This window comes from Coloeus monedula (genome assembly GCF_965178545.1).
Source record: "Coloeus monedula genome assembly, chromosome: 2".
Classification (NCBI taxonomy): Eukaryota; Metazoa; Chordata; class Aves; order Passeriformes; family Corvidae; genus Coloeus; species Coloeus monedula.
Window position 1 is genome coordinate 114,424,323 of NC_138782.1, and position 111,511 is coordinate 114,535,833.

Sequence of the window (111,511 nt, forward strand, 5' to 3'; positions counted from 1 at the left end):
CCCTGCCCAAGACTCACAGCCTTTGTAATCAGAACCTTAATAGCCCTCATTTCTGCATCAGCTGGGTATCTGCCACCATTTAGGATGGGAGCAATAGGGTATTTTGATTGCAGCCTCACGTGTACTTCTCCCAAAAGTACAGACTTGGCATTTGAAATCCTCCATGGCAGAGGAATATGACCCCACTGCAGACAGGACAACAGGATTGCTTTGCTCTCCTCCCCAAAGCAGGGAACACCTCTTTGTTAAGATTTGCTCTTCCAACTGTGTCAGACTGTACCCCAGTGAAATTTCATTTATAGGCACAACTGATGGTAAAATTGAGCTTAATGAATTAACTGTTGCTGTTCTATTTTTGTTTTTTAATATATTTAGCTCTAATCCAGTGAGCGTATTTATTAGCGGCAATTCCAAATTTGTATTTCTACAATAAAATTCATTATTTGTAATTCTGTGATTGAGAAAGTTCTTATTGAAGACTTACAGTGTTGAATTTGCTATAATCAGAAACTAGGCTGAGCCACACCAAGGTCCTTTGATCTCTGAGGAACAGCAAGGGGTTTATTTTCTGCCAAATTTCTATACTCTTAATATAACGGACACAGACTGGCTGCAAAACAGCAATAACAATACTGCAAACCTGCCACAAATGTTTTGGTAGTCACTGATTGAAATGGCTGCAATAAACAGGTTTATTTCTTTTCTGTTTTACCTTTCTTTCTGCTGTGGCCCTATGCTGTGTGATATATTATGGGCTGTACCACTGTGAAAAGCCTTGTAAGGACAAGCACCACCACACCTCCCCTCTTCCCCTGCTGCTACTCATGCACTTCACCCTTTAACATGACAGTCACAACTGATTTCACAAGAAAGCCCTGGACGATCCATCTTATTCCCTACATCCAGTGCAACATCATCCCTCACAACCTCACATACACAAGACTCAGCAGGCAAAACCAGCACCTTGCAGATGTGACCACACAAAACTCCACAGCCCCAGCAAACCACGCTGCAGATCCCTCCTTCCATCCCTGTGAAACCCCTGAGAGTGACACCCAGCTCAGCATCCCTGCCCTGTGCACCAGCCCCACTCAGCTGGCACTGCAGGGGACAGGGTGTCCATCAGCACAGCCACCCTGCACAGCCCATGGGGACAGGTGCAGGATGTGCCCAGCACAGGGAAGCTGACCCATGAGAGATGTCAGAAGTCAATGGGAATGGCTGCCCAGTGCTGGCATGCAATGGAAAACTGCTCTGGGTCACATTCCAAATTTTATGTCCATCAAAAACATGCAATTAGGAGGGTGTGATATGAATAGTTACATAACATACTGCTGGTATTTATATCCCACAGAAAACATGGGTATCATCATTCTGAAGAGAGAAAATGCTGGTGGTTTATTTCCTGTAGCCATAGAACTCTTTGTTGGGGTTTCATTTTTCCTGGTTCCACCACAGCATCAGATGAGATCCCCTTGGTTACTCTGGGCCTGATGTGCAAGACCTAATGTGCCAGGTCCTGTACTAACCCAAAGTTCATGGGCAGTCCATACCCTAGAGCTTAACACAACTTGCCTGTTGTGTTAAGCTGTCAGGATTTACATTAATTTGGAAGCTTTATGGCACTGAAGTGTGGGGGAAACACAGCATGGACCCATCCTTGAAAGCCTTCACTTTCCCAGCAGATGAGATTTGAACCCTGGCAGAGGCACTCATCCCAGTTTTCACCCTTTTTGCTCCATAGGCTTCAACTCATTCTTGTAAAAAAAAAATGCCACCTTTACTTTCCATATTCCCCCTCACTTGCCCAACTATGTGGCTCTCCACTTAAAGCAATGCCATTCATAAAATGAACATAGATTTAAATGCCTGTGAAGGATCAAAATAAACTCCAGTTTTCCAGCATCTTGGTGGAACTTTGCAGCTCATGGAGTCCAGATTAAACAGTACAGTGACTCCCCTGACTGTTCTCAGCTGAGCACAGCCAGGGCTCTCCACAATCATCATAGATGACCAAAGGACAGAAGAACCCAGGTCCTGAAGCCTCACACTGATCAAACACGGGTCAGGCACAAAAGCACAACACTCTCCACTGCACAAAAACATCTCCGCTGTTTGTGTCACCCAACACAGCCCCCCTGAACCAACATTCAAATTGTCAAGGGTGACACCGGCCCCAGGTAAGGCGATACCCAGCACATTTACATCCCTGCACCTGCCCTGCTCCCCAGAGCAGCAGCACCAAAATCCCCCCCAGCAGCAGCAGCTCTATAAAGCTGCTCTTGCCATCCCTGACACTCCACCAACAGCAGCCACTGCCCTGCCTCAGGCACTGCTGCCACAGCCCCCTTGGCCAGCACAGCTCTGCTCCCCAGCTCGCAGCATGGAAGCTTGTCACTCTCCACAGCAATCCAATGTCACTTCATACGGGGCCGCAGCTGTGGCCATCATCAGCCTGGAGGCCTTTGCTGGCATGTGGATAAACGCTTTCCTTGTTGGTGTGCTTTGCATTGCCTGGGTCAAAAAGAAAACCCTGAACTCTAATGAGAAGATCTTGCTCCTTCTGGGATGCTCCAGGTTTTGGAATTTGTGCATCTCTTGGACATATTCATTTCTTTCAATAATTTATCCCAATTACCTTTATGTTCAGCCCACACAGCAACTACTTGTATCTTTTCGAAGTTTTTTTAATTATTCCGACTTGTGGGTTTCTGCCTGTCTTTGTGGTTTTTACTGCATAAAAATTGTGAATTTCAGGAACAGGTTCTTCATCTACCTGAAAGTAAAAATTGACAGGATTGTGCCCTGGCTCTTGTTGGGGTCAGAGATTTTCTCCTTGGTTATCGGAATCTTTGTCTATGATATTTCTGATAAAGCCCAATGTAACAATTCCACTGGTCCACAAAATTTATGGAAAGTGAATATGAAGATAGATGAACATTTTTTCCCTCTTTATTTTGTCACTGTCCTGGGATTTGTCATTTCATTCACAACAGTCATTTCTTCTGCCCTTCTCCTTCTCTTTTCTCTCTGGAGACACAAATGCAAGATGCAGACAAACTCCATGAACAGCCTCAGCGTGGATGCCCACATCAAAGCCATGAAATCTATTCTCTCCTTCTTCATAATGTACAGCATCAACTTCATATTTTTTATTGCTGCAATGATTAATTCAAGAAAGGAGGGCAATCCCAAGTTCTTTATTATTTATGTATTTCTGTTTGCTTTTCCGGGTCTTCATTCCATTATTCTTATTCTCAGCAATCCCAAGCTGGAAAAGACACTGTTAAGGATTTGCCATGTGTGAAGTGCAAGGTTTGCATGAAGTAGGAACTGGAATAAAAGCTGGAGCCCATGCAGAATGTTGAACTTTCACTACAGAAAACAAGAAATGTAATCTCTAATACAACTCTTCATCCAGAGTACATGATAAAGGTGTTCACTCTTCACTATCTAAGAAACTTCCCTCAAATTCTAAGTTAAGAAACTTCACTCAAATTCTTGGAAATAAATTATTGTGATTTGAATAAATTATTCTTATTGTTGTTCTAGTTTTGATGATTCTTTGAGGTGATTTATTGTCAGTGACAGATTTATTGAGATCTGGTACACGGGCTGATTGCAAAAGATCAATAACCATACTCCACAGGTTATACTGTAACCATCAATAGGCAAACCTGTCTCAAACGTTTTGATTTTCACTGATTGAAATGACTGAATGAAACTACAGGTTTATCTCTCTTTTGGTTTACCTTTCTTTCTGCTGTGGCCCTGTGCTTGTGTGATATATTATGGGCTGTACCACTGTCCAGCAGTGGCTGACAGCTCTGTGTGAACATGCTGATCCCTGTCACTCACCAGAGGTGCTCACTGATGCACAAACAGTGAAGCAGGAATGGCCCCAGGTGCTCAGGGGGTGCAGAGCCCCCTTCCCACGCCAGCCCTGTGTGTCCTCTCTGCCACACTGCCTGCAAGGACAGGATTCCCTGCTCTGTGTGACTGCCCTGCTGGCCTGCTTTGACTTGGTGATGAGATTGGCTTTTCCCAGTGGACTCTGGCTCAGTAAAACCCCCAGGAGCGTGGGTTTTGTGCAAGGTGCAGCATGGAATAAAGTCACAATTTCATCTCACAATGACCCAAAAGCAGATGTACGGGGTGCCTGGGCCAGGTCCTGCAGCTGGAAGTCTGTGGGGTCTCAGTGGGGTAAGGTCAAGGCCGTCCCATGCTGGGAAAAGCCAGTTCCAGGTACTCCAAGGGACCTAACACAGGACACTGCTCATCTCATCAGCGACTGTTGTGGCTCCTCTGGGAAGAGAGAAGCCCTGAAGGACTGCAGGCCATGGAAGGGAGCCATGCTGGAGTGGAGGAGACAACTTGTTATGAACTGACTGCAACCCCCATTCCCTGTTCTCCTGCACTGCTGAGGGAGAGTCGGTGGTAGAGAATCTCAGAATGAGTTAAATTGAGCCTGGGATTATTGGGGGTGAAGATAAGATATTCTAGTTTTGTGCATGTTCTACATCATCCTACTCTGTTTTCAATAGGCAATACATTAAACTGATTTTCCCCGTGTCGAATCTGTTTTTTCTGTGAGCATAATTGGTGAGTGATTTCCCTGTCCTTATCTCGACTCATGAGCAATTCCATCTTATTTTCCACCTCTGCCCTGCTTCAGAGTGAGAGTGAAGGAGTGACTGAGTGAGGCTCTGAGAGCTGCCCAAGGTCAACTCACCATGACAGGGCCTGAAAATGTGAGATAGTTCCAGTGTGGAGGAATACATTCAGTGCAGACAGCTCAGTGAGCAGCTGCAATGTGAGCTGCAGGTTGTGGGGAAGTGCTGGGAGTCCCAAGCATGGTGCCAACCCTTGCATAACAAAGGGAACGGGGACCTGTGGCACCATCCACAGGTGACTGGACACTTAGACAATCCAACCATCATGGGCATAGACTGGAAGGACACAAAATCCCAGGGATTCAAGTGTTTGGGTTACCTCCTCAGAGGCACCCAGCTTGAGCTGCTTCTGTTCCATGTTCCATGGTTACTGTGCCATGATTAAACTGCTTAAAGATCCAGAGGCCTGAGATTCTACTGTGGGAAACCCAGTGCTGAGCTGGTGAGGAAACCTGGTCTGGCTCTGTGAGTGTGGTGTCTGTAGGGAGTGGAGTGGGGCAGCCGCCCACTGTGAAGGGGTTTTGGTCCCAGCAGTGACAGTCTCTGGCGGTGGGGCTTGACTGTCAGAGGGCCTTCTGGGTGGTGAGACAGGAAAGTCTTCACACCAACATGAACAGAGCAGAAACTGAACTGGTCATTTATTTTACCAGCTCAGGGGGTCGTTTTACCTCATGCCCAGTGCCAGGTGTGCATTTCTTGTAAACCTACAAAATCTTCCTTCCTGCTTCTGAATTGGGAGATACAACCATTTAGGCCAGAGCAACCTCTCAACCACAGCAATATCTCTTTTTCCAAAGACCACACATTCTATCAGGCTGCCTCACCACCCTATCCAACTCTCCTTAAACAGCAACTGCCCAGAAGCAAGCAAGCAAATAATTAATGCCACTTTATAACATGCCAATCCGCCTTCTGTAGCTAAGAAGGGTTTGGAGTTGAATTAATATCTCCATAACAAGTTCATAATACCTGCCCTGAGGAGATTTCATTTTGTTTTCCAGGACTGCATCCTGAAACAACTGTGGCCTTCTGGGCACTGAAGTTCAGTTATGGATGGAATGGATTTGCTCAGAAGAAATTGGGCAACTAATAGCCTAAATAATTAGCTCACTAAGGCTAATCATCTGGGATTTCCTATAATAAAGAAGGAAGACAAGGATTCTGGAGAGGGAAGATGTTCAGCCTAAACCAAGCTCAGATGGAAGGTTTGCAGTCTGTGTGTGATGTCTCTCAGATCCCAATACTGCTGTGTGTCCCTCCATATGCATAAAATCAGAGGTCTGACACATTTTGAGTTACACAAGGGCATCCAAAAAATCCACATAAGCTGGTAGATACAAAGTCCTGGAGAATCCTTCCCCTTCCTGAGTGGTGCCAGAGGGGATGGAATTGAACAAAAACCAGACTCCTGTCTTTCAAGCACCTGATCCATCAAACCTTCTTGATTTGAAAACCCAGCATTGGAGACTCTGATTTATATACACTTCTATGTTTTTTTAAGGTACCAGATTCTCCACACAGAGCTGAGTCCAAGCCACACACACACAGTGTGGTCCTGCTATTGTAATACTTTGTGCTGGTTCCAGACAGGACAGGGTTAATTTTTGCAGTAGCCAGGAGAGGGCATTGCCCCTACTCAGGGATTATTCCATACCATCTCACACCACTGATGGAGGCAAGGGAAAGGGACTCTCTTCTCGGGAGAAGGGGTTCCTTCTGATATTGTCTGTTATTGGGGAGTTACTACCATGTGAATAATTTCTTTTCTTATACCCTCTGACATCAGTATTGTTGCTGTTACTGTTCATTTTCTTAGCTCATTGCTGTTTCCAGCAAATTGTTCTTCTCTCAACCCATGATCTTTGCCTTTTGTTCCTCGAATTCTGGCACAGGGGAGAAGGAACACGGGAAAAAGGGGAGTGAAAGAGAGCAGCAGTGTGGTTTGGAGAATTGCAGTGGGGGGTCAGGACTGGGGAGGACCATTCCTAAACGACAACAATTATTCATTTAATGCCTCGGTACAAGAACAGACCCAGCACAGACAGTTCATCTTCAAACTTTTGTAATAGAAATAACTTCCATCTTCTCACAAACATATGGAGAGAAGAAGAAACAAAGGAGAAAAAAAAATTAAAAAGAAAAGAAACCACCCAAATCTACAGAGTTTTTTCTGTTCAGTCAGCAAAACCAGAGAGGAAACTCACATCAAAGCATAAAGCAGGCAACGGGCAATATCAGGAAATCAAAAATTCCCTCAAGGCAATGCTCTGCCCTTCGTCAATTTAAAAAAATAACAAAAGAAATGACATTGTTAAATGAATGCAATCAAAAACTAAATTGGACATAGTAGGTGAGCAAGGGACACAAGAACCCAGATCATGAAGCCTGACACTGATCAAACACGGGTCAGGCACAAAATCACAACACTCTCCACTGCACAAAAACATCTCCGCTGTTTGTGTCACCCAACACAGCCCCCCTGAACCAACATTCAAATTGTCAAGGGTGACACCGGCCCCAGGTAAGGCGATACCCAGCACATTTACATCCCTGCACCTGCCCTGCTCCCCAGAGCAGCAGCACCAAAATCCCCCCCAGCAGCAGCAGCTCTATAAAGCTGCTCTTGCCATCCCTGACACTCCACCAACAGCAGCCACTGCCCTGCCTCAGGCACTGCTGCCACAGCCCCCTTGGCCAGCACAGCTCTGCTCCCCAGCTCGCAGCATGGAAGCTTGTCACTCTCCACAGCAATCCAATGTCACTTCATACGGGGCCGCAACTCTGGCCATCATCAGCCTGGAGGCCTTTGCTGGCATGTGGATAAACGCTTTCCTTGTTGGTGTGCTTTGCATTGCCTGGGTCAAAAAGAAAACCCTGAACTCTAATGAGAAGATCTTGCTGCTTCTGGGATGCTGCAGATTTTTCTATTTAGGCATCTCATGGGTATATTCCTTTCTCTTAATAATACATCCATATCGCTTCTGTGTTCCTCTCCTACTTGAATCACTTGCAGGTATTCAAAGCTTTTTTGATTGTTCAAACATATGGGTTTGTGCCTGTCTTTGTGTTTTTTATTGCATAAAAATTGTCAATTTCAGGAACAGGTTCTTCAACTACATGAAAGTAAATATTGACAAGATTGTACCACGGCTCATGTTGGGATCTGTGCTTTTAGCCTTTATTTTCAGCATTCTTGTGTACCACATCTCTAATGAAACACAGTGTAACAGCCACAATTACAGCAGTCAAGGATATTATTTGAAACACATTATCAGAGTGGATGAACATTTATGGCCTATTTTTTTTGTCATAGGATTTGTATTTTCCACTTCGTTCACAGCAGTCATCTTTACTGCTCTTTTCCTTCTCTTTTCCCTCTGGAGACACAAACGTAAGATGCAGACAAACTCCAGGAACAACCTCAGTGTGGATGCCCACATCAAAGCCATGAAATCAATTCTCTCCTTCTTAGTGATGTACAGCATTAACTTTATGTTCTTTATTTTGACACTGCTTTATGCAAGGAAGAAAGAAAATCATGTGGCTTTTCTTATTTTTCCATTTCTGCAGGCTTTTCCAGGTTTTCATTCCCTTATTCTGATTTTCAGCAATCCTAAGCTGAAAAATACACTGATAAGGATTCTATCCTGTGTCAAGTGCAAGGTTTGCATGAGGTAGGAACTGAAATAATGGAGCCCACACAAAATTTTGATATTTCATTATAAGGCACAATTCAATTTATCTCTAATGCAGATCACCAGGTAGTGTAGATGATACAGATGTTCTCTCTTTACCACTGAAGTCAAGAATAAATCATTCAAATTCTTTAAACCAAATTAGTATGACTTAGATTATTGTTAGCATTTCATTTAGGTAATTCTTTGACTTCAATTGTTGTCAATAACAAATTCATTTAGACCTGGTCCCTGGGCTGGACACAAAGGGACAATAACAGGACTGGAAATCTTCCTCAAACGCTTTGGCATTTGCTGATTGAAAAATGACTGAACTCAGCACCAGGTTTATTTGTATTTGGGTTTCCATTTCTTTCTGCTGTGTCTCTGTTCTTTGCAATATTATCACTTGTAACACTGGGTGGGGTGGGTACGCCTTGAAGGACTGCAGCCTATGGAGACTCCACGCTGGAGACAGATGTTCCTGAAGGACTGCAGCCCACGGATGGGATCCACACTCTAGCAGGGAAGAGAGTGAGAAAGAAGGAGTGGAAGAGAAAACTTATTATGGACTGACTGCAACCCCCATTCCCTGTCCCCCTGTCCCACTGTGGGGGAGGAGGTGGAGAAGCTGGGAATGGAAGAGTGAATTTTGGGCTGTGATGAAGAAGGGTAGAAGGCAAAGAGTTCTACTTTTGTGCTTGTTTCTCACCATCCTACTCTATATTCAAAGAGCAATAAATTAAATTAATTTTCCAAAATTTGAGTCTGTTTTCTCCATGACAGTAACAGGCAATTGATCTCCCTGTCGTGATCTCAACCCATGAGCTTTTCCATCTTCTATTTTCCTTCTTGTCCTGCTGCACAAAAGGAGTGAAGAAAAGGCTGGATGATGGGGTCTGACAGGTGTCCAAGTTTAACAATCCACAGCAGGCCCTGTAAACATTAAATAATTCCAATATCAACAGAACAGAATCCAATTGTTCATTTCTTTCACCAGCTCTGGCTCAGAGGGACAATTTACTGCAATGTCAGTGCCAGGTGTGCATTTTTCATATTATCACCCTCAAAAAGATTCATTCCTGTTCATGAAATGAGAGAAACAACCCTTTAAACCAGAGTAACATCTTAATCACTACAATATTTCTTTTTCCCAAGACCACACAACCTCCACAGGGGGTGGTAGGTACAAAGTCTCAGTGAATCTTTCCCCTTCTCCAATGATGCTGGAGGGGATGGCTTTGAACTAAAAGCAGACCCTGTAAAGACCCGATCCACATATTTCATGCATGGAAAACCCAGCATCTGAGACTCTGATACTATACTATTTTGTTTTCAAGGGGCCAGATTCCCCATGCAGAGCTGAGCCCAAAATCCAGCCATGGTGTGGTCCTGCACAGTCCCAGCACAGACAGTTCAAATTCACACCTGTTGTAGTAGAAATAACTTCTATTCTACTCACAAAGAAATGGAGAGAAAAGGAAAGAAGCAAGCAAGCAAGAAAACAAGGAAACAAAGAAAGAACAACCCCACAATGTGTTTTCCATTCAGTTAGCAAAACCAGAGAGAAAACAGAGATCAAAGCATAAAGCAGGCAACGGGCAATATCAGGAAATCAAAAATTCCCTCAAGGCAATGGTCTGCCCTTCGTCAATGTAAAAAAATAACAAAAGAAATGACATTGTTAAATGAATGCAATCAAAAACTAAATTGGACATAGTAGGTGAGCAAGGGACACAAGAACCCAGGTCCTGAAGCCTGACACTGATCAAACAGGGGTCAGGCACAAAATCACAACACTCTCCACTGCACAAAAACATCTCTGCTGTTTGTGTCACCCAACACAGCCCCCCTGAACCAACATTCAAATTGTCAAGGGTGACACCGGCCCCAGGTAAGGCGATACCCAGCACATTTACATCCCTGCACCTGCCCTGCTCCCCAGAGCAGCAGCACCAAAATCCCCCCCAGCAGCAGCAGCTCTATAAAGCTGCTCTTGCCATCCCTGACACTCCACCAACAGCAGCCACTGCCCTGCCTCAGGCACTGCTGCCACAGCCCCCTTGGCCAGCACAGCTCTGCTCCCCAGCTCGCAGCATGGAAGCTTGTCACTCTCCACAGCAATCCAATGTCACTTCATACGGGGCCGCAACTCTGGCCATCATCAGCCTGGAGGCCTTTGCTGGCATGTGGATAAATGCTTTCCTTGTTGGTGTGCTTTGCATTGCCTGGGTCAAAAAGAAAACCCTGAACTCTAATGAGAAGATCTTGCTGCTTCTGGGATGTTCCAGGTTTTGCTCCTTGAGCTTCTCATGGGTATATTACTTCCTTTCAATAATTTATCCCAATTACCTTTATGTTCAGCCCACACAGCAACTACTTGTATCTTTTCGAAGTTTTTTTAATTATTCCGACTTGTGGGTTTCTGCCTGTCTTTGTGGTTTTTACTGCATAAAAATTGCGAATTTCAGGAACAGGTTCTTCATCTACCTGAAAGTAAAAATTGACAGGATTGTGCCCTGGCTCTTGTTGGGGTCAGAGATTTTCTCCTTGGTTATCGGAATCTTTGTCTATGATATTTCTGATAAAGCCCAATGTAACAATTCCACTGGTCCACAAAATTTATGGAAAGTGAATATGAAGATAGATGAACATTTTTTCCCTCTTTATTTTGTCACTGTCCTGGGATTTGTCATTTCATTCACAACAGTCATTTCTTCTGCCCTTCTCCTTCTCTTTTCTCTCTGGAGACACAAATGCAAGATGCAGACAAACTCCATGAACAGCCTCAGCGTGGATGCCCACATCAAAGCCATGAAATCTATTCTCTCCTTCTTCATAATGTACAGCATCAACTTCATATTTTTTATTGCTGCAATGATTAATTCAAGAAAGAAGGGAAATCCCAAGTTCTTTATTATTTATGTATTTCTGTTTGCTTTTCCGGGTCTTCATTCCATTATTCTTATTCTCAGCAATCCCAAGCTGGAAAAGACACTGTTAAGGATTTGCCATGTGTGAAGTGCAAGGTTTGCATGAAGTAGGAACTGGAATAAAAGCTGGAGCCCATGCAGAATGTTGAACTTTCACTACAGAAAACAAGAAATGTAATCTCTAATACAACTCTTCATCCAGAGTACATGATAAAGGTGTTCACTCTTCACTATCTAAGAAACTTCCCTCAAATTCTAAGTTAAGAAACTTCACTCAAATTCTTGGAAATAAGTTATTGTGATTTGAATAAATTATTCTTATTGTTGTTCTAGTTTTGATGATTCTTTGAGGTGATTTATTGTCAGTGACAGATTTATTGAGATCTGGTACACGGGCTGACTGCAAAAGATCAATAACCATACTCCACAGGTTATACTGTAACCATCAATAGGCAAACCTGTCTCAAACGTTTTGATTTTCACTGATTGAAATGACTGAATGAAACTACAGGTTTATCTCTCTTTTGGTTTACCTTTCTTTCTGCTGTGGCCCTGTGCTTGTATGATATATTATGGGCTGTACCACTGTCCAGCAGTGGCTGACAGCTCTGTGTGAACATGCTGATCCCTGTCACTCACCAGAGGTGCTCACTGATGCACAAACAGTGAAGCAGGAATGGCCCCAGGTGCTCAGGGGGTGCAGAGCCCCCTTCCCACGCCAGCCCTGTGTGTCCTCTCTGCCACACTGCCTGCAAGGACAGGATTCCCTGCTCTGTGTGACTGCCCTGCTGGCCTGCTTTGACTTGGTGATGAGATTGGCTTTTCCCAGTGGACTCTGGCTCAGTAAAACCCCCAGGAGCGTGGGTTTTGTGCAAGGTGCAGCATGGAATAAAGTCACAATTTCATCTCACAATGACCCAAAAGCAGATGTACGGGGTGCCTGGGCCAGGTCCTGCAGCTGGAAGTCTGTGGGGTCTCAGTGGGGTAAGGTCAAGGCCGTCCCATGCTGGGAAAAGCCAGTTCCAGGTACTCCAAGGGACCTAACACAGGACACTGCTCATCTCATCAGCGACTGTTGTGGCTCCTCTGGGAAGAGAGAAGCCCTGAAGGACTGCAGGCCATGGAAGGGAGCCATGCTGGAGTGGAGGAGACAACTTGTTATGAACTGACTGCAACCCCCATTCCCTGTTCTCCTGCACTGCTGAGGGAGAGTCGGTGGTAGAGAATCTCAGAATGAGTTAAATTGAGCCTGGGATTATTGGGGGTGAAGATAAGATATTCTAGTTTTGTGCATGTTCTACATCATCCTACTCTGTTTTCAATAGGCAATACATTAAACTGATTTTCCCCGTGTCGAATCTGTTTTTTCTGTGAGCATAATTGGTGAGTGATTTCCCTGTCCTTATCTCGACTCATGAGCAATTCCATCTTATTTTCCACCCCTGCCCTGCTTCAGAGTGAGAGTGAAGGAGTGACTGAGTGAGGCTCTGAGAGCTGCCCAAGGTCAACTCACCATGACAGGGCCTGAAAATGTGAGATAGTTCCAGTGTGGAGGAATACATTCAGTGCAGACAGCTCAGTGAGCAGCTGCAATGTGAGCTGCAGGTTGTGGGGAAGTGCTGGGAGTCCCAAGCATGGTGCCAACCCTTGCATAACAAAGGGAACGGGGACCTGTGGCACCATCCACAGGTGACTGGACACTTAGACAATCCAACCATCATGGGCATAGACTGGAAGGACACAAAATCCCAGGGATTCAAGTGTTTGGGTTACCTCCTCAGAGGCACCCAGCTTGAGCTGCTTCTGTTCCATGTTCCATGGTTACTGTGCCATGATTAAACTGCTTAAAGATCCAGAGGCCTGAGATTCTACTGTGGGAAACCCAGTGCTGAGCTGGTGAGGAAACCTGGTCTGGCTCTGTGAGTGTGGTGTCTGTAGGGAGTGGAGTGGGGCAGCCGCCCACTGTGAAGGGGTTTTGGTCCCAGCAGTGACAGTCTCTGGCGGTGGGGCTTGACTGTCAGAGGGCCTTCTGGGTGGTGAGACAGGAAAGTCTTCACACCAACATGAACAGAGCAGAAACTGAACTGGTCATTTATTTTACCAGCTCAGGGGGTCGTTTTACCTCATGCCCAGTGCCAGGTGTGCATTTCTTGTAAACCTACAAAATCTTCCTTCCTGCTTCTGAATTGGGAGATACAACCATTTAGGCCAGAGCAACCTCTCAACCACAGCAATATCTCTTTTTCCAAAGACCACACATTCTATCAGGCTGCCTCACCACCCTATCCAACTCTCCTTAAACAGCAACTGCCCAGAAGCAAGCAAGCAAATAATTAATGCCACTTTATAACACGCCAATCCGCCTTCTGTAGCTAAGAAGGGTTTGGAGTTGAATTAATATCTCCATAACAAGTTCATAATACCTGCCCTGAGGAGATTTCATTTTGTTTTCCAGGACTGTATCCTGAAACAACTGTGGCCTTCTGGGCACTGAAGTTCAGTTATGGATGGAATGGATTTGCTCAGAAGAAATTGGGCAACTAATAGCCTAAATAGTTAGCTCACTAAGGCTAATCATCTGGGATTTCCTATGATAAAGAAGGAAGACAAGGATTCTGGAGAGGGAAGATGTTCAGCCTAAACCAAGCTCAGATGGAAGGTTTGCAGTCTGTGTGTGATGTCTCTCAGATCCCAATACTGCTGTGTGTCCCTCCATATGCATAAAATCAGAGGTCTGACACATTTTGAGTTACACAAGGGCATCCAAAAAATCCACATAAGCTGGTAGATACAAAGTCCTGGAGAATCCTTCCCCTTCCTGAGTGGTGCCAGAGGGGATGGAATTGAACAAAAACCAGACTCCTGTCTTTCAAGCACCTGATCCATCAAACCTTCTTGATTTGAAAACCCAGCATTGGAGACTCTGATTTATATACACTTCTATGTTTTTTTAAGGTACCAGATTCTCCACACAGAGCTGAGTCCAAGCCACACACACAGTGTGGTCCTGCTATTGTAATACTTTGTGCTGGTTCCAGACAGGACAGGGTTAATTTTTGCAGTAGCCAGGAGAGGGCATTGCCCCTACTCAGGGATTATTCCATACCATCTCACACCACTGATGGAGGCAAGGGAAAGGGACTCTCTTCTCGGGAGAAGGGGTTCCTTCTGATATTGTCTGTTATTGGGGAGTTACTACCATGTGAATAATTTCTTTTCTTATACCCTCTGACATCAGTATTGTTGCTGTTACTGTTCATTTTCTTAGCTCATTGCTGTTTCCAGCAAATTGTTCTTCTCTCAACCCATGATCTTTGCCTTTTGTTCCTCGAATTCTGGCACAGGGGAGAAGGAACACGGGAAAAAGGGGAGTGAAAGAGAGCAGCAGTGTGGTTTGGAGAATTGCAGTGGGGGGTCAGGACTGGGGAGGACCATTCCTAAACGACAACAATTATTCATTTAATGCCTCGGTACAAGAACAGACCCAGCACAGACAGTTCATCTTCAAACTTTTGTAATAGAAATAACTTCCATCTTCTCGCAAACATATGGAGAGAAGAAGAAACAAAGGAGAAAAAAAAATTAAAAAGAAAAGAAACCACCCAAATCTACAGAGTTTTTTCTGTTCAGTCAGCAAAACCAGAGAGGAAACTCACATCAAAGCATAAAGCAGGCAACGGGCAATATCAGGAAATCAAAAATTCCCTCAAGGCAATGGTCTGCCCTTCGTCAATTTAAAAAAATAACAAAAGAAATGACATTGTTAAATGAATGCAATCAAAAACTAAATTGGACATAGTAGGTGAGCAAGGGACACAAGAACCCAGATCATGAAGCCTGACACTGATCAAACACGGGTCAGGCACAAAATCACAACACTCTCCACTGCACAAAAACATCTCCGCTGTTTGTGTCACCCAACACAGCCCCCCTGAACCAACATTCAAATTGTCAAGGGTGACACCGGCCCCAGGTAAGGCGATACCCAGCACATTTACATCCCTGCACCTGCCCTGCTCCCCAGAGCAGCAGCACCAAAATCCCCCCCAGCAGCAGCAGCTCTATAAAGCTGCTCTTGCCATCCCTGACACTCCACCAACAGCAGCCACTGCCCTGCCTCAGGCACTGCTGCCACAGCCCCCTTGGCCAGCACAGCTCTGCTCCCCAGCTCGCAGCATGGAAGCTTGTCACTCTCCACAGCAATCCAATGTCACTTCATACGGGGCCGCAACTCTGGCCATCATCAGCCTGGAGGCCTTTGCTGGCATGTGGATAAACGCTTTCCTTGTTGGTGTGCTTTGCATTGCCTGGGTCAAAAAGAAAACCCTGAACTCTAATGAGAAGATCTTGCTGCTTCTGGGATGCTGCAGATTTTTCTATTTAGGCATCTCATGGGTATATTCCTTTCTCTTAATAATACATCCATATCGCTTCTGTGTTCCTCTCCTACTTGAATCACTTGCAGGTATTCAAAGCTTTTTTGATTGTTCAAACATATGGGTTTGTGCCTGTCTTTGTGTTTTTTATTGCATAAAAATTGTCAATTTCAGGAACAGGTTCTTCAACTACATGAAAGTAAATATTGACAAGATTGTACCACGGCTCATGTTGGGATCTGTGCTTTTAGCCTTTATTTTCAGCATTCTTGTGTACCACATCTCTAATGAAACACAGTGTAACAGCCACAATTACAGCAGTCAAGGATATTATTTGAAACACATTATCAGAGTGGATGAACATTTACGGCCTATTTTTTTTGTCATAGGATTTGTATTTTCCACTTCGTTCACAGCAGTCATCTTTACTGCTCTTTTCCTTCTCTTTTCTCTCTGGAGACACAAACGTAAGATGCAGACAAACTCCAGGAACAACCTCAGTGTGGATGCCCACATCAAAGCCATGAAATCAATTCTCTCCTTCTTAGTGATGTACAGCATTAACTTTATGTTCTTTATTTTGACACTGCTTTATGCAAGGAAGAAAGAAAATCATGTGGCTTTTCTTATTTTTCCATTTCTGCAGGCTTTTCCAGGTTTTCATTCCCTTATTCTGATTTTCAGCAATCCTAAGCTGAAAAATACACTGATAAGGATTCTATCCTGTGTCAAGTGCAAGGTTTGCATGAGGTAGGAACTGAAATAATGGAGCCCACACAAAATTTTGATATTTCATTATAAGGCACAATTCAATTTATCTCTAATGCAGATTACCAGGTAGTGTAGATGATACAGATGTTCTCTCTTTACCACTGAAGTCAAGAATAAATCATTCAAATTCTTTAAACCAAATTAGTATGACTTAGATTATTGTTAGCATTTCATTTAGGTAATTCTTTGACTTCAATTGTTGTCAATAACAAATTCATTTAGACCTGGTCCCTGGGCTGGACACAAAGGGACAATAACAGGACTGGAAATCTTCCTCAAACGCTTTGGCATTTGCTGATTGAAAAATGACTGAACTCAGCACCAGGTTTATTTGTATTTGGGTTTCCATTTCTTTCTGCTGTGTCTCTGTTCTTTGCAATATTATCACTTGTAACACTGGGTGGGGTGGGTACGCCTTGAAGGACTGCAGCCTATGGAGACTCCACGCTGGAGACAGATGTTCCTGAAGGACTGCAGCCCGCGGATGCGATCCACACTCTAGCAGGGAAGAGAGTGAGAAAGAAGGAGTGGAAAACTTACTATGGACTGACTGCAACCCTCATTCCCTGTCCCCCTGTCCCACTGTGGGGGAGGAGGTGTAGAAGCCACCTCCTTCTCCTGAAGAAGAAGAGTGCATTTTGGCTTGTGAAGATGAAGAGGGGAATGCAAAGAGTTCTACTTTTGTGTTTGTTCCTAATTACCCTACTCTAGTATCAATAGCCAATAAATTAAATTAATTTTCCTCAACTCCAGTCTGTTTTCTCCATGACAGTAACACCTTTTATTGCACCCCTGGCCTATTGTGGAGCAAGAATAAAGGAGCAGCTAGGCGGGGGCATGGCAGGTGCCCATGCTCAACCAACCACAGCACATTCTCTAAACATGAAATAGTTCCAGCATGAACTGAGCAGAATCTGATTTGTTCATTTCTCTCACCAGCTTGGGCACAGAGGGATGTCTGACCCCATGCCAGGTGCCAAGGGTGCATTTTCGATCCATTCTTGGCAGGGTTTGTTTGGCCTCCTGTTCTCCCAGGAAGAAAATACCTGCCAGGGGTGGAGACCAAACATCTGAGGCCTCCCTCAGATGTGGGAGGAGCTAAAGCACAAGATCTACTGGAGACAGCATGCCTCTGAGCAGAGACATAAAAAGGGCTGGGGGCACTGCTAAAAACAAGGCAGTCCTCCAACACTCTTGGCAGCCACAGAGACATGAAAGAAGTGAGGAGCACACGTTCCCTTTTGCTGGGCCAGGAATGGGAGTTGCAGCCTGTTAAACCCATATGTCCAGAGAAAGCCCATCATCGACATCTCCCCTTCAACCAGAAGAAGCAACTACAGACCTGTTACAAATGAGTGTTTGAGATCTCTTAAGAAATCACTGGCAAGGATATCAGTAAAAACCAGATTTAATAATAAGCAAGAGCATGAAGAAGTTTGTTGGCAAGATTCACTCTACTAATTCCTAGATGGTTAAGGCACACCAAGGGAAAAAACCAGGAAACAAAGTCCCATCAATCAAAACAGAAATGAACCGAGGACTATCTGTGTGTGTGTGTTTGTGTGTGTGTGTGTTTATGTGTGTGCAACAAAATGATAGAAAGGGCAAGGATAAAAAGGAATATGGCCTGAAACCTTAACAGCACTCAAAAGTACTTAACTTACATCTTAAACTTAACAATTTAGCAAAGGAATAGCACTTAACAGCATTTAACTTAGCTTTTAGCTTATATTAAACTTGCTTACAGGCCTAACATACTTAGATATCTAAGGTACTTAAACATCTAAGAGAGCAGCATTTCTCCCATATTTGCCAAAGCATATGCACACATGTATGCACACAGACAGAAAGAGTCAGTGCAAGGTACCTGTGAAAAATTCCCCTCAAAGGCAGTGAAGTACTCACTTTGGATGCCTTTACATCTCGTCACCAGGCCAAAGGTTGAGCCTCGAGGAGTGGGGGGATCGGCCCAGGATCAGTTGTTGTTTGGGGATTCTCCAAGTACAGCAAACGTGAGAGTTCCCAGCTATGAGAGGCCCCACTGGTCACAGCCCGCTGAGGTCCAGGAGAGCTCAGAGGGTCTCATTTTGGACCCTTATTTTTGTTTATAGGGCTGCAAGAAAGTGGGCTTTAGTCATAACAATGCTTCATCCTGGCTGCACTTCAGTTGGACACTCTTTCTTTGAAAGTGTGAGAACCAGGATGTTACACCATTCAGGCAAAAAATGTCATTTCTGAGGCTGTTTATTAAAAAATGCAGGATCTCATTAGGCAGCAGCAGCTCCTGGGAGCACACAGTGTTTGTGATAAGCTCAAGAGGAGCTGGGCCCAGGTGCTGCTCATGAAGGCTGAGGCCTAACAAGCATTTCTCAGATCATGGCCTGAAATGGGAAGGGGGAAGCACCACCACAACCCCACTACCAACAAAAGAGAGAGGCACCACAAGAGGCTATCAAAGAGACACAACACACTACTGTTTCCACCTTTTTGTTCCATTTTTCTTTTGAGCAGAGGTTGTGCAGCTCTCCAGAAAACATGGCAGGTTTCCAGGTTTTTCTTTCTGGAGTTCCCAGTCTTCATCTCTCTGGTCTAAGGGGCATTCCTCTCAGTGGGACTGTCCTGTGGCAGTTCCTGCTCTCCACCCATACAGCACAGTCCAGCACAGACACAGCTCCATTCACAGGGACCCATCTACAGGGTCAGGGGCTGGGTCTTGGTCTGGTCAAAACCCTGCTGTCACCAACACTTGAGAAAACACCGTGGTGTGCCCGGCATGGTGCAGCCCCAACCTCCCCTCACAGGGACCCCCCTGAGCCCCAGCACTGCCTGGATCCAGACATGGACATTCCGAGGGTAAATCTTGTTCAAGAGAAGGCCAACCCTTTCCTCCTCCTGCAGAGCTCTGATGTGGTAGGCACTCAAGATTCAGGAAGCTCTGTAAGAAACACCATCCAATATCAGGAAAAATCCTTTTTGTCTGTAATAGAGCATCTCTGTCACATGACTGCAATGCTGTCATGGCTGAGAGCACGGAGCAAAGCCAGCAGTTCCACACAGATGAGCTGCTGCACCATATCAGCTTTATGTATCATTTAGGATTCTCTATGTCATAAAAGGAGAAAGAAACAGATGGTGGAAAAAGAAGAGGCTTGGCGTTAATCAAGCTCTGATGGAAAAAATTCAGTCTGTGTGCAGTGTGACTCAGATCCCAGTACATCTGTGTGTCCATCCAGAAGCACAAACACCAGGGTCTGGTGCCACCTGAGTTACATGAGGGAATCTGAAATATGTATGTGGGGTGTTAGATACAATCTTGTCCTTCTTGAGATGCTGGAGGGGATTGATAGGAAGCATGAGCAAACACGTTTCAAGCACCTGATGCATATCCTCCTGATTTGAAAGCCCAGCATTGGAGATCCTGATTTTATACCATTATTTTTTTAAGGTGCCAGATTCCTCACACAGGGCTGACCCCAAACCCCAGTTACAGCATGGTCCTGCTGGAATAACATTTTCATTTCAGGCCCCTGTACAAGCACAGTCCCAGCACAGACACTTCATATTCAGACCTGTTGTAATAGAAACAACTTCCATTCTCCTCACAAAAACTTGGAGAGAAGAAGAAAGAAAGAAGTAAACAAAAACCAACAATCCTAAACCATGTTTTCTGTTCAGTCAGCAAAACCAGAGAGGAAACTCAGATCAAAGCATAAAGCAGAGAACAGGTAGTATCAGGAAAATAAAATTTTCTTAAGGAAATTCTCTGCCATTCATCAATATTACAAATTAGCAAAAGAAATATTTTTGAGTGAGCATATCCAAAACTAAATTGGTCATTGGAGGTGACCGAAGGACACAAGAACCCAGATCATGAAGCCTCACACTGATCAAACACGGGTCAGGCACAAAAGCACAACACTCTCCACTGCACAAAAACATCTCCGCTGTTTGTGTCACCCAACACAGCCCCCCTGAACCAACATTCAAATTGTCAAGGGTGACACCGGCCCCAGGTAAGGCGATACCCAGCACATTTACATCCCTGCACCTGCCCTGCTCCCCAGAGCAGCAGCACCAAAATCCCCCCCAGCAGCAGCAGCTCTATAAAGCTGCTCTTGCCATCCCTGACACTCCACCAACAGCAGCCACTGCCCTGCCTCAGGCACTGCTGCCACAGCCCCCTTGGCCAGCACAGCTCTGCTCCCCAGCTCGCAGCATGGAAGCTTGTCACTCTCCACAGCAATCCAATGTCACTTCATACGGGGCCGCAGCTCTGGCCATCATCAGCCTGGAGGCCTTTGCTGGCATGTGGATAAACGCTTTCCTTGTTGGTGTGCTTTGCATTGCCTGGGTCAAAAAGAAAACCCTGAACTCTAATGAGAAGATCTTGCTGCTTCTGGGATGCTCCAGTTTTTGGCATTTGTGCTTCTCATGGGTATATTCCTTTCTTTCAATAATTTATCCCAATTACCTTTATGTTCAACCCACATGTAAATTTCTTTTATCTTTTCAGAACTTTTGTTATTGTTCCAGCTTGTGGTTTTCTGCCTGTCTTTGTGTTTTTTATTGTATAAAAATTGCGAATTTCAGGAACAGCTGCTTTGTTTACCTGAAAGTAAAAATTGACAGGATTGTGCCCTGGCTCTTGTTGGGGTCAGTGCTTTTATCATTGGCTATTGGCAGCTCTCTGTACAACATCATTGATAAAGCACAGTGTAACAACCGCAATTCCACCCAGCAAGGACATTTTTCAAAAGTGTGTGGCAAAATGGATGATGTTTTTTTCCATATTTATTTTATCTATGGCTTTGGATTTGTCACTTCTTTCACAGTAGTCATCTTTTCTGCCCTTCTACTTCTCTTTTCTCTCTGGAGACACAAACGCAACATGCAGACAAACTCCAGGACCAACCTCAGCATGGATGCCCACATCAAAGCCATGAAATCTATTCTCTCCTTCTTTATAATATACAGCATTAACTTTGTATTTTTGACCTCGACCCTGATTCCTTCATCACAGGAGGAAAATTCTATGGTGTTTCTTCTTTACGTATTTCTGTATGGTTTTCCAGGTGTTCATTCTCTTATTCTGATTTTCAGCAATCCTAAGCTGAAAAAAACACTGATAAGGATTCTGTCCCATGTCAAGTGCAAGGTTTGCATGAGGTAGGAGCTCCAGTAAAATCTGGAGCCCATGAAAAATGTTGATCTTTCACTATAAAAAATAGATAATTCAACTCTCTAGGCAGTGTAGATTATATAGTTGTTCTCTCCTCAACATCAAAGTAAGGAAAACTTCATTCAAATTCTTTAAAATTAATTGAAATGAGTTAAATAAATTGCTACTATGGTTTCACTTAGACAATTCTTGGAGCTAAATTATTGTCAATAACAAATTCATTTAGACCTGGTCCCTGGGCTGGACACAAAGGGACAATAACAGGACTGGAAATCTTCCTCAAACGCTTTGGCATTTGCTGATTGAAAAATGACTGAACTCAGCACCAGGTTTATTTGTATTTGGGTTTCCATTTCTTTCTGCTGTGTCTCTGTTCTTTGCAATATTATCACTTGTAACACTGGGTGGGGTGGGTACGCCTTGAAGGACTGCAGCCTATGGAGACTCCACACTGGAGACAGATGTTCCTGAAGGACTGCAGCCCGCGGATGGGATCCACACTCTAGCAGGGAAGAGAGTGAGACAGAAGGAGTGGAAGAGAAAACTTATTATGGACTGACTGCAACCCCCATTCCCTGTCCCCCTGTCCCACTGTGGGGGAGGAGGTGGAGAAGCTGGGAATGGAAGAGTGAATTTTGGGCTGTGATGAAGAAGGGTAGAAGGCAAAGAGTTCTACTTTTGTGTTTGTTTCTCACCATCCTACTCTATATTCAAAGAGCAATAAATTAAATTAATTTTCCAAAATTTGAGTCTGTTTTCTCCATGACAGTAACAGGCAATTGATCTCCCTGTCGTGATCTCAACCCATGAGCTTTTCCATCTTCTATTTTCCTTCTTGTCCTGCTGCACAAAAGGAGTGAAGAAAAGGCTGGATGATGGGGTCTGACAGGTGTCCAAGTTTAACAATCCACAGCAGGCCCTGTAAACATTAAATAATTCCAATATCAACAGAACAGAATCCAATTGTTCATTTCTTTCACCAGCTCTGGCTCAGAGGGACAATTTACTGCAATGTCAGTGCCAGGTGTGCATTTTTCATATTATCACCCTCAAAAAGATTCATTCCTGTTCATGAAATGAGAGAAACAACCCTTTAAACCAGAGTAACATCTTAATCACTACAATATTTCTTTTTCCCAAGACCACACAACCTCCACAGGGGGTGGTAGGTACAAAGTCTCAGTGAATCTTTCCCCTTCTCCAATGATGCTGGAGGGGATGGCTTTGAACTAAAAGCAGACCCTGTAAAGACCCGATCCACATATTTCATGCATGGAAAACCCAGCATCTGAGACTCTGATACTATACTATTTTGTTTTCAAGGGGCCAGATTCCCCATGCAGAGCTGAGCCCAAAATCCAGCCATGGTGTGGTCCTGCACAGTCCCAGCACAGACAGTTCAAATTCACACCTGTTGTAGTAGAAATAACTTCTATTCTACTCACAAAGAAATGGAGAGAAAAGGAAAGAAGCAAGAAAGCAAGAAAACAAGGAAACAAAGAAAGAACAACCCCACAATGTGTTTTCCGTTCAGTCAGCAAAACCAGAGAGAAAACTGAGATCAAAGCATAAAGCAGGCAACGGGCAATATCAGGAAATCAAAAATTCCCTCAAGGCAATGCTCTGCCCTTCGTCAATGTAAAAAAATAACAAAAGAAATGACATTGTTAAATGAATGCAATCAAAAACTAAATTGGACATAGTAGGTGAGCAAGGGACACAAGAACCCAGATCATGAAGCCTCACACTGATCAAACACGGGTCAGGCACAAAAGCACAACACTCTCCACTGCACAAAAACATCTCTGCTGTTTGTGTCACCCAACACAGCCCCCCTGAACCAACATTCAAATTGTCAAGGGTGACACCGGCCCCAGGTAAGGCGATACCCAGCACATTTACATCCCTGCACCTGCCCTGCTCCCCAGAGCAGCAGCACCAAAATCCCCCCCAGCAGCAGCAGCAGCTCTATAAAGCTGCTCTTGCCATCCCTGACACTCCACCAACAGCAGCCACTGCCCTGCCTCAGGCACTGCTGCCACAGCCCCCTTGGCCAGCACAGCTCTGCTCCCCAGCTCGCAGCATGGAAGCTTGTCACTCTCCACAGCAATCCAATGTCACTTCATACGGGGCCGCAGCTGTGGCCATCATCAGCCTGGAGGCCTTTGCTGGCATGTGGATAAACGCTTTCCTTGTTGGTGTGCTTTGCATTGCCTGGGTCAAAAAGAAAGCCTTGAACTCTAATGAGAAGATCTTGCTGCTTCTGGGATGTTCCAGGTTTTGCTCTTTGTGCATCTCTTGGACATATTCATTTCTTTCAATAATATATCCCAATTACCTTTATGTTCATACCGTACTTCAACTAGCTGTATTTTTTCAAACCTTTTTTAATCATTGCAACTTGTGGTTTTCTGCCTGTCTTTGTGTTTTTTATTGTATAAAAATTGCGAATTTCAGGAACAGGTTCTTCATCTACCTGAAAATAAAAATTGACAGGATTGTGCCGTGGCTGTTTTTGTGGTCAGGGATTTTAGCTTTGGCTATTGGCATCCTTGCCTACGACATTGCTGCTAAACCTCACTGCAACAACCGCAATTCCACTGCACAAGGAAACTTTTGGAGAACAAATATCAAAATGGATAAACATTTTTTCCCTTCTTTTTTTCTTGTTGGCTTTGGATATGCTGCTTCATTTATGGCAGTCATCTTTTCTGCTGTTTTCCTTCTCTTTTCTCTCTGGAGACACAAATGCAAGATGCAGACGAACTCCATGAAGACCCTCAACATGGAAGCCCACATCAGAGCCATGAAATCTATTCTCTCCTTCTTAGTGATGTACAGCATCAATTTTGTATGTTTGGTCTTAGAAATGGTTTATGTCACAAAGACTGGAAGTCATATGGCATTTCTCATTGTAGTATTTCAGTACACTTTTCTGGGCATTCACTCCCTTATTCTGATTTTCAGCAATCCCAAATTAGAAAAGACACTGCTAAGGATTCTTCCCTTAGAAAGAAGTGTGAAGTTCAAGGTTTGCATGAGTTAGGAACTGTAATAAAAACTGGAGCCCATGCAAAATGTTGATATTTCATTATAGAAAACAAGTAGTTTAATCTCTAATGCAACTCTCCAAGCAGTGTAGATGATACAAATGTTCTTATCACTGAGATTAAGAATATATCATTCAAATACTATGAACTAAAATAATGTGACTTAAATAAGATATGTTCAATTATAATTTCATTTAGGTAATTCTTTGAGTTAAATTATTGTCAGTAACAAATTTATTTAGACCTGGTACAGGGGCTGGCTGTAAAAGAGCAATAACAATACTGCAAACCTGCCATGAATACTCTGGCATGTTCTGTTTGAAACAACAGAATTAACTACAGGTTTATCTCCATTTTGGTTTACCTTTCTTTCTGCTGTGGCCCTGTGCTTGTGTGATATATTATGGGCTGTACCACTGTCCAGCAGTGGCTGACAGCTCTGTGTGAACATGCTGATCCCTGTCACTCACCAGAGGTGCTCACTGATGCACAAACAGTGAAGCAGGAATGGCCCCAGGTGCTCAGGGGGTGCAGAGCCCCCTTCCCACGCCAGCCCTGTGTGTCCTCTCTGCCACACTGCCTGCAAGGACAGGATTCCCTGCTCTGTGTGACTGCCCTGCTGGCCTGCTTTGACTTGGTGATGAGATTGGCTTTTCCCAGTGGACTCTGGCTCAGTAAACCCCAGATTTTGTTCTGGATCAGGGGAACAGCATGAAAACGGAGTGGAGGAGACAACTCATTATGAACTGACTGCACCCCCCTGTGCTGCTGTGGGGGAGGAGGTGGAGGAGCTGGGGATGAAGGAGTGAAGTTGAGCCTGGGATGGAATGGTGGTAGAGGCAGCAGGTTCTAGTTTGTGTTTGTTTCTCATCATCCTTCTGTACTTTCAATAGGCAATAAAATAAATTCATTTTCCACACGTCAAGTCTGTTTTGTCTGTGAAAGTACCTGGTGAGTGATCTCACTGTCTTTATCTCGTTCCATCAGCTTTTCCATACTATTTTCCACCTCCTCCTTGTGGGTGAGAGAGAAGGAGCAGCTGGGTGGGGGCCTGGCTGCTGCCCAAGGTCAACCCACCACAGCAGGTGAAACATAAAATAGTTCCAACATGAACAGAGCAGAACCTGAATTGATCATTTCTGTCACCAGCTCAGGTCCAGAGGCTGATCTTAAGCATCTCATCTGGATACATGTCCCCAGGGAAAGGCCTTGAAAGGACAGGAACTGTTGCACATAGGTAAAACCTTACAAAATGAAGGCCTTGTTGCCTTTGTAAAATCATAGCTCAGGCCTGTTTGGCTAAATAGAAAAGGACTGCAGGAAAGAGACACAGCTGAATTAGGGGCAGAAAAACCTGCAGTGTGATCATCACATGTCCATATCATGGTGTATGGTGGTTGGTTGAATTATATTTGTTATGTTTTAAATCTATGTAAACTGGTAACTGGCTAACTGCTTAAGAAGTCCGGGTTTTTGCAATAAAGTGGCTCTCCTTTGCACCTGCCTGGGGAATCTGCATTGCTCCTTATCGCAACAAGGAATCACCACACCTCCCTTCTTCCCCTGCTGCTACTCATGCACTTCATCCTTTAATGTGACAGTCCCAACCACTTTCACAAGAAAGCCCTGGACGATCCATCTTATTCCCTACATCCAGTGCAACATCATCCCTCACAACCTCACATACACAAGACTCAGCAGGCAAAACCAGCACCTTGCAGATGTGATCACACAAAACTCCACAGCCCCAGCAAACCACGCTGCAGATCCCTCCTTCCATCCCTGTGAAACCCCTGAGAGTGACACCCAGCTCAGCATCCCTGCCCTGTGCACCAGCCCCACTCAGCTGGCACTGCAGGGGACAGGGTGTCCATCAGCACAGCCACCCTGCACAGCCCATGGGGACAGGTGCAGGATGTGCCCAGCACAGGGAAGCTGACCCATGAGAGATGTCAGAAGTCAATGGGAATGGCTGCCCAGTGCTGGCATGCAATGGAAAACTGCTCTGGGTCACATTCCAAATTTTATGACTGAGAAGTGAAAGTGTTAAAAATACTTTTGCCATGGAAAGTGTTGATGAGCAGATGCACAGCTCAGGACCAGTTGCACAGCATTCCTATTTGCAGAGACATAAAAATAGCTGGGGGCAATGCTAAAAAAAAGGCAGTGCTCCAATACCCTTGGCAGTCACAGCTGTCTGAAAGCAGCAAGGAGGGAGCACATTTTCCCTTTTGCTGGGCCAGGAATGGAAGATTCAGGCTGTTGGACCCATGTGTCCAGTGAAAGCTCAAAATTAACAATTCAACTTCATCCAGAAGAAGCAACTACATCCCACTTCCAAGAAAAGAGAGAGGCATCACCAGAGGCTGCAGGTCCATGTAGAGCCTCTGGTTGACTCAGTGCCAGAAGCAAAGGCCACAGACATCAGCAGAGCAAGCAGAACCACAGTCCAAGATGCTTTTGTGAATCAGGAAGGATCAAGACCATTTCTCTCCCTGACAATACAGGTAACTGCTGCCATCTCAGTAACTTTAACCATTGCAGTGATTTAGAGTATTGGTATATTTAAACATATTTTGCAGTTGTTTTATTAATATGACATCTGATACATAGAAACACAGAGAAAGACAAAAGCATTTCTAGCTGTTAAGGACATTGTTTACAGTATATCTCTAAGGATGCATCCTTGTAGCCATGTGCATCTCCCATCCATATGAGGTCTGCCAGCGCCTTTGCTCTGCATTGCAAGTGCTCAGAGGCACCAAACAGGCAGGGCACACTACTGCTTCCCCTTTTTTTTCCCATTTTTCTTTTGAATAGAGGCCGTACACTTCTCCCAAAAACATGGTGGGTTTCTCTGAAGCTCTTCTTTCTTGAGTTCCCAGTCTTCATCTCTCTGGTCTAAGGGGATTTTTCTCAGTGCAGCCTTCCTGCGGTAGTTCCTGCTCTCCACCTCTGCTCTGGGAGAGAAACCAAGAGTGAGCACACCACAGACACAGCTCCATTCACAGGGACCCATCTACAGGGTCAGGGGCTGGGTCTTGGTCTGGTCAAAACCCTGCTGTCACCCACACTTGAGAAAACACCGCGGTGCAGCCCCAACCTCCCCTCACAGGGACCCCCCTGAGCCCCAGCACTGCCTGGATCCAGACATGGACATTCCGAGGGTAAATCCTGCCCAAGAGAAGGCCAACCCTTTCCTCCTCCTGCAGAGCTCTGATGTTGTAGGCACTCAAGATTCAGGAAGCTCTGTCAGAAAAAACCCTTTTTTTCTGTAATAGAGCAGCTCTGTCCCATCAGTGCAATGCTGTCCTAGCCGAGAGCACAGAGCAAAGCCAGCAGCTCCATATTGATGGACCTCATCACCTGGGCTTTCTATATCATAGAATCACAGAGCGGTTTGGGTTGGAAGGGATCTTAGAGATTATCTCATTCCATACCTCCCTGCTGTGGACAGGGATACCTTCCCCTAGACCAGGTTGCTCAAGTCCCACCCAGCTTGGCCTTGGACACTTCCAGGGATGGGGCAGCCAGAGCTTCTCTGGGCAACCTGTGCCAGGGCCTCACTACCCTCACAGTCAAGAATTTACTCCTAATATATCTAATCCTACCTACCTAGGCCATTCCCCCTTGTCCATGCCCTTGTCCAAAGTCCCTCTCCAGCTCTCTTGTAGGCTCTCTTCAGGTACTGAAAGGTGCTCTAAGATCTCCACAGAGCCTATGTTTGAGAGTGGTGGTTGATGCCCCATGGCTGCTGGTGTTTAAGAGGCATTTGGAAAATGCCCTTCCTAAGATGCTTTAACTTCTGGTCAGCCCTGATTGGTCAGGCCATCTACAGAAAGGTTTAAACTGAACTACCCTATTGTCTGCTGTTAAGTATCTGCTATCAAGGGCAAGAAACCCTTTTTTATAGACTTTAAATATAAACATATTTTTTTATTTACACATGAATATACATATGCCCTTGTCTTAGATAGCAGGACCCTTTCGTACAGTTTCAACATTTTTCAGAGAGGGTGGCAGCAGACATGGGCTGAGGATCTCTGCACCATCCTTGGCAGCTCTCATAGCATTCAGAGTAAAGCCCTTCTCATGCAAAACAAATCTGATGCAAAATATGCATTTGCTATTCAGAAGCAGCTGTTTTGAAACCAGCTGTTTCCTAACTTTTGCATGTTCATGCAAACCTCAGTGAGTGGTACGGATACTCAGCAGTGGACTATTCAAAATATTTGCATTTTAATAATATTTCCGTGTTGATACATTTAATATTTCCATGTGGATGCAGTCCTCAGCACGGGTCAGTGGCCCAGCCCAGGTAGGCAGGCAGTTCATGCAGCTGGCAACACCTGGGGACTGACAAACAGCATGCAAGGGTCATGGTGGTGCTAGAGGGGACTGAATTTGGTTTCAGGAAGAATTTGGATGCTCATAGCTCTGTGTAGATATGCACATCAGCCCTGCATTTGGTGGAGACCCTCAGACTGTTATTTTAAAAATTGCCTTTTCTCTCTTTTTGCATGACAGGCAAATATCCAAAACTGACAGGGATGCTGTGTAACAAAATGTTCCTCATATTTATATCCCACAGATACTATGAGTGGAGGGCAGAGCTGCTCTGTGCTGTGCAGCATTTTGTGCAAGCACACTCCTAACTGCAGCACACACGGTACTGCCCTGCTCCCTTTGGCACTGCCTGACCTTGGACATCACCTCTAGGACCTTCTATACATCTGAAGGAGCAGAATGGAATCGAAATTACACTACAAATGACAGCCATTCCTTCTAGTTAACTCCAAGTTTGCTGATGTGAGGCAGTGAGGCCAGTGTGTGAGGGTGAAGGCATCCACTGTGGTCATAAATTATAGTGGCTGGGCTTAAAAAGTGTTCTTGAGTCTCAGTGGTAAACTCTTGGCTGCCCACAGGCTGGGTAATGGCTGTGAGGTGATCATACAGGCTTTGTGTGTCTTATAAAATGTTCTAGACTGGGCATTTGAAGCATCTTCCTAGCCATTAGATCTCCCAGCCATGGTGAGCCATGCAGCTGTGGGGTGTGCCAGGCCAGCATGTGGTTCTGAAAGACAAGTCTTCCACCTTAAATCAGTCATTCACCTCCAAAAGCCCTTCATCAGCTGACCTGAGTCATCCCAGGCTGTTGCTAAGGTGTCTCAGACCAGGATGTTAATCATCCTGTCAATCAACCTGTCAATCATTCTCCCAGGCACCTCCACCTGCCCTGCTGCATCATCCAGGCAATTCCCCTACCCCTGCTGTCAGTTCACTGCCATGGCTCTGGAGCACATCCAAGGCACAGCAAATGCCACAGACTTGGCAGAAATTACTGGTGAGATTAGTGCAAAAAGGACAGCACTGAACAGGCAAGTAATTGCTATAAATTATTCATACAGGGGCAGAAGCCTGTAGACTTTCACCCTCTAGGTTAGACAATATTTACCTGTTCTGATTTAGAAACTAAGCATGCCAAGAGCTGAGAACAGTATAAAGAGAATCTCCACTGGAAGACAGTGCCCCATTCTCAAAGGTCTGGCAAACCTGAGCTTTACTACTTATCCAGTGTCTAGGTAGTAAAAAAATCTAATTTTCAAAGCTTTATTATCAGGTGCTGGTAGCCTAAATGCCTTTAAACTGAAGGTCTGAGGGTAAGAAGAGCTGATACTCTGTGTGGAAGGAAAGTGGTGAATAGTGAGGAATTACAGCATGTCAGCTCCAAAAACAGTGAGACTTTAAAGTGGTCTGGATGCCCCATTCCAGCAGTGGTGAGATCCATCAGGTTGGATGGGGCTTTGAGCAATCTAGTCTAGTGGAATGGGTTCCCGTCCATGGCAGGGGGTTGGAATGAGATGAGCCTTAATGTCCCTACCAACCATTCTATGATTCTGTTATTCTGTGTTGGGTGGGCAGGTAAAATGCAAAGCTATCAGCATCCTCCATAATAGCCAGAGCTTGGAAATGAGAACTTGTGGCTCCCCTAAAAATTTTTTTGGGCTCTCTACAGGGGGATTTTGCACAGTTTGTGTGTCTTTTCCTATGGAAGGACACTGATGCTGTGTGAAGATAAAAAGTGGGCATGGGGCATTTCAGCAGGAAGCAACAAGCTGAAGAACTACAGCAAAAGGACAGCAGTATCTACAGAAAGGTTTATGTGGATTAATGAAAAGTGGCATTTGTAAGGCACTGGCCTCCTCAGACATTTGCCCATCACCGTGCCAGATTTTGAACTTGGCAGCTCGTGTGCTGCACTGGCAAGCTGGAGACTTTGAGTTGGATAAATGCCTATTAAAAAAAATATGGGATGTACATGGTACCAAAGCAGTCTCGAGAATGGTGGCAGTGGTAAAAGAGATGCCAGTGAAGGATGATGGTGGGACTGTAAATTCATAGAAAAACTCGGGAAGAAAATACTTTTGGGAGCTCTCAGCATCCCAGGGTCTGGCATGGGCAGGTTTCATGGGTAGTGTATTTAGATAAAGTGGTGTTGGGACTATGGCTTGCACTGGTTGACCTCTGGTGATCTGTCCCACTGCTTTAGAGAGATGCAGGATGGGACACAGCTCAAACCTCTGCAGTAAAGCATCCTGATGCAGGGAAACACCTTTGCAAGATGAAAATACCTGTGAGCCAAGCCAATGGCAGAAAACCAGGAATGGTAATTGGGAATCCTTAAAAAGCGCATTTCTTATGGCATGTGCTGCCACAGTGGTAACTGTAAGCAATTAAAACAACAAGGATTTCCCCAAAATCTGGACGTAGTATGAGGCCATCCTATTAACTTAAGTGGTCTAACTTTCTATAATTATGTAAAAAATAGGGTGGCTTTTTTCTTTACTATAAGAAAAGCCAAATTATATATATATATATATATATATATATACACATATATATACACACATACAACTGCTGAGGGCTATTCCTAAACAACTCAACCTGTGTATTTGCCGTTCACCACTGTAAGGGGTTAACACTTGTCAGCTGTTGCTTTCATTTCTGTTGCTTAATAACGGCTCTGCAACATCCTTACAAAAACAATGATGTCATGAAGCGGTAACGATTTTGAAAACATAACAAGGCAAACCGCAGGAGGCAGGGGAATAAAATAATGTCTTCTCATGGCTTCCCTGTCACAGGCCCGTATTTGCTTATCCACGACAGCTTGTGTGTCAGGGCTTTTAGCAGGCTTTGGGTGGGAAGATAAGCAACACACTGTGTTTGTTCTGCTGCTCTGTGGAGCAGTGAGGTTAATTTTCACTGCAGCCGCAGCGGGACTTGCCACCAATACTCACTTTTCCAAGAACTTGGAGCACTCCCGGTGTCCATAGATCTCCGCGAGCCTCCGGGGAGTGTCTCCGAAGAGGTCGGCGGCGTCCATGGCAGCGTGCAGGGAGTGGAGGGCGCGGAGCACCCGCAGCTTGCCCGCCTCGGCAGCGAAGTGAGCCGCGGTCCAGCCCACGTCGCTGCGCAGGCAGTGCCGGGCGCCGTGATCCACCAGGAGCCTGACCAGGTCTGACCGCCCTTGGAATGCGCAGCAAAACCAGGAGAGAAGATGCTTTAGAATTTATACCTTCAGGATGCAGAAGGCGGTCACACACGGCTGGTCATAATCCCCTTAGTCACGGATTTCACCGACCTGACTATTTGTTTTACCATATAAATGATACTGAATAGGAAATGCTGGTTATTTTCTCCCGAATTAGACTATTTCCAGGAGAAATTTACAATAAAAACAACAATCAAATAAAAAAGCTTTCTAATTTCTGAACAGCACATCTCAATCAGTCATTGACCAATTGGCTCTTTCATTGCTTCATTTTGGTTTTTACTTAAATTGCAAAATAAAATTTAAACATTGAGAACAGGAAAACCTGTGTACAGCTTTACTAAAACAAAGGTTTGTTGGATAGTAGATAGAGACATTGTTTTTATTCACCTTCACATTCTTCTAACCTGTGGAACTGTTTAAATAAGAAAAAAAAAAATCTTTCTACCCCACTTGACACTGTCTTGACTGTGCTGGATCATTCCCAATTGCATCTAGACCATGTTGGTCTCGCATCATCAATCTGTTAAGTAACTCAGTTCCCTTTGCTGATGTCTAAATGCTTAATAATCAAAAAAGCATGGTCTTAAGTGTAAAATAGCAAATCACACTCTTGATTTCTGAGCAAAGACAGATGCCATGACACGAGATCCCAACAAACACTGTAGCACAGAGAAGCAGAGGTCCAGTTTCCCATTTTACATTGTGTACAATTATACATTATATATTGTTGCATCATCTCTTTTTTGGGCTGCAAATGGATATTTGACTTTATCAAACACTTCTGAAGGTGAAGGATCAAATGGGAGCTGCAAACAGCTCTGATCCTGCATTGTTCATTTAAGCAGGTGGGATAAAGGGAGAGCAATGTAAACCACAGTTATTATTTTGTTCTATTGGGTTTGATAAATACCTGGTATAAATACAGCAGGTTTGACTTTCTGCTCTTTCCCACAGGAGTACATGAGAAACAACCTCATGGAGTCACCTCTTAGAAAAGTAGTGGGGGGGAAAAGCAGCCATTCCCTATGTACATATCATGTAAATTGAAAATTGTCTTGTGATGGAAGAAAAAAAGGTAAAAATCACTTCAACAGCTGTCCCATAAATTATTTTGTAGGCAAAGTTCCAATTTAAGTGGATATTTAACCTTTTTTTTGCTCATTAGGGACGAAATTATCAGATACAAGCTGTGATTTTGCCAGCATAGATACAATTACAGTCAGCATCACCTTTTATGACATCCATTCATAGGGGTAACAGAGCTGGGGGTGCCCTTACCTTTGGCAGCAGCCCAGTGCAGGGGGGTCCTGTCATGCCAGTCGACATCCTTCTGGTTCGGGTCACAGTGCCCCGCCCTCAGAATCTTTTTCACCAGGTCATAGTCCCCCACAGCCACGGCTTCGTGGAGCTCTGTCATGCTGCACTCTTCAGGAAGTCGCCTGGTAACAGAGGGATGGTCGTTTAGTGGGTGTTCACTGATGTACCAGCTCCTCTCAGCAACTTTAAAAGGTCAAGCAGCACCTGGATTAAAAATGAGACAGGCACTGTGACAAACCAGGATTTGTCCAAAAATAAGGAAAAAGGAATGACAGGAGGCAAACAAAAAAAAGTTATAACTTATCTTCAAACCGGTGGTCCCAGACCAATGGTGACTTTTGGTCTGTAGACACAGAAATCTGCAGCAAAGTGCAGTCCTTTATATAAAGGATTCGTAGTTAAAGCCACACTGAACATTTGCCCTGGGTTTGTTGTGCTCACTAACCATGGGAACTGGCTCCTCCCTTGCCAGTGCTGTGGGTCTCTTACTGGTAGCATTTCATTTCAATGACAGAAATGCCTCTGCAAGTATTCTCTGATGTTCTTTGGTGAAAATAATAAAAAGGGATGATAATAATTATTCTTATTAAAAAAAAAAAGAGATGATAGGGCAAGGAGGAATGGTCTTAAATGAAAAGATTCATAGCCTGTTTCACACCTGGGTGGATGGACTGTGCAGGTAAGATCCAAAAGAAAGACCCATATTCATCTTCTACTGAGTTTGAGTCCTGTACATCTGAGAAAATCTGAATATATTAAAAAGAAAAGTAAATTTTGGAGCTCCTAGTGGGCCACAGAAGTATCACGGGATTTGGTCTCTCTGATACTTTAACCACCCCTGTACTGCTTCCTCCTCCTCATTGTCTCTCACTAATCTTGAAGAACCTGTTCCTTTAGATTAAAAAGAGATCTTCTGATTTGTTCTCCAGCACCTTTCAACAGCATCAAATCTATCCTGAAAACGTCAAACTTTAATGCATCCAACCTATCACTGAAATGAGGGCTGGACAAAAGTATAGGAAAAAAAAGTCTTGGACTTTTTCATACAACTTTATTCTTTTCCACCTTCAGCTCATACCCACACACATACACCCAAAGGGAAGGGAAGCTGCTGATTCCAAGGCAGGAGCTCAGCAGCTCTCCAAGGGGGCAACTTCATAAGCGATTTAGGCCAAGCCAAATTTTACCTGCCCTCCTCCCCTGCTGCCTCCCTTTGCTAGCCTTGAAGCTCATAGGGCCATTTCACAGCTGTTGATCTCTCACAAAATTAATCTTTTATTATTGGTGCCGGTTTTCAGGTGAATTCCCTGAATTCAGCATTACTGAGGGGGCAAACACCAGGGCTGTGCAAAGGGGGATGAGTGCAGATCTGCCCCACAAGTACGGACCTGTGCTAAATCCACCTTCCGCCACTCCAGAAGTTGTACCCAAATGTGGTACCTAGAGAGTGGGAAGCGTCCTTCTCCTACGGACAGAGGAAAAGATTTGTACTTTTACAGCACAACCTTGAGCCAAAGTGCCGTCCCCCCATGCTCGCCCGGCCACAGGCACTGCAGCTCCTCCACGGGGTGTTGCAACCCATCCGGGGGAATTTTCTCACGGGGTTCCTGTTGCTTGGCCCAGCCCCAGCCGGGAGATCCAGCACTCACTCAGAGCGGGCCCACGCCTGACCCTGTCCCCGCCACACCGGGGCACGGCCCAGCACCTCGGCGGCCGCGGGCCCCGCTGCGACGCGCAGGCTTTGTTGCGCATGGCTCTGTGCCAGAAACTTGGTTCTCAGGCCCAGGGAAGGTTTCTCCCAGAAAGATTGTCTCAGCTGAAAACTAAGGCAAAGTTTGGTCCCTCCCCTTCGGGGAGAGCCCAGCGGTCGCTGTGCCTGCGACAGAGGCGGCCTCCTGTGGGAGCAGCCGGCGCTCGCCCGGCTCCGGAGGGCTGCGGGTGGCCAGAGGGGACATCCTGCTCCTCTGGACAGCGGGACAGGAGCAGGGCGCGGCCAGGACACGGCACAACAGGTACGTAAAGCCCTGCAAAGGGCGAAAAAAGGGTCTGGGGAGAGCACGGGGAGGAGCAATGGTGACGTGATGGGGATTTTTAAGGAGCTGAGTAATTTCTGCGCAGCCCCTCATGCAGCTTCACTGTTCCCACTCCCTGTCCCCTACCCTTCTTGATCGCGTTCCTCCGCTTCCTTCCAGCGCCTTATCTGGCCCCAAATCCCTGTGCGTCCCTGCGGAAGGGTGGGATCCACTCCGGATAAGAAGTTGAGAGAGATAATGGGGGACATGCCCCTTTGCCTCTCCGTGTGTGGACAGCATTCAGGGAAATGTAACCCACCTCCTGACACGGCTGTGTCCAGCATGGGGATGGGAAGCAGCAGTCCCAGGCTACAGCAGGGAGAACTCCAACTAGATGGAAGGGGAAAAAATAATTCACAGCGAGGGTGATTAAACTCTGCTCCAGGTGTCCAGCGCCGAGACATGCAGACCTGAGGCAGCCCCATGTGTGCCCTGCTTTGAGGACTAAGTGACTTCCAGAAATCCTTCCCCACCTAAATTCTTCTGGAAGGCTGAGAGGGACAAAGACCAGGAGGTTTGAGTGCTCTGCTAGCACAGCATTCACCTCCTCCAAACCCAGCCTCCCATTACCTGCACGGGACCCTGTGTCCCAGCTGCTGTTGGAACTGGTGGGGAGAGTAGGTGGTTTTAGGATGTGGCTCCCCTGGTGTGTTTTAGGCCCGAGCTCAGGTACAAGGGATAAGTTGAGGATTGCCATATCAGCCACACAGACCTGCCGGGACAACCTGGCTGTACTTTACCCTGTGACACAACCACCCCAGCCTCTCCAGGAGCAGCAGGTGGTGGCTCCTCTGGGTAGGGATCAGGGGTGGTGGTGCTGCCTGGGCTTGCAGCCCCTGGGCTTGCTCACCAACCCCACTGATGTGTTCACAGCAGCCCAGAAACTGTGGTGAGTTACTGCTGGGGACATATGGGATCAAGCTGTGGTGATTTACTGTTGGAGATACACAGGATTCACAGGGTAGCTCCAGGAGGAACAGGATATGCTCAGATCTCCATCTGTCTGTCATTAATGGCCTCCCCTTTTGCAGCCTGTTGGGAGTGAAACACTTTCTCTCCTCAAAATCAGCTGATATGAAGGAGGAAGAGACTTGTGCTTGCAGAGAAGTGAGAGGGGATGATACCCAGCAGACAGGTTTCCCACCACAAAGTCCTGCTGCAGGCCCAAACCAGAAAGCAATGGGTCAGAAAAGATGCTTCACTGCCTAAAATGGTGTATTTAAAAGCAGGGACAAGAGCTGGGGCTCTCAGGTAAACACTGTCATAACTCTTAAGATAATAATCCCCCAGACCCAGTGAATGTTGAAATGTTTTGGCATCTGGCATGGGGCTTAAGGTGATCCCATGCCCTGGTGATGAGAAATGGCTCTTTGTTTCTATGTCTAGGGTCAGATCTGTGAGGGGATGTATTTAAAACATTACTCAGAGCTCAAAAAGGGGACAGTGACATTTCCATCTGCTATGGGGTTTCTTACTGGGGAGTGCTGCAGAGATGAGCATGGGGCAGTGCCCTTCAGCACGGCTGGGAGGCCCTGGCCTAGCCCAGGATGTAGGACCATCACCCAAAAACTTGGGAATTGCCCAGCTCCACCTTTGCTTCTTTCAGTCTCCATTTCCCATCTTGAGAAGGGGGATGTACCATCCTTCCCCAGCCCCTGTGCTCACGGTGATGTGCTGTCAGTGATTTACTGAGGTCAGCACTAAGCCACACCAAAATGTCAGATGGAATCAGCCTTTAAAACATGCAGCACAGTTGTTTACTGGGAAAAAAAATGGAGCTCAGATCAGTGAAAAATCACATTTGCATTTCAGTGACAGCCTCAGCCTTTTACACACTGCAGCACAAAAGGCGTCAGTGTGAAGGACTCTTTCCTTCAGCTCTCCCACATTCCTCAGCTTCAGCTTCCCCGCTTTGGCAGCCTTCAAATAAAGGAAAAGCCAAGGTCAGGAGAAAAAAAAACAAAACAAAAAAAACCAACAAAAAAAGAAAAAATAAAAGGAGAGGGAAAAAAAAAAGAAAAAAGAAAAACCCTCAAACCTAAAACCATATGCCGTGGTAAAACCTCCTTTCCTGCTGCCCACTGTCCAAGTGAGAGCTCCTGCCTGGAAACTGTTTGGTGTTTGCCAATGGCTTTTGCACTTCCCAGAGCCCCCTGCAGCCCCTTCCTCCCTTGCTAGAGAAGCTGGTACCCCTGGCACCCCTCAGCTGCTGGGACAGGCACTTCTGGAGGTGGCAGTGACCACATTTTGTCAAGCATGGAGAAAGTTTGCCCCGTTACCAGCACCACCATCCTCTGTCTTGCACCAGCAACTTCCCATGAGATTCATGGAGATGTTGGGCCGCTTGAGGAACATCAAGCCCACTTCAGAAGATACAGGGAAGAAGCACCTGGGACCAGTGATACCCAGGACCCCATCCTGCCACTCTCACATGCACAAGCTCTCCTGCTGCAAGTGCCCAGAGTGCTGGAGGTGAGAGTTTGAAGGACCTGGCCGAAAAAAGGGCAACGTTGGATCATATCACACAGGCCCATGGAAGCTGTGCCAATTTATACTGACAATGGATCAGCCTTGGAATTTAACAAAAGCCTCCATGTTTATCCAAGTGTTGGGAAGGGCTGTCGGAGCTGCTTCCTGTGCTCTTTCAATCCCCAGCTCTGGAACCGCTGTGGGAACCACCCAGCAGCAGTCACAGCACATCAGCTCTGGAAAATAAACTCAAGCCCAGGAACTAAAGGCAAAACCACCATGGAACATGAGGAAGCTATCATTTCCCTGGCTGTAATCACCAGCAGGAATGTGGGTGTGCTGCTGGAACTTCCATTTTATCTGTTTACCGCACTTGAAGCAGACCCAGCTCTGGTCAGGGGTGTGCAAGGACTCTGCCTGCTAAAAACTCAGAAGCAGGACACTCATCTCAGGTCTGACCTACTGTACAACCAGCACAGCTGTGAAATTCCAGACTTAAAACACACACAGACATATACACACACAGCCTGATTTCTTAAAGAACATAAGAATTTGATTTCCAGTATCACAGGAGGAGAGCAGGGGTGATGGATGCTGTTATCTCACATATTTCTAGGGAAATCAGTTCCCACTGCTTAACAGCCTACAAGGAGGGGCACTTCTCTTCTGCTGCAGATGCTGAAGGTGCACAGATGAATGATGAAAAGTTGGTTTAATATGAAAAGAAAGGGCCTGTGATGTAAACTACAGAGACTGACAGGCTGGAATATTTCCTTCTCTGCAGTTCCTCTAAGGACACACTGGTTAGAGCAGCAGTTTAGCATCTCAGTAGTAAAATGCCCTGCAAAGTCACTGTGCTGTTACTTAAGTTCCCCAGAAGAGTAAAGCACAGCAAAAGCACCATTTTTATCTGCACCTGAATAAGGCACCTTATGAAATAATGGCATTGTTCTAGAAGAAAGCTGGGGAGATGTTTAAAAGTCAGGCTTTGGGTGTGAATTGTCTTTTCAATTTGTGTTTCTTACCATAAGCAAGGTGCACACTCTGAGGAAAAGGTTGTTAAGGTGTTGTTAAAGGGATTACTGAAATAAATGCAAGTACAAACAGCAGTAATAGGCAAAGGGTTTATCCACCTGTTTAGTGTCCTTTCCTTAATACCTATTATTGCTTTAATAATTAATATTCTGCTTAGTACAGCTGGCTTATGAGATGGGTAGAAATGCAACCATTTTGTTTGCTTTTTAACAAACAGCCACAATACCTGTTGACAGATTGTGGTCACACAATACCTCCATAACATACCTCACCTGAACATCTTTCCTGTTTAAAAAAAGCCACACTAAGGCATCCAAATCCAGAGCTTTGACAGCAGGTGCACTCCAGCCCTTTGGATCTGGGACAGACAATCACAGCTCTGCTCCTAAACCTACTGCCAAATCCTTTCATAGCCGTAGGTAAGGGAAAGAGAGCATTCCCAGCATAAACATTTTAAAACTCAGTAATAGCTTTCTAGCTATTAAACTAAAACCAGACTTATGTAAGTTACATAAAAACTTTAAAAAAAAGTTCTGAAAGATGGCAGACAGGGCTTACTGGATCATTTAAAAATCAGAGTAAACTCAGAGAAAACTATATTATAAAATACTCCATACGTTTCTTCACCAACTAAAAAACCCCAACAGTTTTATTTTTGTTTTTCTGCTTTTTTTTTATCAAAAGGGAACAAAGTTCCCAACAGCCCCTGGCTAATGTGCTAAATGCAGAAGTTCTCCCAAATCTGCAGTTACAGTTAGATCAGCTTTTGCTCCAACACCTCCCCAGTTAGATCCATGAATGATGCCTAACTGTCAGCTGGAACCCCACAAAGCAAAGACACTGAACTCAAAGCATCAAACTTCCCTTTATGACTTCACATGGAAATAGAGTTGGCTTTTTAAAATTCCATTTTTGGCTAAAACTTTAACAGTTCCAGAAATGCAGTATTCGGCTTCCTTGCTTACTGCTGACCCCCCAAGAATCCCCACATTCACCCCTCGTTCCTTGATAGCAGGATAGTTCCAGAAGCAACTCTGATTCCTGTGCATCCAACAGCTGAAGGAAGAACCAGGAGAACCTCTTGGAAAAACAGCAGTGAAGCTGCCAAACTCAGTCTTGAAACAGCCACTTGGCTTGGCTTAAAATCCCTTCCAGCAGCTATTTTTAAGCAGCCAAGCACTTATACCTGACCAGTATCCGCTCCTGTGACTGGGCAGAGACTTTTCCAAGCACTTTTGCTTTTTGGGATGTAAGGATAATGGAGACGCGCTGCAGGGATGACAGAGCAGGGCATGCCAAGGATGACAGTGGAGCTGGGCACGTTGGGGATGATGGCAGAGCTGAGCTGCTAATGAAGCTGGGAATGCCAGGGATGATGTGCTGGGCACACCAAGGATAATGATGGAGCTGGGCCACTGGATGTATTCTTGAAGCAGTGGACGTGTAAGGAAAGCTCCTCTGCATGGATGAAAGGAACAATTAGCTGCAAAAGGGAGCCAGGAGCAGGTCAATACGACACTGGAAGCGCACGGTTTCTTTCTGGCTCCCTTTGCAGCTGTGTGAGCATCCGATGGTGGCACCGCCGTGGTTTTATTGGGGTGTGTGTCCAGGGGCAGAGCAGCAGGGCAGCCCTATGCGGCCAGGTCGAAGTCGTCGCGCTCCTGGTTGTAGTCGAGCACCTTCTGCCGCAGGCGCGAAGCGTCCACCCAGGTGATGAAATCCTCGACGGAGCGGGGCACGAGGAGCGCGGGGTCTGTCACCACCTCGGGCCCCACGCGGACGTGCCCCTGCTCCACGAAGGTGACGGCGTGGCGCAGGTTCTGCGCCATGCGCAGCTTCACCAGCAGGCAGGGCAGGCGCCGGCGGCAGAAGGCGGCGGCCGAGAGGCTCTCGCAGACGGCCAGCGACTGCCGGCTGTTCACCAGCCCCAGGCCGTGCAGCTTCTCCAGAAGCGCGGCGGCGCAGCGGGCGCGGAAGGCGGCGCTGGCCGGGCCCAGGTCGCGGAGCCGGCGGGCCAGGGCGCGCACGGCGCGGGCCAGCGCCTTGTAGTGCACGTAGTCCTCCCGCCGGCCCAGCCGGTACCGCCGCAGCGCCCGCACCTCCGCCAGGTTCCCGCCCGACACCTCCCAGTTCACCAGGTCCAGCCGCCGCAGCAGCTTCTGCTCGTGGTACTTCAGTTTCCGCACCATCTTCGCTGGACCGGGATCCGCCGCGCTGCCGCCTGAGAGGGACCTTTCCGGGGCGGAGCGGCCGCCGGCCCCGCGGCTTTTCCGGGGAGGAGCTGCCGTGACTTCGCGCCCGCAGTCCCGCCCCGGGAGTGCTTCCCCGGCAGGCCCGCCCCGGGAGAGCCCGGCCGGGCGGCGGGGTACCGGGATAAGGATGGCCCTGTGTCTCCTTTCACAAGGAGAAGGCGGCAGATAGAGCCCAGTCCGGGATGCGGCTGCTTCCCCCCGCGCTCTGCACATCGCCGCGGCCAGCCCGGCGCGGAGGGGTCACCGCAGGTACGGCCACACCGCCCCGACACCCGCTCCGGCACGGGCAGCCCGATCTTGTCTCGCCGGGGGCCGAACCCGGGATTCGTCATTCCTCCTGGAAGAATGGCTGCGGCGTTGTGTTTCTCCGTGACATCCTGCTCCCCCTGATGCACAGGCCGGTTTTCCTTGAGGAGCAGCAGAATCCTCCCTCTGTGCGGTTCGTAGCACCGCAGATCTCCCGAGTGCCGCCGCGGCCTTGCCAACCAAAGGTTTCGTCCCACTTTTCTGTAAGTGCACGGTGCTGTCTGCTCCTTGGGATTCAGGATACAACAAGGAAATTCCCCAGTAGAACAGGTCAGGTTGACATGACAATTCGGGATTTCTTTGCTTCTCACGAGCAGATTTCTGTATTGGCTCAGTCTTGATTTTCCTAATTCTGGATCTTCAGCATGCTGGGTTTGTTTCAGTGTGGGTGATCTGGTCACAGAGGCCATGGTGGCCTCTTGATTTGTTTTGTGTTTATTCCCAGGTTTGTCGGTGAAGGCACCAATGGAAATGTGGAGCACCAGCAGCACTGAGCAGTTTTACAGGATCCCTGAAGGAAAGGGACCACACTCGGTTGGATGTACAGACCTGATGACAGAAAATGCAGTTGAGGTAAAGTTCTCGACTCTTTCTCCTTTGGTTTTAAGCTACAATGTTAGTGAAACAACTGGCTGCAGTTTTACAGATAAATCAGGCAGAAGGTCTGACACAGCTGAGCTTTCTATCCTCTTCATCCTGGTGTAGGATGTGTACTGGACATTACCAGATGGATGTAACCTGCAAGCCATCCCCATGGCCAATTCCTCCCTCTTCCTAATATCCTTGCCTTTCTCCTACACAAGATACTGCAGAGAAACTGTGTCCTCCTGGGACCCAGGGGGTTCTTCTCATCCACCCCACTGCTCCCTCCTGCACTGGGCTTCTGAGGAGATGCCACACGCAGTGTCTGTGACTGTTGCTGTTCTCATTGCAAAGATCCCAACAGGATTTGTCAGGGTTTGGAGATGAGGGTGTGCAGGGTTGGGAGATGAGCCTATGCAGTTTCAGCTGCAGGGTAAAAGATGAGATGTCTTCTTGAGATTTTATCTTTCTGAAGAACAGGATGTCAGCTCTGCAAGAGGTTAGCACAGTGAGAAGACACAATAATAAGATACAGACAGTAACCAGACAAGTAATGAGCTTGCTTGTGAGTTTCCATTTCAAATACTCTTGCCTTGGAGAGAATACACCTGCATTTACACTGTGGTTTTACTCCTCAGACTAGCCAGATATAGTGGAACTTGTGATCAGTTTGTAATGGTTCATGTGTTTTCCTTCACTGAGCTTCCTCTGTATCAGCACAGAGGAGTGATGAGTTTCTCTTTGCAGTCAGCCCATGTGGGTTTTTCTACATAAGCATTATGAACAATTGCAGTTCTCCCAGGCATAGATAATGACTCTTCCCCTTTCTGGTAAACAGTTAGTCATTGGGGAGGTTCACTGGGATTATTCTGAGATCAAGTTAATATCACCACAAATGTGGAGGAAAGTTCTTCCATAATGGTCTCTGTGTCAAAGGTTGGTTTAAGTTTGTTAAGTGAATAGAAACAAGCTTCACTAAACAAACTTTTGGTAAACTAATAAATTAGTGTTCAAGAAATCAGGCTTTATTTCAAAGCTCACGTTTATTTTGGCCCTAATCATAACTTGCTAAACTAAAAGTACAGTTGGAACAAGACAGTGAATTTGAATATGGTCTTGCAAATTCCCTTGCAAACCAGGAAGTAAGAATGCAAATTGCACACAGTTCATCTGCTGGAAAGTCTGCTTTGGGGTGTGCCTTGGTACACTGCTGCTGTCTGTGAAGGAGGACGACTGACAAGGGGGTATGCGGGTCCCTGTGAGTGTGGAAAGCTTGGGTGCTTTCCTGGGATACCTGGAGTGCAGACATTTAATGATCTGAACTGGTGATAAGAAACAGAAGCAGATGAAACACAGGTTAACAAAGCTGTGTTTAGAAAGATGGACCATGGGAGACTTGTGAACATTGATGAGGAGGAAGAGCAATATATTGTTCTCCTTTGCTGTGCAGCTGCCCAAGAGCTTTGCTGACCGCCTCTGCTCAGTTTAGGCAGGAACACTACAGCCATGTTAGAGAGCCTTCTCTTCTCCAGGCTGAGCAGCCTGTCATCTTAGGAAAAGTGCTCCAGCTCTCAGGTCATCTTCAGTCACCCTTTAACAGTCAGCCCTATAAAACGTAACAAAATGCATCATCAAACCATTCCCAGTGAGAAAGACGGAAGAAAAGATCCAGCAAGATGCTGGATGGAGCAAATAGGTAGTGAGTGTTTGTAATAATTAAGTTAATTAAATGAAACATTTCTAATAAGCCCTAGGCTACCCTAGAGAAGGTGATAATGTATCTCCACCTGTGATGATGTTTATTGCATGCTGCTTTAAATTCATTGTAGGCACAGAAAGATTATGACATAGGATTGGCATCAAAGCCTGCATATGATAATAATTTTCTCATGAGATTCTCATAATTCTCTTGAGCTGCATTCTTGCATCTGAAACCCTTTCTATAAATGTTTTTATGTTCCATTTTCTCTGCCATATATAAATACCAATATTCCTTTATTTATTTTTTTTTAAATTTTTTTCTAATCCCAGGGAAGCTTCTTGCGCCTCTATTATCCAGCATGTGATGCCACAGATATCGAAGAGGCAAGATGGATTCCAGACAAAGAATACTATCAGGGACTCTCTGACTTCCTTAATCTGTACCGAGTTGTAGGAGAAAGGCTTTTCCATTATTATGTTGGTAAGACTGGTTCTGGTTTTATTCTTTGCCTCTTGCTGCCTCAGTGCTCCGTGAGCAGGGTGTTATTGCTGCAGGGCTGAAAAAGAGTTTATAGCAAAGAAGTGTGTTTTTGAGGGATGGGTTTGTGTAATGAGGCTCAGTGCTGAGTGTGACCCAGTTCTCTGGCAGTCCCTGACTGCTGTGGATAGGAGTGTCTGGGCGGTTTATTCTAGGTAAGCTGCACCTGTATGTTGAGATTTAAATCCCACAGGGAAACATGCAAAGATATGAAAGTCAGAGAGATTCTGAGGTGTGAATACCAGCAAGACCTGGATGCCTGATTATTAAGGTTTAAGAGATATGTACACCTTGTGCCAGGCTGTGGATGGGAGGAGGAGAAGGCAAGTATCTTCTGCCAATAGAAAGTATTTTCAGAATCAGATCCATATTTGCCTTCTATTTTAAAGATGAGACTTGGTACTTTATCTTCAGGTGATTGCTCTGATATCAGTGGTCACCACATTCTTGGGATCTCTCCCACACAAACAAACGCTTTCTCTCATTTCAGTAATAATGATGCACACTTCTGTTTTTATCTAGGTTCAGTGACCTGTCCTGCAAAGTCAAATGCTGCTTTTAAGCCAGGAGAAAAATATCCACTTCTTGTTTTTTCCCACGGACTTGGAGCTTTTCGGTAATTTTGCAGTTTGTTGACATTTTAGTTTTGTTGTCCATGGAGATAGCAGTCTCCAAGGGTGCTTCTGAACAGATTTTCTGTAGGGAGATGAGATCCTTGTGGAGCTGAAACAGATTTAAGAACAGGCTGCTGCGTGTCATTATGCCTCCACTGAAACAACAGCAGGGTTGGTGTATGGTTGGTCACAGAATAAGAACAGCCTGGGCTGGAAGGGGCCTTAAAGACCATCTCTGCTGTGGACAGGGACACCTTCCACTAGACCAGGTTGTTCTGAGCTCCATTTGTGTTTTCCCCTTGTATGACAGAAGTGAAGGTATTTACCAACCTATAAGCATGTTGTGAAGATTAGCTGGTTGATTTTTTGACAACTCTTTGGAGATGCAAAGTGCTGTGTGTCCTACTTATTAAAAATCAGTAGCATTTTCCCTTCTGAATAGGCAGTAAAACAGTACCAAGGTTTTGTGAACAGGCTTTGGTGCCTGCTGTACAAAATCCTGCTCTGCTGGGTAGCAAATTCAAATGGAAGAAATACTGAATGACTAGTGCATACCTAGTGTGGTCAGCATTTAAAGAGCAGTGGAATTGAAAGAATGACATCTCACCAGGGTGTGGTTTTTATTGCAGGACAATCTATTCCGCTATTTGCATAGAGATGGCTTCTCAGGGCTTTATAGTGGCTGCTGTGGAGCACAGGTGAGCGTGCTGCACGTTCTGGAGTTCTGATGGAAAGAAACTTTCTCACATTGAACTGAATGGTATTTATTCTAAAGAAGAACTTCTGGCTTTTTTTAATAAAACAAAAACTAACATCTCTTTTTCAGCCCTGCCCACACTACCCATAGCTCAACTCTTCTCTAAACAAAGGGAATTTTGTTTAGATAAGCCCTAGAGTGAAAAGCCTTGAGGTAGATATCATTTGTCATTCTTCAGATAACGCTATTTCTCTCTTATTATTAGAATATAAAGTAGGTGAAGAATATAGAGGAGGTGGGAGTTTTGGTGGGGTTATTGCATTATTTAGAAAATCTGTGCACACTGGGTTGCAATTGCAGTAGCAATGGTCGATAGCTGGATTTCTTCAGATGAGTGAAATCTAAAACTTGTGCTAACTTCATCTCAAACCAAATGGAATGCATACCCAGAAGTAACCTCCTCTTGATATTACAGAGATGAATCCGCTTCAGCCACGTATTATTGTAAAAGAAGGTCCGTTTCTGAGTCACAGGAAGAGTCTACACCTACCATGGAGAAGGAGTGGATCTACTACAGGAAACTGAAAACTGGAGAGGAGGAGCGTTGCTTGCGCCATAAGCAGGTGCCTGGGCTGGCTCTGTGCTCTGGGAAGTATGGCAGGAGTGCTGTATTTAGGACTAGCAGACTCTCCCTTTGGCTCAGGGAGCAGTCTCCTGCCATGGCTCGGGGATATATAAAAATGGATCGGGTCCTGTGTCCCTGAAGGGAGCAGCCAACAATAGCTTTCTTCAGAGCATAAACTGCTCCCTCAGCAAAGCTTTTTCTTGAAGTTGCACTCTTGAGCTGAGTCATCTGTTTCTCCTCTGGTTCCACTCTTTCTGTTTCTTCTCTGTGTCTTCATACTTCTACTGCCCAGCGCAGCCTAAAAGTGACACAGAGTTGAGCTCAAGTGTTTGCGTGGCCTTAGGCTTGCTTTAGCTTTTGTTTACCGTTCCATAGCAAGATGAATCATGGCTGCCCTGAGTGGGATGTTTACTTTATAGTCTTTACCACGCTTGAAGGTGTTTTTTAGCAATGTAAACAGAGAAGACTGCCATTTTATAATAAGCAGTATCCATGCTAGATGTAATTATGGGGCCATAATGACAAGCTCCTCCAAGCATAGACTTGACCTTTAAAATATGGGAGTGTTTTTTCCTAATGAAAATTCAGTCAGGGAGGTGCTTCTCTTTATCTCCCTGGGCCATACAGACAACAGTACAAGAGTCATTTCCTGTATGTGTACAACATCCTACTTTTGAGTGTCAATGTCTGAGCTTGGAAATAACCTCCAGAAGCCGATGTCTGCAAATTTCACAAGTGGAGAAGTTGGGAGATTGGGATTTATTTGAAATTCACTGATGCACAAACATTTTGCTGGCTGCCTACACACTGTGGTTCCCAAGATCACTACTGTTCCTTGGTTCTTGAAGCTTTTCTTTTACTGACATAGCAGTCAAAAACTGTTCTTACATGGAACAATGAAAACCTTTATTTGCAACAGCTTCACTACAGTTTTCAGGGACGAGTATATATAAAAAAATGGGATGGGCTTCTTCACTGTTTCTTAATTTGAGTTTATCTAAAGACAGTTTCAAGGCTGCTGTCTGATGGGGCAAGTGATGGAATGACATTTGCTCATAAGTGAGCCTGAGAAGCGAGTCAGCCTTCCTTGGAGTTGTGTAACTTAAGCCTTTGCACATCCCCACAACCCTTTTCTTAAGCAGTGACAGGACCAAGGAGTTGAAAGCCTTTGGTGCATGTTACAGGGATAAATTCCTCTGTGTGCAGTATCTTGCTCTGAGCAAGAGCTTCAGCTCTTTACACCTCCAAAAACCAGTTTTGTTGTTCATCAGATGGCTCCAATCTGAAGTTCAGCATAATTGGTATTATTATCAGACACTTAGTGGGGATTAAAAATCAGATTAAGTCCTGTGTCCAAGGGGCTGTCAAGCCTGGCAGTTGTCTTACGATTCCTTCCACTGCTCTGCCTCAACCTGTCATTCTCCCCAGGTGCAGCAAAGAGCACAGGAGTGTATCAAAGCTCTCAATCTCATTCTTAAAATCAGTTCAGGAGAGGAAGTAACAAATGTACTACATTCAGACTTTGACTGGAACAGCCTAAAGGTGAGTGAAAAGGTGGCAGCTGCATTTTGTTAAACACCTAATAATAGTTCTGGTTTCCCCCTTCCATTTCTAAACTGATTCCTGTATTCTGAAGATCACACTGTAGATGTATCAACATATTCTCAGGTCATCCCAAGCTGGGTAGATAGTAACGGAGCTGAAAGATGCTCTACCTACTTCAATACGATCTATTGCCTAAAAAAATTACTCCCTTTAAAAAAGTTTGGGAAAGAAAGACTCTTACAGCACCTGGATTTTTTTGACAGGATTCTGTTGATACTAGCAGAATAGCTGTGATGGGACACTCTTTTGGTGGTGCTACAGTTATTGAAAGTCTCAGCAAAGAAATGAGATTCAGGTAAGTATGCAAAACAAGGACAGAGACATTTGGCACTTGAGAGGTCTGGAGCAGGGCACTTTACGTAGGATCCCCCGACTACTAATTAGCTCCTGAAGAAAAGTTTTGTTTGGCATGTCTTGCTTTCTCCAGCGATGCTTCTTCCAAGTGTGGGGATATGGTGGAACACAATAGCTGCATCTTATAATGTGGGATCCTGCAGCCCAGCTGCACCTGGCAGTGGAGACCAATAAATGGCAAGAATGGACTAAATCTTTTCCCCCAGAGTGGAGATAATTCTGAAACAAAATTATTCATTTATGTGTTCAGTATCAGAGAGACTTCCTCTTTCCCATGTCTTGTGCAACTCAAAGCATGCTCAGAACTTCCAAACTTTCTGCTTCTGTGCCAATATCCAGATGTTTTTGGCAGGTGTGGCATTGCCCTCGACGTATGGATGCTTCCCGTAGGTGATGACATTTACCAAAACAGCATCCAGCAACCGCTGCTTTTTATCAACTCTGAAAAATTCCAGTGGGCTGAGAACATCTTAAAGATTAAGAAGCTCATCTCCAGTGACACAAACAAGAAAATGATCACTATCAAGTAAGTGCCCAGGATCCATCATTTCCATGGTTGAAGTTTTTGTTGGAGCTGTACAGTTATATGTGACTGCAGAAAGACAGTCCCTAGAGCACAAATCTGATGAGGAGCAGCTGAGGGAGGTGAGGAGGCTCAGCCTGGAAAAAAGGAGGCTCGGGTGACCTTCTCAGTCTCTACAACTCCCTGACGGGAGGGGGCAGCCAGGTGGGGGTTGGGGTCTGCTCCCAGGGAACAAGAAGAAATGGCCTCAAGTTGCACCAGGGGCAGTTCAGATTGGATATTAGGAAATACTTCTTCATTGAAACAGTTCTCAGGCATTGGACCAGGCTGCCCAGGGAAGTGGGGGAGTCACCATCCCTGGAGGTGTTTAAAAGACATGTACATGTGGCACTGAGGGAGATGGTTTAGAGGTGGGAAGGGCAGTGCTGGGTTAATGGTTGGATTTAATCATCATAAAGGTCATTTCCAGCCTCGATGATACTATGACTGTCTCTCCTCGTGGCCCAGGTTTTCACTGCATGTTTAAGTTAGCCATACATCCCCCACAGTAAGGACAGAGACCTCTCAAAGCAGCCAAGAACTCCAAGTTTAAGACACTCCAAGGTGTGCATTCCTGCCCTGGGGCATAAGCTTTGTGCTGGGCTTCATGCATCACCTGCATCTGAACACTTTAAACAGCCTTCTGGGGACAGTTCTGCAGTCAGGGAGGGGATGGCTCTATCCTGCACTGCAGAGCAGGGAGACAATCTGATTTTGATGCTTTGCCAAACATCCTTGTTATTGCTGTTGCAGTTACAGTGACTTGCAGCGAGCATGTACAAACCTTCCGCCTGTCTGTGCTTAGTGCAGAATTTCCTGCTAATCTTGCATGCTTGTGAGATTAACCTGTTTTATCTTCTCCTAAAGACATATGACTGAAGTCTGTGCATCTTTTAATCAGGCACTTTAATGTATTCTTATAAGCCTGATGGTAATTTTTTCAGGGGGTCAGTGCATCAGAGCTTTCCTGACTTCACCTTTGTAAGTGGAGGAATCATTGCGAGATTTTTCAAGTTAAAAGGAGAAATAGATCCAAATGAAGCTATTGATATCAGCAATCACGCTTCATTAGCCTTCCTACAGAAACATCTGAGTAAGTATCTGTTTACAGCAAAATATGAAGTTAATTAGTATTTAATTCCTGTGAAGCTTTTTATATAACCCTTCAGTTTAAAACAAGATCAAAATAAGTGTGTCAGTGGAAAAAATAAGAAATAAGTCAGACTTTTTCTAGAGGTTTGTCAGTTACTTTTGTACTCTTAGCAACTCAGAGGAAAATCACTGACATTTTGTTCTGGTACAAGAAAATCTGGAGTATCATTTTTCCATCCTTAAAACATTTTTCCTCCTCTACTTTGCCAAGTTGATTTCATTATTCAGTGTAGTTTTACAAAAAGCTGGTTACTTAACTCATGGCCACTTGGGTTTTCTTTCCCTCATCTTAAAGGTCTTAAGAAAGATTTTGATCGGTGGGATCCTCTTGTGGATGGCATAGGACCCAATGTTATTCCTGGAACCAATATTGACACATCTCCAGCTGACCCTGAATAAGGAGTACAGAGAAGTACTGAAAATGCCATAGACATCAGGACACTAATATTGGCCAGACACTGCTCAGACACGTGGTGGCATTCAACACCTACAAAGCTGTTAGGGTCTGGAACAAAAAAAAGACAAGGCATTAAGTTACATAATCATAATAACAGAGGTTTTCAAATGAGTTAGTGGGATGCACTGAAATACTGCAACATAGTAACTTCTGCTTCGTAGGCAGTTTAGGGGAAATCACTTGATAATTCAAATGCTCTTTCCGGTTTTGACTTGAGTCAGGTTTTGCAGAGAGACAGATTGAGCTCCAAGGAATTCAGCTACAGGTTGGTTTACCAAGCTTTATGTCAGTTTGCATCCAGCAAGCCTTTACTGCAGTGTAAGGATAAAAAAAAACAAAATAGAAAAACCCCAAACCACCACTTTTCTATTTAGATATTAAATATTTTAGCTGTGCTCTGACAACAGTTGGGAGTTCGGGCAAGTTTTTGCTCCTTCTAGTCAGAGATGACTGTGGAGGGTTAAAATAATATTAAAATATTAAAATAAGTCACAGTAAAAGCTACAGGAAAGAGTTCAGCTCACAGCAGAGAAAGTCCAGACACAGGACTCCTCACAGGAGCTTAATTCACTTAAATGTAAGATGTGTTTAGTGCCATAGCTAGAGAATATGTTTATATCCCAAAAGCATCTGAATGGGTCACTCTTGTTGTAGCAACTGTAATAGCCCTTTGGCAAAGCTCCAGCAGCTTCTCCCTTGTCAACATCTGTGTTATCACTACCACAGAGTCAAACTGCAGGGGAAATTACAGATGTGGCACCTGTACATCACCCTGTACATGGTCCTTGTTAGCACTGCTTCATCTCCTGAGGTCTCTCCTGGTAGTAAACGCTCTCTGGACACTCAGCTTTGCCCAGGTACTCACAATGGTCTCTAGGTGACACAAGAAGCAGTTGGCTCCCACTGACAGATACAGACAGCAATGGTAGGACCTGAAAAAAGATTGTCAGCAGCCACCTGGCTGGCTTGTTTAAGGCTCTCATTTTTGGATCAGAACTGCCTGGAGCTGCCCCATGGAAGGGTGTCTTCTAAATTCTGTTCATTTCAAAATCAGGTTACAAACAAAACTGCTGAAGCAAACAGAAATGAAGAAATTAACAGTGTAATTACTATGTATAATCTGTGGTCTTAAAATAAGATTGCAGTAACACCTAAGACTTGTCTTTCAGAATTTAATTAAATTCTACTCAGCCTACTGCTGTGTATTGTCTCTATTAAGCAAATAAACACGTTTGTCTTTCTACTGTGAGATTCACTGTCAGCAGCTTGGGTTCCCAAGTCCTTGAAAACTCCACAGCATGAAAAAGCCACAGCTTCTCAAGAGGAGGAAGCAGCTATGCTATACAGGAGCATGGAACACTATAAATATAAAATAGAACCCCCTTTTCAACACCTGAGAAGGACAATAAAAGGCAAGAGGGTCCTTAAAAGAGCTGCAGGTCATGTCCTTGGCACGTTGCACACATGGCAGCAAAGCCATTCCAGTGGGTCTTCATATTCACAGGAAAAGCTCCATCTTTCATTAGCGCAATTGCAGCAAGTTCAATTAATTAAGTGAAATTGATGTTTCAAAGCATTCACCATAGCTCACAGTGCTCTCGAGAGCTGGTTAGGGTCAAAACACAACCAGTGACTGCAGAACAGCCCTCACACAGCATTTGGGCTTCTGCACAGGAACAGACACAAGTCATTAAAACGCATTAACAAACCAGTATATGCCAGCCAAAGCTTTATTCCAGCTCCTTCCATTGCTTTAGAACAGCACCAAATTCAAGACTTCAACCCAAAACAACTATGTTCCCCTATGGAAAAAAAAAAATTCTCCCCACCCCTAACCTCCCCCCAAAAAACCCTCAACTTTTTTTTTTTTTGAGAAAAAAAACATTTAACAATGCAACTTTTCCAAAAGCAAACATCGGAAAGCAGTGCTGTACAACACAGTAGCATATTCAGAAAGTCACAAGAAACCTTTGTTGAAGAACCACCCACCATGAACTCCATACAAGTCAGTGCACCCCCAGTCAGTAAAAAATGCCAGTCAAGAGGCAAATTCTTACTTAGGCAAGTACAGCTGTAAGAAACAAGCTAACAGTAACAGTCTAACAACAACAGCTGTAAAAAAATCAAGCTGACAATACCAGTCTGCCAACTCCATTCCTTTACAGGGAAGTTCAGCAGTGACAGGCATTTGGTCAGTTAGGTAGAAAAAATAAACCACTCAATATTTCACTTGTATTTTTGTTCCCACAAACAGATTTTCACGGGAACATTTCACACACATGCACTTGTTCAGTTTCATGTGGTCAACATGTCACTTGGTTTCAACAATGCTGGAGGACATGAGGATCTTCAGCTAAATTGCTACTGCAGCCAGTTTGCTTTTCTATAAGGAATAACACAGATTAGACCCATCAACATGTTTCTATAAATGTGTATAAAGGCATTAACATCAAAAGTCAGCTCTACAGGGCTTCAGACTAAATATTACTGACATATTGGACTGTATTAAAAGACTACACTTACTATACAAAGATAAAACAGCTGAAACAGCAGAAGTACCCAAGAAGATGAAGCAGCAGTGCTCCCAGACTTCATTTATGAGTTCAAGTCACTCTGTCCCCCAGTGGGCTTGGCATAAGCCACTGCAGGAGTTTTTGCACCCTGTGTACCTCCAACTCCAACTGCCTTTCCAGGCAGTAGCAGTGTGTGCAGCAAGATCCAGCTCTGTGACACATGGGTGCATGATCCTGACTCACCTTTCCTGTGCTTGTGCTGAGGGTGCATACACTAATTCCAAGCAAAGTGTTCAAAACCACAAAAAAAATCCACAAAATCAAGACAAATTCTGCATTTGAATGATGGAATTGAGGGAGTAGGTTCACCATTTTAACATTTTATCAGATTCTTTTAACTATCCTTTTTCTTGCTCAACAGACAACCTGATCTCTATTGCAGGCTTCATTATTTGTTACCCATAAACCAGTACAGTTATACTGAAATAGCATTTGTGCTTTCAGGGATTCATTGCTAATTGTATCTCCAACTCGGTTCAGTCTTCATCAGGCAAGCACAGAAACAAACTGCCCAGATAGGTTTAGGAGTCATCATCCTTGGACAGATTCCAGAACTGGATATAAGGTCCTTAGCAACCTGATGTAGTTGGCCCTGTCTTTACCACCAGGAAAAGCCCCTTTCAACCAGAACTCCTCTACAACTCCATAATTATAAAAATAGCATATAATCAGAAAGAACCTATTTATTAATTTATTATTTATTTATTATTTTTATTTATTATATATATTATTATTTATAAAGTACTATTTATTTGGTTCACCAGTAACACTTCAAAATTTTAAGTAACATTAAAGGTGTACGTGTATATTCCCAACCTATCCTTACAACAACTAAAATGGTGTTATTACAGGTTTAGATTTATAGGTTATGGGACTGGGGCACTCAAATCCTAAACTAAACGCTTAATAGAGTCTGCCTAGCAGTTGCTCACCTTGCCTCAGAAACATGACCAAGAACAAACAGCATGCTGATGGCAATGCACAAGACCCTACCAAAATCTTTAATTTGCGGGAATCACCGCAGCTTTTCCAAGAGGTTCAATCCTTTAGATGAATAAATACTAAATTAGCTTCCAGTCCAGACCCAGTAGAAGTTTTCACTGCATGTAGTCACCCTTAAACTGACAGTACATAAGCTAATGCTATCAAGAAAGTCCCAACCACAGTATCAACCACATAAGCTCAAATTAGGGTTTCAACTGTATTTTCTAAAAGAAAGCATTTCCTAGAAAATTAGCATTCAAACACTGAGTACACAACCCATTTGCAGGACTTAAAGTAGACTTACCTTGAAGTAAGGACTCCTCTGGTAAGGACTGCAAGTTTTCTGTTGCAGGGGTTAATGCCTACACAAAAAGGGATCCTCTTAGGAAGCTGGCACTATTGCCAGGACTTCCACTGAGGTGTTTCCTTTAATACTAGACTAACTTCTTACATGAGAACCACTGGACTCCTATTTACCATTGTTTTCCCCCCTTAAAACTCACATTAATCTTTTACCCACTTTTCACTTTGATGCAAAGGTTGCATGTGAAGAATGAATTGGAAATTCATGCTGTTATCCTCACCAGCAGCATGGCTGATGACCTGAGTTTTGAGTTTCAGACATAAGTTTTTCATCCACTGGTAGGTGCTTCATGAAGAACACTGGTGAAAACCTTACTATTCTTTCCTAATTACTCCATAATATAAATATTTTCCATGATTTAGCAGTCAGTTAGCACCCTTTCTAAAAACCAGTACTGTTCTGCCCAGCCCAGTACCACACTGCCATACCTCAGAGGATCTGTGAGCCCAGTCAGGAATTCCGTTCCAGACGTTCTCAGGATGCACAATCTCCTCATTGCCACTGCAGAGGTTCAAGACCTGTACAGAGCCAAAGTGGATCTAGCACAGCAGCAATGCACTCAATAAATACAACACAGTAGTAGGAAAACAGAATTGAGGACTCTGTGCCTTTGAGGTGCTGAGAAGTCTGGATCTTGTGAAGAGGAACAAGTTAATCTCTAATAAAACTGAATATAGTTACTGAGGCTGCTCAAGGCTCTTCTGGGCTCCTAACCCAAGCATAGAGAGAAAAAGGCTGCAAAACATCTACTAGATCAGAACCAGAAGGAAGCTGATGAATAGGGATATCATTACATGATAATCCCTGACACTGGTACTCATCTGAATACAGCTGACTTAGTTTTAAACACCCAAGGGATCTATCAGCAGAAGAGCTGGCTTCCACCATCTCAGACATTCAATCTTCCAAGAGAATGCTTTTATGTAATGATCTTTTGGATTTTCAACCTTAAATTATAACTTAGAGTCACTTTATGTAAGTACAATGTCTGTGCATGTGTGTACATCAATACACACTCCCCCTGGACTGAAGGAAGATGTCTCATTGATCCCCCAGCTTAAACAGCAGTAGAACAAGGCAGCTCACTGGATTATCCTCTACTGCTGAAGTTAACTCCCACCAACAGCTAATGCAATACACATTTCACTGAAGCAGGAATAGTTGTGGATTCATTATTACTTGTAGTATAGTTTGAGTTTCTTCCCAAGTTTCTACTGCTCTAGCACTAACTCCTCAAAACACCAGTAAAATAATGTCAAGTCGCATGAGCATTTAATGGTAACACAGCACCACAGCAGAACATTAACTTGCAGGCCAGAGAGAACCACAAACATATGTGTGTCTCAGACTGCAGACAGATCCTTCAATAATCCCAGTCAATAAAAGACAGTAAGATGTGAAGGGAACATCAAGTGCTGACATCATCCAACTCAAGTTGAGACACTGCTGTTTCTCTCTAGTCTATAAATTCAGAATCAGCCTTTGCAATACTTAAATTCTATAACAGAGTTCTTTAAAATATTCACAGTTTAGAGAGAGACCAAGGAAAGACCAGATCTTAAGAATGCAGAAAGAGTATTCAAAGCACACTTACCTTGGTACCCTTCTCAGATACCTCCAAAATGCGAGCGTCGCACCATTTGAGAGAGGTCCACACCACACATTTGGAACCAACAGCAAAGCCCTTCAGATTACAAGGATAGTCATGGTGTGCTACAAGAAATGATGACTTATCAATGAAGGAGGAAGAAAAAAAAACCAAACTCATATAACCCCCCAAAAAAATGAAACCTCAAAAAAAACCATGAGATGCCTCAAAACACTGCTCCCCCACCCCCTCCAAACTACTTGATATTTTGAAGTTAAAAACTGTCATCCCAAACAGTCCTGCAAACGCGCTTCATGTTCAGAAATGGATTTCCACTCAAAATCATTAATCTTCCCAAGTAAGACTTGTTGCTGTTAGACTGTCACATTACCCATTAGATACTACACTTCGTCTGCTGTCCTTAAACCATCAAAGCATTAACAATAATACATTAACTTATTAGGGAATAAAAGTTAGGTTTTCTACAAGAAAGCTATTCTCATGTTTGAATGTACACAACATTTTGATAATTTAACTCTTTAAAATCAGATACTTTACCTGCATTGCAGTCAGCCAAGTTCTCATTTTGCTTTTCATCTTCCCCAGGCCTACAGCCTAAAGACTGAACACGCGTATTTCCACTCTCTTTAAATGAGTCAGTCAAGTCTTGTTCCATCCATTCTTCCACACAGTCCTCTTTCTTCTTCTGCCACCCCTTGTGTTTCTCAACTTTGCAGTCATGTGACTTCACAGTGAAAACAGGCCTCTGATTTGCTGAGTCTTTTGAAAGAAATGAAAATTGACTTCCACTATTTGCAGAACTCTGCAGCACATCATATTCCAGCCCTAACAAGTCCTCCTCCCTGTCTTCCTGAGGTGGCTGAACATCAGGCAGCACCAGTTCCAGAAAGGGCTCAAATTTGGCTCCTAGCATCAACTGCTTGTCATGCATCTTCTGGCACAGTTCTTTCTCAGGTCTACCACCAGATGTTGGCAGCCGTAGGGAAGGAGGGTCTGCTTCCATCCAATCATCTAGTACAGCTTCTGTTTCATGAATTCCAGACAAATTTGCTTGCAGTTTCTTGGTCTTCTCTCCCAAAGAAGGCTGAACATCAGATACAATCAGCTCTACTGCCTTCTCTCTGTCACTAACTGAAGGCATCAGGTTTTCTTTCTCATTACGTAATGGTAAAACTTCAAGACAGTTCAGAGCTCCCAACTGCCCTGTCTCCTCCCTCACATCTGTCAGCTCCAGCAATTCCTGTTCCAACACCATCTCTCTTGCTTTGCTGCCTGACGCTGCCTGCATTTCAAGTGACTTTGCTTCCAGTGCTTCCTTTGTTCCTTCACCAAAGGAGGACTTTTCCAAAAGTCCCTCTAGCTCCTCCAAGAGCTCGTTTAGATCATAACATGGTAAGTGCATTTCTAACGGATCCAGTTCTAATGTCCCTGTTCCATTGCTTGCAGATGGCTGTGCCTGGAGCACTGGCAATCTCTGCAGTTCTTGTTCTTCTCCTAGGAAAAGGCTGGCTGCTGGAGCACTGCCTGTCAGTTTTGCTTTCGGCTCAGCCTCCTCTCCAAACATTATTTCAGGCAAGTCTTGTTCTACAGCTTTCATTCCATTCCCCACAATATGAGGGCTGTAGCTTCTCATTGGTTCTAGTAACATATTGTTATCACTGTCACCTTCAGACAGAGCTATCTCTTTATCAAAACTATTCTCACACTTTCCCATCTCGTATCCATCATCAACCTTCCCACTGGCAGCTCCCACTGACACATTTGCTTCTGCAGTCTCTAAGCACTCAGAAGTTATACCCAGGAAAGGATCAGAACAAAACAAAGCATTTTCACTCTCTTCCTGAGCTAATCCACAAACAGCAGTAGTTTCTTTGTCGAGACAAAGACCCAAATTGCTGTTTGAACTGCTATTTTCCTTTAGGGAGTTGCAAAGGTTTGAGAAAGCACTGTCACCAGTTTCTTTATTAGCCTTCCAGAAAGGCTTCATCTCTTCATTAATACTATTGCCAGAAGCTTCCAGCTTGACAACACACAGAGGGACTTCAGAATCTTTGTTTTCCCAAATTTCTACTACTTCAGCTCCTAATACAAGGTTTTCAGTCATATCATAAAACTTCTTATTTGCATCACTAAGCCATGAGCCCTCTGAGGGACTGAAACCTGACAGACAGCAAGCAAATGCTTGTGCAGGTACTCTGAGCAGTTCACATGGCATCTGTCGGATCATCTCCAGGCTGATGGCTTCCTCACTTCCGTAATCCACATGTCTAACAACTACACTGTCATCTTTCACACTGCTGATCTGAGCTCTGTAGAACCACCCATCTTGACTGTATTTTGCTAGACAAGTATCACCACTTTTAATACAAGACTTGCCATCGTTCAGAGAGCTTAGCCCAAGCTTTTCAGCTTCCTCTATTTTTTTCTCGATGTAGCCCACATCTTTGGTATCAGTACAGTGACACCAGAAAAATCCTGGACTATTTACCACTGTGACATAAATTTTTAAAGTCTGACCTGCCTCTGGAAATTTCCAGATAAATGATTTACAATCACTTACACAGGAAATCTCATTTTGTACCTGAGGAGGCAAAGGCTCACAGACTGTTATCATGTCACTCTTCTCTCTTTTATCCATCTTTTTTCTTAAGAAAAGTCTTTCTCTACTTGCAAGATCTTTATCAGCTAAATCCACTGTTATTATACCTTGATGGTCACTGAGAATAACTTCCCATTTATCATCAACCTTCTTTACAAATTCACATGACAGCAGGATTTCACTTGTTCTCTTGATGAAGTCAAACAGTGCTTTCTCTGTCCAGTCTGCACTTTTTTTGCATTTAAGTCCACCTAGAAAGCAGTGAATACTCATTGCTGGAATAGATGACAAGTCCTTAGGGAGCCTGCATGCTTGATCAACACTAATCACTGAAGTATCACCATAATCAATATAATGTACCCTTATCGAATTGTCAGAAGTCTTCTCTTTTACTACAGCTCGATACCACAGGCTGTCTTCTGAATACACAGCACTGATTAAATCTCCTGCTTGGAAAAGTTGTCCACAAGGCTCCTTCACTGATTTCCCATTGTTTAAACTTTCCAAAATGTTGTTAAGCTGAACCTCGTCACTCCCTAGTTGAACATAAAAATCCTGCAGGTCATTGATGTAAGACACATACACTAAGGTTTTAAGAGCTGGCACTATCTTCTGTGGTGGTAGATCAGATGCATTTTTAAGCATTATACACCTGCCTTCAGCATCAGATTTAGTATCCGACAGTGTATCCATCTGGGAAAAGAGCAGAGACTCCTCCCCTGCTTTATCCAACAAAATAGCATCCTTACTGCTAAGCATTTCACCAGGTCCTAGTAATCCAGCTGCCACATCTCCCTTCACAGAGTGCTGGTAAAGGTCTAAAACTTCTTCTTTTAAGTGTCTTCTGCTCCCTTGTTCTTGCAGGGCTTCAGGTCGACGTTTTCTTTCAAGAGGCCTACCTGGATTTAAAGGGGACTCTGCAGGCTCATCCCTCTCATTCACATCTGTATTTCTAGAGCACAAAGTCTCATTGTGTACATGACTACACAGTCCTTTACTGTTTAGGCTTAGGTACTTCAGTTTTGTATTAATTTGAGTATTTCCATCAAACAACTCTACCAGCAGTGTATTATCAGAGTCCTTTGCTACCACTATTGCTTTTAATCTCCTTTCTAGGACGGCTTCCTTAAACCATGTTGCAGCTTCTTTGGAAACAGATGATACATCAGACACAGAACACTTTATGGCCTGCATTGGCACAAGCAAGATATCAGAAGCATCACTGGGTAAAATAAGCAGATCATCTGTCTCTATTGCCTCTGTGTTCCCAAAATCCACAAAGAAGACTTTAGCCTTAGGTTGTCTTTCCATAATTACTCCCCTATACCACTGACTGTCAGAGTACCTTGCCAGACACAAGGTCCCAGACTTTCCCAAGGTTCCTGTGCTGGTCACACTCTCACTCAGGCGACTGATGTTATCAGCCAGCTGTGCCAAGGTATCTGCACACCTTTCAAGTTGGCAGTAGAATGTCCATGGATTCTCAACATGCGTAATATAAATGTCTTCCTCACTCCCAATTTTGATACCGTGACTAGAATAATAGAAGGAGTGAAGCTGGACCAAAGATTCCAAGCGCTTTTGAGGAAATAAAGGTCTGGCTACACCTTTCTCAGTGAGAAACTGGCAAGCACTCTGAAAAGGAGTGATTAAATCTACAATGTTAAACAGGTCTCTATTTATTGAAGCCAAGGCAAATATTGTACACTTCAGATCAAGGTCAGATGATGAATCAACAACAAACTGCCGAAAAGTCTGAATGGCTTCTTCATCCCAGGCAAAAGGATTCTGACCATTAGGTTGGATTAAGTTGTAAAGGCTGCACCTGAATGCCTGAGCCTCTAACCTAAGGAAGTGTTCACTAATTGCACGGAGCTTCGTTAGACACACCTGCTCTCTGTTGCCATAGTCAACATATATGACTTCTACTTTTTCTGCACACACTCCTTCACTAACTATTAAAGCCCTGTACCATTTTTTATCCTCCGAGTACTGGGCTAAACACACAAGATTTGGCCAAACATGCGGCTGGGATGAATTCTTGCAATGCTCCTGAATTTCATCCATTAGTACCTCAAGGTCATGGAAATTTCTACTTAACTGACACCAAAAACAACTAGGATTTTCAACATATGACAAAATAACATTAACTGTACTTCCCACTTCTAAGTGGCCTCCACAAGAGGAGCCTGGCTTAATTTCCGCATAGTTCTGACCCAAAGAAGCGTGCAGATTTTCCTTACCCTCATAGTCCCGAGAACAAAGTTCAGTACTTCTAGAACTGTGAATGGCTGCAATAGGGCTCTCTCTGACCATCACACCCACATGAGAATCAACCACTCTATCACTGCTCTTTAGATCACATTCTTCCCTGCACCTCTTCTCTGCATTTTTTTGGCTTTCCTCTGCAGCACATACTAGAGAAGAGGCCTGTGTCACAGACTTATCTGATTTCTGGGAAGTCTTGGGCATTTCATACCTCTGGTATTTAGCATAACCCCTCTGGCCCATGAGTTTACTTACTCTTCTCTCTCCTAGCTGGGACTGGTCAAAAATTTCAACCATGTATTTGTCACCCTGCACACTCAAAAACCAAACCTTTAGTTCTTTGTTCAGTACCATCTCCCTGAATGCAGACACAGAGGCTTCACTCCAACTCCCTCTCAGAGGGGAGACACCTGCCAAACAACACTTCAGAGCTAAAGCAGGCAGTTCCCTGAACCGAGGAAGCAGCTCCTTCACAGCACACAGACCCACAGATTCTGTACTGCCTCTGTCCACCAGGTGTATTTCCACCCCAGCATCCAGTACCCTGGTGACCACCGCTCGATAGAAGACACCCTCGTTCCAACTGGCACAACAAAGGGATCCAGGCTGTGGGTCCCACTCAGCACCATCCAGCTTTGTGGAATGGGAATAAAAATTCCACATGCACTGCCTTAGCTGCCTGAAGAGCTGGTAATGCTCATGGAGCTGCAGCCAAAACTCAGATGGGTCTTGGAGGTGAGAGACCCGTGCACTGTACAATGTACAGGTCTTCAGATGCACACCAGCTACAGCAGCACCAGCCAAACCTCTGTGTGTTAAAACAGGAGGTGCTTCTGGTGGCAATCCCAATTCTTCAACTAAGGATTCCTCTACTTCCAGCTGCTCATGAGCCTCAGTTTGGCTCACATGAGTGCTGACCAGGCAGCAAGCCTGAGACCCAAAAAGACGGTTCAAATCAATGCCGTTTTCCCCATAGAGCGTCACATAATAGAGATGCTCAAAGGAGTTAAAGGCTTCAATGTGAGCACTCACTCCTCTGCCGAGCACCAATGCTTTCAGCAAATCGACCTGTAACGGGGACCAGCCACACCCCCCATCCGAAACACCCTGAAGAGCACAGACGTAAGTGACCACAGGCATGCGAAAACACTCAGCAGGCAAATGGCGCAGGTTAGCTCTGGTTACAGTCTCCTTCCTGCCATAGTCCACAAAGATCACAAGAGCTGCATGCTGGTCCTGCCCCTCACCAATGAGCTCCAGCAGAATGGCACGGTACCACTGGCCATCCATCCCACGGGCAGCACAGGGCGAGCCCACTTTGGGCAATAAATCCTGCTCCCACTGGTCATAAGCATGGCACATGCTATCAGAAAGGCAACAGATCTCCTCAGACAGGCACTGCAACTGGCAGTAGATGTGGTGTGGGTCAGAGACATGGGTCACTAGGACAGGCTCCGTCACACCCAACTGAAGCTGAGGGTAGTAGTAATCCAAGGCAGGTGACAGAGGCCAGTACGAGAGCAACACATGGACAAGCTGCGGATCTGCAAAAGTTCCAAGGGAACACGCTGGAGGCTGCTGACAGAGCTGCTTCTTTAACTGGCCAAAAGGCAGGCAGCGCCTGAGTACCTGGCAGAACCAGCTGGGAGAAACACGCTTGGCCAGGCCCAGCTGCCGCATCTGGGCCACGAGCTGGGGCAGCTCGAGTACGATAAGCTGTGGCGTTATCACCTCCTGCACCACACCGGACACCTCCTTGCCATGCAGGAAGCTGAGGAACTCCATCGCCTCCACGGTCCACCTGGACACTGGTGAATCCCCACAGGCTGTCCCCTCGTGACCCTGGGAGGGCATGACATCAGCCACGACACAGCCCAGCACCTCTGGGCACAGCTGGAACAGCTCTGAGCAGCCCCGTGCCAAGTAGTATGCGGATGTGGCCACCACGTACCCCTCGTCCAGGAGGAAGACACGGTACCCCTGGGCACTGCAACTCACCACACAGCAGCGGTACCAGATGCCCAACACCTCCACCAGTGCCAGCTCTCCTGGGCACAGCCTGGTCCCGCTGGCCCCCGACCCGCTGGGCTCTGGGCGGGCCGCCAGGCGCGGCCCGGCCGCCGCCTGGATCTCGCGGTGGAGGAGGGCATAGTCAGCCTTGCGTTCGCCCAGCAGCCCCCATAGCCGCAGGATAGGCACCTCGGGGTAGAGCCCCACGGCGCTGACCCGCAAGGTGACGGTATCGCCGCGGCCGAGGGACCCCGGCCCGGCGCTCATCGCGAAGCCACCTCTCTCCGCTCTCCCCTCCCGCACGAGGTGAATGAACGCCCCTCCCTCCGACCCTCGGCCTCATATAGGACACGCGCCGCCCACGTGACCCAGAGGGGGCCGTTAGCGGCTGCCCCAGTGGCCGAGTCCATTTTGACCTCTCGGGGGAGTGGAGAGCGGCGCGAAGGGAAGGGGAAAAAGGAGGGGTGAAGCGGGCTGATACATGGGGCCGCTCCTGCAACACCGAGACTGCGCGTAGGCGCCATGAGGAAGACGGCTACGGAATTATGGCCGGGACGCCGCGGGGCTCAGGGCGGAGCCCGGCGGAGCTGCCCTCGCCTACGGTGGAGCACTCCACGCCGGCTGAGTGGCGGCGGGGGCGGGGTGAGGGGGAGACAGCGCCGAGCCCGCTTAGCTTCTATTGGTCAGAGCGGCGCCGGGGGCGGGACACGCGTGAGGAGCTTGGCGGCTATTGGCCAGCGGCGGCGTCAGGGCGGGGCGCCGCGTGAGGGCGGCAGCCGCGGTGTGAGGGCGGGGAGCTCCCCCCGGGCACCCGCCAGGAATCGTTACTAGTTCACACCCGAAGAGACAGATTTGTTAAGAGTTAAAGAAGTTTTTCACTACAAGATTTTTACAAGGCTTTATTTTGAGCTCTCCCTCAAGAGTCTGTATTGGGACCAGTGTTATTTAGTATCTTCATGAATTGCATAGGCGAAAGGTTGGAGTGTACCCTTGGCAAGTTTTCAAGTGACACCAAGTTGAGTGATGCTGTCGTTACAAAATCCTCTGAAATAGTTGGGATAAATAAGACCATCTAACACTGTCTTTTTACTGTTAGCAAGTAAGGCATTACTTTATTCTTGGCCAGGAGGTGTGTGTGTGTGTGTGTGTGTGTGTGTGTGTATGTGTGTGGCTGACAAAATTCCAGCCTCTACACAGATGCAGATACAGAACTTTGACATTTATTTATATGTATTTTTAGCAAACAAATTAATATTCACTGGTTCTAAGTTACAGAATTCTCTTTCATTAATTAGTATTCTGTCCTCTACTGGTTATCGATTTCTCACTTCTCATGCAAATTAGTCTATATTTTTCAGTCTTTTTATTATCTTTTTCCCAGGTAGGGACTTCACAGCACAAATACTGAATCTTTGTTAGTCTCTATTTTTTTCTGCTGTTTTCTGCAAAATGTCCTTGTGGTCCATAAATTGTGCACTTCTTGTATCCCGTTTCAAAAACAGACCTCTCTTATTCCAGGCTTTGTTCATTGAAGCGTATCAAGGTTATTTTATCAAAACTTACGAGTTCCAGTGATTTTCCCAAGCTGTGTGCCCATAAAAATAGCAATTTTGATAAATGCTGGCTAAAAGTGGTTTACATATACACTGCTTATAATTAATATCCTGGTTATGATGATCAGAGAGATTGAACAACTGTCCTATATGGAAAGGCTGAGAGAAGTGGGATTGTTCAGCCTGGAGAAGAGAAGCTTCAGGGTGACCTAATTGTGGCCTTTCAGTACCTGAAGAGAGCTGACAAGAAAGATGGAGGGACACTATTTACAAGGGCCTGGAGTGACAGGACAAGGGGGAATGGCTTCAAACTGAAAGAGAGCAGGTTTAGATTGGTATTAGGAAGAAATTCTATACTGTGGGGGCAGTGAGACACAGGAACAGGTTGCCCAGAGCAGCTGTGGATTCCCCATCCCTGGAAGTGTCCAAGGCCAGGCTGGACGAGGCTTGGAGCAACCTGGGATAGTGGAAGGTGTCCCTGCCCATGGCAGGGGGTTGAAAATAAATGATCTTTGAGGTCCCTTCCAACCCAAACCAGTCTGTGATTCTATGATAAAAATACTTATTCTATCTCAATAGACAAGTAAAGCTGTGTATCCGTCACCAGGCTTATCAGGGTAATGGGATGGCAGGCGGGACTGCTTGGGATGTAACTGAAGCAGCAGCTTTGCTGGTTTATCATTGCTGGTGTTGGAGTGCAAGATGGAAAGGACTTGGATTAGTTTCTCAGGATGTCAGCTAGAAAAATATCAGGATTTCTGAACAAAACCTTTGGAGTGATGCACAGGAGGTTCCACCTGCATATGAGGAAGAACTTTCCCATGCAGTGACCAAGCATTGGAACAGACTGTCCAGAGAGGGTGTGGAGTCTCCCTCACTTGGAGGTATTTCAGAACTGTCTGGGTGCAATCCTGTGCCCTGTGCTCTGGGATGACACTGCCTGAGCAGGTGGGTGAGACCAGGTGACCCACTGTGGTCCCTTCCAACTTGCCTCATTCTGTGATTCTGTAACTCCCTTATAATGGTGAGATGAATGTTTTCCAAGCTGGAAGTGCACTCCCAAATGCACACAGCCACAACTGAACTACAATACAATCAGAAAGTACAAGTGCTAGCCAAGAAGACACCCAAACTGTGTTTAATGAGAGATTGGCACACTGGAGACAACTGGTTGCAAAGACTAGAAGAAATCCTGGGTATTTATTCAGAAAGCCAAGTCTTCTACATAATTCCATTACTAGATATTACTAAATCAAAGACAGCTTTGTTTTATCTACTCATGGCTGCTTTTAATACTGCATTTTTGCCTCTTGACTGCCAAAGATGAACCTAATGACAAACAGCACTAGCCTCCTTCTCTATGAAGTCTAGAAGTCTTTAGGTTTAAAAATAAATAAATCACTCCTGTTCAAACATTTTGCATCGTTGAAGACAACGTTATATTCCACTGAGATTGAAAGTGGGCAGAGTGCGTGTTTCCATGGAAAAGTGGTACCTTAATGACCCAGTCTGCCACATCAGCACCTTGTCATGGGACAAGTAGTTCAGCTTGGTCCTATGGAGTATCCTGAGTCCTTCAAGCAGGGCAGAACAAACTAGGCTTTTGATTTCCTAGGTAAAGGACAGCATTTCAATCATGATCTTACTCAAATAGTTGAGTGGAGAGGTCAGGCAGTCTCTGGGAAAGTAAGAGGAACACAAACCCTTCCACCTTTTGTACAAAGCAAATTTGGAATCAGATAAACTGCTTTTATCTTTTTCAATACCTAGCACTACAGGCTTGGTTTGCTGAGACATCAGACTAATGAGGTAGTTCTTTATCTATGTGCAAATGCAATTAATAACAAAAATTCCCAAATAATTTTATAGATGCTTAGCCACAGAACATGTTCAGTGCATTGATCAACCTGCTCTTGTCTTTAACAACTGGAACCATCTCAATTATCAAACAAGCAGACAGTATTATGTTCTATTTGCTTGGCAGACTTTTTTTTTATTCCTGTTTGCTGGTTCAGGAAGCTGATGCTGGCTGCTAGTTGAAGTATTATTGTGACAATTTTATTCTGTGGATAATAAAAATTTCATGTAGCAGTCTGACAATCAAACAGTGATCCTACTACCTTGTGGAATGAGAATTCAGCTTTTTGAGTCTTCTCTCTTTTGTGAATATTGAAGGTTTTAAAAAGAACTAACTCCACACATCCTTCTGATTTGTTCATATGTAAGCCAGAATACCAGTGACCAAGGAGCCTGAGAAAACAAACACTGAAGTTAGAGGGTTAAAACAGAAGCAACCCAATAAATAAGCCCATTAGATTAAACTGTCTCCTCATGAAAATCATACTAAGTTCAGTCTCCTACTGCTCTGGTTCCCAGAGAGGTTCCCAAGCCTCTGCTCAGAGAGGCTTGAACTCCCCATTCCTGCAAGTGTTCAGTGCCAGGTTGGATGGGGCTCTAAGCAAGTAGAAGGTGTCCCTGCCCATGGCAGAAGGTTTGGAATGAGATGATCTTTAAGGTCCCTTCCAATCCAAACCATTCTACGATTCTATGATTATGTCTTTCATACAAAAATCGTGATATTACATAGGGTTAGGGCTGCATCCGTACTCCTCACATTTTAATGCTAATTGTTCTTGTAAAGAGTTAAAAAGCACATACCATTCGCATCCAGGTTGGTATAAAGCCTTTGTACAGCGACATAAAACCTTCACCCTGGACAGTTTGAATCAAGCAGTCCATGGAAGATTTATAGAGCAGACCTCTAGCAATGTGCAAGGAGAACAAACAGTTAGGATTACAAATAAACAGTTTTTTAAAATTCCATCCCCCTCATAAAGATAATTTGTAGTTGATATTTTTCTACAAGCAAATGCTCTTTTGTAAGCTCCCTGGAGTCTAACCCAGAATTGAAATCTACTGGTTATGATTAGGTGGCCATCACAACAATATCCTCCAGACATCTGCTAAATCAGTGAAACCACCACCAGAAAGATGAAGAGCAAATTATCAACTTAGCACTTCACTCCAGTGAAATCAGTGAGAATCAGGGTTTCAATTTGCTGCAGAAAAGTCGGTCTCTGAAGTGTCCATACTTTCCCTGCTTATCTCTTGGCTGGTTCATTATCCGGGTTTTGACCACGTCGGCAGGAGTTCCCAGAACAGCCGCTACCAGCCCGGAGCAGGCACTGCCAACAGCAAGAGATACTTAAGGAAGAAACCAAGATATATCATGACAATTTTAGCACTGTAATTCCAGTTCTTATAATAAAGATACATTAAAATTGTTGTCATAAGATCATGAGTAATAACTCATAACATAAACTTGGTTTAGGAGACTTGCTAGTACTGCTCTTGCTCACATGTCCTCCCAGTGCCAGCTGCCCTCATGTCTGTGTGCAGTTTTGAGTCATGGATGAAGGACCCACAGTAGGCAATTCATAATATTGTTTATATAAAGTACATTTCTTCATCATTTAAGGGAGTAAAAGAGGTTGTTCTGCAGTGGTTGTATCCCTGTGCTCCCACAGATGAGAGCAAAGGTGTTTAAGTGCACCAGCAAGGCACTTCTAGTGAGGGCAGTTTTGTAGCAATGGTTGTATTCTTTCTCTTGTGTCTTCTATAAAGTGATGTTCTCTCAGGAAAGGAAAGTAATTCTAAAGTTGCATTTCATCAGCAGTATCAAAATCAAAGAATGGCGTCTTCTGCTGGCACAGAGAGGCAGATAAAGACAGCAATGCTGAAAATGCTCTACAGTGGAAAAGGGGTAATTGGGGAATACGGCACCTGCTAACACTGTGAGTCACACTATTGTCCACAAGTGTCGTGTTCAGAAGCAAAAAGTGTTTCACTGAGTCATAGGTGGTCAGATCTGTAAAGAGGATAATGAGAAAAAACACTGTCAGGAGTGAATGATGTCTCTGCTGTTCATGACCCAGGATGCTCATTCCTGCCTTTTGCACAGCTGGAACTCTGCCCCCAGTTTCGGATGAGGGCTGTGGCACCTGAGTCCTGTCTTTAGACATGTGAGTACAGTCTCCTTTCTGCTCCCATCTGCTCTAGATGATGCTGAGCTGTATCTGGGTGACCCTCACTGCTGGCTCAGCTTCCTGGCTTGGCCTCAGACCTGCTTCATCACCACACACTTCCCTGAGGATTTGGATCTTGGTGAAGCCTGGCTGCCTTTGCTGGCTCTGCCCTGCTCACCTCACTTGGGCACTGGTTTGTGGCTGGTGAGGTCCCTGCTTTGCTGGCCATGGGACCCATTCAGCTCCCGGCTCACTTTTCCTTAAGCTCCGGTAAAAACTGTTACTTTTAAGCCATTTGATTTCCACAGGACCAAAACACAGGTGTGCAAGGCAAAGGTCACCTGCAGGATGCTCCAAACAGGGCCCCAGTGTGGGTAATCAAGGGAGCAGCTGAACTCCTCTTTCTTAAAGCTTTTGGTGGGGCCTTAAGTGCTGCAGACCAAATTATTCCATTTACCTCCCATGTTCACCAACGCAGCTCTTTGGACATTTGGTACCCATCCAGCCCAAAGTCCCCTTACTCCTCCTTCGGACAGGATCTTCAGAAATGCATGGTGCACGCCCCGAAACCTGAAATCAAGGTGCACTTGTGGGTAAACAGCCCAGTGAAATCTTTGCACATTCCAGCACTTTGCTGCACTGGGTCCTCATGTAAGATTAGGAATTTATACCTGCAAGGATCTGGCCCCCTTGTTTTTGGATCCATCTTTGACTTTCACAACACACCAGAGATACTGGTTGCCTTGCAAAGCAGTGATCTGGTCCCTAACAGCAGACAACTCTTAGATCCCACACTGGGTTGCAATACTAAATGTATGCGACACCGAATGATGGCAGCAGTTTGGGATGCAAAGAGCAGCATGTCCTGGTATTTGCAGGAGGGTCTCAAGCCCCGCTGTGTGCCAGCCTTCCCTGTGCCTGTGCATCCTGCATGAGCCATCTCCCTCATCCTTTCTTCCATCTTCCCATCTTCAGAAAGCATCCTTCCCTCCCCACAGTACAGTGCTAGCACGGATGTGCTGCAGCATGGAGCATGGATTTGTGGTCCCTGGGACTAATAAATCAGAATAAAGAAGATGAGTATAAATGGAATAAGGAGGAGGTCTTGAATCCCCCACCCCTTCACTGCCCAGAGCCATTGGGTGCTCTCCCTGTAAAAGGACACAGAGCAGCTGGGGAGAAGGGGTGGCAGAAAACAGAGAACCACACTCTGGGCCAAAGAGTGATCAGTAATAGGAAATAAACCACCAGCTCTGAGAGGAACCAACCGTAATGGTTTTCCTTCCAACTTCCTTTTTCCCTCCATCTGCATCTGCACCTTCACCAGGTCAGTTGGGCTGGCGAAAAACTGTCCGATGGCACCCGCAGACATGCCTCCAACCACAGCTTTCCTACCAAATGGAGAAAAATTGTGCTCCAGAATACACTGAAAATCTTCACAAGTGCTCAAGCTGAAGAGTTCAGCAGCACAACCCAGGTGGAACAAGTGTAAATGGTTATTCCATATCTTAACAGCCAAAGTGAAGGTAATAATTGTGATGGCTGCAGGGTGTTAAAGTAGCCAGTAGTATTTCTGTTAATTTTAAGAAAGGGTTAAAACTTACCTGGGGAAAAAATATCAAGGTTCTATTATGCTTCTCGCTTAATGTTTAAAGGCAGGATGGCAAAATACACAAGTAAGGGATGATAGTCCATGCATTATAACTGAATGCCCATCTGAAATTCCAAGCTGCTTGCTGATATATAAAACTTTCTTTATCTCCCACTGCTACTAGATGAGCTGTGTTGACTTTATGAGTCTATTTATTGTCGTACAATCAGAAGTTTCCGTATTATCTGTAGTCCTCCTTCCCTGTAGCACAATTCATCACAAGTATTTTGTATGAGATTTTATCAATCCCATTCTAAAACCAGATATATTTTGGACCTAAGATTTGGCTGTAGGACTCCTATAGTAAGGACAAACCCCAAGCAAGCAATAAAAATATGCATGAATGTGCAACATTACCAGAGAGGAAAGCTTTCACCCTCCGCCCTGCCAAGCACAGAATCACGGAGATGTTCGTAAGTAACCATCCGAACGCCAGTGTATACTGTGGAAAACAAAAGCAGGAGACAGTTCTTGGGTCTGCCATTTGAGGTCACACTGTGAGAGAGAGATCAAGACGTTGGTTTATGACACTCCAGAGCTTGCCTGGGTCAGCTGGTCACTGCTCCCACGTTTGTGATCAGAATGGGGAAAGTGAGGGGGTTGCCTGGTGTCAGTGGGAGAGCCAAAGCACTGCAGCACCAGAAAATCTCTCTGGCTGAGCCACAGGTCTGCCAGGAGGCAGCACAGCTTTGCCTGCACCCTAAGGAGATGGGACTGCATTGCTTCCTTCTGGGCTGATGCCAAACACAAAACCCCCACAAGTGCTTTCGAGGTTTGTTGCTGTCACTGTATTTCCAAGTAAAGCACAGAAAGCTGTTACTTGTGGCCAAACCTCTAACGCATTTCTTCTAGCACTTGAATTCTTCCCTTGTGCTTGCAACCTCATCTTTTTTCCCCTCTTTTTTCCTAATCTGTCCCCACTTCCCTCACATATGAGACATTTATTGTTCTGAGGACTCTTGAGTGTCTGTGCTTCCTGGACAAGACCTTCCTGCAAAGATGACAGAGAACTTATATTTTGTTTTCCCAGAAGCCAGAATAAGGCCATGAAGGAGTGGTAAAGGGAAGGAAGAGACGATATTGATCTGGAATCTCGTATGTTTCAAAATGGGATTTCGGGCTAGACTGAAGAAGTCCTCACAGATGTATTTGAAGTACAAGAAAATAGGCAAGCTCACTCCAAAATACTATTGGCCACAGAAGGCAGCACCCAAGCCTGCCCCAGCACGAGCAGATAATCACCTATGTGGCGGTAGACGGCCGGCGTGGCTCCTTGCCAGAGCTTCCGCACCCCCTCCTCCTGCGCGATTCCAGCCGCCGTGCGCAGCATTCCGCGGTAGGGGACCGCCTGCCCCGTCACAGCGCCATCGCGGCGCACGGCAGCTTCACCTTGGATCTGCAGCCGGGTTTTCGTCAGATCCAGGGGAAATGTCACTGAGGGGAAAGGGCCGGGAACACATGTGAATACGAGTACGGTTGCGGGGAGACCTCCCATGCCGGGAACACCTGCACCAAAACGCCCTGCCAGGGCCCAAGGGGCTGTGCAGGCACCAGCGGGGAGCAGAGCCTGGACCCAACAGGGTGCAGGAGATCGCTGGAGAAGAGGAGAATTCTCATCCAGATCTGTTAAAAGTGGCTCTGGGCACAAGTAGCTAAATTACATTCCTGTCAAACAGCAGTCTTTCTCCCATATTTAGTTTTGCAGATTTCTTATGCAATATGTGTACCTTCTGAGGGACTCAGGATTAAAAATCCTGTTCCAGTTACTCCCCCTGAATACAGACCAGTCACATCTCAAAATTGATCATGTGGTCTCTCCAATTCTTCCCAGCACAGTGGTGGCATATGTTATGGTCAGGACCAACCCCACAGAGGTGATCATAATGCAGACACACATTGAGGCTCACCTACAAACTTACCTGCATATCTGTCCTACAAACCACCCTAAAGCATGCTGCTTTTCTTACGAGGCACTCAAATAATGTCTAGCCTGTTATTTCTCTCACTGAAATAACTGGTGGACAGTGAAGGAGATCTAAGTTGATCTCAGCTTCCCAGGGCTGTTCCTGAAACAGTATGGATACACACTGTGCCCCTTATTTCAGTTCCAGGCCAGGAGTGCCTGGCGATGGACCTTCCCAGCCTGTGCCCAGGAGCAGGGCTTGTCTTTGTTTTGACACCTCTGTGACACACCAGAGTCCTTCCAGAGCAGGACTCAGGTGCCAGGGGAAAATAATCACTGGTCCAAGCCTTAGCAGGTTTATAGTCTATTTGTGCATTAAGTTTGGTATTCATGTTTAAAGATTAGCAAAGATCGAGAAGTTACAAATCATTAGAGCAATGTAACTGATTTGCCTGTAAAAGCTTGTAGAAATTACAAAGAACATGCTGAAAAATATTCAAAATAAGTTACTTGGTCACAAAGTAGTGTTATATAGGTGCCAGTGGGCTTCTATTCCATGTTTCACTGAGCAGTTTTCCAACTCAATTTTTAAACAATCTCCACTGTGGTCAGAAACGTAAGAGTCGATTCTTCTTTGATTAACCTTCATTAACTATGAAAAGGAAATTCCTGAAAGAATCAGGCCTTGCTAGTAACTTAGGCAACAGATCTTCCTGCCTCTTTAGTCTTTTTCTGGAAACCCAGCCAGTGCAAAGCTTAAATTAGTCACAACTGCATTGAGTTAATGACTGCAGCCCTTCGGTCTCAGAGGCAAAGATTTCATCCTGAAAAACCCTCCCTCCAGCCATGGTCAGGTGGCATAAAACACTTGCAAGGCTTAGATTACAGAAAAGCCACGACTAGCACAGTGAAATGCAGATTTGCTGCAGTGGAACACTGAGGAATGAGGCATCTGGGGACTGATGTTCCCCCTGCCCCCCGTGAGTAAATCTGACCCCCTTCCCTCTCGGAAAACCACGGTGAGTTGTACCTAGTTCTGCCACAGCCGCTGCACAGGCTGACAGAGCGAATTTGCTGGCTCGGGGCCATCTCTCTGGAAGAGGTAAGCTCCTCTCTTCTTCTGCAGGTGACATCTAGCATCTCACATGAACCGAGGCTAACCAGACACCCTGCCCGGGTCTGTCTGCAGCAAGAGCGGGCCCTAGCGCAGATCCGCTCTGGGTGGTTTAGCAGACAAGCTGCTGAAGGTCATGTTTCGCCAGCACCGGGAACTGCAGCACCCCGAGTGGCTCTGCAGAGCTGGAAGGTCCTTCTGCAGTGACACAAGAGACTCCTGCGCAACAGGCTCCTGGGAAATGTAGTCTGTCAGCAAGGCTGCTCTGTGCCCGGAAACCGGCAGTGCAGGTACAGACACACGCACAATTTTGTCCATTATCTGCGTTAAAAAGAGTAATCATTAATGAGAGCTCAAGATTACGCGTGGGATCTGTTTGCTTTGCGGGGTGCTGTCATTGGCAGCACTGCCTGGGGAGCCCCAAACTCTGTTCCCGTGTCAAGGAGCTGCATCCGGGAGAGATGAATTGATCCCGATCTGGTTTAGTAAGAGCTGCATTAGCAACAGCTACGTGCGGAGCTGGGGCTGCGGATTAGGCACGGAGAAGTGCAGTTTGAACAAGGATCCCAGCAAGCCTGGGCTGGCAGAAGCTGATCGCTGCCTAGAGTCCCGTGAGTGAAAAGTTTAAAGCTTTTCCTGGCTGAATCCTGAAGTCCTGTTGTGTGCCAGTCCTAATTTCTCTTAAATTATCATAGATATATTTAAGTTCTCATCATGAAAAAAAAAAAAAAAAAGGTAAGGTATGTGCTGTTCAAGAGAAGCTTTTCACTTATCATTAAGCTCAGCTGAATCCCTATGTTAATCATTAGCCATTAGTCAGTAATCCTCATGCTGATTCCAGGATTTTTTAGGTCACAGAAACTTATCTCAGAACACCTCCCCACATCCCTGTCTGACTGTCTAAAGCTTTGATGTGTGGCCCCCGTCTCAATAATTCAGACAAATTAAGGGAGCACTGGAGGTGAAATTTTCAGTTGAAGTTGGATGAATCTCTCTCATTGGTCACCAGTAATTGGTATTAAATTGGATCCTTCTTGGGGTTAAAATTCATTACAACTCATGCAGTGATAAAACAAACTCTTGACAAAGCTGTGGTTAAAAATGGGGAGAGGGCATATTGCAATTTAATGTAAATGTGCCTGGCTGCACAGAAGGTGAGAGTGGTTCAGAGCCTGTGGACAGTCCATGCAATCTGCTGTGGCACTTTGTGCCTCTCTCCACAGCTGTTCTGTGGGCTTGAGTCAGCTTGTGCCACGCTATGTCAGCCTGTGTATCATCAGCTCGTAACGTGGGGTAGAGAGGAAGGACCTCTAGAGTTCACCTGCAGTCATCCTACAGTCCTCTGTCACAGCAGGGAGAGCTTCAGCATTGCATCAGGTTGCCCAAGGTCTTGTTTCGTCTCCTGAAAACCTCCCAGGATGAGGGTTTCACAATCATCCTTTAGCTGTACATCTCTGGGTACAGTCTCATTCTGTTTTCTCTATGACCATGCTTTAGGGAGTGGAAAACAACAACTAGATCCCTCCTTAAAATAAACCCCATAGCATTGCAGCAGCCGGTGGAAGGTCATTTTTAGCCTGAAGAAAGAGGTTCTTTTTTAAACCAGATGATTGGGGGAATAGCAGTGAAGAGAAATTTTCTCTTTCCACAGGATCTTTGAAATGAGCCTGACTAGAGGTGGATGCTTGCCTGGACAGCTCTGTGATGTGTGGAGAAAGTCCAGTACTCATGGAGATCCATCAAACACCTGGAGTTCCTATATCCCAAGATCTTGAGGGACACAGCACCAGCAGAGAGGACCCTTCCTATTAATTTATTTCAGTTCTTGGTGAGATGGAATTTTTTGGTTTCTGTCCAAAGCCAGTTTGACCAAAGGCTGCATGTGTAGGTAGGGAGTGTGGACGTCAGATGGGCTGGAAGCAGAGCAGTGGGGTCTGGGAGAGCTGTGAGCTAGACTGGAGAAAGGCAGCCAGACTGCCCAGTGCCCTCACCTGTGCTTCCATGTTAGTTCATTTGGAAAGACCATTAACCACTGCCCAAGACTAGGACCCAGCCTGAGGAAAGCTTGGCAGTGACTGTTCCACCATTGTAGTGGTTGTGTCCTCCTCATAACAATGCCTTGCATCTCATGTCCTTCACCAAATCACACCCTAAAAGCACAAGCTAAACAAAACCAAACAAAAAATAGGCCAAAACAAACACAAAAGCCTTTAATGAATGTCTTCACAGAGGCTTGAAAGCTTGTCTTACCTGTATACATAGATCACTTTAAACTCACTACTCAGTGAGTTAATGAAAATACACTCCAATATTACAGGGTCTTTAGCTCTCTTATCACTTTACCCCTTTATAGGAAGAGAAATAATTTAATGGATAAAATAAAACCAGGAAGTAAATGTATAAAGAGCTGTGGTAGCTAAACACAGAAGTGTAGTAATATGACGGTTAACAGTGATTTATCTGTTTGTTCCAGACAGTTTGCAAAATGGAGATCAACACCCTATTTGTTACAGTTGATGTATGTGGGCTTGTTCTTCTGCACCTATGACCAACATGTAACATCCCAAGGTATTTCAGCATGACTGTTTAATGAAGGACATACACCTGTTTTTCACAGCTCTTAACCTCCTACTACCATGTGTATTTCTGCTGTGCTACTTTCACTGTACTGCCTGCCTGCACAGGTTCCTGTTAGTGCACCTATTCTTATATAGGAAAGTGGTTAAACTGTATTTGTATCTGTATTTGTTTACACCCAGTGCCTCTTGCTCTTTCACTGGGCACCCCTAAAAGAACCTGGCTCCATCCTCTTCGCACTTTCCCTTCAGGTCTGCAAGAGGAGAAGATCTCCCTGAGCCTTCTCTTCTCCAGACTGAGCTGTCCCAGCTCCCTCACCCTCTCCTCAAATGATAGATGCTCCAGCCCCTTTTTCACTCTTGGCAGAAGATCACCTCCCTCAGGCTGCTGGCAGCCTTTCCCTGATGCAGCCCCGGGTGCTCTTGAATGCAGAGGTACATCTCTGACTCATGTTCAACGTGGTGTCCACCAGTACCCCACATCTGCAAAGTTCCTGTCCACCTAGGTGCTCCCTCAGCCTGTACTGGTGCATGGTGTTGTTCCTACCCAGGGGCAGAACTTGGCACTTCCCTTTGCTGAACTTCATGAAGTCACTTTTGGTTTTTTTTTTTTTTTTGGCCAGAAAAAACTGGACCAGGTGATCCTTGAGGTCCTTTCCAAGCTGTTATTCTGTGATTTTAAGGTAAGTCCCTGTCTGCCCATTTTCCAGCCTGTTGAGGTCCCCCTGAGTGGCAGCACACTCATCTGGTCTGTCAGCCACTCTTCCTGGTTTTGTGTTCTCTTCAAACCTGCTGAGGGTGTGCGGGGGTAGGCTCTGACAGCACTTCCTAGGACTTTTTTATACTTAATGTATTCCATAAGTAATTTTGGTGTGCCACTTTCACACATGCAAAGAAACTAATCTGACCTCTCTGAAACCTTGTCTTCTGACACGGCACTGATATAATAGAGGTGACCAGCAGGTTTTGAATTGTTAGTTCAACCTCAGAAGTGTTTCTCTGCTCCTCAGACACTGGACACACATCTCAGACAGGTGAGAGATACCTTTCTTAAGGTTTCTGCTTCAGGTGATGTCTGCAGAAGTTTCTTGCCATCTGACTTGCTGAAAGCTAAATGTCTGCAAATCACTGGCTCTCTGTTTTGTAATCTCAATATTGAAAAAAACCCTTTTTTTTTTTTAACTGAAGAAAGCTCTGCACTGCTTTGCTAGTGTCCTTGGCCATGTCCCTGGCTGCCTGGCTGTCCTACCAGCAACTGCTGCAAAGTCCAAGGATTTGGGCACAGCAACATGTAAGTTTTGCAAACAGCAGTTGGTCCTCATCCCAGAACAGAGCAGAATTGGCTCTGCCTTTTCCAGAACAAGGATTTGTGCCCTGTGCTGCTCAGTGCTTTTGACATCTTGTCCCCGTGGCAGTGCTGGGCTGGCAGGGCCGATCAGAGAGGCCCTTGCTGATGAACTCGGAGCCCGGCCAGCGCGGCCATGCCGCGGCTGCGGCAGGCGGAGCAGCTGCTGGGGCTGGGACAGGCGGCGAAGAGGCAAAATGGATCTCGCTCTGCTCTTGGCAGCACTCCTGGGACTCCTCATTGTCAAGGCTCTTTTCTTTCAGCTGAGAAACCCGAGCTCCCCTCCTTGTATCAGGAGCTGGATCCCTTGGTTTGGAGCTGCGTTTCAGTTCGGGAAAGCTCCTCTGGAATTTATAGAGCAAGCCAGAAACAAGGTAATGCGTGTGCTGGCGTGCCTGCTCGTGGGTGTGTGCTCAGGGTGGCTGCCTACAAGGGGGAAGGCAACCAGAAACTTCTGCGTTCAGTTTTGCCCTTTCCTGACACGTTTTATAACGTCAGGAGCATTTAAGTGGTGAAGAATCGGCTTAGTACCACCAGCTTTGCTGAGCTGTGGATCTGATCCAGGCACGATCTCTGTGCTGTGATCATCCTCTGCCGTTTTGCCTTTGCAGTCTGGCTGTATGTTATTTCAGATAATGTGGAAAGCTCTGTGCCAAGTGCTGGGACCAGGAAGCTACTTATTTGCATGCCTGAAGTTAGGTGAGATTTTTGACTACCAGCTGGTGTCCCTCAGCATTCAAGAGAGACACAAACATGTTTGGCAGACAAAGTTTTCCATCCTAAAGAAACTTAACAAAACATGAGGGTCGAGATTTACCCCCTGGACTTAAAGTTATTTTTCTGTGTCTGTTGGATAGAAAAAGATCAAATTATTAATTTAGGTAAGATGGCTGATTTCTAGACAGCTAGTAATAACTGTCTTAAACCCCGGTTTCCCACTTTTCATTCAGGGATTGTATCACCTGCTACTACAATGTAGTCAGCCTTGAGTGTTCCGTACTGAAGGATCACACAGCCCACTACTTGCAAAAACTAACTAAAAATAAAACCATTGTAACATCCTGAAACTTGAAAATAACTCTACATCGATAAATACTGGACATTTAAAGTTTGCTTTCTCATTTTGCAGTGCTAGATTTCATATTTGTATTTATTTTTGTATTGTTATAAACTCATGGTGTTAAAGCAGAGGATTAAATCTGATCTTTGAGAACAAGAAGAGCTGTCAACCTTGTATTAAAACACATTGGGTGCATCATAGTGTAAGCTCGTAGGTATAATCTGGAGTTTCTTGGCTTCTCTGTGCTTGACAGGCCAGTTTTAATTTTATATTACTATGTCTTTCCTGTATCTTTCATCTGTGCATACCAACATCAGTTATTTGTTCATTCATCTTAGATCTGAAATGTAGGACTGGAAGAAAACTCATTTCTGCCAATTCTTCTACTATTTCAGAAACCGTGCTACATAATCCTTAAAATAAACTGGCCAAGCCTCACTTAAAAAATCCAGTCATAATATTTCTTTGACTCTTCTGATATTAGGCTGTTAGGGAACCTCCTTGTCTATTGTAAACACACCCTGATGGCAGCCAGATTAAAGCAGCCGGACAAACTGTCCTTTACAGTGCAGTCTGTTTTTTGGGACACCTATTTCACCATGGCTTTAGTTGCCTTTTTTCCCCAAGAAACTTTTAAGAAAATTCTTGAAGGTAATTTTAAAACAAACCTGGCAGAAGAGTCCTTTTTTGGCATTCATACACAGCTGGAATGAGCAAAGCATTTACATACTTGTATTGGGGTACAAATGCACACTCAGTGTCTCTGGATTAATTAATTTTGGTGTTCATTTGCCTGGAGACCATGTAGACTCCAGGTTGATGCTGTGACAGCTGCTGACACATCTGCACACACCAGAAGCTCCTGAAGGACTTTATAAACCTCTGGTTTTGTTGGGTCAGAAGCTAAAACAAGAAACATTTTCAATGGGAAAAAACTCAAAGGAAAAGAAGGCTTTCTTACATCTCTCCCTTTACTGTGTGTTTGCTGTTAGGACCTTTACTTTGACTTCTGGTCCAGCAGCTCAGCATCCTTGTGACTTGTGACCTCTCCCTGTGGTCCCCCTGGGCCAAGGGGGATGTCTCCATCCCTCCATCCCTCCCTCCCTCCTGGGTTGACTGGCTGCCTGCAGCACCATCACCTGACAGTCTCCCTGTCCCTGAGGAGGGCCACTCTCCTTAAACTCCCCTCAGGCACTGAATGTCTCCCTCCCTTCCCACCTGCCACACTGGCACGCTGAGCTGAGGCCAGGAAAAATAAGCCTTTTCCTGCCTGCTCCCTTTTAAAAGAGTAGGCACTGCTGCAGAGTACAGCCAAACAAAACACGTGCTGCTGCCAAAGGGGTCATTAACAGGCACTACAGGGATTGCAAAATACATCTGCAATAATTCCAGGCTCCTTAATACTACCAAAATAGGGTTAAGTGTCCTTAGTATGAGCAAGCTGCCCTCGTAAAAGGTATTGCAGAAACAGGCTTTAGGCAGTGTGAAACCTCTTAATCTCTGTAGGGTCATTACCTTCAGGGGAGATTCTTAAAATGAGAAAATTCCTCTCCTGGATTAATCCTTCAAACTGTCAAAGTGACACTCATCTCTTTCTTAATTTCTTTCTTTCTTAATTGCTTTCTTTCTTAATTCCTTTTGTGTCTATCCTTCACTGCTTTTTCTCTCAAGTTCTGGAGTAACACAGTAAAGTTCCACTACTTCCAACCTGCCCTTTCCTTGGAGTTTGCTGCTTCTATTTTCCTCCTACGGAAGAACATGTGGGCTGGAAGAATTGTCTCCTTTCCCCCTTGTGTCATCACTGGGACTAAGAAAAGAAAGTTCCCTGCTCTAATAAAATATTTAATCTCTGGTCTAATAAAAGATACCACCTCTTCCTCCTAAAGCTGCCTGGTGAAAGAAGTTTTGCAGGCAGTCTGGGATGAACAGGGGGAATAACCAGAGCCACCATGCAGCATAAAATACAGGGAGAGCTCCAGATTAATTATCATAGAATGGTTTGGTTTGGAAGAAACTTTAAAGATCATCTCATTCCAACCCCTGTGCCATGACAGGGACACCTTCCACTAGACCAGGTTTCTGAGAGCCCCATCCAACCTGGTCTTGAACAATTCCAGGGATGGGGCATACACAACTTCTCTGGGGAACCTGTGCCAGGGCCTCACCATTCTCACAGTAGAGAACTTCTCCCTAATATCTAATGCAAACCTACTTGCTTTCAGTTTAAAGCCATTTATTAGCACTTGCATAATAGATCTTGGAGTAATTTCAGAGTATAATTATTCTGAGCCTTCTTCTCTGATATTTCTGGGTCTTCTCATTGTTTAGACTCTCAAATTACTCCAGATCATGAGTAAACTTTTAGTTCTTCCTCCAAGGAATGAATTAGGAAAACTTCTAATGCTACACAACCTTATGTCTCCTTAAAAGCTGTATTGGGCTCTTTTTCAGTACATCCTATTTATCCACTACTAATCTCAATCTTTAATAATGCTTACTATAATTTTTTGGGTACTAAAATGACTCTTTGAGGCTTCCCAGGTCCTTCTGGCACCATGCTTGCCTGTTCATCCTCCTGTTGCTGAGGATGATTTAGCAGATCACAGTAGGGAGTTCTGTAACTTCTTATTTTAATTCCTTGAGAGTTCTGAATTGAAATATTTATCACTGTTTTACCTAGAACTTGTTTAAGTCTATTCCGCTCCATTCTTCCTTCAAAACAAGATCTCAGTCCATCACTCTCAGTGAAAGGCTCCAGGGTGGGACTTGTCTTACACTGATGTAATCCCTAACTCAGATTCCTTCCCCCCACGGTTTCCTTACACCTTGATTATTTACCAGGCTCAGTAGCACACTGGGAGACTTCCTGTGTCTGGCGTGTTTGGAAAAGTCTTTATTATTGGGGGTAGCAAATTGCCTTTATTAGTTTGATTCTCAAAATTTTTTTAGTAGTTTAATTTTGCATTGTATTATCAAATGTCATATTTATTTGGACACAAAATTCTGCTTTCTGAAAGATTTGTCTTTGAATATCTGCCATCAATGTGTTGCTCAGTGAAGCTGACTTGTTCTGGAGGAGGCCATCTATGCAGCTTTCTTATTTCAGTTTTGTTTAGTATTGGTCTAATTTCAATGATTCTAAATTTTGCAGGAAGTTGGATGTGATTCAAACCCAGATTGTTTGTGTGGGTGTTTGCAGGTTACCAAGATGGTCACTGGACAGGTAGTCAGTGCTGTCACTGGAGTCCCAGCACAGTTCAGCTCCCTCCAAAAACAGGTGTGCAGGAGCTGGTCTGGCAAATTGGTTTTTAGGATCCCTTGACTGCACAGACTTGATTTCTATTGTGTATTATAGGAGCTCAGACATCTTGGTCACATGTAATCACCTAAAATAAAGTGTTCCAATCTTTAATTGAGTGCAACCTTAATTGAATAATTAAGTATTATTGCAGGTTGCTATTAGCTCAAATTTAATTTTAAAATTAGTTAAAGTACATTTTAATGTTAATTTTAAAATTTTAAAAACTAATTTAAAACCAAGAACAGTACAAATTCACTGAATTTTATCCAGAGTGAGAGGACATGGACATCAAAAAGCAATCTTAGAAATTTAACTGTTACAGAGTCATAGAACCACAGATTGGTTTGTGTTGGAAGGGACCTTAAAGCTCATCTTGTTCCACCTCCTGCCATGGACAGGGACAAATTCCATGGGACAGGAGCTCAAAGCCTCATCCAGCCTGTCCTTGAACAGTTGTTATTAAAACAATATTTTATTTATTATCATCCAGAGAGTTTGAACATTCATTCTTACTTTAATAATTTGCAGTTGAAGGACACAATCAAAATTCAGCTGATGCCAAGAGGAATCTTTTCCTTGGCTTCAAAGAGCTTTTGATGAAGCAGGATTTACACTACAGACACAGACAGCAAAAAAAATGGTTAAAGTCAATGGCATAAACAATGTGAGCAAGGTAGAATGATCTTTTTATGCCTACATCTAACAGACAGTAGATACTGCACATTTGTTTTCTAGTTTAGAGTATATACAAATATCAGGGATCATTTTAATAATGTAGGAACTCAGAATTTAATGCCTATTGCTGAAAGTTTCAAGAGTTTCTAGGGTATTAGATTAAGGGAAGATGAAAGAATGATTTATGGCATCAAAAACCTTCCCTGAATGTCAGTCAATCTGTTCTGCACAAAGCTTGTTAGGTATTTTGATATTAATCTTTCAACATCTGTACAAGAAAGTAATTATTGGTATTAGGAGAAAGGACAGGAAAGGAAAGAACAGAAAGGAAAGGGAATCTGAAATATTAAAAATATGCAGGAGGGTGGAGTTTTTGCTAAAACAATGTAGACCGAAATAGGTTGGATTGTGGATTTTTACGATATTAGTACTTTGCTGTGGCAGCCAAGGATGGAGTAGATAATCCATCCCTTGGGTTCTCTAAATCTACATAGGTTTTATTGTTTGAATGTGATTCAAATATAAAGTGATTCAAATATAAAGTGTTAATGTGATTCAAATATAAAGTGTTAATCTAATGTGATTCAAATATAAAGTGTTAATCTAAGAGAAGGAATCTCTTCTACTCTGCAAGAGGTCAGGCAGGCACGTATCACATTCCCTTCTGGTCCGTAAGTCTGCAAATTTTGGTCTGATTCATGTTCATCTTTTTGCAGTTCTGGGCCAAGGTGTGCACAGAGCAGGAATCACCAGGTCCTCCCTCCTGACCTCTCAGCAGCACTGAAGTCGTGCTGGGGTTCCTGCAAAATGTGTTAACGGTGCAGTGACAGGAAATCTTTGTTTGTTCCAGCACGGACCTGTGTTCACAATATTCGCTCTGGGAAAACGGTTCACTTTTGTGACTGAGGAAGAAGGAACTGAAGCATTTTTTAAATCTGAAGACTTAAATTTTGAACAGGCAGTACAACAAGCTGTCAAGAATGCAGGTAACTGAGACCTGTTTTTTTTTTTAAAGGAAACCAAATCTAGTTACCCAGGAACATTAAGTCCCAACCAAAAACCCACTGGCTTTTTGATCATGCTTTAAATTTTTATTTAAATCTATGACCATGTTATGAAATGAAGGTGAAATTCAATTTCTCCATAAGGATCCAGCTCTGCAAGCCAGCCAAGGGATTTGGATTCAGTGTCAAGGAATCAGAAGTTTCTGATCCAGGGACTGTTATTATTTTTACCATCAAGCAACTCCAGCTTGAGATCAGGTCCTTTTCTGTGGCTGGACACCTCACCTGTGTGTACCTCGTTTAGAGTAATAGTAGGTAGTCCTATCACTTCATTGGAGAATCAGCTTGCACCGGTAGTTAGTTGTTACCCTGTAGTCCAAGAGTCATTAGAAAAGGATGAAGTGTTTATGAGCATGTACTACTACAGCATGGAGACACAAACTGGTATTTTCTTGGGATAAATTATTTTTCACTTCATTCAGTTTTGTGGCACGCCTGCACATCTCTCTACATCCCACTGGGGGGAAATCTCTGGATTGTTGATTCTGGCATTGACGCTTCATGAGGCAGGAAGATGTTACACAGACTGGGAGAAACAGCGGCATTACCAAAACCTTTACATAGTTACAAGGAAGGTTCCAGGGAATTTCACTTCAGGAAAATGAGGGTTAAGGCATTTAAATTAGAGTCAAAAGTTATGTGTTAAAATGTACACTCTGTCTTTTAGTGAAAATCTACTTTCCAGAATGTTTCTGTTTCATTTTGTATTTAGTGTCTGTCCCTGCAGAACCATTTTATCAGAACCATGGCAACCTCTACAGCATGATGAAGGGGAAAATGAGTCCCTCTAATCTGCACATGTTCTCAGGCACTTTGTGTAAGGAGCTCCATGAGTACATGGCTCACCTGGGCACAGAAGGCACAGGCGACCTCAATGACCTGGTAAGGTAAGGGAGTTTTGCAGCACATCTCTAATTCAGGGGTGTCCTACATGGGAGAGAAACGTTTCTGTAAAGAAGCTGGAGCTCAGGACTCAGGTCTTACAAAAGGTTTGTCAGGATGCTCATCACAGACTCATGGTTTCAGGTGGCTCACAGAGTGGACAGGGTTTCATGTAAGGGTATTTCTCCCAGTTAGGAGAAGCATCTGAATTGCCTTTTTGGAAGAAAAAAGAAAACACAGCATCTTCCAACAAGCGCTGTTTCCCAAAAGATGGGAGAAAAGCTTCATGTGTTTATAAAGAACTTAGGAACAGACAAAATGCTTGACCTTCAACAGGTTGAAAACCTTTCATGTTTGAGCCAAGCCTAGCTTGAAGCTTAACTAAGACCTCTACAACTGACTTGGCTGCGAGAACTTCATGTAAAAAAAAAATTTGTTTCATGTGACAGCAACAAAGCTTTTAACTTCTTTTTCCTGGTTATCTGGGGTAACACCTACATCTTGTCTGTCCATCTGTATTACAAGTTGAATATTCACAGAATCACAGAATCACAGAATGGTTTGGGTTGGAAGGGACCTTAAAGATCATCTCATTCCATCCCTTCCACTAGAGCACATTGCTCAGAGCCCCATCCAGCCCAGCCTTGAAGACTCCCAGGGATGGGGGCAGATACTGCCTTTGGTTTGGACCTGTTTCTGACACCTCACATTCAGATTGTCTTTTGCTGCCTTTTTCTGCATTGTACAGTAAGATATAGCTGTTACTGCAGTTAAATCACTTGGCACCTCTCACTGCAGTTACTGCAGTTTGGATTAACTGGGGGAAAATGTGGGGGAGAGGGGCTTTGAAATATGGTAGGAGATGATCTGTTCTGCTTTGCTAAACAAGGCAGAGTAGAAGTGTTGGAATGCGACATTTTGGGTAATTGTTACTTAGCTGCCTCGAAATGAAATCTATAGAGCCACCAGATGGCCCCCTCTTCCTTATTATCAGAAAATATTAAACTGAGCACTATTCCCTGAAATACTCATTTAGCAGCAGCTGGGACACAGCAAAGGCTGCCCAAGAGTTTCTTGGAGTACAGGAAAAGGGTCTGAGGAAGGAGCTCAGAGTTTACAGGATAACAGAGGAGCAAGCAGGTAAAGAATGAGATGAAAAGAAACCAGAAAAACATCATCTGTCCAGGAAAGCTGCAGCCAGAGGAAGGATGTTTCAGGATGTTTGGTCCAGAGGGGTTTGTGCAATGCCTGGAAGGTTCATGGGGGTCAACCTGAAATGAGAGGGGTGGTTAATGGGGAGAAGGGGACCTCGGTGGCCAGAGTCTTTCTGCTCCTGCTCGAGTGACCAAACCCTTAACTGGTGAAGTTCAGCCATGCGCAGAAGACCAGCCTGAGGTCTGTGTATCTCCTGCCTCTGCTTAAAATCTGAAATAAGGGTGTGGGTGAGGTGTGAGCCTTGTGCCAGCCTTTCATACTGATGTGACCCTTGAGTCCTACAGCTTCCAGTGCTGGCAATCCAATTTGCTGCATCCTGGTCTAAAACTGCTGCAACAGCTATCCTGTGGGCCCCTAAGTCACAGGCATCTTGTCCTTGCAGGCATGTCATGTATCCAGCAGTGGTGAACACCCTGTTTGGGAAAGGCGTGTGCCCAACCAGTCAGAGTGAAATCAAGGAGTTTGAAGAGCATTTTCGGAAGTATGATGAGGACTTTGAATACGCGTCTCAGATGCCCGAGTGCTTCCTGAGGTGAAGGGGCAGAGGTGATGGTTGTGGTGTACCCACTACAGGCATTTCTCTTGCTGCAGTATCAACTGTGGGAGACATTTTCCCTGGAGGATGATGCCCAGCCTTTATTGATGGTGTGCCCTTAGGCAAAGCAGGCTTTTAGCTAAATGCTTCAAAAAAGTTCTGACCTTGTCTTGTGCATTTTCCTGGCATAGAGCAGAAACAGCCTGGCTTATGTGAGCAGGGCCCAGCTTGGACCTGTCAGGGAGCAGCAGAATGGGGTAAAGGGCAAAGGCCTGAGCCTAAATGTGAGTCCCAAGCTCAGGGGGCCTCCACTGAGGTGTCTCTCTGCTCTTTTCCACACCTCAGCTGCTTTCCCAGCATACCAATCCCCGGTAATGTGGCTGCACTGTCACAGAATGGACCTTGGGTAGAGACAACCAGACTCTGAGAAGTTTCTTCCAGACCCTGTCAGTGCTCTTGTGGCCATCATCACACCTTTAGCACCTCAAAATACCTTCAGAAAGAATTGAGGATGCTCTAAAAATGGCCTTGATTTTCTTCAGGAGGATCATTCTTGAAAAGATTGGCCTAAGCAGTCTGTCCAAATCCACACTGAAAACCTGTAATAAAAAGGTATGAAAGTGTAGGAGTGTTGCAGTCCCAGGTCATGGCTGCAAGAGGAGGTCTGGGCAAGATGAAGGCCTTGGACGTGCTGTTCCTCATGCCAGTCATCACTTCTGTCAGTCAGACTGACACTTGGCTGTTCATCAACTGACTGCTGTCCAGGGGCTTTTGGAAAACGACCCAGGGAGTGCTTCTCATGGAAAAGGAAATGTTCGTTTGTGCTGCCTCAGTTAAGTACTTCTTGTTTGTTGCTTTTCTTTACAGGAACTGGTCAAAATCCAAAAAATGGCTTCTAAAATTATTTGAGAAAGTAGTGTTAGATGCTGAAAGGACCAACCCTTCAGAGACTGCATCCAAGGTAAACATCTGAGGCTAAGAAATGAGATGACTTTGTTGCATACTCTGGCTGAAGTGATGGAGGGCAGGAATTACTTCAGTACTGGAAGAAATAAGTCAAATATGTCAGGTTTTATAGCTATACCGAAATGTTCCAGTATTGCTGTCACCTGCAGTAGGACAGACCCATAACTTTGACTCCTGTTCCTCCATTTAGCTTATTTCAAGCAATTCTGAGAATTAACATCTTCCCCTGGGGAATTTGGGTTCAGAGCTATGACCCCTCCCCAGCCTCCAGTATCACACTGCAGTGAGCAGTTGAAAGAGGTGAAAGACCCTTCAGTTGTTTCTCTGAGGGCAGCATGCTGTGAAACTTCAAAACCTTACATGTGCTATTTATAAACCCTGGTGTAGAGTGAGCAGATCCTTCAACAGCCAGACTGGTAGAAAATAGCAGATTTCTGGATTGGGAGCCAAGTACCCTAAATATTGATTGTGTCAAAGCTGAGATAAGTTGTTACCCTGGTTATTCTCCTCAGCTCTGGCAGGAATTCTGCCGATAGGACTGACAAATGTGACGGCAGACTGGCCTGGGAATTCTGATCTACCGAATGGTTGTAGAACAGATCACTAAAAAAACCAGGTTTTATTTAGACTTTAAAAGCTTTACATACCACAATTTCTTTAATAAAATAAACCAGATTTGCAGAAAGAAAGAGGAGGCTGGAGAGGAGCTGGTGGGAGGTAAGAAGGTGCAGGAAGTAGGAGGCAGAAACTCGGTGTCTTAGATTAAGTGGGCATTTGGGAAAAAGATCAGCCATTTTTTATTCAAGGTTGCCCTTTTCCTCTCTGAAAAGTAGGCAGGAAACTTTGCCTCGAGTGCATGGTTGCGCTGCATTTAAGGACATACTATAAACAAAAGCTGATCCTAGAACATTACACTGTTGCTATAGTTTCAAAGAATATCAACCCACTGAAGTCACTGCTTAGGTCATCAACAAAGTGCCTGAAACTAGGGAGTTTGCTGATGTATTAGACCATCTCTTAATAACAAGCACCCTTTTGGCATGAACAGAGAACATTTTCTTCATTTCCATTTTCATTCAAGTGGCTCATTCCCCTTTTCAGGTTCTTTAAAGCAGAGGTGTAGAGCAGGGATTAGAACAGAGATTTCTTTTTTTTCTTTCTTCCACGAATGAGCAACAATGGGGAGTGAGGGAACCCAATCTCATAAAATTTTAAGGAAATGGAGAGCAGTGAAATTATTCAGGAGGGATTCATGTGGTGCCCTGAGTTCTCCTGGTCCTCTGCCTATGTGAGTTAGTCTCATTTTCTCTTAATGGTTGTCATTTCTACATTGTGCCTTCCAAAAAAGCCATAATTAACATTACTTCTCTTTGAGAAATTAGTCCTTGAGTTCTAGTAAGCCCCACCCCAAACTACATTTTAATATATTTTTGGAAATACAGATTATCTTTTATTTTTAACAGACACTTCTACAACATCTCCTGGATAATTTGCAAGGAAAACATCTAGCTCCCAATTATGGTCTCCTGATGCTCTGGGCTGCCCAAGCAAATGCTGTCCCAGTAAGTACATCAGCTGCAGAAACACCTCTTTCTCCAGTTCCAAAGCCTGTATTTGGGAAGGAAAGGCTTTGAAACAGAGGTCACACACACACTGCATGGATTCCAAAGAAGGGATTATCACGCCCACATGCATCACTACAAATATACCCAGGCTGCAATGTCACAGAAGCAATGACAAGAAAAGCTCTTCTTTTATTTTTCCTAAATGATGTTGTCCCCTATCATAACATTTCAGGAACATAAGCCTCACAGCTATTAAGATCACAGTCTTAAGCTGTGAAGAGCATTTAACTCTGTTTTGAAGCACTGTGGCTGTATTATAGAAAAGACTATTTCAGATACCCTGGTGCTACCAATTGTAAAGAATATCAAAAGCATAATATAGAGTAACTTCATCCATGTGTAAATCCTTGAGTGAATTTGTCTCTTTCATTTTTGGGGATCTGCTGTACAAACGCCAGTGGAAGAAAAGAATAGTTTGATTCTAGAGCCATTAAGTTTTGTCCATGTTAGAAAAGGATTTGCTGGATTAATGATACTGATATAAATATGCTAACAAGCCCAATATATCTAACACAGCTTAGGCTGACCCAAGACATTTATAGGAATTTCTCAGATGAAAAATCCATAGCAGCAAAAACATCCTTTATTTACCATGACTACTAAGCTCTTTCCAGCACAGTTATGTCCATTACAGATGTGATTTAGAAAAACATGATAGTGAGTTATTTTTGTATGTCCCCCTAACAGATATATCTATGTTTTTTGGAGATTGGATATAACTGCAGTTTAGCCTAAGGGAAATTCATCCATTTCAGTGAGGTTTCTGTGGATTCACGTGTTGGCATAAGTGGGAGGCATAGCCTGCTGTCTGTTATCAGGATAACTGACATTCCTTCCACAACACTTACTTCTGTAATATTCAGCTGTAAATAGACATACAGATATTTTTCTGTTTCTCAGAATAGTCACAACCACTGTTCTGGGGAATGGAATGACGAAAGAAAAGGCATTTCACCTTCCAAGGGCATTTTTTACAAGCACTTTAAACCCTTTTATCTGAAACAATTCAGTTATCCCTTCTTAGCTCATGGAGTGAAGCCACAGTGTCCAAGTGCTGTACAGGAAAGCTAAGCTACCAGATTTGTTTTGCAGAAGGAGGGCTGCATCCATGTCGGTCTGTTTGGGAAATAACAGTCAGAGTTTCATCCCTCACCAGCACAGATGGCCCACGACCAGATCTGTGTGCAGGCTGCACCTCCTGCTAGCTCAGCAAGGAGAGAGACTCCTGGCACTGCTGCCAGTCCTTCTGGTTTCATCCTACTTAAGAGGATTTTCTCCTTTCCTAAATTTCTTGATTTTCAACTTCATTGCATAATCAGTTAGCAAATTATTTCTAAAGGGGATATATTACTCCTTGTTTTGCTGTTAGTTAAAACTTTTCCTGCCCATTTTAGTGTGACTCACTATGACAATGCCCTGCAAATTATTTAACCTCATTTCTCCTAATACTAGTATGGATTAATTTTTTTCATTCCTGCAGCTAAAACTAATCATGCACAATGATTTAGTAGTAAATTTAACACCTAGTTATTTGAAAATAAAGGATTCTGTGTTTCAAAGCTCAAGGCTAAAGCTATATAATGTTCACTAAAGATAAGTACACAGCAGATGACTAGACATAATCTCCCAGGAGCTGAGCCCTTAGATATGGATTTACCCAGGAAGCACAGCTCCCTGTGCATCCCAACTGCAACAGGCACATACAAAAAAAAGTGCAAATGTTTTTACCTGCCTCTGTGATTTGCTAAAAAGATATCGTCATTCTGTTCCATATCCCTAAATTCAAGGATTTCCATCTCTGTTTAGGTTGCATTTTGGACCCTTGCTTTCATACTCTCTAATCCTACCATTTACAAGAAAGTCATGGAAGACTTGGCTTCTGTTTTTGGTAAAGCAGGTAATAAATCTGATTGAGTCCTTCTGGAAGCTGGAAATTATTTATCCTGTGTTGGCCCAGCACAGGGCACACTTGGTCAGTGGCTGGGAACAGTGAGTGTTCTTGCTAAGGGTGCTACTGATAACATAGAGTCCAGCTCTTACATCTTTACTCAGGATATTCTCAAGATGTATTTTTAAGCAAAATCACCTTTGATGTTAGCAGAAAGAAGGTAAGAAAGGAACAGTACATGTTTGTTTCTTCATTCCTATCATTTAAATGTAGATTTGTATTTACCCAGTCTTGTGCTTTTTCCAGGCACCTACAATAAGGTCAGATGAGGTCTTTCAGTTCAGGTGCTTTTCATTGTGTGCTGTTCACCAGAGTTACAACTATTCATGGAAAAAACAGGCCAGGAACTGTTATCTTTTCTGTCATCAGAGGCAATTTTTTCCAGCATGCTTCACCCCCCATAACTAATCTCTTTCCCTCAAAAAGCAGTCATCTACTGGGAGTAGTCATTCCCATATGCAGTCCCCTGAACCACAGGTTAGACTTTCATGGAAGACTCTTTGTTGACATGGGTCAAAACTGTATCAAGAAATATGTCAGTAATTAACCAATAAAGTAAATAATGAAGCAGAGCTTAAGCCTTTCTCCTGGCACTGTTTCATTTGCTAATGTTAACAGAGCCCAAGAGCTCAGCCATGGCTTCTTGTCTTGGTGCCTACAGTCCGTGAGATTTCCATGCAGTGTCCTATGAAAGCACAGAAAAACTCTCAAGACTTTTAACTTCCAACATGACTTTGGCCCCTTCTGGCCAACACCATATCTACACCTTCCTTAGAGTTACTGCATTATCTTCAGTGGCTTTTCTTAAATTTTACTGATTCAGGTCAATTTATTTACTTTGAAATATAAAGACAATTTTTGGGTGTAAACAATGCCTTGAAGTCGTGAAGTAGTTCACCCACAGTTCTAAGGCAAGAAATGTCAGCCTGTATCAAAACAAGTACGAAATCTAATTTTTACATGGAGTCTTCTTTCTCATGCCATAACAGGTAAAGATAAACTGGAAGTCTCTGAGGAGAACCTGAAGAAGATCCCTTTCATTAAATGGTGCACTTTGGAAGCCATACGGCTGAGGTCTCCAGGTGCAATCACCAAGAAAGTCATAAACCCAATTAGAATTAAGGTGAGGTTTGGTTTTTTTCCCCTCAAGCATGCTGTGTGATTTGTCTGGAAAGGGTCCTCCCAACAGATCTGGATAAAATTATAGTGGGAGAGATATTCCACAGCTTCACCTATATATTCTTTTTAATAGATTTATTCATCATCATTGATTTATGAGTGGTTTGGATTCTCTGGCTCACAGTCTTGCCTTCAATTTTGAATTGATTTTAGATTGAATAGAATTGAACTAGAGATACTGATGGTATGTAAAATAGGAATCAGACACAACAAGTATGGTAGAAGAGACCACATTTTAGTAACTGATTAAGACTCCTTCAACTACCGCTCAGAAGGGAGGTATCAGCATTCAGGAATCTGACAAAGAAATGTTGAGGAAAAAACTCACACTCTTAAGGAATCAGTGCTCATGACTATTTAAGATTACTGATAAAATTACTAATGTCTACTATCATAGAAGGCTTTCTTTGCATTCCTTTGCATTGAAGGAAGTGTTTAACAAAATATTTAGGAAAAAAAAAACAGCTCACATGGTAAATTAAGAAGCAGGAAAGACAGAAATCATGTTTCTGATCTTTTGATACCTAAAAAAACCAAATTAGAACATAACTAATCTTTCCACCTTCCCTGCTGTGTAGGTTTTATGGAAAAAAATAGCAAGAAGAAACCTCAAACGTGTAATATGGCCACCTTGGCTGTAATCACCTTCACTTGTCTTCTCTTAGGACCTTCGGCTGATGGAAGTACCAAGGAGGGGCTGTTTTGTGAGTTTAACCCATTTAGCTCTTTTCTTAGAGATTTTTCTCCTTTTCAGAATTTCACCATCCCTGCAGGTGACATGCTGATGTTGTCACCATATTGGTTGCACCGGAATCCAAAATATTTTCCTGACCCAGAAATGTTCAAACCTGTAAGTTGTCACTCTTAGTGTGGATATTTTGTTGTCTTTTCTCCCCTTCACCTATTTTACAATAAAAGCACATCAACAAACTTGCTTAAATTTGGCTGGAGAATGGCCTTGAATACAGAGAACATGTGCACATACAGGAAATGCCTGTAGGAATAAACAAGACTTTTAAATTCAGTCACATGTTCCAGGTAGTATGGTACTACTTTATATCACTTTGATCCTGACTTTATCACTCTCTACAACTCCCTGAAAGGAGACTGCAGCCAGATGGGGTCAGTCTTTTCTCCCAAGTAACAACTGGTAGGATGAGAGGAACCAGCCTCAAATTGTGCCAGGGGAGGTTTAGATGGGACATTAGGAAAAATTTCTTCACTGAAAGAGCTCAGGCATTGGAACAGGCTGCCCAGGGAGGTCGTGGAGTCACCACGCCTGGAGAGGTTTAGAAGATGTGAGGGTGTGGCAGTTGGGGATGTGGTTTAGTGGTGGATTGGCAGTGCTGGGTTAATGTTGGACTTGATGATCTTAAAGATCTTTTCCAACCTAACAAATTCTGTGATTCCAAGTACTCTCCCTGTCGGATGATTTCTGGTAGGTATTATCTCTGCTAATTCAGTAGTTAATCTAGTTTCTTGATTATTATTCCACTGCAGGTGGCTGTGTGGGCAGGCTTGTAACTGCTCTTTTTAGCACCATCCAATATAGAACAGTTTGTCTTTTTTATAGAAATACATCAAGGAGTAATTTAAACAAAACTTCCCTTCTAGCAAACTCTTCCCGATTTGAAATCCCTTTTAACAATTCCTGCTTCTTTGAAATCTGAAGCTGAAACTCTGATGCAGCAGCTTATTTTTTTAGTAACTTTATTTCTAAAGAGCAAGTTAGCTTGTTTTTTTAGAAACTCACCGATTTTTCAAGATGAATAGGTGAGAACCCCTTAGACACTGTCATTCCAAATGTATGACCTCGCTTCATCACCACTGAGGTTTTTTTCTTTCTTTATTGGATTTTGATGCTGACAGGTTTCCTCCTCAGAAAGCTCTGAACAGCCCTAGCTGAAAAAAAACCCCTAAAATAGCTAAATGCAAGATTATGTCTTCTCTGGGACAGCTTCATCAGAGGAGTTCACCACCAGAAGCTTGACAGGGTGTTACTTGGCAGAGTAGCACTGAGTTTGTGGAGGCTGGTACAGTTTGTCAGCCAGCAGTCATGAGATTTGCTTCTCTCAGTGTCACCCACCAAAACTTCAGCCCATATTGCCTTGTTCCTTGTGTTGTTCCTTTCCTCTCAAAGCAACTTAGGATGGAGCAGGGATCCCTTTGGGTACAGACAAGCTGTTTTTTGTTGAGAATCGTTCGTTTTCTCACACACTGGCTTACACCAGTTAAAGCTCATAGACTTTGCATTTGTCTGTGCAGAGCGTCTTAGAAATTTTTTTTGTGCAAGATGTGCGTGAGTTATTTGTGTGTCATGACACAATTTTGTGGCTGAGGCTGCCCTCAGTACTGGTCGAACATTTGCATTTGTATATATAAAGAGAAGGGTGCATTTTAATAGCTCCAGATGCAGGATTTAGGAAATGGGGAGGTATAGGAAAACTGCTTTAGGGGTAATTTTGAAAACCTTGCCAGCATTTTAAGGCACTTAAATGTGTTTCAAATGGGACCTTCATTTCTTTCCCTGATTCGGTGTTGACTTTTGGATCCAGACTCTAATACTAACAGGTTGAATGCAAAAAAAATGGCATTAGTGCAACTTTGTATTGAGGATTAGCTGTCCAAGGTCATTTTTAGCCTGGAGAAATAAAGTTAAGCTTTATTTATATAAGGCTGATTTAGGAAAAAAAAGTTTCTTCCCACAGGATCGTTGGAAAGAGGCAAATTTAGAGAAGAATGCTTTCTTGGACAGCTTTGTGGCATTTGGAGGAGGGAAGCATCAGTGTCCAGGAAGGTCAGTGAAACAGCTGGGGTTTATTTATTCCCAAACCCTGCAGAGAACAACTCTATTGAACTGGGCTTCTCTTAAAGTTGGAGATAAAGGGTTTTCTTTGCTCTTTGTCAGTCTCCTAATGTTCAGCATCATCTGCACCTTGTTTAAACTGATCTAAAAGTGGTTTCATTCCTGGAAAAGACAGGTTAAGTCACAATGAGCAGGCAGAATCTGAGACCAGTTTATCAAGGGATATTGCCCCCCACCCAGGGAGGAAAGTCAGCCTGGCTCTGCCCCTGCTGAGGTGTCTTTTCTTCAAGGGAGAGTTGCTCCACTTACACCATTTTACAGACACAGTTATTTAGGTTGCCTTAAACCAGTTCTAAACAAACCTACAGAACATTTCTCTGGTCTGAGACTCTCTTTCCATCCTCTGCGATGCCACTGACATCTCTGCTGATCTTCAGGTATCTTAACTGGCTCCTCTCTGAATCTTGTCTTTGCATTAGGGCACACAGAATTGTATAATGGCTTAAATTGCAGATCCTGTCTCACTTCACTCCTCCAGCAATGCCACCAGCTTTGGTACTTCCTGCATTCCTTCTGCTGTTTTCTCTGCTGTCCCTCTTCCTGGAACAAGTCCCAGGGAGCCAGCTGCTCCTCATTCCTGTGTTCAAACATCTCTATGCTCAACCCTCTGCCTTCAAAACCTGCTCTCCTCTGAGACAGAAGTGACCAAAAATCCTTAGGACCAGTCATTTTATCTCAAGTTCCATGTGGAGCAAGGAACCTGGAGGGTGTTGCAGAGGATCTGCATTCTGGAATCTGCACCCCATGGCAGGCTAGACGTGAGTGCCAGATAAACGTCATGAAGGCATTAAAGACATGAACAAAATGAATAAAACCACATTCACCATTTAGGTTTGCCAGAGGGAAGTGCTCACTCACTGCTGTACCTTGGTGGCTTGTACCACATTCCTGAGCTAAATCTGAGCACAGCCTCATTCCCAGCAAGGGCAACAGCAAAATTCGCAAGAGGCATCTGCAGGTACAGGGAAAGCTGCAAAACAGTGTTTCTGAAAGCTGCTTGTTTATATATCCTGACCTATATCTTTGTTCAGGCTGTTCTCTGGACTCTGATAACATCTTTAAAATAAGTTTTTGGTTAGAAAGAAAAGTATAAGATTTCTAGATAGACAACAGATGGAGAATCTTCTTCTTGCTGAGAAACTAAAAAGCCCTTTCAGACCCTTTGGCAGGCCACATGGTAACACACCTTCAGGTTTTTCAGCAATAATTGTAAAAGAATAATGTGATGGGCTTGAAAAAGAAGGAAATTAAATCAAGGGTTGTATCAAGGATTCCAGGTTGCAGATTTCCTTCATACGAGTGAATGAAACAATGATATTTCAAGTTTAAGATGCATTTTTATTTATTTCAGTATTGAGGTTTATAAATGAAATGTGTGAAACATTTAATTTCTCCATTTCAAAAGTGCATCAGAAAATTAAAAGCTAATTTAATCAAACTGAAAGCTAGCAAATAACTTACCTGCCCCATAGTCTAGCAAACTGATGTGGGAAGAGCTCCCAAAAATCCATTTCTGTGCCATAGTTTTTACCTAAAAGAAAAATTTGATGTCAGTTTGACTACTTTGGTAAAACCAGGTGGTTATTACCTGTGTGACTGTGCTTGTCTTGAATAGCTCTGTTGTCCCCTCAAGCACTGGGGTCCAGGGCCCTGCTGTGCAAACAGGGCTGGTACTGGAAGGACCCACCCTTGCATGGTGCTGCAGGCTTGGAGCTTGGGCTGCATCCCACCTGAGCTGGGCTAGTAGCCATCAAAATACCTCTGTTCTGCATTCCCCTGAGCCAAGGCCACCAAAAGCTCAAGGCAATTCCAGTGTGAAGTCACAGGGATAATTTGGGTCTGAAGCTGCGCTAAAACAAACAAACATCTTCCCACTCCAGAGTCCAGGGCAGCTCCATGTGCAGATCCTGGTGGCTCTGCATGAGTTACCCTGGGTCTGTGAGGCTTTTTAGCTTCCCTTCACACCTGCCAGGCCAACTCCATATGCAGTCATGTAGCCTCCTCTCCTGTGAATTCCCCCATAGCTGTTTTATCGAGGTTTTCCAGCATTTCTCTGTAGAAGAGCAAGGTAATACTATTTTAACTGAGTATTTAAGACTTAGGTGTAAACTCTGCAAGTGAGTAATCCCATGACCTCACATAGATGCACAGTGGTGAATGCAGAAAGCTCTTGTACACATCAGCATTAAAAACTGATAGCCTGGAGGAGTTTACCTGCAGTTATCCAAAATCTTCTCCAGCCTAAGAAAGACCTTTGGGAGAGTGTTACAGAAAAAAGAAATCATGCCCTTGGGTCTCCTACTGCATCCTAATGCTGACGCATTAAATAATAACTCCCACTGTCACTGCTCTCTGATGTCACCAGGCTCCCAGCTGCATTATATAACTTTATATAGCACGATTAGTCATATGGCCTTTTCTGTGTTTGACTGCCTTCTCACTCCTAGGAAGTTATTTCAAGTCAGCAAGTGTTAGGAGAACATAAATGTTTATACAGTGGAAAAATCCATAATGATAAGGGGCTGGATTAAAATAGGTGTCCGAGGGATACTGGTGGTCCAGTATTTCACCAGAAAGAAGGGGCAGCTGCCACATTTGTGTTCTTTGCCAAGTAACAAAGCTGAAGAAACTGTGGCAGTTTTCCTGTGGAAGATAAACTTTCAGGCAGAACTAAAGCACAGTGTAAAATGTGTCCAAGGCACCCTGTTTCTTACCTGATGATAACACACTTGTGATGGTCAGTCTGGAGGGCCAAAGTTTTCCTCCCGTTTCTTGCAGATGGTTTGCGATCATGGAAATCCAGCTGTTCATTGTGCTGTTCCTGTACAAGTATGAATTTGTACTGTTGGATGCAGTGCCAAAGGAGGTAAGAGATCCATGCATTCATGTGGCATTCCCCAACTTTATACTCTTCATTCATGAACAACCATGCTCAACTGTAGTTACATAAATTTTGAGAGGGGTATTATAAAGCATGTAATGAACAACTCGGTCTTTGTTTTATCTCAGAAAATCCGGAGTAATTCCAGTAATTCCAATTAGTGGGGCTGCACTGCCTATACAACAAAGTGCTTACAAGAATGTTTTGTCTCATTGTTGCCTAAACATTACCAGAGATTTGATACTTGTTGCTCACAAAAACAATAAATATGGAACGGGATCATTAATACTTTAAATATATGGAATCAGATGCAACACTTGTAGTGCTCTTCCACTCCATATTCAGGGATGAAAAGTAACTGATTAGGGTAAAACTGAATGAGCAACTATGACACAGAAAGGTTTTACCGTAAGGGAGAATGGCACAGTCAACCCTTCATTATTTGAATATTTTGAAAATATTCGGAACTGTGAGAGTTTCTTAAGAGCTCATGTGTCATCCTGACAGAGTGACTGGAATAATAATTAAGCATGAAGGCCCTACTCAATGGCTTTGGCAAAGCCAAGAAGTAATTCTCTAAGACCAAAGATGCAAGAATGTTTATCTTAATGTTAAAGCACAATGGTAATTCCATTAACTGAACTAACTGAAGTGTTTTTTCTGATTTTCTTCTTTCTTCAGAGCCCTTTACATTTGGTGGGGACACAGCAACCCATGGCACCATTAGGGGTCCAGTATAAATGCCGGGAATGAAAATTGTGCAGCATTGACCTTTCTTTGCCAGCCCGTGGATGGATGAACCACTGAGCTGCTTCCCAATCCCACATCTTCAGACAGGTTCTCTGCCTGCAGAGTTCTTGATTTCAGCTTTCAATGCTGTACATTGTGCTGTGCCAAACCAGCGCAGTCATACCTGTGCTCCTCCCCTGGTTGCCCACCTCCCAGTGCTTCACTCCAAGCTTTCCTGCTGCATTCATAATTTGTGGGTCAGTTATTCACAGACTTTGCAAATCTGATATACTAAACTCGCCAACCAAACACGCAGGACAAAAAGCTGCAGTGTCTGGAAGTCCTGTGTAGAAGCTGTGTCAGAACCAGCAGCGAAGCAGCTCCCTTGGGCCAGGTCACTGCTTCCTGCAGGGTGTTTCAAACCAAGGCCAAAGTGGTGCCTCATGCTAAGAAATCACATTGGTAACAACAAACAGCTCCCTGGTGCTGGTGTGCACAAAATCCAGGACAGTCTGAGCAGAGGCGTCTGGATCAGCTCCACATCCTGATAAACTGTGGTGACTTGTGTGTCGCTGCCTGTGTGGGCAGGTGAAGGTCTGGCCTGCTCTGCCTACAACCAGTGCCAACTTCTTGCAAATAAAATGAATTTGTAACAGAAACATGGCAAGCATTTGGGATCTTGTTCCACTGGAGCACCTAAATTTCTGCCGAGCTTTATTTTGCTCCACAGGATTCAGAATCGGTCCTTCTATGAATTTGCAGTGAGAGTTTGACCATGAAGTTTGGCTTCCAATAAAAAGTGATCACGAGGAAAGCTGTTGCTGCTCATGAGACTGGTTGTCTAATATCTAGAACACATTTGCTTTCCCTACCACATGCGTTATAGAACAAATTGCACAAATGTAAGAATATTTAATCCTATAAAAAATACCTAGTAAAAGCTGTTTGAAGAAGCTGTCAAATAAGTTCAGATACAAACAGTTTAACTGCTGTCAGATTACATAAACAATAATAGCTGGCATGTATTTTCAGTCTTAGAAGTAAAGATTATTCATCATTTAAAAAGTATTTGCAAAAAAAACCCATCACACAAATAGACTTTCAACAACAGTACAAACTATGGGAATAACATGCATAGGAAAATAACACATTGTATAATTCATTACATGGTTGGCTTACCTTTATGATGGATAGAACAACCTCAGTGATTTATATGGCTGGAAAATGATTCATCCAACTTTTAATTTAGCCCATAATGGTTAACTGTGCAAGAGTTGCAATCTTAATTGCTGTTCCAGTGTCTCTTCCATAACTGAAAGCCATTCCCGTGGATTTCCTGCGTGGTAATACCTGGAAGTGTATATTTTGATTTTAAAATTTGGAAATGACCATAATATTTGTAAGGCCAAGCTGGACAGGCCTTTGAGCAACCTGGTCTAGTGGAAGGTATCCCTGCCCATGGCAGGGGATTGGAACTGGGTGATCTTTAAGGTCCCTTTCAACCCAAACCATTGTATGATTCTATGATGATTTTTTAAAATATTTTGCACTCACACACCTTCACCCTGATCTGCCAGAGCAGGGAGCAGGATGAGGCCACTGGTGCTGTTTTTCTGAGTGCTGAGTGTTTCTGTCTGAGCTGGCCACTGGAACCATCAGTGCACAGACATTTTACACATTTGTGGATGTGTCTGCTGGACCCAGGGGTGTGGAGCTGCAGCAGCCTCACCTCTGTGAGGCTACTGGATTTAGCAACTCCCAGTCAGTTGAGAATCAGCCATGAAAATACTAGTCTTGAAAGGCAGGATGTATTTTCATTAGAAGTGGAAGCTTTTGGCAGGAAAGAAATACTGTTCATGGCAGAGGGATACCAAAAAAGCCCCTGAAGGAAAGTGTTCCTGGCTATGGGATTCCATCACTGCCCTGTGGTGGATGACAGCTCCAGGCACTCACTGTACTTTCCTAGGTGGAAAAAAACAAGGGAGATGGATTAGGAAAGCAATGTGGTGGTTAAGTGATAGAGCTAAAAGGGGTCTTCTGCCTGGAAGTAATCCAGAAACTTCTCGGGGAGGGAACAACTTTCCCATGGGACAGGGTTAAATGGGCATTAAAAGGTCATCGTGATACCCTGCGCAGGAGTGGATTAAGAGTATCTAAATTATTCCTCTTCAAGTGCTTGTACAAGCTGCTTTTAAATACAGCAGTGCCAAATTTCCATGGGGGATCTGTCCTCTTACCTGACTCTCCCTGCTGTTAGAAAGCTGTCCTACATATCAATAGCAGGAGTCAGAAAAAGGTTTTATCCATGCCATTACCCCAAGACTGTAAGAAGCAGAAGATTTTTAAGACCACAGAGAAATAAAATGTATTTCAAGCTACCTTTTTTTATTTCTACCTTCTCTATGAAGTCTGGATGTTAAAGGGAAAGTAGTGGAGCATCCCTCAAAAAACATCTTAGAAAATGTAATTGTTCCTCCTCCAGACATGGCAAAGGCCAGATCTGCTTGAAAAATTCCAGTGTCTAAGTCAGTGAAACAATGGTAGGAGTTGTCTCAATGAGACAGGGAATCTAGCGTTATGAGGAATGAGAAATAAAACTCTGTTAAATCAATTTTCCTTTAATAATTGTATATCAAAGAAGGGTTTCAGGGAAAAAACCCCCAAAAAACAATGAAACTAACACATTCCAGCCAAATCTTTTTTGATACTTTTGAAGAGACTATAAACATTTTCCCTGAAATAATGAATTTCCTGTGGAAATATAAAACTCCTGTAAACATTTTGAGCTAAAATTGTTGCCCTCCTGCAAGTGAATCTTCTCCAGTCAGCGCAGTGACAAGATCACCCACAGTATCAGCAGCCACCTCCCAGAATAATCACAGCTTCTTTCATGTCTTCCCTTTAAAAAGCCTCCCCAAAGGCCCCTCTCAAGTCAAGTATTTCAAGTGGTCTTTCTCTTTTCTGTGCCACTGACTGTCACAGACCTCAGAAGTTTAGGCTTAGCATGTACACCTCCTCAAAATAGCTGTGTGGGGACTAAAAGATAGGGCTGTGGCCATTGAGAGGTGGGCTAAAAATAATGACTTCCCCTCAAAAAGAAATTAATTTTAAGGCCCTCGCTCTGTGCTGGGCTTAAACACTGTGCCAAGCAAAACGTGACTTAAGCATGTGTTTTGCCTTAAACAAACTCTTAAAATGGATCTGGGGAATAAGAATGGATTTTGATTTAAGCACAGGCTTAAGTGCTTTGCTGAACCAGGGTCCAAAAGCCTCAGTCCCTAACCTGTTGTTTACAGTTGGTCTTGGCATCTGTGTTGTAATTTTAAGGACATACAAAGGTTAGTGGAAATACTGAAGTGGCTTTGCTCACTTTAGGTGAACCTGGCACACATGGAAGGATTTTAGGAAGCATTTATAGCCCAAACCAGGAGGCTTTGTTGGCATCAAGCATCTTTCCCAGTCATTTGGTACATTCTAAATGTGCAGCTCACCACACGGCAAAAATTACTCCCTGTCTGCCATGTGGTAGAAGGGGAATTGGACACAAGAAAGGCATTCAAAAGATAGAAAGCACTTAATTGCAACAGCCAAGGAGAGGCTTTCATCATGTGGCCATTCTGGATGACATTGGACATGCGACTGATTGGCACAGCATTATTTGGGTTTTTCACTTTGATCATAAAATTACCAGGAAAGGCTTAATGGAGTTATAAATATCTTGTTTCCATGAGAGTCCTGGGAGGATAATTATAGCACTGAAGTCTTTACAAAGATAGAGCATTTATAAAATGATATTATCTGAGGTCTCCAATGGATAATGCAGGGAATTCTGCACTCTATTCCCAGCTCCCCTATTGACTCACTGTGCTCTTTGGGTGAATCACTTCATCCCTGTTTCCTCACACAGGGGTAAGAATGACAATTACCCACTGCTGCAAAGTCTGTATGGCTTAAAAGCTGTAAGTGTTGCTCCCACTCATCAGAGCACTCCTGCCTGGTTATTGATAGCAATGGCTGTCTGGAAGGCTTTGGATGAGCTACATGTTTTCCTGATGTGTGCTACTGGTAAATTACACTACTTGTAGAGTTACAGTCAAAACACTCAGGAGAAATATTTTAAATGACTTAATTCACAGTTTTTAAGATGATGATGAAACAACTGTACCGCCCAGTCTTCAGAAATACTTTAATGCAGAGTTTAGCATTTAAAGACTATGGACAAGTTTCTTGTTGAGTGAAAAGACATCTTCCTTTCATAAAACCAACCCCTACGGAGGAGCATTACCTAGAAAGTTGAGTAGCATCTGTCTGTGAGTAGGAACTACACCTATACTCTAGCTTTCCTAAGCTGCACTAGGCTTTACCTGCTCTAGAGTCCATACATCATCTTCCCAGCTTTGAAAAAGGCAAGTGATGAAGGACTGATGGCAAATGAGCAAATGATTGGGCCTGAGCTCACGTGGGATACTTTGCCTGAAGGGCCTAACATGGATTTTGGTTACAAAAACCTAAACTTCAGTGCTGGAGAGGAGATCCTACATCTCCCATGAATAGCCCTGTAACAGCCCTGGCTGTGATTGCAAACGGCTCCTGATAAATTTGAGAGAGATCAGAGCTCTCCAGTAGTGGATGGGCCTTTGGAGCTTGCTGTGCCTTTTTGCAGTGGACTGAAACAAAAAGGATCAGATTCCTACCTGGAATGAAGTAGAACTGCAGATCAGGAAATGGAAATGTCTTACCAAGCACTGAAATGACATTTCTATATGAATAGTCCTGACAACAAAATTGCCCATTTTTCCAAAATAGAAGCTCTTGATCTGGAGTGGGTGCATTCCTGGGGTGAAGGGAGGAGGAAAAGGCAACCTTATTACTTTCGGGAATCTGCAAAACCAGGAGAGTCTGAAGACCTAAATTTTCTATATGGGCATTCTGCTTCCAAAAAGCAACTTTTAGGTAGTCTACAAAGGCAGAAAACATCTTTTTCTGAGTGCATAATACTCCGATCATGTAATCACAGCTGGGCAAAGAAATCGAAACCTAAGGAGGATCATGTTCTCACAAAGTGTCATTAGGGAATGAAAAGACTTAGCATTCCTTTTTTCCAGGGTCCTTGCTCAGAGGCAATTGCCAGCGATTTCTGTGAAGATCTGATCCAAATAAGAGCCAAGAGAGGCTCTGTGGATCTGGTCCCTCAGCACTGCATGTCCAAACTACTCTTGCTGTGGGGTCTTGCACTGGTAAAGCAGGATCCAAGATGAAGATGGGGCTCTGTCACACCTTCCTCTCAAAGGTCCCAATTGTAGCCAGACTTGACTCTTTTCAACTAAACACAAAAGTTTCACTGGGTTCATAGTGTTGGTTTTTGTAACTGCTGACACAGATCCACAGGCAGTTTCAAGGCACTGGCCTTTCATCCGGCCTTTATTCTGAAGCCCATCAATGCTCAGAAAAGCATTAAGTGTGTGCTTCTGTTCATTTGACACCACAAGAAAATCAAGTGATTTCCATTATTGTGACATGGCCTCCTGAATGTGATTTCCAGGTTAAAATGAATAAGCAGTGCAAGATACTCAAAGAGTTCTGCTCTTTAAGTAATTCACTACAGCTGGAGATACTGCCTTTGATGCTCTTCTGCCCAAATCTTAGTATTATAATTTACTATTTTAAGCTTGTTTATAGAACTGGAATAATATGCAGATAAAAAAGGATAATTACTAGGGCGTTTTCAGGCATTAAAGCTGAGGTTTGAAGTTCCTTTTTCTGAGAAAATAAACCAAAGAATGTTTTACTATCTGAAAACCTGGCAACTGGTTTTACTTATCATGAAGTGAAATCAAGCACCCCTTTGTTAAAAGCCAGTTTCATCACAATGATCTGGTTGTTCCTAAAAATAATAAAGAGGCCTGAATCAGCAGGAGACGGTTTTATTCTGTCCTTTGGGTATTATTCGATATACCTAAATTTTTCCAGCAGACTCTGGCCTTGCAGCCTGGTTCAGAGGTTGCACATTCAGGCCTGTGGGTCTGTAGGAAATGAGCTCTCTACACACCCTCAAGCCAGGACAAATCCAAGTGATTTGTTGTAATCACATCTGCCCTGAGTTGCCACATTTGCACCTGGGAAGGTGCATTTATCCATCCACACAGAAACATTCCAGCGTTGGCATCTTTGTACAGGGGTCAAAGGTGGAAGCTGGGCAAAGGTGGGAGCTGGGGCTGTCCTGCCTGCTGGGCTCTGAGCTCTCACAGCCTGGGGATGTGCCATGCCACTGGATGTCACAGCAGGCTGCTCCCCAAGGTGGCACTGGAGCAGTTAAAGGACACAATCAGACTAGAGGCCCTGCTTCATCTTTCCTTTTTATCTTCCATTTACTGTTTCTGTCCTCCCTAGGGACTTCATCAGTGTCCTTTTTTCCCTTTCCCAGCTCAGCTGTAAACTCAGCTTACATTTTCCTTCAGGTTTTTCAGATATCCAGGCTGCCAAATACCTGTACAGCTTTAAGCTGGAGTGCAACACTGCAGGGGTAAGCCTGGCAGATCAGTGCCTCAGTAGGAGATAACTCCTGAATGGACTGGCTGTCCTTTCTGGAGCTCTGTCACATTGCTGGGAGAGCAGGAGGAAGGGGAAGAGCCTTCCCTCTGGCTGATGTGGAAGGAGGACATTCCTTAGAGGTTGCTCTGCTGCAGTGACTCAGTGCCATGGAAGCTGGGACTGCCCAAAAATATCAGTGTCACCAAGACCGTTTCCATTTTGCCATCCCCAGTATTCCCCTTGCACCAGGGCTGCCAAGGCAGGGGCACTGGCATCATCCACTGTCAGTCACTGATGTGATCTCTAGAAAATCAGTGCTAAAATATATAAAAGCAATCATATAAATACAAGCATACACAAAGATAAAGAATGTAAGCAAACTATGTCTTAGTAGAAGTGTTGAAAAATTAAGTTTTCACTTTTAGGCACAATTCAGGCTCAAAAATATAGTCTCAGTTGTTACTTACCTTCTTGAGCTGCTTATTTTCTATTAACTGAATGTGTATGTGGTGTCATGTGCTGACTAATAACACAGCCCTCTGCTTCCCATGATACTCCAATTATGCCTCCAGTAGTCACTTAAAAGTGTCAGAATAATGAATGAAAATTTCAGAGAAGAAAAAGAAACACAAGGAGCCTAAAGATTGTGGATCATACCTTAAGAGACTGAAACACATGAATTTTTGTAACGATCTCTCAATATAAACAAAGCTCCTTAAAATGACATTTTGGAAAGCCTTCCTGTGTCAATCTCCGTAATTAAGGATAAAGATGAATAAAAGGCAAAGAAATCTTGTACAGTGGACCTCTCCATCAAACCTGTCTAGCACTGCTTCAAAACTAGGGCTCCTAAATTCTACTTTTCAACAATTAATAAACATTAATTACCACACTATTTGCCTTATAGGAGTAAATTGTGTCTTGCAGTGAATTACATTCTGTGGCCTTCTAATTAGAACATACAAAAATAGAATTTCTGGTAGCTTTGTTTTCTTAGTTGCTTACATTCTGAAGCAAATTAAATAATCTATTCATAAGCTCAGTCTGTATTTAGATACCTAAATAAGCATCTTGATTTTTCAGAGCACCTACAACTCTGAGAGTCACACAGTGCTTCTGAAAACCAGGCCATTTATTTAGGTGTCTATATTTAGGTACATGAGTTTGAAGCATTTGGCTTGAGGTCACATAGCTATGGCTCATTGCATTTTTTTATTTCCATTTGGGTCACAATGGGCAAGTCACTTCTAATAATTCTCATCACAAATATAAGAAATAGCAGGAGAGATGGTAAGAATTACTTACTAAAAACCATCATGATGCTTAGCACTTCCTTAAAATACATGGAGTTTCCTTCACAGAGAATTAAAATCTGAAAAAAGATAGAAATCAGTGCATCAGAAAGGTAAGACTGTGTGTTTAGAGACTGAACTTATGTTGTGGTTAAACTGTGCTCATTTCCTGGACTGAATTTTCTGACATCTTTGTCATGGCCTCTATAACCTTGTGACCATTTTGACAAGCCAGATGTCTCAGCTTCCTGTATTTTGACTGGGCAAATCCTAGAAACCAAGTGCTTCTACTTGTTAACACATGGCAGCAAACCACAGTTTATTCTTGAGGAATTTGGGCTGACATCATCAGTCATGCTCTTGAATTGTGGCTACACCTCCAAGACTGCCTTTGAATTTGCACAGTAGCTTGTACAGGCCTTGACCTTAATGAAACATTTTGACCTGAAATAAACAGTCCAGGACTCTGCTGACAAAAGATCCCTTGGAAAAGGACATCAGGAGGAAAACACAAAATTTTAAAGAAACAAGGAAAAAAATTAAAACCTTGTATTTCAGCATCCTCATTCAAATGTGAGAATTTGCATCTGGCCATAATATTTCAGATCTGAGAGAGCTGCACTTGTACTGTAAGAATGTTGTTTGTTGAAGAACAAAAGGTGTGTGTTTTTCTTTCTTGAAATGGAGGTTGTTTTAAAAGTCAATGAAACCTGGTTTTCCCCTTGATCTATCATGCATCTAGGCTGAAAAAACATCTCTTGGTTAAAAATATTCCTTCAACAGAAATGGGGACATGTCATTTTTGTTGTCTTTAAAGCTGAGGGTTAGCTACAAGATAGTAAAGCTCTGTTTTGTGGGACTTTATGTTAGATAGGGAATTTTTGCAATGTGAAATCAAAAAGCCCTTTATTTTTTTCTGACAGCTCTCACTCTCTGAAGCAGATGTAAAATGGAAAGATTCTTTGTTCCTGTTCTCATTGCCTTAAAAGACATGAGCTCCTTGTCTGACCTCTGTCTGCCCCTGAAGATGCTTAGAAACAACAGGGATGTGCCAGAGAGGGGATTTAGGGAGCAACAGAGCCAAATGCAGGGAGTGTCCCACTGCAAAGGTGGGAGCTCAGGGGTTCCAGAGCAGTGCCACAGGTTCTTAGAGAATCACAGAACGGTTTGGGTTGGAAGGGACCTTCAGGATCATCCCATTCCATCCCCTGCCATGGGCAGGGACACCTTCCACTATCCCAGATTGTTCCAAGCCCCACCCAACCCAAAGCTAAGCACTTCCAGGGATGGGGCATCCACAGCTTCTCTGGGCAACCTGTGCCAATCCCTCATCACCCTCAGAGGGAAGAATTTCTTCCCAATACTAACTCTAACCCTGCCTTCCTTCAGCTTAACGTCTTTTTTCTTGTTCTACCACTCCATGCCCTTGATAAAAGTTCCTCTCCAGCTCTCTTGTAGTCCTTTTAGATGCTGGAAGCCCTCTCTAGGTTCTTCTTCACACTTGCCTGACCCCCACAGACCAGATTTGGAGAGAACAGACATCCCAGCTGGAGCATGTGCTCCCCTGCATCTCCAAGCTCCCAAAGAAAACAGCTCTGGCCCATGATCAACCTGCTCGTGGAGTAACGTGTGCAAGGGCACTACAGGCACTGGCATTTTACAGAAGGTGAAGGATAGTCTCCTTTCTTGCAGGAATTTTTTATTTGTGCAATTATTATTCCTGTACCCAGATCTATATAAACTGCTCTGTAGATAAAAAGGAAAAAGAGTGTCTGCTTTGCATCTTTTTGCTTTTCTCTGCAATATGTATCAGCTAAGCTGCTCTGCAGTTGCTGTGCACACACAGACACTGGAGAGGTGTCGAGGCAAGGTTGTCTCACTGCCCTGAGTGACTGGGTGATGAACTGGCAGATGAAGTTCAGCAGTGGTAAGTGCAAAGCAATGCAGAGGGGAAAAAATAAACCCAACCACACGCACACAGACACTGGTTCCAGCACTGCAGAAGATCTGGAGACTGAAGTGGAAAGCCCTCTGGAAACATCAGCATGGGACCAGGAAGTGGTCAAAAAAAGGAACTGAATGTTAAGAATCAGTAGCTCCCCGCTTAGATGATGAGGGGACCCCCAGAGTCATTGGACTCTTTAGCCCCAATGCTCAGAGTTAGTCAAAGTCCCTTGGCCAGACAGCTCTTGTCTATTCCAGATCCGGCAAAATTCAACAGCCATTTTAGCAGAATCAAAGTTTCAAAGTAGTGTTTTCTTGTAAAATTAGAAAGGCTAGAGAGGATGGTGATAAAGTCTTCCACTGAAAACAGAGAAAACCACATGACACTGAAAGAGAGATAGCTAAAGGGAAATCCAGTTAAAGGCTAGAAAATGATCACAGAATAGTTTGGGTTGGAAGGAATATAAAAGATCATATAATTCCAACCCTTGCCATGGGCAAGGACACCTTCCACTAGACCAAGTTGCTCCAACCTGTCCTTGAACACTTCCAGGGATGGAGTATCCAGAGCTTCTCTGGGCAGCCTGTGCCAGGGCCTCACCACCCTCGTTGGGAAGAAGTTCTTCCTAACATCTAATCTAAACCTGCCTTCTCTCAGTTTAAGGTCGTTCCCCCTTGTCCTGTAATGATGGTGAGAAGGTATAAACAATAAATTTACTGCCTCTGTAACAAGGGAACACCTAAGCAGGGATAAGACTTGAAGTTGTTTTTACACATAGTGAAGAAATATCCTGTCACAGCACATTGTGGAAAGCAAAACCACAAATGGGCTCAAAAAGAGATAAGAAAAGCTCCTAGAGAACAGGACCACTGGTAGCTACTAAGTGGAGAAACTTGGATTTAACCATGAGTTCCAGAAATCTCTGCCTCCCTAATTGCTGGAAAATTATAAGGTAAATGGGAAAATACAGAGCCTATTTTTACACTGATTTACCAAGCATCCAGTCTTGGCTGCTGGAGACAAAAGACGTAGCTAGATGGATCCAACTGTGTTTTTTATATTTTAAAAGAGTAACAGAAACAATCAAGATTATAATGCTGATAGAGTCAACATTAATTTTACTTGCTTTATCCACTCTAATCTCCAGACTCAGCCATTTGCAAGAAATAATAATCCGTATCTGGCCAAGGAACTTGGGATTATCCCAGTGAGCAGAAATGTAAAAGATGAAGTACTGACTTCTTCAGCATCCACAGATTTTCAGGCATTACTTACTCGTTTCTTCTGAAAAAGGGAAAATTTGTCACCAAAACATCTGCAAAGGCTGCAGAACCTAGCCTGGGTTTGTATTTTGATGATCAGAAACCAGGGTAACATGGTGGGGGGGCAAAATCTTTTGGTTACAGTGCTTCAGTTGTGTTGAAATTCCCTGTGGCTGCTTCAGCACACTTGAGAGGCCACTTTTGCTTACAGATTAAATCTGGAGATGGGAAGCAGGTGCAGACTGAAGATAATGAGCAGCTCAGGATTTGAAGGAGACTGGCTAAGCCTGTGCTCTGGGATATCAGTAACAAACTCCCACTCAGTTCTATGGGATGAGCTCACAGCACTGCTTGTGGATCCTGCAAGTAGCAGCTGTTTTATCACCTCCTTTGGTATCCTTTCCAGAATTACAGCTTCCTTCAGGTTTTGGCACTCTACCACTGCTTGGGTTGTGGGAAGATGGCCACAGCCTTTAGGAGGCACAGGGTGCATGGCCTGAACGGCTCTAGGGTAAAGGGTGGGATTCCACAAAGGACCTTCTCTCAATTGCTCTTATCCTGTTATTTTGGCAACACCATTTTTCCATGTCTAAATAATATATTATTTTGTGACCTTTCCTAATAGAAATCTTTAATGCTTGTAGCAGGGGATGTTAAAATCTTGCAATTGTTGCCATTCTTATAATTATCTACTTTGAAGGACATTTTACTGCAAACAATGGAATTCAGGGTTTTTTTCCCCTTCATCTTAGCAATAGTGCCTGGATGCATATAAACCTGAAGTGCTGACCTTGGCTTTCCTGATTTTTCTTGAGCATGGGTTAGCTTGCTTTCAAAACTGTAGAGATTCCTATTTTACCACAAGGAAAACACACGCTAGGGCAGCTTCATCCCAATGAAAACATTCTTCCCAATATGAAAATTAATAAAAATTGAGACACAGAACACGGTTAAGAGGATGGAGATAAAAAGGCACAAGGAAATTTTATATCATAAAATGCAGGACAGAAAAAGCCCAGTGGATGCTCTTCCTACTCAGAATATTAAAATAACACATCATGCAAAGGGAACACACATAAATGGAGACAAATGAAAATATCCTACCAGGTTTAATTCCCAAAACAAAAACCAACAAGCAAATAATTTGATTTAAAAGCTGATTAGTTTATATAGAGACATTTTTGGTTCCATAGCTCGCTTTCTTTTCTGCGTAATGCCTAAAGCAGTAAGATCATGGTCAGGGATTGATATTTTAGGCACAAGGGCAACACAATGAAAATAATTACTATTATAAGTTACCTATTATCCATTTAAAAATAAAAGTAGAATCAAAGCAGAAACCCTGAAAGAAGTCTAAACCAGATATGCATCAAGGCATAAGTCAGTCCTTAGTTAAGGGACCAGGAAGAAACTCTTCTGTTTCAAGTACAACAATCTCCAGGGCATTGCTCTTTGCTGTCTGCAGAGATGAGGTGGGATATGCTATTGATTTCATTCTTCACACCATTTATTTTCTGTTATTATTGGAAAGTGCTGCTATAAATGGCACACATCTTTTTATATATTTTTAACTAATGGAGAATTATTCCTTACATAGATTTTTATAGGGTATTTAATAATTACATGGGAGTCATCTAGTTCTTCATTTCATTCTATAGATTTTCAAAGCCATCTTTACAGAAACCTATTTACGTTTCTGTATTACCCTATTGATTAAATCCCTTTGTATTACATTCCAAAGCAAAGAGACCACAGAAAATCAGTGTTAGCCTCTGACGTTTAGCAGCCTCGGATGTGCAGCTGGAAGAGAGAAAATAGCCCTTCCTTTAATAAAACATGCCTTGGGAGCATCTGAGGGCTTTCTCTTCTTTTTAAAATCATGATCAGCATCAGCCTTTTTCTATTGTAAATGTGATGTTCCTTTAGAGCCCTATAAATGTCCCTTCTGGTCTTGTCCATAGTGAGGAGATCCCCCTGATTCACCTGTTAACCTGAAGAACTGGATCCATCCCAGATGGAGCTGGCTGCAAAGCACAGTTTGGGTGTTGTTGGTCAGAGGTGGGAATGGTCTTGGGAGCTCCATCCTCCAGAGTAATTAGGACCCCTACAACATCAGCACGAGAGGGGCCTGAAGGGTTGTCACTAAAACCATGGTGAGGTGCCCTGGCACTGTTTGGCCATCCATCCTACTCCGTCTGCATCCCATCCCACCACCCCTTCTCACTCCCATTCCATTCCATCTCATCCCACACCACCTCCCCCCTACTCCACCCTATCCCATCCATCGTTCTTGTTCAAATTCCATCCCATCCCACCTTTTCTCACTCCCATTCCATTCCATCCCATCCTGTATATCCCCTACCTGATCCCTCCTATCCGACCTCATCTCTCCCTTACCTTACCCCAACCTACTCTGCATCTCCCTACTC

At 44.1% G+C, this 111,511-nt stretch overlaps 12 protein-coding genes across 15 annotated transcripts; 8 read left to right on the forward strand and 4 right to left on the reverse strand.

The window, feature by feature from the left end:
• Positions 1-2,383: 2,383 nt before the first annotated feature.
• Positions 2,384-3,307, forward strand: LOC309584336 (taste receptor type 2 member 2-like; the record flags this gene model as incomplete). The annotated part of the gene is made up of 1 exon (XM_082300300.1): positions 2,384-3,307. The coding sequence occupies one exon, from the start codon at positions 2,384-2,386 to the stop codon at positions 3,305-3,307; it is 924 nt and encodes a 307-aa protein (XP_082156426.1).
• A 4,090-nt stretch (positions 3,308-7,397) lies between these two features.
• On the forward strand, positions 7,398-8,351 carry LOC309584325 (taste receptor type 2 member 2-like; the record flags this gene model as incomplete). The annotated part of the gene is made up of 1 exon (XM_082300288.1): positions 7,398-8,351. The coding sequence occupies one exon, from the start codon at positions 7,398-7,400 to the stop codon at positions 8,349-8,351; it is 954 nt and encodes a 317-aa protein (XP_082156414.1).
• A 2,093-nt stretch (positions 8,352-10,444) lies between these two features.
• LOC309585892 (taste receptor type 2 member 2-like) lies at positions 10,445-11,368 on the forward strand (the record flags this gene model as incomplete). Its single annotated transcript, XM_082302340.1, has 1 exon — positions 10,445-11,368. One exon carries the CDS (start codon positions 10,445-10,447, stop codon positions 11,366-11,368), a length of 924 nt encoding a protein of 307 aa, XP_082158466.1.
• A 4,088-nt stretch (positions 11,369-15,456) lies between these two features.
• Positions 15,457-16,410, forward strand: LOC309585891 (taste receptor type 2 member 2-like; the record flags this gene model as incomplete). Its single annotated transcript, XM_082302339.1, has 1 exon — positions 15,457-16,410. One exon carries the CDS (start codon positions 15,457-15,459, stop codon positions 16,408-16,410), a length of 954 nt encoding a protein of 317 aa, XP_082158465.1.
• Positions 16,411-20,643: 4,233 nt separating this feature from the next.
• On the forward strand, positions 20,644-21,597 carry LOC309570390 (taste receptor type 2 member 2-like; the record flags this gene model as incomplete). Its single annotated transcript, XM_082277151.1, has 1 exon — positions 20,644-21,597. The coding sequence occupies one exon, from the start codon at positions 20,644-20,646 to the stop codon at positions 21,595-21,597; it is 954 nt and encodes a 317-aa protein (XP_082133277.1).
• Positions 21,598-23,689: 2,092 nt separating this feature from the next.
• LOC309585765 (taste receptor type 2 member 2-like) lies at positions 23,690-24,652 on the forward strand (the record flags this gene model as incomplete). Its single annotated transcript, XM_082302309.1, has 1 exon — positions 23,690-24,652. One exon carries the CDS (start codon positions 23,690-23,692, stop codon positions 24,650-24,652), a length of 963 nt encoding a protein of 320 aa, XP_082158435.1.
• Positions 24,653-27,216: 2,564 nt separating this feature from the next.
• Positions 27,217-33,631, reverse strand: ANKRD66 (ankyrin repeat domain 66; the record flags this gene model as incomplete). The annotated part of the gene is made up of 3 exons (XM_082303052.1): positions 27,217-27,616; positions 31,958-32,186; positions 33,493-33,631. 3 exons carry the CDS (start codon positions 33,629-33,631, stop codon positions 27,436-27,438), a joined length of 549 nt encoding a protein of 182 aa, XP_082159178.1. The 3' UTR covers positions 27,217-27,435.
• Positions 33,632-35,201: 1,570 nt separating this feature from the next.
• Positions 35,202-51,801, forward strand: PLA2G7 (phospholipase A2 group VII; the record flags this gene model as incomplete). 3 transcript variants are annotated; one of them, XM_082303232.1, is made up of 11 exons in its annotated part: positions 35,202-35,543; positions 42,111-42,238; positions 44,279-44,429; positions 45,009-45,102; positions 45,730-45,798; positions 46,273-46,420; positions 47,851-47,964; positions 48,231-48,322; positions 48,734-48,907; positions 49,888-50,036; positions 50,391-51,801. In XM_082303232.1, the coding sequence occupies 11 exons, from the start codon at positions 35,282-35,284 to the stop codon at positions 50,492-50,494; spliced, it is 1,485 nt and encodes a 494-aa protein (XP_082159358.1). In that variant the 3' UTR covers positions 50,495-51,801. The 3 variants fall into 3 exon arrangements, with proteins under 3 accessions (XP_082159358.1, XP_082159357.1, XP_082159359.1); XM_082303231.1 differs by lacking the exon at positions 35,202-35,543 and adding an exon at positions 41,542-41,935; XM_082303233.1 differs by lacking the exon at positions 35,202-35,543 and adding an exon at positions 41,729-41,868.
• Positions 39,954-41,572, reverse strand: IMP3 (IMP U3 small nucleolar ribonucleoprotein 3; the record flags this gene model as incomplete). The annotated part of the gene is made up of 1 exon (XM_082303234.1): positions 39,954-41,572. The coding sequence occupies one exon, from the start codon at positions 41,570-41,572 to the stop codon at positions 40,739-40,741; it is 834 nt and encodes a 277-aa protein (XP_082159360.1). The 3' UTR covers positions 39,954-40,738.
• A 939-nt stretch (positions 51,802-52,740) lies between the features above and the next one.
• TDRD6 (tudor domain containing 6) lies at positions 52,741-63,226 on the reverse strand (the record flags this gene model as incomplete). Its single annotated transcript, XM_082302668.1, has 5 exons — positions 52,741-52,935; positions 54,414-54,471; positions 54,902-54,991; positions 56,068-56,186; positions 56,620-63,226. The coding sequence occupies 5 exons, from the start codon at positions 63,224-63,226 to the stop codon at positions 52,874-52,876; spliced, it is 6,936 nt and encodes a 2,311-aa protein (XP_082158794.1). The 3' UTR covers positions 52,741-52,873.
• Positions 63,227-65,769: 2,543 nt separating this feature from the next.
• Positions 65,770-73,358, reverse strand: SLC25A27 (solute carrier family 25 member 27). The gene is made up of 9 exons (XM_082302306.1): positions 73,122-73,358; positions 71,431-71,622; positions 70,546-70,630; positions 69,806-69,928; positions 68,995-69,107; positions 68,296-68,380; positions 67,605-67,697; positions 67,171-67,273; positions 65,770-66,762 (listed from the first exon to the last, which is right to left on the reverse strand). The coding sequence occupies exons 1-9, from the start codon at positions 73,222-73,224 to the stop codon at positions 66,691-66,693; spliced, it is 969 nt and encodes a 322-aa protein (XP_082158432.1). The 5' UTR covers positions 73,225-73,358; the 3' UTR covers positions 65,770-66,690.
• Positions 73,359-76,944: 3,586 nt separating this feature from the next.
• On the forward strand, positions 76,945-98,661 carry CYP39A1 (cytochrome P450 family 39 subfamily A member 1). 2 transcript variants are annotated; one of them, XM_082302756.1, is made up of 13 exons: positions 76,945-77,072; positions 77,390-77,500; positions 83,013-83,148; positions 83,939-84,113; positions 85,706-85,855; positions 86,726-86,819; positions 88,288-88,386; positions 90,256-90,346; positions 91,387-91,520; positions 92,331-92,426; positions 94,285-94,373; positions 97,221-97,308; positions 98,005-98,661. In XM_082302756.1, the coding sequence occupies exons 1-13, from the start codon at positions 77,004-77,006 to the stop codon at positions 98,074-98,076; spliced, it is 1,404 nt and encodes a 467-aa protein (XP_082158882.1). In that variant the 5' UTR covers positions 76,945-77,003; the 3' UTR covers positions 98,077-98,661. The 2 variants fall into 2 exon arrangements, with proteins under 2 accessions (XP_082158882.1, XP_082158883.1); XM_082302757.1 differs by lacking the exon at positions 94,285-94,373.
• The last annotated feature ends 12,850 nt before the right edge of the window (positions 98,662-111,511 follow it).

What these genes read in the sequence shown, in the direction of transcription:
- SLC25A27 (XM_082302306.1), bottom strand. Translation starts at nt 73,224, where the DNA reads ATGTCACCTGCAGAAGAAGAGAGGAGCTTACCTCTTCCAGAGAGATGG. An exon ending in GGTGAAAGCTTTCCTCTCTG is followed by an intron (nt 69,929 to 70,545) that starts GTAATGTTGCAC and finishes TCCATTTGGTAG; the next exon opens with GAAAGCTGTGGTTGGAGGCA. An exon ending in CCAAGAGATAAGCAGGGAAA is followed by an intron (nt 67,274 to 67,604) that starts GTATGGACACTT and finishes GCACATTGCTAG; the next exon opens with AGGTCTGCTCTATAAATCTT.
- CYP39A1 (XM_082302756.1), top strand. Translation starts at nt 77,004, where the DNA reads ATGTCCCTGGCTGCCTGGCTGTCCTACCAGCAACTGCTGCAAAGTCCA. An exon ending in ATGCCCGAGTGCTTCCTGAG is followed by an intron (nt 85,856 to 86,725) that starts GTGAAGGGGCAG and finishes TTTTCTTTACAG; the next exon opens with GAACTGGTCAAAATCCAAAA. An exon ending in AAGCATCAGTGTCCAGGAAG is followed by an intron (nt 94,374 to 97,220) that starts GTCAGTGAAACA and finishes CGTTTCTTGCAG; the next exon opens with ATGGTTTGCGATCATGGAAA.